Source organism: Haemaphysalis longicornis, unplaced genomic scaffold (assembly GCF_048455015.1).
Source record: "Haemaphysalis longicornis isolate Haplotype H1 unplaced genomic scaffold, Haemaphysalis longicornis Haplotype H1 scaffold_2, whole genome shotgun sequence".
In the NCBI taxonomy this organism is placed as follows: Eukaryota; Metazoa; Arthropoda; class Arachnida; order Ixodida; family Ixodidae; genus Haemaphysalis; species Haemaphysalis longicornis.
In genome coordinates, this window is record NW_027526295.1 from 137,076,918 (window position 1) to 137,198,813 (window position 121,896).

The following is a 121,896-nucleotide window of genomic DNA, read 5'->3' on the forward strand; positions in this document are numbered from 1 at the left end:
AATCGGTGCGCGTTAGAATCGGGGACGCGTTAGAATCGGGTAATTACGGTACATTCCATTTAAAGGGGCACTCCAGACATACGGCAGGTTGATCGGTGTTGTAGGAATAATGTTAGTAGATCAACTAGCCTTTCCATTGTGTAGCAAGGCCCTCCTATTTCAATAAATTGCGTTACCGGCATTAGTTGCTACTCAAAAGGCACATTTTCCGCACAGTGGTTTTTTGAACACAAATGATCGACGTAAACTTTGACACCTTGTTTAGTGCTGATTCCAACAAACACCGTAAAGCTGTTTGCGAACTAAAACAATGCGTCCGTCGTGGCCTCTGCTGTTTCCTTCAGCCGCTTGAATGTGCCGCTCTGTTGTTCGAGATTCGCGACCCGGTAGAACATATTGTTGCGTCCTTCCAAATGGAGGCGCAAGTTGGATACACACAAGAAGAGGACTTTATTAGGCGTCACGCCATGGTGAGGTCAGCACAAGCGAGAATCGAAGGTGTCCAATATGGCGACCAAAGCGTGTGCACACACGCTTCTTCGCCGTCGTCTTCGGTGGTCCGTTTGCACACCGCGCCACAGTTCATGCACATACCCAAAGGGGGAATGGCCCCTATGTCGTGAAGACGGCGAAGCTAAAGCGACAATATTGACACAAATTAGGCGAAATATGGCTTGCTTAATTTGCTAATTTGTGAACAATGAGAGCTATTTGTGTCAGCGAGAATGTCAGGTGCGAAAGCATTAACACATCATATTGCCGAGAGCGTGATGTTGAAGCTGTTTCGTCAACTCCATGACCGACCCCATTACCTCTGTGAGAAACGGGATTGCAAAGCAATTAACTGGGTACGGCTAGGTGCAAAGAAAACTTTGTAAGTGTTCGCCCATAGGCCTTGTAAAAACGGGAATTAGGCAAGCATACAAAACTGCACTCGGCCTCTCCACTAACACCTCTACTGACTTGTTTTTACGCTTGGGAATACATAATACTTGGACAGAGCTGTGCGAAGCTCAACGAACTTCGCAATTCCAACGCCTTAAGCTTACACCGACTGGCTGTAGTACTTTAGCTCGCCTGGGCTATCCGACCCCCACTCAGCCTCACCGCCTGGCACGTCTTCCCCCCCTACTACGCGCTCGCATTAAAGTCGCCCCGCTACCCCGGAACATGCACCCAGGCATCCACGATGGTCGTCGCACCGCGCGAACCAACTACATCCGCACCCACTACCAGCATCTGCCGGACACGCTTTACGTCGATGCATCCCCATACCCCAACCGATCGACTTACGCCGTCGCGACTGTAGATATTCAAAAACGTACCGTCGCCACTGCCTCCATGTGAGCCTCAACACAAACTGAAGCGGAAGAGATAGCCATTGCGCTGTCCCTTACCTCCACTCATCGTGACTACGTGACAGTAATCACGGACTCGCAGGAAGCCTGCCGACACCTTCAAAAAGGTCTACTCCCTCGCACTGCCCTACGCATCATTGAACACTCCCCTTACCTCCCTGAGGAGTGCCACATTTTATGGACCCCTGGTCATTGTGGGTTGGCCGGCAATGAAGCGGCGCACGACGCGGCCCGAGAAGTGGTACACCGGGCCATTGCCCCCGACCCCCCTCCTACCAGCCTGGATGCCCACCCCCTACTCACCTACAATGACATACTCACACACTACAAGCTCTCTCGTCGCACCTTCCCTCCACCTCACCTGTCTCTAACAAAAGCCGATGAAATCACTCTCCGTCAACTTCAAACCCGGACCTTCCCTCACAATACACTTTGGCATTTGATTTTCCCCACCACTCACTCACCACAGTGCAAGTTTTGCCCCGAAAGGGGTACACTTTATCACATCGTATGGGAATGCTCCCACACACCCGGCCTCCCTCCCAATCCCCACCCCTCCCCTTCACAGTGGGCGGCGCAGCTGTCCAGCTCTGAACCCGGCTTCCAGCTTAACCTGCTGAGACGGGCCCGGACTGCCAGCCAGAGCCAGAAACTCCTGGACTAAGGAGTCTCCCCACTGCTCTGCCTCCACACACGGAGTCAGATTGGGCCTGAATAAAAGTTTCTTCCTTGACTGATCTCAGCCGTGGCGAATGAAGGGTTCTTCGGGGAAGTTGATCGGGCCCTGTCAGAACTGTCTCACAATAAAAGCGCTCTTGCTAGGCCCAAAGTATGTCGTTCACAGGGCTACATACACAAGATGAACAAAACCTCAAATGGCATTTGTGATAAAGTAATTTTTCTGAAACCGTCCACACATTTTTGTCCCTACAATGGTGAAATCTTCAGAACTGCCGCCTGATTTAGCTGCCGTGATGCCGGAAGAACACTCCAAGAAAGTTTATGGTCACCTGACCCAAAGGTTCGAACTTGCTATGATATCAGAGAGTCACGCATTGTTTTCTACGTTTATAAGAGGTGAAACTCAAAGTCCTTAAATAAGGTTCGGATGGGACATGGGTGCACGAAGGTACCAACTGAATACATTCACGGGCCTAAAAGCTATTGAAGAATTTGTAGAGCAGGTTAATCATTTTGAAGCATGGCATTACACACGTGTATTATAGACCTTCTTATACGTATTTCATTACACTCCGTCGGCTTCGAATCAAATTTTTTTATTATATACGCCTAGATGCACTGTGGAATGCGGGAAAGAATGCAATTCCATTTAACTTTGTTGAATGATTTCAGGAAATCCTGAAACACAATCGCTTAGACATTTTTGTGCATATATATATATATAGAGGTTGCACGAAGCTTTTAGCCATGATTTTAGTCATCGCCAAAAGATTAACGATTTGTACTCCTTGAAACACGCTAACGCACTTTAGTGTTTGTCTATGCTTACTCGTTTTAATGAGAACTCATTAGGTGGCCCGTTAAAAGCAGCGACTTGTCGTTACCGGCAGTGTAGCAGCAAGCTGCTCCGAAACGTACTTGGATACGAAGCGTTCATAGCCTGTGCTTTGCGTTATAAACCACAGGAAAGAACTACGCTCTAATGTGTGAGACCCGTTCACTGGAGCCTGTTTTTCAATGACAAAGATGCTAACCAACGCATGTGCCTTAGCTCCGAGCGTTTTCTATCGCAAGCTTCGCATTCTGTCAAGCAACACCTGCACATACGCGTTTCATGCAACGCGTTTCACAGCCCATGCAGCACAATAATATAAGACAAAGCGAAGCGCACTGCCCGGCATACGCTTGGACATACGCTCTGGCATCGCATAATATAAAAATCTGCAAGTAGAAAACACAAAGAAAGGAACACTCGGCAACATTTCATAAGACAGTAACGCTCTCGTCAAATGAAATCGTTATATGTTGCTCGTGTCTTATATTTTTCACGGCGTGGGTGTTGTCCTTCCGCATACGTGCACCTGTAGGGGCGTGCAAAACATGCGTTACCTTCGAAAGCTCAGAAAATAAACTAACCATTCTTTTGATCCTTCTCTAACTGCGCACGCCGTGCGGCATACATAAAAGGAATCAAGGAAGTGTGGTAAAACAATTGCTTGCCGCCGGGAGCGCTCGCTGCCTGGGTGACATCTAATTGGATATGGGCAAATAGCTCTTCCTTGGCGCACTTTGATCTTGCCCGTATCACGCATCTTCTGCATGCAATTTACTGCTTTGATGCTGCTTCCTTCAAGGAGCTTGCAAAACTTGAAGGGCAGCCCAGAGAACGTGTTGTAAAATGCATGAGTGGCTAGTGCATATCCCGACTGCATTTGTTTGTATGCTTTCCCTAAATTCAAATAGCGTGTAATAAAGAGGGTACCGTTGTGCTGGAAGGTCCTGAGATCCTATTAAAGGACCCGCCACTATGGCTCAGTGGCTAAGGCGTTCTGCTTTTGAGCAAGACGACGGGGGTTCGATTCCCGGCCGAGGCGAGGCGAAAAGCGAAAACGCCCGTGTGTAGGAGATTTCGGGGGACGTTCGAGATCCCCAGGTGGTCAGATATAATCCGGAGCCCTCCACTACGGCGCGCCTCATCGCCTGCGTCACGTCGGCGCGTTAAACCCTGCAATCAATCAGATGCTATTAACAGAAAAGTAGTGGCATCTTAGTAGTCGTGTCACTGAGGCTTGTTTTCATTGTGATTTTTGTGAGTGGAACATGAGAACTAGTCTTTATACGGCTTTTGCGCTGCCCAGGCGGCGCTACACGGCAGGAGGCAAGTGCGCGCAAAAGTGGGGCGCTTTTTTTTTCGAAACCAGCCAGATCTACCTAACACAAAATTGAGAAACAAGCGGAAGTTTGTTACCCAACGCAAATGAAACGTCGCCGAAGGTATTATAAGATATATTTTACATGTCACCAGGGGGAAATTGATGGCCAACAGTAATTAAAAATATGCTGTTAGTTCGAGCAATATCGTGGTGATAAATTTGAATTTGGCTCATATTGAATTGAAACACTCAAATTGATGCGACATTCTTATGAAATCTTTATTTAAATTGACTATCAATTATGTATCGATTGAGTTCTGGTAGAAAAGGCACTAAAAATATGCCACATGGCTTCAAGAACCTTAGAACTATACCAGAACAGCAGGTGAGTCCTCTTGGCACCGTCAGCAGCTCTTTTCGATTTTTTCCCCAGGATAATTTTCTTGCGCACGTCTGAAGGCACTCATGAAGTAAGCAAGCTCTTCACTGCTTTTCCGTGATTTTCCGAAACGCTTCACAAGAAGGCTGCTCATGTCTTCTCCTTCACCTTAATGAAGCATTGCCTCGGAAGCTCAGCGAACGATGGCCAAATCTTTGTCAGTTATACCACCGTCGGCGGTTTGGAATATACAAACGGAAAGGAATTTTTACCTAGCCGGCCTCGACAGATTCTGGCCGTACACTGGTTGAGAATGGGAGGATTACCTGGTTGTCGGAATTTCTTTTCCATCTCTACGTATTTTTATTCGTTGAACATTCACAACATTATGGCCCTCGAACCCTTCTAGAAGTTCTTGCTCTGACAAGTTCACGAAGTCTTCATCAGAGACAACGCCTCTGGTAGTGTTCATAGATCGGGGCGAAGTGATGCTCACAGGCTTGTCACCAACAGGGGTTATTTTGGCCAACTTGGCAAATTGATCTGCGTCTTTGACTTCTAAGAGAAGGTCACCGCTTCCCAACTTGCTTACTTTATAGCCACTCCCTATTTCATTCGTAAGAACTTTGGCTACCAAGAATTGTAACAGACGTGTCATTGGCATGCCTTCTTTTTCACAGTGCATGACGCGGAACTAGGGAAAATTTTCTGGCTTTCTTTGTTGTGAAAAACTGCTGGACTGCTACGTTGCGCCCCCGTTTTAGAGGACGATCGTTGTATGTAGGAGGTATTGTTTCCATAACAAGTGAAATCAGTTCAGCAGCTGTGCTGGCCGCCCACCACCGAGCACAACCTGGAAACGCACTACATGCACTTTGGCCATGTACAGCTGTTATAACACGTTTTAAGAAGTCTAGGTTGATTGCTCACCCAGGGTTAACCCTCGCCACCTAGCAATCTGTGGAAATGAGGGAAAGAAGAGATGACAGGACAGGGGTAACAAAGAAGACAGGAAGGTGAAAGAGCTGAGAGGGAGGCAGGAAAAGGCGACTGGAAGATTTCTCCCGGCAGGTCAAACCGGGGGCACCGTCGGCTAGAAGCAGGGGCCAAAGTGGCGTGTTGCCGCTACCCGGGGGTCGTGAAGGTCCAAAACAACCCCGACTTTGGCTTAGCCAACAGGAGGCCCTTTTCCCCGGACACGGCTACGCCGCGCACAGCCTAGGGCGTGGGCGGGTCCATCCAACATGGGCTCGGGGTCCGCGGTGTCGCCACTACCGTCATCTTGAATAGACAAGGTACCCCTGCGGGCCCGTATTCTGCAGTCTCACGTCTCAGCAATACTACGTCGTCTGATCACCTCAAATGACTGAAGTATACGCCGTTTATCCTTAATCCGGTTTTTTTTTTAGTCAAGCTTCCTGAATACCCCCTCTAGGCATGCTGTCAACAGTTAATGGCGAAATAGTGTCTCCATGTCTTGCCCCGTTTTGGATGTGGAATTTGTCGCTTTGCTTGCGAAGTGTTATGCCAAGAGTTTAAAATAACTCTCACTGTTGAGATTGGGTGATATAAACCAGCCAGTCAGCCCGTCACGCAAACTCATTTCAGTAGTGTAGTTGCAGCAAGTCCGATTTTTATCCGAGTCAGATAAGCAACACTTGTAATTATGTTGTATACTTAAAGGCGACATGAACACAACATATATGTTTATTTTATTCGAACGATGTCGTGTTCTATAGTGCCCCCAGTGCTTGTCCGGAAGCAGACGGTGCCTGTTCACTGCGAAATTAATCAATTTAACGTAAATTGTTCATTCTATCGCCAAAACGTGTGCCTGGCCGACATTTAAACTGCATGACAAGAACAGGCCTTTCAGCTAAACTTGTTGTGGGGCGGAGAGTTGCTTCTGTTAGTCAACCTAGATGGCGCCACCACACTGCGGCAAGCCGTTTTCGGCCTTTGGTTTGTTTGTGCCTTTGGTTGTGTTTTGGTTCGTGGAAAATTAATCGTTTCGTGAAACATGGTGCTCGCTCGACAAATATGGTCACGCAAGACACCGTCGCTTGCGTCAATCGGCCGGTGTCGTCTGAGGCAACCCCAAAGCCCCGCAGTGCGGCGCATCTAAACCAAGCATACTGCGCGCACTACCAACAGCAGCACACATCGGCACTTCAAAGTTTACGTGTGCTTTTGTAACTTCCACTGTTTGTCCCACCATTCTTACTTATATAAAAAGAATGTTCCCTACATTTATGCGTAAATAATACTCGTTCGGCAAGCTTATAAGTTCTGGCTAATTTGCGTTTGCTTTTTCCGACGTCCGCCAATCGCAGAGCTGGCTGGTATGACTTCAGAGGTTCTGTTGCGGGAAATGAGCTGGTACGTCGCATGGTCACTCCCTTTTTTCCTAATTATACAGCTTATTTGAGCGACGTTTACGTTAAAAGTGCCGTCCGCATGATTCTAAGGGGGGCAACCTTTTTAATGAACAAAACTTGCATTTTGTCTTCATGGTCCCCTTAAGCAACAGCTGCGTTCTACATGTCCGAACAGTGAGTTTTGCACGGCACACGCAGCCCACCTTTTCCTCTTTATCTAGCATCAGAGAGCGGGGGGGGGGGGGGGGGGGGGGGGGGAGGGGGAGGGTAAGAGAAAGTTTAGAATTTTTCCGCTTTTCAAGGGATGAATTTATCTTAGCGCTAGAGAAGCAAAGCCCTTCATTCTCACCGCCACACAAAATCTTCCCGCGCTTCTACAGGTTTTATCGCTTCGCCTCATAACGCAAGAACTTATGCCGTCGGGAGACTCGGCTCTTCTTGAAGCCAGGTACAGAAAAAAATATGACCGGTACGGCTGACGTTCCTTTTTATCCTCTTTTTTGGTGCTGTCTTCTCCCGCTTTGGTTTATCTGAATGTTGGGCTATTCCCTACAACCTTTATCGCTTAATAGCCTCCAATTCGATATGTTCTTATATATTTGCTATCATAACAAAGTCTGAGTAAATTGGGACCCACGTCAATCCTTTCCTTTCCCTGCAATGTCATAGCGAACGAAGCCTGCGGTTTATATCCCGCAATCCCGTATCAGAACTCCATCCGCTGCGCAATTTTGGTGTTGAAGGATTACCCTCGACGTCGGTAAAAAAAAAAGACGCAGGGTTCGGTCCGGGCCGGTTCGAAATAGGCGTTAAGTCACAGGTAGCAGTTCAGGTGCGCCTTATAGCGACCACCGGCCTTAGTGATCCTTATTAATGATGGGCTCGGGCAAAGGATCAATGCGTCCACTCCCCTCTTAATCTTGACCTTAGGAAACGGCCGCGTCGGTTTCTACTACCCATATTTCTTTATTGCTTCGGTGGAGTTGAGCTTGACAACCCGGCAGGATCAAGATTCAGTCCCGTAATGGCTCAGGAAGCAGGGATTTCTCCTTCATGACAGGGCTATAAGAACATAATGTCACCGAGCTGTGCGGTATGGACTCAGCAACTTCGTGCTTGTAATGAGCAGACTTTCAGTCCCTGCTGATGCCAAACCCATCAGCAGGGAAAAATCATTCCGCAACCCTTTCCCACGGAGCTCTTCCTGGCCAATTACTTTTATACTTGGTGTGTTTGCCCTATCGGCCCGCGAACAATGGTAGCGCTAGGTAGTTGTTACAAAAAATTATGTGTTCTGTTGTAATTGTGTTTTCAAGTTTGAGGCCAAATTAGGTAGCTCGCAGTGTCTTCGAGGCGGCCTTTGCCAGAGTTCCCATTACGCCACCGTGGGCACCCACATCTGCTACATGCAAAGCATCGGTCAAAGTAAACCAAATCGTACTTTACACCGCCCACTTTTATGGCCACTCTGTTTGCGTTTTGCAGCCTAAGAATACCTCGACACTCTGGCGAAAATGGGCAGTAAATGAACTAGCCTGCGTTCTGGCTGTCGTCCATGCTCTCAAGTGTGAAATGACCACTGTTAGAGCATTCACCGTGACTACAGTGCCTAGAATATACCAGTATATTCTAGGCACTGTACCGTGACGAGAGCAATGGCGTCGCCACGAAGACTAGCTATGGCCAACCAAAGAACCTTTTGATTTGGAGTTTTATGTAGTGTGAGCCAGAAAAATCCTCATAGTTCTTTTCAGAGCAACAAAAAGTTCGTCGAGATGTATTTCAGATTTAATTTCTTTCATTTTTGTGAGTTGCCAGGGACGTGTCTGCGCTTGATTTTCTGAAATCTATAGTAATACTTTTCTTTACTGCAGGGGATGGCGCTCTTCTTTTCTCGAGGGTTTCATATACACAGAGAAATTATTAGCCTTTTTCATTAGTCAACGGAGATACTACATTTACGTGCAACCAATAAAATAAATAAATGAACATATAAATAAATAAATAAACAAACAAATATATAAATAAATAAATAAATGAATTTATAAAAGCATAGGCATATGTATATCTATATACTAATAAAAATACCTCTGTTTTTACTACACGACGAAAAGCTCTCTTAAAGTCCTCCAACCCTTCCTGTTGCACGTTTGAAGAGCCCATCCTTTGCTCTCGAGTTTTCCCATTTCTTCCTTCCTACGGCTACACGTAGCCGTGGTGGACGTGTCTGCTCGTGCGTATAATTGTACAGACTATTTTACAAATAATTCATTTAAAAAAATGGTGGGCCGAATAAAATGGGATTTGGTAGAGAAGTATTGAAGTTAAAATGTTATGTAAAATCGGATGCGCCCGTCACAAACAGCAGACCGTTCGCGCATAACAAATGTTCCAGTAGATCTGCTCCCGTAAAATGAAGAAGATAGGGAAGAAAATGCCCCTTATTTCAGTTTTTCATTACTACATCGTGATTTTATTTATTATCTAACTAAAGAAACACCTTTTCCTGTCGTTTTACTTTCGCACGTTTTAAGAATTACTAAGGCGCTATAAGGCAAGCAATAGAAATTATAATTCAAATCTTCACTTTTTTCAAAATTACCCACAATACAACGCGGTTGGAGCGTCAGTTTTCTCTTTAGAATGATTCAGTAATAAACTTTATGTGCCCAGGCACAAAGGGGACACTGCACGCAGCACAGTTCGTTTAAAATTAGTTTACTGGCTTCACCACCGACGCGCCTTGTAGTGGCACTCGTGCGTGTTTCTGTAAACACCTAGGGGGCCCATACGCAAGCAGCTGCAAAGCATGATTAGGAGATCTCTTCTGCCCGCTTCGGCGGGCAGAAGAGATCCCGCATCGCCTACAGAAATAGCGGCCTGGACAGCAATGTTTCGATCTAAAGACTGGATTTCACCATTTAAAAGCACGTTGTCGTGCGCACTGCACTGGGAGAGGGCACTCTGCTAAGGAGATTCTGTGTGGTGAAATGGGGAGGAGCGCTAAGTGACCCGAGTCGAGATGTGAGCGGTTGAAAAAAAAAGAGGCGTTAGAAGTAAACAGGTTCCTTTCGTTTTTTTTTTTCAATCAGGATATTATTGAAAAAAAAATCAATCAAACAGATTCTCCGAGGAAATTTATTGCCAAGCGAGCAATCTGCAGTGAGGGAAACGGTTTCTGAAATCATTACTTTGGCGTGAAATCGTGCGCAAATTTTTGGAGCCGAGCTCTGCTGGGACTTTTGTGATGCAGCATGTAACAATTACATTCTTTACAGGGTTAACGGAAAAAATTGTCGGGAACCTACGTCTCTTAAGGTATATGGAGGTGAAATCCAGCGATTATTGAAGACTTCTTCAATGCTGTTTCGTGTTTGCGATGCCGTCAAGCTCACCTGTCATGCTGCAGGCATCCGGATAATCCTTGTTCCATCTTATAGCATGGTGCAGGCTTAGGGCTGTAGTTAGCACACTCGGCTGTGGCTCTTCAAGACCCGGGTTCACATCTAATTTGAAGCCACGTAAGTTTCTATGTTTATTTTTATTTTTTTTTCACAGCAACCGTAATTTTGTTCGCTTCCTGTAGTCGCCAGCGACTACGGTCACTTTTCGCGTTTAAAGAGACATCCAAGAATCTGCTCTTCAGTACGTCCAATTTTTATTGATCTGTGTGGAAGCGTCCTTCTTCAATTTTTTATATTTTTCTAGAAAAACCCAATAGAGAACATTTTTTTTTTCACGCACCGTAAATTTTTCACAAAAACTTGCGTCTCTAGAATCGAGCAGGCTTTAGAACGGACGTGCCGGCGTAGCTTTGTCTGCGCGCGTTGCCACTGAAGAGGCTCGCTGCCGGTCGTTCGGCATTTTCATTCGCTACACTTGTTATGTAAATACCGTTGAACACGCCAAATTACGGCTGTTTCGTAAAGAATTCCTTTTCTTTCAAAGGATCCACGTGTAATCCATGAACCTCTTCCGAAACACGCAAGCCCGCAGTAATTTGTACTCCCCGCGCGGCTACGGCTACCTTCTTCCATCTAATTCGCTTACGTTTCCCACTCAATTTCCCGCTTAATGCGCTACACTTCTCTAAGCCTGGTACCCTAGGCCGCATTTTATTAGACTGTGCACACAACCCCGATCTCCCTCCCTTTCCTTTCCCCGCCTCCCCCTCCATGACCTGTGCTAGAACCTGATTACCAGCGACCACCTGCGCGTCCACCAACTTCTGGCATCTAGGGCATCAGTCGCCAAGTCATCACTTAAATTCTCGGAAAAGGAAACCGCTCCTAGTTCTTCGCTCAACAAAGTTTTGTACTAGTAATACTCGGCAGTTACATTATTGCGTATACCCCTTCGGTTTCGCTTCAAGTATATCGCTTTCACTCCCTTTTGACGCAACCTTAGGATATTATAATCTTCACACAGTACACGTTACGAGGCGAAGTCGCATTATCGCTTGTCACTAGCTCTTTCAACCTTGGGATCTTCTAATCTGCAGGCACTACACCTTACGGGGTGAGGTCGCATCATTGCTTGTCACTAGCTCTTTCAAACACGGGAAGCATTATCATACCTGGTTAATTCTCGAAGCGAACATACACACAGTGACAACACGAACAGATTCGGCGACCGGATGTATTGCGCTGCTGCTGTGGGAAATCAACGAAGTCATGTTTGTTTGGACGTCCGCAGCATAAAGCGGTACGTTCCTTAATAAATATACAAAGATTGCACCAAAATAAGTTTTCAACCGTGAAAATGACTGTCAGCGGAAGAGTGCGAACTATACGACGACGCGCTGTTCTACCTACACCTATCACGGCATCTACGCTTCGCATCGCTACGTAGCTAATCCTCGCTGGTCTCGCGTTAATGGAAGTCTCGCGGGACGAGTGTGCGTGCGCTGGGGCGTACGCAGGCTATTCCGCAATCCAACGATTACTAAAAGTAAAACGAATGAGCGGTGTGAGCAACTCAAAGAAAAAATCTGTAGAAATTAGAGAATAATCTACTAATTCGTACGCCGCTTGTCCAGGATATGAGTTCTTCACAGCCAACTTTTTTTTTTTGGTTTTTCAAAATTTTGTCCGACCAATTATCTTCGTTTACGCTATTATAACGACTAAAGGTGTTGCTTCCACCAAATCAGCATTTTTGTCAAATGCACAGCGTTACACCTTTCGCTGTTCTCGAACATTTATTTCTATTTTGTTATATTTGGTTTTCCAAAATTCAATTCGACAAATTATATCTATTTACTCTATTTTAACGGTTAAAATTGTTACATCCGCCCAAATGTTCATTTTGTGCAGATGCAGGGCGTTACACGGTTTGCCATTCTCGCTGTATTTTTTTCTATTTTTCTTGTATTTTGGTGTTTTTTTGTAATTTTGCTCATAGAATTATCTCCATTTGCGCTATTATAACGATTAAAAGTGCTACTTTCACCAAATATGCGTTTTTCTGGAAACGGAGGGCGTTGAACGGTTCGCCATTCTCGTTATTTTTAGGGGCTAGTGCTGTCGGCGTCTCATGTCGTCGCCGTCTCATGTCGTCGTCGTCTCATGTCGTCGTATAATCATGCAGTCACGGTACTAATACACCGGGACACTTGTTTTCAAACGCCTCGCGCAACTCTTAACGCGTGCTAAAAGAACACACCGGGACACTCATTTTACAACGCCTCAAGCTAGAACGTTTCATCTCCGTCAAAAAACAGGTACTAATAGACCACACCAGGATACTCGTTCTTTAACGCCTCGCGCTAGTCGTGCTTCAAAGACAAGAGACTTGCAGCTGAAGCAGTATACCTCTACACCCCAACTGTTTCATCTTCGCGGGAATAAACGCCAAGGCACCAAGATTTAACTTTTACACCGCACGCTTCTCCCCTCCGCAGGTTTTACGCTAGTAGAGGTGGCCCGACAATTTTTTTTTTATTTTTCGTATTTCTTCTCATTCTGTTCAACACATTATCTCAATTTATGCTATTATAACGAATAAAACGTTACTTCCGCCAAATCTGCATTTCAGGAGAGAAGCACCTTAGGGGCTCGCGCTTTCGGCGTCTCCTGTCGTCACGGTATATTAAGTCATCAAACGATGGCCAAAAAAACAAGTGTACAGCGAATAAAACCAGTTTAAAATGAACTAACAAGGTTTAACCTACTTTAAAATACAGGAATAATCAGGATTTATTTGCATTAACAAAAGAAATGTGTTAAATTCCGTCTCGAAATTGCTTCAAACGCCAGATTTTCTCCTGTAAAGCATACTTCGTACAACGTGGCCGCGAGTGGCACGAAGACAACTTACGTCCAGTCTGCCTCTCATTTAATTGCTTAAATCAGGTTCAACGTAAGACAGGGCACCACCGCCTCAGCAAGCGCGTGATTTCTCCTCCCACCAGCGTCGGCGCCCTATCAGCTCTGGCCGTGCGGCAAGAGAGAGTCAACGAAGAGGGTTGACTCCAGAAACGCTCACTTTTGCGATGGACGCTTGCCCATTAGCAGCGATTTTGCTGTGGGAAATACCGGCGCACACTGCATGCTTCGGCCCTCCCCAGGTTTGACGTTATTTGAGATAGCCCGGAATTTTTTTTCGAGGCAAAGCCCCTTAGGGGCTCTCGCTGTCGGCGTCTCCCGTCGTCGTCGTATCATGTAGTCACGGGGCTAAAACACCGGGACACTCGTTTTCCAATGCTTTGCGATAAAACGTAACGCGTACTAGAAGAAAAAGGTATAACAGATAAATCCGGTTCAAAATAAACTGACATGATTTAAAGATTTGTGGAACGCTCCCTGTGCGCTTTAGCAACCGTCAAGCACAAGCAGAAGCTGTTTGTAGACGGTTTATAATTTGTGCTACTCTCAAGTACCCACCTGCCGTTGTCGGTAGACCTGGTCGGGTCGGGTGGTCGGTCGAAACCCACAAAAGGCATACTTACCTGGTGCCGGGACCTCGTTGATCACCGAGGACGAACCCCCAAGGCGAGGCGCGGGCATTTCACTGCGCTCGCGTTGACCCCTGCCACTACCCCAAACTGGGGCAGATTGTACATGCAAGTTGTCTAAATCCCCTTCAACGCAAGAGAGGGTGCCACCGCGTCAGCAGGCACGCGATTTCTCCTCTCACCGGCGCTTCTCCAGCGTCCAATCAGCGCGCGCCGTGTGGCTAGATAGAGACTTACAATCTTCGAATACACTTTACGCTCCATTCTTCGATGCTTCCCAAGTGTCACGCTAGTGGAGATGGCCAGGGATTTTTGCTATCGACGGTGAGCTCCCAAGTGCTTGTTCCAGCTTGTTAATTAGTTCTGATTCAATTATCTCCTGTGTGGTAAGGCCACAACACATTTTTTATCTGTAAAATGCAGGACGTTACACGGTGCCGGCTGTGAGTGTACTCGGTAAAGAATGGTACACAGTACAAAAAATATTAAATATTGTAGCTTGGCACGGCACATTGGAGTACTCGCAGAGCCAATGGGGAATCTCGCAACGAAGCTTTCCACGGAAGCTTGCTTTCCAGTGAAGCAAAAGTCTCATTATCTGCTGAAGTGTTTATCTCGGTGTTGGCGGGGAAGCCATTGTTAACATGGCCTTGAGCTAGCCAAATACGGTAGGGTGTGTTAGCTTTAAGTCCAGGGCCACACTATTGACTGCACCAAATGGCGGTGAGTGCGACCACGGGCAGGCGCTGCGAAAGGCGTCTGCGGGACGTTGGCTCAGGGATACGGGCAATTGTCGTCTGCTTCACTTAGGCTCGCTCTCCCTACTGCTTCTTTGCGCTCGGTCGACGTTTGATGCTCTCCCGCGCCGAATTTTGCGCGCGCGTAATGTCTTATCATAACACATGACTACAAATCGCATAAACATGCCCTAGGCGTGATTTCAAGCAGCGTTGTTCGCTATGCCTACTGTTTCTTTGCTCCCGGTTGAAGTTGGATGCACGCCCGCAACAGATTTCGCGTGCGCATAAAGTTTTATCCCAAACTATAACTCAAATCACATCAACACACTCAAGGCTTGATTTGAAGTAGGGTTGTTTGTTACCACTCCGGGGGAAATATTGCCGGCTTCGCAAGGGTTGGTGTGTGAAGCAAGGGGATTCACACCAGATCCCTTGCGAAGCTGATCCCGTATGAAGCGCGCAGAGCTCGAGCTTTTTATTGCTACGAATATCCAGGGCACTGGCTCTCGATGAGCAAACCTTAAAACAAGAATAGAAAGGCAGCTCCCATTGCCGACAGCCAGAAAAGTGCAAGAAAAATGCGAATTCTCGGCCCTCCTTTTGTAAGTTGTTTCGACTTTGTCAGCAGGTTTTACCATTCTCAGTAACCGTATGCAAGTAGGGTGTAAAGAAGTTTTTCTGTAACCATAAAGAATGCTCGAAAGTATTGTATCGTTACTTTACGTTGTTGTGGCATCTTATTATACAGGCATGCAGCAGATAAGGTTAAAAAAAAATGTAGGCACAGCTCCCTATAGCCTTTTGTTTGTTCACCCAACAATCGTGGCTTCAACCTCGTGAGATATGTGCCCAATTGCAAACAATGGGCGAGTTTCAGCATAGAAAATGTTGGTTCACACAAGTGGAGTGTAACAGACGACCGCGAAGCGAGACCCTAAGCTGAGGTCAGGAGCCAAGGGCGCCACTAAAAAAGATCGACAAACAGAAACTATTGTAGGCAGTAAGTCGGATCTTATTATCGCAAACACGCCTTTTTTTAAAACACGTAAACACGTGTAGTCTCTCCCCCTGTAAATCAGCGGCGTTGTTTCGTGCCCCGCAACTTCCATCGAGCACTTCCCGGAATGGTGGATTTGCCAGCCGGTTGCGGCATTTTGTGCACACTTTATGGCGGTGCGAGCGATGCTGGTAGCTTTCTGTTGTTTTTCTTGCCGGACAACCAAAAAAGCGTAGATTTTACCAGAATATAATTCGGAGGTTCCGCTATCTTCTCGTTTCGCACTTCGCCGATTCCTAACGGCGACATGGAGCACACTACGTTAAATCTGACTTGGGCGCGCTTTGTACCAACTACGCTAAGCAAAATCGCTTTCAAAGGGTTCTTTTAGTGCCTCAAAATTCCTGTACAGGGAGACAAAATAACGGTGAGCGCTATAATCTTGGGACCCTGCTTCCTCCTCTCTTGCCTTAGTTTGTTCCCGATTACTATCTTACTCCTTGGCAGGGTTGACTGCTGAAACAATTCTGAAGTAAGAGTGCGAAAGTAAGTAAAATTAGCAGTGGCTTAGCTCGGCTGTGCCAGGATACACGTAGCGCAAGCTAAGGTTAAGCTGATCATTCTTAGCTTTCCTGGTTGTCCAGGATTAGATTGATTATCATGCTTACTGCTGCTTCAATGACACACACTCGGTATACGCATTATGTGACACATGTATATTTATCAAGCGGCTCCAGCGCCGCGTCACCAATCGCCCCAGAGCTAAGCTGGTTCCACAGGCGCACGCCGGTGTTGCTGCGACGCACCAGCCATCGGTTCCACACCCGACCACCCCTCGCATGATGATCAAGTGGACCGGGCCGCCACATGCGGAAGCGGTTGGCGAAGACGCTGGGCGCGTGGGATATGTGAGAGACGCTGCCCATACAAAAATGTCTTATGGTCGTCTATTGAAAAATGTATGGTGAGCTATGGCCGCCTATGGGTCTCTATGGTCACCCATAAAAAGGCATAAATTAGGCTATAGCCAGCTATTGAAGTTTTTATAGATCCTACACTAAAGACTGTAAACCATACAATTCTCTTTAGACGATTATAGAACATCCTAATGTGTTTAGTCTATAGAGTCGCAGCTATTCAGGTAACTATAGCCAGCTAAAGAAATATGTATGGCTTTAGTTCTATAGACCAGCCGCGGCAAAGCTCTTTTGGCTGGCTATAGACCATTTTTTAGCTTGAAGTCTACAGACTCAAAACCATTCAGCTGTCTTTTGCCAGCTATTGAAAAGAGTTCGTCCTAAAGCTATAGAGAGAAAGCCATAAAAGCTCATTCGGCTGGCTATAGGCCGTTGTTTCGCTCTAAGTCTACAGACTTCAAACCATTCAGCTGTCTTTTGCCAGCTATTGAAAAGAGTTCGTTCTAAAGCTATAGAGAGAAAGCCATAAAAGCTCATTTGGCTGGCTATGGGCCGTTGTTTAGCTCTAAGTCTACAAACTTGGAACCATACGGATGTCTTCTGCCAGCTATTGGAGAGAATTTGCTTTAAAGCTAAAGTGAGGCAGCCATAAAAGCTTCTGCTGCTGGGTACAGTACAATATATAACTGTAAACCTTTAGATGTGTGATAATTAAGCAACATTTTGCCGTCTTAAGAAAGCGTTTGGCGCAGAACTTACAAGCCTGCATCCATAAAGGCTTCTTTAACTAACTACATAGTAACATACGGCTCCAAGTTTCCAGCTGCTAATCGAAAAGTGTTAGCCTATAAAGGTATAATTCGAGCAACCATTAAATCCTATTCTGCTGGTTTCAATATGACTTATGACGCGAAATTCATATACTCATGATTTACCTAGCTACATCTACAACACAGATTGGATAACGATGATGAGGTTGATCGGCTGGTTATATGAACGTATTTGTTCAATAAGGTTAGGTACTTATTATACCAACAATACGGGAAAAGTACAATTAAAAGAAGCTACTGATTAACGCTCAAATTCAGGTTGCAAGTTTGGATACTGCGCGTCCGCAAAGCTTGCAAATGAACGTTGACCGAAAGACGTATAATTTCGTAGAATTATTCCTCTGTGGCCCTTCCCTGCCGCGGTCAAGTGAAAAAGCGGGCTTCTCTGAAAACGGCCCTCACAGCGTCGAAGCAGATTGGAAACAACTTTCGCGGCCCAGGGTACGCTCTCTCAGAAATATGGTGGAAGCTGCGAACAACCGCATTCTTTCTCCCGCGGACCCCACTTTCAGATTAGTCATTGAGAACGGGGGAGAGCGACCCACGCCCAACGAAGGAGGCGCCGTGAAGAAATTCTGGGAAGCGATGAAAGGGTAGAGGGGACACCCCTGCTTCCTGTTTTATTTTCTTTTGTTTGTTTGACATACTGGTTTTGGCGATGGGTACCGAAGGACACGGCCGTGCGGCCCGCGCTGTGTTAGTATTCCTGCGCGCAGCAATGCTAGTGACAGACAATGTTCCCTGAGTACTGAGAAGAGATACAACTTTTTTCGGATGAAGAAAACAAAACGTTAAGCGATCTTGTACTTACAAAAAAAAATTACCAGCGAACAAGTTAGAAAAAGATCGAAAGATGGGCATGTATCTCCGCACTATTTGCTATCGCGATGGACCTGCTTATACCTGGATGTACTCAGTCAGCCACATTTCGTCTCCTTGTTCATGTGCGCGGGCATGGCACGTGTTGCCTGGTGCTGGGAATTTCAACTCGACGGCAATGTGCTCGTGTAGATGGTGTGACGCCAAGCAAATGTGTCGCTTTTTGCTGTCGTGAATTTCGGTGTTTACGGTGACAGTGTTACGATTAATTCAACATCAACTTCAAGTCATGCGAAAATGGATACCTGCGATACTGTGACAGGAATTTCATCGTACGCAAAACTCTAGGGTGAGTGATCTTACGAACTGACGAGACTCTACAGTGCGAGAAATGCAGGACTTTTTTTGGTGTTCACGAATACTTTTCTAAACTACCCTGCACCACATGGGCACTGCAACGTAGACAGAAGTGAAGATTTGGCCGCGGTGATGTGACAAAAATATTTTTTTTCGCGAACTGAGAAAACTTACAAGGAACTAATTGAGTGAACTTGGAAAAACGTTTTTTTATCATTGCATTGTGTGCGACCATCTTCATTGTTTTATTGAGAGTGCATTTCCATTTTAGCCACCGAACTTGCAGCTGTGTGCGTTGAGTACTGAGTGTAATGAACGACTTCTGAGTGCTTTCTTTTCTATGGACTACCCAGCACCTGTACGTATTTGTGTCTCGGCGGACGTTCGCGGGGAACGTGCCGCGTAGTGTGGCTGTCGAGCGAGTCACTTAGTGAGCCAGGGTGTTGGAATGCGTGTGCTGTGTTTTTCGATCGGCGTATGTGAACAACTGTTTACTGGTGGTGAAGTAGCGTAGATTGTAGCCATTTATGTGATGAATGGAATGAATAAACCCCTTGATTTTGCTTTCCTTGAATGCCTGTGTTTAAGCCTTTTGTGAATGAAAACTGGCGAAGTGTTTGCAATCGCAACCTCGCACTCCCCCTATATAGCTGAAGTGTTCACGGAGCATATATTACAGAATGCAGCTAGGCACACAACCTAAGTGCCACAGGACAAGTTCTAGAGATCTGCAAGGCTCTATGCCGGCATGGCAGCGTGCTAATAATTTCTCAGCGGCTGCTGCTGTCGCTGTGTTTCAAGTAGTGGTGATTCTCTTCTGGCTGCAGCTCATGCAAAAATATTGTATGGTTGGCTATTGACAAACCTTCTTATGGTTGTCTTTAGCTATTTGGCCCAATTATCTTTAGACATTTCTATGGCTGTCTTTAGCCGTTCCTATCGACATTCCTATGGGTGTCTTTAGATTCTTCTATAGCCATAGCGATATCCAAAGAAGACCTAAGACCGCCATAGAACCGGCTATAGAAGCAGCTAAAGACACCCATAGGGATTTCAATACGAATAGCTAAAGACAACCATACAACCGGCTATAGAAGTACCTAAAGACACCCATAGGAATGTCGATAAGAATAGCTAAAGACAGCCGTAGAACCGGTTATAGAAGAAGCTAAAGACGCCCATAGGAATGGCGATACGAATCGCTAACGACAGCCATAGAAAAGTCTAAAGATTATTGGGCCAAATAGCTAAAGACGACCATAAAAAGGATTTTCTATAGCCGACCATACAATATTTTTGTATGGGTGGACAGCGAACAACATGTGACGTCACTGCTCCTCGCGCATGCGCAGCACGGCTCTCCAGAAGCCACACGAAACTGCTCAACCTCGGCCAGTGTAGCTCACGCTACAAAGCTGTGCAGCACGAGGTAACCTGTTTGGATAAAAAATCCCGGGTCATCTCCACTAACGTGAAACCTGAGGAGGAACGAAGCATGTAGTGTATAAGGGTATTCAAAGACTGCAGGTCTCTCTCTTGCCACACCGCGCGCGCTTATTGGGCGCCGGAGAAGCGCCGGTGGGAGGAGCAATCGCGGGCTTGCTGAGATGGTGGTGCCCTCTCGTGAGTTGAACCGGATTTAAGAAATTATATAACAGACAAATTGGCCGTAAGTTGTCTTCGTGGCACACGCCGCAGCATGCTAAGAAATATGCTTTACAGGAGAAAACAATGGCGCGGTTGAAACTAAATTTGAGATGGAATTTAACAAATCTCTGTCAATAATGCACTAAAGCCTGATTACTCCTGTATTTTTAAATTACTTTAAATCATGTTAGTTACTTTTGAACCGATTTTATTCCTTATACACTTCTTTTTTTACCATAGTTTGGCAACTTGATTTACCGTGACGACATTCGACGATGTCAGGAAACAACGACAGCCAGGGCCCCTAAGGTGCTTCGCCGCTAAAAACAATTGGTATTTCACACTGAAATAACGGTGAGAAGGTCTAAATGACAACGAAACAGAGATAAGGCGGGGCACCCTATACGACAGGAATCTCCACCTTATCTCCGCGTCATCCCGGTGCTATAGTACTGGGTCATTTTAACTGCCTTGACGTGATGAAGAAACATCTGCAAAGAGTGCTTACGAGGGGCCTCCAGAATCCCCACTGCATATCAGAAAGTGTGGCGGAAGTACCACCGTTTTTAGCCCGGCCCCGCCCACCGGCGTGTCCGCGGATCGTCAGTGTTCCTTTGTTACTATTGCGGAATTCTGTGAGACTTTGCAGCATCCACCGGTTACGTCTGTATTCGGGTGCATTATTAGAAGCTATTTCAACGAAAGTAGCGGTGGTGGAGGCGAGTACTGCTGGTTTCTTTGTCGATCTCGCAGTCCCCTCAGTTTCTTCCGGGGTCGCGTGCCCTGACGTGCTCAAGCAGCTGCCATTTGAACCGGAGTAGTGCCGTAGACGTAGAACCATTTTACCAACGAAAGGCGGGGAAAAGCAAAGAAGGGCGAGAAATGGTTGTGGGCTTCACAAGAAGCTTTTCTTTCAATCCCTTTGTGGCTTTACGGACATTCTGAAATGACGGAGCGGGCTTCGAATGACATTACGTCAGGGCCTCTCCTGAGTTTTGTTTTCCCTTCATGTGACGAAAGGCCGCCGCTGACCAACGTCCCTTACATGGTAGGACAAACGTATTTCCTTTGTTTGTCTATATCTGCTAACCGCGTTTTCGCCTTTATTGCTCCCCGACGGCTCCCAGCTCGGAAATGTCCTTACCAAAACTTTTGTTTCCATTATCTAGAAGCTTAGCTAATAAAAAGCCTACAAGGGAAGCAGACGTTGCTGTTTTAGAGGCGTAGGCGGTAAAAGCTTCTTACGAAAGGCAATTTCGGGAAATGTTCGACCTAGTTCGCCATTTTATACAGCAGAAACATTGGTTTTCGTAGGGTGCCCAATTCATAGACAAAACGTGGCCAGAGAGTTCCGCGCTACACCCGGTAACCTTCTTATAGTGAGAACAATTGCATTTGTAGGCACTAAAAGGAAGAAAACCCCGTGGAGCTGGGGCGCTGTTTGAAGGCGGGTATCACAGAGCTACCTCATTATTGAATAACAGTGATGAAACCTACTAATGTGTTCCGGACGAATATTCTCGCGAAATGAGATTTAAACTTAGAGGCAGTGACGTAATTTTGCTTTGGTTTTGTGTTGCCTGATGCGTTGACAAATAGAAAAGTTCATTTGGAAAAGAAATTCAACTGGGGTTGAATTTTGTTTGGTTTGCTGTTAAACGTATACCGCGGGTATAGGTTTCTATCTAGCCTTTCATGTTTTTATTTTAACGCTCTTGTCGGTTTGTTAGCATCGCGTTCTGTTTATACATGCTTCAAGTTTCAGCTAGTTTTTAACGAATTCGAACCATTGAAATTATCACCTTAGGTTTGCTTCTTAGATTTTATATCGTGGTGCATGTGCTGGAGCGGCTGAAAATCGTTCGCGCAACGAACTACTGTAGCATGTAAGGTTTAGTAGGTGGCCTTTCGCCACGTAGTATCTAAAGTTGAATATAAAAGTTTTGTTTTCGGGTTGAATATTTCCGGGCGCTCCTGACGCGAAACTCCAGATACTGAATTTCCGGTCACAACAGATGCCACGTGATCTAAAAATTAATATTAGTTGAAGTGGCGAAGTAGGCGAAGTCTTTCTCTCATTCCCCAGCGTAGTGGATCACCGGAATAAAGAAATATGCAGAAATTGAGAAAATTGTCTGCGTAGCATTCTTATACCGCCTGTCTGGAGTGTGAGTTCTTCAGAGCCAAATATGGCTGCAAAGAACTCACAATCTTCTTGGTGAACCGAGCGGTGTCTCGGTTCACAACGGATATTTGGATCCCTGGATCCCAGCTACCCAGCGCCCCCTCCCACTGCTCGTCACGCCTGTCGCCACGTGCGTTCCTAGGCATTATTAGAAAGTTTTAGCACTCCCTCTCTTCCTTCCTCTCCGATTGTATCGTGATGACCGGAACCAGACTGCGCACTTGCGCATTGGTTCCGGTAGGTTGGATTAGTTCTGCGGTCTGGCCCTCGCCATGCCCGCGCATTTGTTAGGAAGCGGGGCGTGGCATAAAATTCTGTGGAGTGGAGCTCCGAGCACCGGTCGAACTAAGCCGAGGGCAGAGTTGAGCAACACTATCGCTCAGCCTGTTTGAGTCTGGATCTGCGTTCTGCACACTTGCTTTGTTGCTGTCGTTATCGTTTTGTCTTTTTCTTGTAGACCTGCTCTTTCCAGGTAGCGCTTACACAAAACGTCGGCTCGCGTTATTCCTAGAACCTTAACGGAAGACGCACCGATTGAATGCCGTCTCTATAGTTGGAGTTGCGCTCTCTGAGCGGTTCCCGGTGCAGCTCTAAAGTGCAGCGCTTTACTGAAGGCTTTGTGTACAGCTCTGTTTGTTGAATAACTATTCTTGTCCCGGTTTTGGAAAAGAAAAGCGCGCAATCTAGCTATCCTGCGTTCAGGGTTTGCCGCGCGTTAGAAACGATGGTTGTGCCGGATATGTGAAGCTCGCCTTCCTACACGACAATGGACATTTGTGTTGTCGTGTTGACCTAAAAGCTGCAAGTTTCTTTTCATCTTCAGCAACCTAATTTAGGACGCAGTTCTTTAAAACGTGCATAAAACAGGCAACAGTTGCGCGTGTGTGCTTTTACTTCAACTGCAATGCGATCTTTTGCTGCACCATCCGACTATTTAAACGGCAAGATTTAATTAAAAGCGCTTCGCGAATGGGCTGTCATAACTGCTGTGTTTGTTGACCTATACGTTTTAATAGCATGTTTTGGCCCCCTTTGCCCATTGCTGGTGTGACGGCGCAGCAGCCGGGAGCTGCAAGAGCGATGGCGCTGGGGCTGAGCGACAAGCGATGAGTGTGGGCCACGCGCCGCCGCTGCGCAAGCAGCCACGAACGCCGTGTGAGAAGAGAATTTAATATAAAACCACATATCAGCATGCAGCGACTAGAGGTAACAGCGGTGCCCGAAAAACAGAAAAAATCCAATCAGTTTCCAAGTACTCCGGGCAGCCTTCACTTTGCAAAACAATTGTCTATGGTGGTGAAACAATTAAGCTACTCTGAAATAAATGCACAAAAAGTTCACGAGCGTAGAATAAAACAGGGCCCCAGTTTTTGGGAGCACGGCATAGCGTTCTAACATGTCTCGGCTCGTCTCTCTGTCGCGTTTGCGACACTGGCCTTCTGTAACTAAACAAGCAAACTAACGTAAGAATAGCAGCTTAATGATCGTTGCCGTAAAAAAAATTTAAAAATTTGTTTCAAAAAACATTTTTGCTTTCTGCTAATTCGAGGCAACCTTCTTGTTTTCTGGTCAAAAATGTTCCTTTTTTAGATGCGACGGCATCTCATTCACTCGCCTTGTCCCTCCATACGGCGTTGTCGTTGTCCGTCCACACCCCTCCCCCATTCTCCTCGCCGCGCGAGCTGCGCTCTCCGCCGCTCACCCCATCTCCTGTGCGATAGCGAACACTCTCTCGCGAGGGGCATTGGATGGGATTCGATTGGATTGGCTTGGCTTGGCTTGGATTTGGATTGGATTGGATTGGATTGGATTGGATTGGATTTGTATTGGATTGGATTCGATTAAGGTGGATTGTGTTGGATTGTGGTGCGTCATAGCCGCGCCACGTTGCGTCATAGCCGCGGCAGGGGGTTCACGGCACGTTTCACGCGATGGGAGAATCAACCTAACGGAAACAACGGAACCCCCTATGCGTCGCATCTACACAGGGTCCCCGCGAGGGGAGGTGGGAGTAATTTTTTTTCTGCTAGAAACGTACGACCACTGACTTGTATACCACTTGATGACCGCCATTTTGGTATCGCACATTAAAAGTCTATGCCTTAAGAGTAAATGTGTGATGGCGGGCAACCGTAGCCGGCACGCTTTTTCTCATTGCGAAGAACGACAACAAAGTCTGGTTCGGACTCTACGCTAAAAGGTTATGCTGTTGGCATGCCCTATCAGTCTTGGGTGCATACTAGAGGCGTGTAGGAAGATTAGCTACAGGCTTCTTCCTATTGGTTCGATATTGCTTTCGCCATGTGCGCACTTACGTTGTGCACTGTTCGCAAGTTTGTCACGCGAAGGGACTACAACACGAGAAGAACTATAACTGGAATAAAAGCTGTCTCCTTATACGAAGGCCACAGTTTTGAATGCCGCTAGGGCAACCTTGCGAACAGATAAATTAATGGCATTTGTCCTGGGTTTTTACACTTACTACGTTTGCAGGTAGAATTAAAATAGGCAAATCGAGTGCTGCAAATTTATATCCTCTGTTTTTTACAACTTGATAGACTCTGCCTTGCTTCTTTTCATCAGGCTAAATTCGTACCTGCCGGTTTCTGCTACCATGTGCGGAATTGAACTGGCTTGTGTAGCATTACGTTAAGACATGGGCTTTTCTTTGTGGCATTTTTAACTCCTCGAAGTCACACTGTGCTGTTTTGCGGAATGCTCGCATATAATCAATGGGGGATTTTTTGTTTTGAAGATTACATACGTGCGTCTTCCTTAAGTAGCGACTTTTTTAAAAAGAGTACATGGTGCTGTTTTATTGGTTTGTGCGGTCTGCCTCGTGCAAGCTAAAAAAAGACAACGCCTTGTCGTTGGTGCGATGAACTAGCACGAGTAACTAAAACAGCACGCGCCATAACGGGGCAATGTTTTATTTACTAAACTAATGCTCCACGAGATCCGGGTGGCGGGTCATACCGAAATAACAAGCCTTGCATGTTTGATTCCACAAAATGGTAATAAATGTTCAATCGCGCCTACAACGATGTCAATCCTCCAATCCTGTTTGCCGCGCACCGGCACGTACATACACACACAAAAATACCTTGGCTGCCGCGGTTGCAATTCACATCGTTTGATTCGTTCGGGGCTTAGATTAGACAGGCTTCGAGGCAGCTCAACGGACATTATTCTCCAGCGAACTACCATCACCCTTATGGTAGTTCCTTTGGGCGTGAACGAACTCTTCGCTGGTGGCTATTTGCAGACAGGTACTTGGGTTAAGGACAGTGTGTCCAGTAAGCAGCATTTAAAAACACGCATTCACACATTGACTGACGAAACGTCATGTTGACGTTAAAGGTGCGTCGAGGCCCCGAGCGGCAATGTGACCGCACACTCTCTTTACTTTCACCATCTTCGTTTTATTTGTGAATTGCAGTAGCTAACACGCTGGCGCGAATACAATCACACTGAAACTTTAACTTGGTCTAGTTGGTTGCATGACATGTTTGATTGTAGGGTCAGCGACCCCACAAAAGCGGTGAGGCACGCCGTAGTGGAGGGCTCCGGATGAATTTTGACCCCCTGGGAATCTTTAACGTGCGCCGAAATATCGAACACCCGGGCGTTTTTCCTTTTCGCCTCCATCAGAAAAGTGGCTGCCGTGGCCGGCAGTCGAACCCGGTTGGAACATGTCGTGACAGCGTAAGAGACTGTGCTGTATTCACAGCAACCCACATTGTTTACCTTTGCAGGTGTGAACTTGTATACGTAACAGTAGGTTTCGCAGCAGCGTATATCTCGCGTAGATTTGCTAGCCTAAAAAAGCCCCTCGTTCAGTTTCACTTGGAATTGATAACGTTGTAAAGACGCTGTGAAGGACACACACTCATCAATCACACAGTTTCAAACTTTTCCGGTGTAGAGGACAACACTATTTCAAAAACAAGAAGATAGACGCACCTTGTCAATTATGACTCTTAAAACAACGCTAAAATTTCTAGAAGTTAGTCATTTGTTTTAGCGATGGCGGACCCGTAAACCAGGCTGCAGGCCTGATAAATGATTTCCCGGAATTTTTCCAAGTTTTCGTGTAGATAGTAATGATTGTGTAGACGTCTCCGCTCAAAATATTTTTGTTGCTTCTTTGGCACGATGATAACATACGCGTGGCCGCGAGTATATTGCAAAGTTTATGTGAAAAGGGCCTCGAAATTCCAGACTTGCTCCAGTTGTCCGTGAAAAACGTTGTTTGCAATTTATGTTCGTGCAGCACCTGAAAAACCAGACAGTGCAGAAATCTCGTATCAAAAGGTGTTATGTTCGTGCATTCCACTGTACTACGAAGCGAGAGGCTGCCAGCGAGGCGCCGCCTGTGCCCGCCACTGCTCCGCTTCTCGGGCGCGGGGCAAACGAGGGAGAGGGCGATCTCTTGTAAACAATAAACGCTCCCCCGATTTCTAGCGTGGGAAGCCAGTCGTCTCTACACCAGCAGTGCGTCTGTTCCTTCTTCGCGGCGCTCAGCGCTGCCGCCCTGTCTGGGCGCCTTCGTATCGTCCTTACTTGTGGGGTTTCCCCTGAGACGATCATAACAATTTTGGCGACGAGGGTAAATTCAGTTTTCGTGCAAGTCATTGCACATACTTCGTTCGTGTTCAACAATGCCCACCTACGGTGCCTTGGAACCTTTTCACGGGGAAGGAGCGGCGTGGACGGAGTACCTGGAACGCGCTAAAATTTTCTTCGACGCCAACAACGTTCCGGACGCGAAGAAAAGATCGGTGTTCCTGCCCTGCTGCGGACCCGCAACCTACTCGCTGCTGCAGAGCCTGCTTACTCCAAAGACTCCCGTCGAAGTGCCGATAGACGAGATATTCACCGTGCTGTCGAGCCGCTACGTGCCTAAGCCCTCTGTCGTGGTGGCACGCTTCGAATTTAACAGTCGCACCCGCCAACCCGGAGAAGCTGTCAGCGACTACATCGCAGCCTTGAAAAAGCCTTCTTCAGAATATGAGTGTACGGCACTTTCCTACCGGACGTGCTTCGTGACCGACTCGTTTGCGGCATAGCTGGCGCAACAATGCAACGCCGCCTGCTCGAAGAAGTAAATTTACCGTTTCACTCTGCGGTGAAACTCCTCGTTGCAATGGAGACCGCGAAGAATGACTCAAGTATGTTGATGAGAAAACCGAGCATTGAGGAGACCCAAGAAATTCATGTCGTGAAGAGGGCACCGGGGCAACGGCAGATAACTTGCTACCGCTGTGGAGATGCTCACTACGCAACTGCTTGCAAGCATGCTAAAACACGATGTGGCGCATGCCGTAAGGTGGGGCATCTAGCCAAAGTATGCCGTTCAAAGAAAGCGTTTGACGCTGAGAGCAAAAGTCACTAGGTTTCAGGTTTAAGGTTTTATTGAAAAATATTTGCATACAGGAGAAGAACAATGGCAATTATTATTACAGAAGGAGGTCCCAGAGTTTACACTGTCGAGGGGACCTCCTGTGCTGGGTACAAAACAAAAGCACACACTGGCAGGTAGAGCGTTACAGAGATCAGTGAAGTGATATTTGGCAAAGAACAAAAAAAAACATCAATAGAACATAATAAACAAATATATTCAAAGAATGGGTTAGATGTAATAAATTAAGGTAATTGTCACTGATTACCGGCAAACTGTTGACCACAAGTTATTTTTTAAGCAGTTATAAAATAAGCGTTCAGAGTTGATGAATTTGATGTCTGTGGGCAATAAATTCCAAAGAATTATTCCTGAAAAGAGGACTGTTTGTTTCCCATAATTAGTGCGCACTTTTGGTAGTAGCATATTGTTTTGTTCCGCGAATCTGGTAATATTAGGGTTTAGTAATTGTGGGGCAGAAATATTATTAACGGAAGTACCTTTATTTCGAATTCGATGAATTAGAAGGCCGAGCTTTAACTGTAGTGAGTATGTGAGCGGAAGAATGTTCAGATTTCGGTAGATGGGGAGGGCAGATGTCTGGACAGGATTGAATGTAATCAGGCGTACTGCTTGGTTTTGCAAGTGTTCAAGGTGAGACATGTGAGTTTCGTACGCGTTTCCCCAGGAAGATAGGCAGTATGTGAGGTGGCTGTGTATGAAAGCGTAATACAGTGACAGAATAACATGCTGCTGGAAATAATGGCGAGATTTGATTAATGCACGTATACCAAAACCAATTTTTTTAACAAGGGACATGGCATGTTTGTTAAATTTTAGATTAGAGTCAAGCACAACGCCTAAAAACGTGGCCGTATTTGATGAATAAATCACGTGGTTATCTAGAATGATGCTCGGAACTAAAAAGGTTTGCTTATGATGGGTATCAAAAACCATGAAGCATGTTTTGGTGGCGTTTATGTGCAGCGCATTATCCTTACACCATGACACAATGTTCACCAGGTCGTCGTTAAGTCGCGTCGTTAAGTTGTTAAGATTCTTATCACCGGCAAATATAGTTGTGTCATCAGCGTAAAGAATGCAATCAGAACTGTTAAGGCAACTAGGTAAGTCATCATCGTCATCATCATCATCATCATCACCAGCCTATCTACGCCCACTGCAGGGCAAAGGCCTCTCCCATTATTCTCCAATTACCTCGGTCCTGTGCCAACTGTGACCAATTTATCCCCGCAAACTTCTTGATCTCATCTGCCCATCTAACTTTCTACCGCCCCCTGCAACGCTTGCCTTCTCTAGGGATCCACTCTGTTACCCTTAACGACCAGCGGTTATCTTGTCTTCGCATTACATGCCCTGCCCACGTCCATTTCTTCTTCTTAATTTCTACTAATATGTCTTTAACACCAGTTTGCTCCCTGACCCACTCCGCTCTCTTCTTGTCCCTTAATGTTACACCTATCATTTTCCGCTCCATTGCCCGCTGAGTCGTTCTCAATTTAAGTTGAACCCTCTTAGTGAGCCTCCAAGTTTCTGCCCCGTAGGTGAGTACCGGTATGATGCAGCTGTCATACACTTTCTTCTTCAGCGACAATGGTAGGCTGCTATTCATTATCTGAGAATGTCTGCCATATGCGCCCCACCCCATTCTGATCCTTCTAATTATCTCTGCCTCATGGTTGGGATCTGGGGTCACAACTTGGCCTAAGTAGATATATTCGCTTACCACTTCTACTGACTCGCCAGCTATCTCAAACTGCTGTGCTCTCCCGAGGTTATCGATCATTACTTTAGTTTTCTGCATATTAATTTTCAGGCCCACGGTTCTACTCTGTTCGCCCAGTGCGGAAGGTAAGTCATTAATATACAAAAGAAAAAGAAGCGGGCCTAAAATGGATCTCCGCGGAACACCTTGATTAATAGTTATTGGCTGCGATACGGCATCGGCAAATTGAACAACTTGTGTGCGGTCACACAGATAACTTTTTAGAAGGATTAGAGCCGGCCCACAAATACCACATGATTCTAATTTTGGAAACAGTATACTGTGGTTAATTGTATCAAATGCCTTAGTAAAACCGATAAATATTGCCGCAGCCCAGCAACCGTTGTCAATAAACGTTTTAATCTGGTCAGTGAATTCTATAAGCGCTAGCTCCGTAGAGAAAGTGGGCCGGAAACCAAATTGCCGTGGTGTGAGAAGGTTAAATTTTTCTAGGTACTTGGTGAGGCAATTAGCAAGAAGTTTCTCGATTAGTTTACTTAAGAATGGCAGTATCGTTATCGGGCGGTAGTTACCCAACGCATTTCGTTCTCCTTTTTTGAAAACTGGCACAACTTTTCCAAGTTTAAGTCTGGAAGGGAAAATGCCTGTGGTAAATATGTTATTTATAAGAGAAGCGAGAACACCCGAAAGCTCATGAGCGACAAGCTTAATTTTTGATGGTTGAATGAGGTCTAACCCTGGACCCGTACATTTTAGACCACACAAAACACGGAAAACCTCCTCCGGTGATGTAGGGCGTAAGTAAAATGATTGGGAACAACGAGCATAATGCGGAATATTACTTGGTGGGATTGAGGATACCCTCGAAAAAAATTTGTTGAACGAATTGGCTATATCGGAAGAATTAGTCAAGCACTTTCCATCGTCAACAATTTCATTTGCGCTGGGTGCTTGTTTAGACAGATTCAAAAATTCCTTAATTAGTTCCCAATTTTTGTGATTGTTGTTACCATTTTTAATAATTTGATTTTGATAATAGTCCCGTTTTGCGGCTTTTAGAAGTTCACATAACTTTTGGGAGTAATTTTTGAACCGCTTCTGTAAAGCTAGATTAAATGGGCGCTTTTTAAGTTTTTTATGTAGGTTGTCCTTTTTACGAATACACCGTAGTAGATTGTTTGTGATCCACGGGTTTCTCGGTGCAGAGTAGCGTTTGTATGTCACAGAAAATGATGAGCATAAATTAACTGTTTCCGTAAATTTAGTAGAAAATTTGCTGAAAGCAGCTTCAACATCCGGTTCCTGGACTATAACGCTCTAGTGAATGTTTGAAATTAACTGTTGAAACAATTTGGTGTCGAAGAAAGACCTTGTTAGAGTTTTTCCCTTGCATTGGTTATGAGTTTCGACCAACAAGAAAATGGGGTAATGGTCCGTAATATCAAAGTTAACGATGCCCGCAATCTGAGGCGAGATGACGTTCGTTAGGACATGATCAATGAGAGTGCCATGGCGGGGCGAAGTGCAGCGTGTAGGCGATTGTAACAATGATTCCAAACCATGCCCAACAAAACAGTTTACGTATTCTGCGCAGCAGCTGCTCGTGATATCTGTAATGTCAATGTTTATATCACCAACTATGATTATATTTTTGTTTTCGTGATTCAGGCGGCTCAAAATGATTTCCAGTTCTGCGCAGAAATTCACGTACGATGACGAAGGTGAGCGATAAATGGAGGCAATTATGGTGTTTTTGTTAGACGGGAAAGAAGCGCGGTCAAATTCAAGCCACACGGGCTCTACTTTATCAAGGTTAAATTTTATGTCGGAGCGGCGTCTGTATGAGAGCTGATTCGAGATGAATATGGCTGAACCACTGTGACGATCACTTGTTCGGTGGGCGTATTCCGCTTCATAACCCTGTATGACAAACAGCCTATCGTCATCGTATGACAACCATGCCTCCGAAAGGCATATAATCGAAAAATTATAATCAAGGAGTGTTAGAAAGTCTATTACGTCATCCTTATGTTTGGGTAAACTACGTGCGTTAAAATGAATTACAGATTTGTGCGACGAAGACGACTTTCTGAGTAGTTCTTTTAGTTTATCTACGCTGTAGTACATGCTAAGCTGGTTATCTGATAGGTGATTGTTCATGTGAAGACGGAAAGATCATTGACCCCCGAAATGCGGTGCACACGACTGTCTTTGCACTTGCGGGCTAGAATCCTTCCGTTTGCGGTCCAAAGGAATTCCCACTGTTTCTCTCGTTTCAGTGCAAGTGCTTGCGCAAAGAGCCGCTTGTTTTCGGGGGTCAAGTGATCGTTGATGTAGATGGGCTTTAGGTTGTCGTTTACCGTTGTGAAACCGATAGTTCCGGCAGTCAGTCGCGCCTTTTTCGCCTTTGCAGCGAACTCCGTTTTCTTCGCGCGTGAACAAAATCGTGCAATTATGTGCCGCACCTCCTTTGCCGGAACACGGTGCACAACATCGATGTCAGCATCACTAACAGCACAACCAACTTTCTCTCCTATCTGCTTCAGGATTGCTGGGCAGCACTCTCCCTGGGTCGAGGGAACGCCTTTTATTTCTAGGTCATTGTTGCGGGAATATTGCTCAAGCTCAGCCACGCGCATGGTTAACTCGTGGTTTTCCCGGGTCAATTCCTTGTTATTTTTGGCAAGGGTAGCTTGGTCTTCTTTCATCTTCTCGTACAGCTCATTAAACATGTTGAAGCTTTTCCGCATTTCTTTAACCTCTTTTGTCAAAGTTTCAACAGACTTTGCGAGTTCCGCGTTCGTTACCATCATAGACTATCTACGCACAAGGGTAATAACAAATGGCAGCACAGGTGCGGCAAGAAAATACGCATACAGGAAGGCTTCGGCGAGCAACAACCAACCTGCGTAGATAGGAATGCGGTGAGCTTGCTGGATCACCGTGTGGCCGCAACCCTGCTGCCGAGTGCCGGGTGCCAAGAGGTGCAGGCCTTTATAGTCAACAGGCGGGACCGATGCAGGTGGCGCTTGGTCGTCCTGGATTGGCTGCGCAGACTTGTTGCTCCGAGGCCTCGAATGCGCACTCCGTCAGGCCGGGCCGTCGCACGCGGCGATTACCACCAATAACTGCGTAGATAGGAATGCGCTGAGCTTGCTGGATCACTGCCGCAACCCTGCTGCCGAGTGCCGGGTGCCAAGAGGTGCAGGCCTTTATAGTCAGCAGGCGGGACCGATGCAGGTGGCGCTTGGTCGTCCTGGATTGGCTGCGCAGACTTGTTGCTCCCAGGCCTCGAATGCGCACTCCGTCAGGCCGGGCCGTCGCACGCGGCGATTACCACCAATAACTGCGTAGATAGGAATGCGGTGAGCTTGCTGGATCACTGCCGCAACCCTTCTGCCGAGTGCCGGGTGCCAAGAGGTGCAGGCCTTTATAGTCAGCAGGCGGGACCGATGCAGGTGGAGCTTGGTCGTCCTGGATTGGCTGCGCAGACTTGTTGCTCCGAGGCCTCGAATGCGCACTTCGTCAGGCTGGGCCGTCGCACGCCGCGATTACCACCAATAACTGCGTAGATAGGAATGCGGTGAGCTTGCTGGATCACTGCCGCAACCCTGCTGCCGAGTGCCGGGTGCCAAGAGGTGCAGGCCTTTATAGTCAGCAGGCGGGACCGATGCAGGTGGCGCTTGGTCGTCCTGGATTGGCTGCGCAGACTTGTTGCTCCCAGGCCTCGAATGCGCACTCCGTCAGGCCGGGCCGTCGCACGCGGCGATTACCACCAATAACTGCGTAGATAGGAATGCGGTGAGCTTGCTGGATCACTGCCGCAACCCTGCTGCCGAGTGCCGGGTGCCAAGAGGTGCAGGCCTTTATAGTCAGCAGGCGGGACCGATGCAGGTGGAGCTTGGTCGTCCTGGATTGGCTGCGCAGACTTGTTGCTCCGAGGCCTCGAATGCGCACTCCGTCAGGCCGGGCACGGCCGGACTGCAGCAGCGGCGAGCGCGCACTTTCATACGGCCTGCGCACCCAAGAAGGAACCAATACAGCAGATTCTTTACAGTGGGGGCGCTTCGAACCAACCCTCTGCCCTTCCAACCCGCCTTTCTGTTACTCGACGCATCGCCTCTGGCCGAGCAGCTGTGTGTTTTTGACAGTGCGCTTCGCTGCCGGCGGGCCGCTCAACCCGACCGGAGCGTGAATAGCAGAATCACGTTTAGCTAAGCGATAACCCTATCTCCCTCGACGGGAAATCATTCGCGTCACTGGTCGTGCCCTGTGCGTGTGCAAACCAAGACATCATCCGAAAGGAAAAATAAAAAATAAGAAATGATATTTCAGTCACGGAAAGTGCCGTGTTTATTTGCCTGTTTCACCATTTTCATATAATACAGTCGCTGATAAGATATGAAGGCCTCGCATATTTTTCTTCATGTGCCCCGAGTTAAAATGTTTCTTTCATTTTTTTTATTAGGCGCTTCCGAGTGATAATGTTAGGCTGTTTGACCCAATTAGACCGAAAATTCAGAAGGGGGGAGGAGTCGCCTATTTTAATGACGCACATGTAAATTTACACGGACAGGTATCGCGTTTAGCCACGGCAGGGCTAGAGCAGTGCAACTGCGCGCGCGCCGCCACTCTACCCAACACCACCTAGTCTAGGTGGTGTTGCTCTACCTACCCCGCGCGTGCTGTAGGTCAACCGGCGAGCATAGAGAAAGAAATCTATGCGGCGAGGGTTGGTCCGCAGCGACACGAACTAGCGGCGGTCAAAGGTGGGAACTATACCCGAAGCGCAGGCCGTATGAAAGTGCGCGCCCGCCGCTCCTCCAGCCCGGCCGTGGGCCGGGCCGTCGCACGCCGCAATTACCACCAATAACTGCGTAGATAGGAATGCGGTGAGCTTGCTGGATCACTGCCGCAACCCTGCTGCCGAGTGCCGGGTGCCAAGAGGTGCAGGCCTTTATAGTCAGCAGGCGGGACCGATGCTGGTGGCGCTTGGTCGTCCTGGATTGGCTGCGCAGACTTCTTGCTCCGAGGCCTCGAATGCACACTCCATCAGGCCGGGCCGTCGCACGCGGCGATTACCACCAATAACTGCGTAGATAGGAATGCGGTGAGCGTGCTGTATCACTGCCGCAACCCTGCTGCCGAGTGCCGGGTGCCAAGAGGTGCAGGCCTTTATAGTCAGCAGGCGGGACCGATGCAGATGGCGCTTGGTCGTCCTGGATTGGCTGCGCAGACTTCTTGCTCCGAGGCCTCGAATGCACACTCCATCAGGCCGGGCCGTCGCACGCGGCGATTACCACCAATAACTGCGTAGATAGGAATGCGGTGAGCGTGCTGTATCACTGCCGCAACCCTGCTGCCGAGTGCCGGGTGCCAAGAGGTGCAGGTCTTTATAGTCAGCAGGCGGGACCGATGCAGGTGGCGCTTGGTCGCCCTGGATTGGCTGCGCAGACTTGTTGCTCCGAGGCCTCGAATGCGCACTCCGTCAGGCCGGGCCGTCGCACGCGGCGATTACCACCAATAACTGCGTAGATAGGAATGCGGTGAGCGTGCTGTATCACTGCCGCAACCCTGCTGCCGAGTGCCGGGTGCCAAGAGGTGCAGGCCTTTATAGTCAGCAGGCGGGACCGATGCAGGTGGCGCTTGGTCGTCCTGGATTGGCTGCGCAGACTTGTTGCTCCGAGGCCTCGAATGCGCACTCCGTCAGGCCGGGCCGTCGCACGCGGCGATTACCACCAATAACTGCGTAGATAGGAATGCGGTGAGCGTGCTGTATCACTGCCGCAACCCTGCTGCCGAGTGCCGGGTGCCAAGAGGTGCAGGCCTTAATAGTCAGCAGGCGGGACCGATGCAGGTGGCGCTTGGTCGTCCTGGATTGGCTGCGCAGACTTGTTGCTCCGAGGCCTCGAATGCGCACTCCATCAGGCCGGGCCGTCGCACGCGGCGATTACCACCAATAACTGCGTAGATAGGAATGCGGTGAGCTTGCTGGATCACTGCCGCAACCATGCTGCGGAGTGCCGGGTGCCAAGAGGTGCAGGCCTTAATAGTCAGCAGGCGGGACCGATGCAGGTGGCGCTTGGTCGTCCTGGATTGGCTGCGCAGACTTGTTGCTCCGAGGCCTCGAATGCGCACTCCGTCAGGCCGGGCCGTCGCACGCGGCGATTACCACCAATAACTGCGTAGATAGGAATGCGGTGAGCGTGCTGGATCACTGCCGGAACCCTACTGCCAAGTGCCGGGTGCCAAGAGGTGCAGGCCTTTATAGTCAGCAGGCGGGACCGATGCAGGTGGCGCTTGGTCGTCCTGGATTGGCTGCGCAGACTTGTTGCTCCGAGGCCTCGAATGCGCACTCCGTCAGGCCGGGCCGTCGCACGCGGCGATTACCACCAATAACTGCGTAGATAGGAATGCGGTGAGCGTGCTGGATCACTGCCGGAACCCTGCTGCCGAGTGCCGGGTGCCAAGCGGTGCAGGCCTTTATAGTCAGCAGGCGGGACCGATGCAGGTGTCGCTTGGTCGTCCTGGATTGGCTGCGCAGACTTGTTGCTCCGAGGCCTCGAATGCGCACTCCGTCAGGCCGGGCCGTCGCACGCGGCGATTACCACCAATAACTGCGTAGATAGGAATGCGGTGAGCTTTCTGGATCACTGCCGCAACCCTGGTGCCGAGTCAAAGAAGAACAAAGGATTCAAGAAAACAGGACATCCAGTGAATGCTGTAGGGAGCGCGGAAACTCCTTCTCCTTGTCGGACACCGACATACGAAACGTGGTCAAATGAATGTTGCGGAACCGTTCTGCCATTTTTCGCAATCGTTGAAGTAGCCGGAAAATCGCTTCGAATGGAGCTCGACACGGGTGCCAGCGTCTCCATCATGGGAGAGAAAGCTTTTAATGGGCGCTTTCCTGAGCTAACAATAGAGCCCTCAGACGTTGTTCTGAGAAGCTATTGCGGAAAAGTAACACCTGTCAAGGGTAAAGTTACCGTTCCGGTACAGTTTGGCAACCGGCAAGCGACCTTGCCGCTCTTTCTCGCCCCTGACCAGTGTCCTACACACCTAGGAAGGAACTGGATTAGTGCTCGCGATCTAGACCTCACCGAAGTTCAGTCCATCAAGTCACTTTAGAGCGTAGACAAGCTGCTGTCGCGCTACAAGAGCGTGTTCCACGAAGGTCCTGGAACCCTCAAGGGAATGAAAGCCAAGCTATTCGTAAAGGAAGGTGCAGTTCCAAAGTTTTATCAATCCACGCACGATTCTGTTCGCACTTCAGGACAGGGTTGCAGAAAAGCTGGAAAAAATGCAACGCGAAGAAGAACTCGTACCTGTCAGAACGTCTCAATGGGCAGCCCCGATCGTTCCAGTTGCGAAGGAAGACGGCAGCATTCGCGTGTGCGGAGATTTCAAGCTGACGATTAATCCTGTCGTGGTGCTAGAAAAGCGCCCAGTGCCGAGAGTCGAGGACCTGTGGGCCAAGCTTTTCGGAGGTCAGAAGTTTACGAGGCTTGATTTGAAGGATGCGTACCAACAAGTGGAGCTGGACGAAGCATCGTAGAAGCTTTGCACGATCAACACGCCGCAAGGTCTTTTTAAATACACCAGGCTTCCCTTCGGCGTTTCCTCAGCTCCAGCCATTTTTCAGAGAGAACTGGAGAACTTGTTGCAGACCTTGCCTTACGTCGCCGTGTATTTCGACGACATCATTGTGACCGGAAAGAACGACGCCGAGTACTTCACAAATGTGAACCGTGTCCTGCAACGCCTCGAAGATGCAGGCCTGAAGTTTAAGCTAGAAAAATGCACTTTCCTCGCCAACGCGGTGGAGTACCTCGGACACGTCATCGGCGCAGAGGGCCTGCGCCCAACACCGAAGAAGGTTGAGGCCGTCTTGAAGGCGCCAAGTCACGGGGACGTCCGACAGCTGCAAAGCTACCTGGGGCTCATCAACTTTTACAGGCGTTTTCTACCAGACCTGTAATCCGTGCTCCGACCGTACTTGCTGCTCGTGAAAGACGCGCGGTGGAAGTGGACGGCGAAAGAGGAAGAAGGAAGGAAGAAAGAATGTAGAAGAAAGGCAGGAAAGTTAACCTGGCTAGAGCCCAGTTTGCTATCCTGCACGTGGGAAAGGGGAAATGGGCAAAAAAGAGAGAGAAAAAAAAGAGGCAAAGTTGGACCAGACACGTATGCCCCGCACTGAGGCAAAGAAGCTTTCAATAAAAGCAAGGAGCTGCTGACTTCCGCACCCGTCCTACAGCACTTCGATCCGACAAAGCCCATCGTCCTGAGCTGCGATGCTTCGCCGTACGGCGTGGGAGCTGTTCTCGCACAGCGAGACGAAACTGGAGAGTACCCAGTGGCTTTTGCATCGCGTAGCCTTCTGCCAGCAGAGCAGAAGTACAGCCAACTTGAGAAAGAAGCCTTGGCCATAATATTTGGAATCACCAAGTTCCATCAATACCTGTGGGGCCATGATTTCGAGGTAGTAACGGATCACAAACCCTTGCTGGGACTGCTGGGACAGGGCAAACCGATTCCAGAGCGGTCATCACCCCGAATGATTAGATGGGCACTTACGCTTTCGGCGTACATATACCAGCTCATCTACTGACCGGGAGCATGCATCAGCAACGCCGACGCCTTGAGCCGGCTGCCGCTACCTGCACAAAAAACGTACGTCCCTCAGCCCTCAGATATCTTCATGCTTCAAGGATCCTATTCACGACTCCTGTCTCCTTCGACTATTTCGAAGGCAACCCTTCGTGACCCCATATTGTCTCGTCTGCTTCGAGCATTAATGTCAGGTGACGAGATTCCGCAAGGAAAAGAATGGTCGCTCTTTCAAAAGTGCCAGACGGAGTTCAGCGTTCACGAGAACTGCGTTTTGCGGGGTGCCCGTGTTGTTATTCCCGAGTCCCTACAGGCAGACGTTCTAAGCTTGCTCCACGAAACACATCCTGGAGTGGAGAAAATGAAAACAGTCCCGCAAAGCCACGTGTGGTGGAAAGACATTACCGACAAAGTGAAGCACTGCCAGTCGTGCCAAGAAAACCAGCGCATGGGAAGGAGAGTTCAATCGACTCCCTGGCCGTTCCCGAAAAAACCGTGGTCGCGACTACATGTGGACTTCGGCGGGCCATTCAAAGGCCATTACTTCTTTGTTTTGGTCGACGCGTTTTCAAAATGGGTGGAAGTGGTCCCAGTGACTTCACCATCTGCGGAGAGTACTATCAAGTGCCTGCGGAAAATGTTCTCCACGCACGGATTGCCGGATACAATTGTATCGGACAACGGCACTGCGTTTACCAGCGACAAGTACGCTGACTTCCTCACTCGCAACGGGATTCGCAGAATTCTCGTGCCCCCCTACCATCCTGCTTCGAACAGCGCCGCTGAACGTGTCGTCCAACCCATCAAGTCGAAGCTCAAGAAAGCTCAGCCGGGGGATTTTCAGACGAGCATCGACCGCATCCTCCTCTACTACCGGACTACGAAGCACTCGTTGGCAGGGTTGACACCCTCTGAGCTCCTCATGGGGCGAAAACTTCAAACAGCTCTCTACCGGCTGCATCCGAACCTGCGAGCAGACGTGGAGTTTAAATTACTCAAGCAGAAGCTTCGCTGCGACGAGAATGTCCGCAGGGCGCCTATGTTTTCGCCCGGAGAGCCTGTATTCGCACGAAACTTTCGCCCAGGCCCCACTTGGATTCTCGGAACTGCCCGGAATTCCACAAGCTCGTCTTCAATTGAGATAGAGGTGCAAGACGGGACAGTCTGGAACAGACATGGGGACCACGTTCGACCGGGAATCGCTCCCTGCATTATCTCCGAAGACGAAGAGCTGCCGCAAACCACACTTGAAACTGCCGAAAGCGGCCAGACCGACGCCGGAGGCAACACAACACCGGATTTACTGTTTATGCTGACGCCTCAACCGCCGAGCATCGTTCGCCAGCCGAGCCCCGCTTCACAAGCAACGGGGCCAGACACGAAGCTTGAACCGCAAGAGGGGTAGCACCGCCATCTTCGGCGCTCGCGCCGACGACGGAAAGCCGCCAGCTATTACGCACAGTGAAGACGGGCTCCCCAAGTGGTGAACTCGTCAAATGGGGGAGGAGTGTTATATTCGTGTATTCCACTGTACTACGAAGCGAGAGGCTGCAAGCGAGGGGCCGCCTGTGCCCGCCACTGCTCCGCTTCTCGGGCGCGGGGCAAACGAGGGAGAGGGCGATCTCTTGTAAACAATAAACGCTCCCACGATTTCTAGCGTGGGAAGCCAGTCGTCTCTACACCAGCAGTGCGTCTGCTCCTCCTTCGCGGCGCTCAGCGCTGCCGCCCTGTCTGGGCGCCTTCGTCACGTCCTTACTTCTGGGGTTTCCCCTGAGACGATCATAACAAAAGGGCTCAACGAATTTTAAGTGCGAATGCACTTTATAAGCGACCCCAAACCATCCACCGCCGGCGGCGGCGGCGGCGGCGTCCGCAGCGCTCCTCTATATTTAAAAAAAGAAACAGCATCCGGCGCCAGGTTTCGATCCGAGGACTTTGCGGCCGCAGCGCGACGCTCTACCGACCAAGCCACGGACGCGACGGTGATATCAGTGTTAGTGACGCGCCTTATATCTTTAACGCATTCAAACTACGTCGTCAGCGGCGTGCGTTGGCGACTCAGCGGCGTTATAGCGGCTTGATAACTGCGTGGTGTACACGTGATACTACAAACCCGATGGAAGAGATGGAAGAGAAGGCGGCGAGGCGGTGGGCTGCGGGGGCCGAGCGCAAGCGCCGCAAGCGGGCCGACAACCGTGCATTCGCACTTTCACATTCTCCCCCTCGGGGAAATGCGGGGGAATTTTTTTCTCTGGAATGTCTCTTATAACGTTTTTGTTCACATGAAGGATTTTAGGTCGTGCCAAGTTATCAAAAATGAAGTATATCGTAGATACCTTGCAATGTTTTCGGGGATGAAATGTTTTCGGGGAGTGACTTTATACCAAAATAGCACTCGCCTATGAAGGTTTAAAGCAACTCACACGGCAGAATATGATCACCGGAACATATGACCGTCATCAAACTAAGGAGTACAGCAGAGCGTGTCGCTTTTAGTGCTATCAGAAGCGTTTTACGGCCATGCTGTAAACCAACGCTAATGAGAAAAAAATGATTAGCGCTCGCATTATATCATAGGTGCGCTCACTCGGCGACTGGGTTTCTCGTCACCGGCACGTATTACGAACGTCATGGAAGCTACCGGAGTACGCGACAACGCTGTTCGCCCACACTAACGGCTCGCGCATGAGAAGGTATGCAGGATTGGAACTATTGTAAGCAGTAGTGAAGAATACCTTTATTACGACAACCTGTTTCGGTAGAAACTGGCATGAGTGTGCGTCCAGTCACGTTATAACGCGCAAGCTCGAAGGTGTCCTTTCAGCCTCGGTTCTGCGAGGTGAACTACCAAAATTCTTCGAATTAACCCTGAAAGTTGTTCTCCCCATACCACTAATTACGAACCACATTGTACCCCCATTTTTATGTATTTTGTTTGAGTGTTGGCTAATTTCTGCACTCAAGCATTGCTACAGTGACTGACACAAAGAAGAAGTGACCGATTAGCAGTTTTTTAGAAAGCTTCGTTTCATGAACTCGCGTTTAGCGGGCTGCGATTTTGTTTATCTTTTGTTTGCAGCGACAGCGGAAAGGAGTGTCAAAATCCAGAACATGTATACAGCTTTAGGGGGACAATCAGCCGGGCTCAGCGGCGTGGAGACTGTGTTCGTGGTATGAGGGCGCGGCGAAGTTGCATAACGAACTCACGATTTTCACAATGGTCATTGCAATTTACGTGAACCAGGAAATAAATATCTTTTCTTTGTTACCTTTGTACAGGGAACAGTTGCAGGCTGAGAATTTAAAGGATGCGCCAGCCTTCAACGACACGATTAGAACTCACTCAAACTTTTTCTCCGCTTTATTTTTGTTCTCACCTGTGACGGCCAAAAAGATATCGCGCAATATAACAGTTTCATAGATTCATATCCGTGCTTGTAACCACAGCAGTGTGAAAAATATATGCGATAGATTCTCATGTACACACATATTTTACGGATCTGCTGCAATGTTAATTCCGAGTGACAAAATCACCTTAGTAGAAAAATACCTGCAATCACAATATAAATAAAAACGGAAACATATTTTAACTTGAAACTATCTTTGGCTGCTTGCTAACGACTTGCGCCCGTGGGTGCGGTCCTCGCCAAAGCAAAAGGGGATTAGAGCCACCTATGAACGAGCGAAAGAGGGCCCTCGTTCGTGGATATTAAGGAAAGACGCAACACACACGTATCAACCACTTAAATGAATAATGACGCATGCTTTGACACACCTGATGACGTCGGTCGACTCTCTAGTGCGAACCACTTGTAACCCAGCACTCAGAAAAAAATTGTATGCGTCCGCCGCGTAGCCAGTTTCTAAGCATGGACCTCTTCTTCGTCCAACTAGCATGCCATTCTTTGTAACCTTGACAACACAATGTTTGCCGTGTGCAGACCGTTAGAAGTGACGGCTGCACTTTGCTATCACCGCCACTGTGCGCAGTGCATGCCGGGGGTGAGAGAGTAACGTCTCCGCGCTAAAATTCTCAAAGGGAAGTAGTATGCACCGCTGTTGCTAAGTTTCGGAATATCGCGCGTTGCTGTAGACGCCGTAATGTCTATGTCGTCCTTCATGCTGTGCCATGATAGGGTTATTTTCTTTGTGGGTATTTCATTTAGTTGGCGAAGCAGGTGGCATTGTGTCACGAAAAATCCGGCAATTTAGTGACATAATAACCAACATGTGCTATCGTGATTAGTAGGCGTGCGTTTTTTTCATGTAATCAATCATGAAATAATTGCGATATTTCATTCTTACTTTTTACATTCGGCGAAATTCCGAGTCATTTTCGGGTTGTTTTGCATGTGTACCAGCTGAAAAATAGTGGAGATGGGCCATGTATAAAAATGGGTACGATCATTTCTTCGGTCACTTCTTAGGGGATATGCAGTGACATGTTTGGCTCAGCTCTAGGTGTGCTGCTTTTGCTGCCATAGAAAATACGAATAAAGCAATCCTCATATCTGATGTAATGAACTGGCTTTTAATTTGGAGTTAGTAGACTTCACTTGAAAGCAAAAAGTTCGTTCACCTGTTTTTTGAAATCAAGAAAACTTATTTGACATTCAGCTCGTGGTAGTCTGGGAAAATAAGCGGTCAACAGCGACGCCTTGCGACTGAAATTTGTTCGGCAAGAGAGCTGCGGTGTTTCTAAAAAATAAGGTACTGTTGTTTGGAAGCCTGACATTTTAAAGAGACATTATTCAACATGTACTGTATTCTTTTCAAGGTTTAAGTAATATATGTTTTCACGCGATTGGCTGTACAGCGATTGCTGTTTGTAACGAAAATATTATTGCATCGCCAGAAATGCCGCATCACTTTACGAAGAGCCAAACTTCAACCTACAAAATATATGATGACGCCGTGTTTTGAACAACAATGTTTTTGAGGCTGCGCACGTTCGTTTTGTTGGCATGCCCAAGAAAAATGATTGCCCTGTTTGACGATGCACAGATGAAGAATGGTGCTCGGTACGGGCGTTCAAGATATATCCCTTTGCTTTTTAAGCACGACTTTAACAGCTGCTTCACACGCGTAAACGTCAGTACATGCAGCACACGAGTGACCAAAAGAAGAGCTAGCGTTAGTAGTCATGCGGCATAACACCAGGCCTTTCAACGCGCGCGTCTACGGAAAATATGTATCCGAACTGCGATCACTACTCGCGAGTCTGGACAGCTTGAGCCTGATGTTGGAGAAAACACGCTTTTATGTATAAGAAAAATGTAGCACTCTTTTGGCATGAGAATCAGGATATTAATGTCCAGTAGCATTGACTCCCGATGGCGGAGGCAAATAGCTGTTTTCCGGTACCGCAAAGTTTTTTCAAAGAAAGCAAAAAAAAAAAAGACGTAACCGAAGGCACCCGTAATAATGTTCTTTTTTTTAGGATGGAACGATAGCTGCAGGTGAACTCCAGGTATGATTGGGAGGGGAGAAAAGCGTATTGTGGGATGTGGGAGACTGTCGGACCCACTAATTTTCTCTTGCATTTTCGAGCAGATAGGTGTTTCCTGTAGTTCAATAAGTAGTCTAATGACGGCCCGTTCAGAGATAAATCAGAGAACATAGACTGCAGTTTTGTTGGGGCATACACTTGTCAAATATATTCACCGGGGCAGTGTAACAGTTTAACAGTGTAACAGTTTACAGGCTTCGCACGTGTAAAAATATCCTCGATTAGGGGTTTTCCAAGTGTTACAGTCAGTGACCATTCTATGTTGCTGATCAGCGTAATTTCCAACCGTTATGATTTCTCCGAACGGCTGTCGTCGGCGTATAACATGAGGGACGTCTGTACGAAAGCGAGAAATTTTACACGGGTATGCTTGCTTTTCCAATTTGCAACAGCAAAAACTTTCGTGCAATCCAACGGTGTTAAAAAAGGACGTTTGAAGCGCCAGCAACATCCTTAGATTAGTTTTGAAGAAAAGCACGTACTCTCATCGGAAGGTTTAAGCTATCGATAAAAAAGACACGAACTGAAACGATTCTTCCAGCTGTATGATTGCCGCAGATACACGTTTCCATCAAATTACCACACTATCAGGACCTGGCAGCGCCCGCGAATCACTTTGGTTCATATTCGGAATTTTTAAGTATGCGGTTTGATTCTTTTGCACTGCCTGGTAATGTTTTAGGGTCTGTGTACGGAATGCTCGAACGCTTGCTGCAGTTAGGTGAGGAGCACTAACCTTGGCTCCTTGAATGCCAGTGTAGAAACGTAATAACCTTTGTAAACTCAGTGCTGAAGAACATGCCCAAACCGCTGGTCGGGAACCACTGCAGGAGACCTGTTTACATTAAAAAAGAGAAACCCCTGTTTGTTTGCTTCCTTTGTCTTCATTAGGATCCCTAAACAAAGATTGCAGCCTTATTTAGTGGCAACACTCCTTATCTTGTTCACAGCCTTACACTTGTATATTTAGGGTTTTTACTCTACGCCCAGCGTTTCTGGGTTGGCACCTGTTACTTGAAGGAGAGGGGGCGGCGCTTCGACCCGCTCGGCATCAATAACTTCTGATGCCATTTTGCGGCTGTGCATCCCTGGTTGAAATTTTGACTACTTTAGCTTTATATTTAGCACCGAAAATTTGCACGTAGTTGGAGGAAGATATTTTCAGCGATGCAGTGCTTGGGTTATACTTGGAGGCTGCACTTCTGAGAACGCAAGCAAGTTGTTATTGCGGGTCAAGCCTCTGCGGTGGCCTCTTAATTTTGCTTCGAGGATTTAACTATTTAAAATTATTTTACAAACAACGTGGGTCATGCTTTAGTCTAGAGAACAAACAATACATCATGAGCCATTCTGCTCTGCGAAAGTGGATTACCACCACAGGTTTTTAACACAAAGAAATGACACAAAATTCACTTGATAGGTAAGAGCAAGTTTTATTGCGAAAGCATTGAGCCTCCCTTTAAGCGTTGATGCGGCGTCCGGCTAGGGTGAAACGTACAGGTTATCCGAAAAATGAACGGCAGCACAAAAAAAGAAAGCAAACAAAAAAATTATGTGGGTGTGTCAAGACGTAAGAAGTCAGGGCCAATACCTATTCGCTGCACCATCGCCCAGACGCGGTTTTAGGAAGGAAAATGTGGACCTAGTGAATGAGTTGTTGCGTTTGACGTGGATGTTATATATCGCGTTTGAACCTTCCACGGAAATTTCACGTGGTTCAGATGAGCCACACGACGAAGAAGACGACGAAAGACCGATGTACGTGCAGCACGCAGCGGTATTTGTGTGCTTTGTGTGAACTTGTAGGAGCAAGACGCCTGATTTCATGGATGTGCGGCTTCTCGTCTCCTTTCTCGGGTGGCATTCCACGCTGAAGCACTGTTTTCCCACAACGTAAACGTGTTAGAGACATGTGCCGAGAAATACAGGAGTAATTCTTGCATGCTAATTGCAGAAGTAGCAAAGCGCGTGTACATAAGTGGCGCATATCTAGGGCTTACAAATAAGTTACGTGTTGGGCCCTTGGTCTAACTGAAAACGAGGATCTCGAGAGACAAATGCTGCATTGAAGTTTCTGCGAAGTACAGGACTTGATCAGACTCTTTAGGAAGGGCTTCATTAGTGAGCGTATCGTCGTCATCATGGTCATAATCCTCACCTAACCAAGTTCATTTCTTCTCATACATCTTATGTAGCAAGCTGGGTGCCTTTGCCAGGCTAACCTGACCTGTAGACTAAAGACTATTCTCTCTCTCTCTTTCTCTCTCCTTCTCTCTCTCTCTCTCATTCTCTCTCTCTATCGGGCTGAAAAGGCGAAGGAGAAAGCGAAAATTTCGACCAAAACAATCCCCTTACGTGGGTGCCCACACATACCCTATAGGAAAAGAACACGAGAAAAAAAGAAAGAAAACCACATAAAAGGAAAAGTTAACCATAGGCATGGGAATGAGGGAACACAATCTCATTACAGAAGGTCCACATGAGCACGCTAACTACAGCAGTAGCAAAGCCGGTCTATACGTAAGGGTATATATGCCAGACTAACCCGGATGATCGGCCAAGCCTTTCAGTAATAGTGACTGAGACGAAGGAAACAACGCTAAGTGAAAGGGATCATAAGAAAGGTAATAGGAGGACACAATCCCACCTGAAGGCCTACATGAGTAATGCGAGCATGCTATTACAATAGTAATGAAGGCACGTGTACCCTAATAGCAGATATCTTTCGCTAAAAACGGCGATAAGCCAATCCCCTCAGGCATAGTTATGCAAAGGGAAAACGACTCGATCTGAAAGGATAATAACGAAAGTAATAAAAAGGCAGTCGCACCAGCAGACCACTTTCTCATTACCTGTGCTGTCTCTACGGCCGTATCTATGAAGCGTATACCCAAGCAGCGTCTGTAAAACGTGGCCGCCCACGGGTCTATGCCTAGAATAAGTTCCAAGAAAGCACAAAAATCCCGCACTGGGAGCAAACCAGTTTCGCTGCAAGTAAAACCCCTACTCGCCGACCCCAATGTAACCGTTACGATCTGGAGATTATACCCAAGATATATTGCTCTCGTGACGAAGAGAACGTCGCAACAGCAGGGCATACGTAATCACGACAGACCTACCATTAGACAAAGAGGATCGGCCAGCTGGAAATAAGGCATAAAGTTTTCGCAATCCTACATTAGGCGGCCTTAGATATCTTCCTGAATTTTTGTAATTCCTCTTGATCATTGACTGCGGTCATCTTTAAGAGAGACATACGTACGCACACGCACTGTTATTTGTGCTATATTGACCTTGAAAACGGTCACTATTGATAACTGATATACTGGAAATGCATATCCAACTGATAAGATGCATAAGCTTGGGGTCTCATGATGTTTTAATCTTGAAAACCGTGGCGGTTATTGCCCAACCTATTCAAGGTGCCCATCCAAGTAATGAGACGTATAAGCTGGAGGTCAAAGTCACGTTTAAAACGGTCTACAACTTTGGTGACGCGTGCTGGTAGTACGCATACTGGGACGTTCGTTTCTCAACGCCTCGCTCTATGAACCGCCTTGCGCGTCAAGAACACTTGTTGGAGGAGGACGTAACTTTATTGTGTCCATAGAAAAGGCCTCATTAGGACCGTTGTGCTTCAGACAGCACCCAGGATGGGGTGGCTCCTAGCTGCGTTTCCGGCCCTCCGGACTGCCCACTGTTGGATATCAGGATCCTCTCTAAGCAGCACCGCCCCCCACCGCTCCTTGCTGGTGATAATAAATGTGCCTTCAGGGTTGCTGAAGTCGGTACTTCGTATAGTAGGGACTTGCCAGGTAATGTGTGCCAAACTCGCAAGCTGCGGGTAGTGTTTGCGTTTACCGTCGCCAATGTGTTTCTGAAAGTGCTTGTAAAGACTCTGGTTTGGTATAGTGTTAGTCCGGCGATGAATGTTTTTTGGTCACCGAGGGGTCACTTCCGTATTTCCGTCTCTCGCCTTTACATTCATTGATCGAGCATGTCTCAATAAGTGCAGAGGCCATCTTTGGTGTTGTCGGTAGACTGCAGGGCGGGTTGCAGGGGCTCTCGGTAGGTAAGTGCTCGAACCGCCTCGTTGGCCCATCCATTGTCCTCCACCGCCAGGTGTGTTGGTGTCTATACTCAACTGGCTCTGGTGTTTTGATGCTTCATTTGATGAGCAAGGACTCATAGCGCCACTCTGGAAATTCTCCCCATTCTGAAGTTGCGGGTTGTGGCTAGGAGTCGCTTACAATTTTCCTCGCTTGGGTTGGGACTAGGGCTAATACCATGGTCAGTTCTTCACCTCCTTCGGGGTGTCGTGTTTAGATAGAGCAAGCGGTGATAACCTTTCCTGCCTGGTAAATAACAAGTGAGACCATTTTTTTTGCTTTCCTTGTAGGAGCAGTGTCCGTGTAAACGATCTGAGCCCATGCAGACATAAAAAATGCACAAAAACAAGCCAAACAAGCTTCGATTAAAGCTGGCCTCTTACGGGTGACAGCACTAAATAAGCTGCTATTAACGGTGAATGTTCCTAAGGCCGTTTAATCAGGCTTTCGTTGTGAAGATCTATACTGCATGTGAGCACGTCCAGACGCTGCTTGGATAACCGGCCTTGTTACGGGCTAGGAAGTGTTACTTACCAACGTTTGAAAGGAGCGCCGCGTGCGCGCGAATACTCACTGTCAGAATAGTCCGCCTAGGGGAACGCAGTCTAGATCCTGAACGTGGTTTTGAGGCAGCGTGCAGTTAAATGTCACAGCAGAGTGGCGTGCCGCGAAAGGGGCGACGGCACCTCCGTTGCAATGGATCCTGATGGTGTAGTGTAACAAATAGGCGGTAGAGTGCGACGTCACTGGAAAGGTGTGTTAGATGGCGCCTACTGGGCACATCGCGACATTCTAGTAGTTTTCGGGCGAAGGTCATATGGCATGTGCTATGTAAAGTGAAGGGGAACGGCATGAGGGTCAACACCCGGGACAGAGTGAGAGAAGTGTTAGTCCGCAGGGAAGAAGAGGTAGTGACGTGCTTAAACCCTGGCACATTTCCTGCTCCAGGTAAGCAGAAGTAATCACAGTTTATTAAAATGACGTTCATGTCCTTAATCAACCACAACTATTGTCAGAGCAAGGTTAAATGTGACAACGTACACTTATGGACAGGGCAAAAGTTTACAGACCACTACAACAGAAATTTTAGGTTATTTTTCTTACGGTAGCAGCCCACAAACTGCGTACGTATGTGAGATGTTGTATAATTACTGAGGTATTGCAAAAATACCGTACATAATACTCTGGGTTGCAGGGCGGCATAGAAATCAACTACAATTGAATTGCTGCTTTCGTAGACCGTAACCTTTTTCTCTGCACGGTGCATACGTTTTACGTTCGTTGTACAACTACCCACCAATTTGCCATAAACTGTTTTCATTGGCCTGTCCACAAAAGTGGGCTGTCTTAAAAGGGCAGGGGACAGATCTTTGTCGATTATTATATTTTTTTCAGATGAAAGGGCATCATTTAAAAGTTTTTAATCCGAAATGGTTTTCCCGATGGCGCCTTGGAACTTCTCAAATCGAAATTTATATATCTACCAGCTATATGTCTCCCGCCAGAAGGAATGCTGGCAACCATGACAGTGAGCTTTGCGATGAGTTGCTTTTAGCGGCACGTGAGATTGAGAGGTATTTAAAAACTTGTAGCCGGCTAAAACAACAATAATGAGCAACCTTTCGTATTCATGCATACCGTTTTTGAATCATCCGTTGAAATCAACGTACTGTTTGGACACGTAACGTAGTGTCACTTTTAAACGCCACATGGGGTCACCTTTTGGCTTCGCAAGTTTTAGTGCAAAATTAAAATTATTTCCTCCTGTGTATTTAGAATCCCTTGTGGTTACCTCCGTGTATAAAACGCCGTCTTTCATATGAGCTAGGCGACATGTACTCAAAATATCGGTTGGCTGACACTTTACATCACGCCTGCTGTCTGCCGCGCCTGCAAGTGCGTTGAAGTATACAGCGTGACGAGCTACTAGCGTGCCGGCATGCTGGCTACCCTTCGTACAACAGTGCTGCCTGTTTGTAACGGCTCTTTGCATTCGCAACGGGTGCTCTGTGACGTATCCAGCCGGTTCAAACTGCTTTCGAAGGGCGACGTGGCAGGTGCCACCATTCCTTTATTATCGCAACATGTTAAGGTGATTGACCAGGTTTTTGGTAACTGTACCCACATGCAAGGTGCAACAGTGCTTAGCTTCCCTGCACATTTTTCCACAGGGAAGTACGGCGCAACAAATTCCCGACGGGAAGGATTAAGGCGGAAGTCTTCAGTGCCGCATTGATAGAAAAAGCAGTGTTGTAGTTATTGTCCAGTACAGAATACGGCCGCCACTGCAAAGAGTAAATATAAAACACATTTCAGTTGGTATTCGATCGAACCCGGGTCTTCATAGGAGGAACCAAGGGCGTTACCACAGCCCCTGCTCAGCACGTTTCCACCGGTGGAACAAGAGGTAGCCTAATGCGTGCATTCCGAGGCTATATCGCGGGACAGGTGAACGCGACGGCGTGTGAGTACAACGGGTGCACACCAGCCTCCTCGGAAAACCACGATTCTAGGGGAGCTGTGGCGTGGGAAGTGTCGCCAAACGACGAGTCTAAATACATCGCGCCAATATAGAAAGAAATTAAAGGAGAAAAAAGGCGCGAACACTATGTAGCACTAAAACAAGTCTTTAATAAGAAGCAGATTTCGCTGCCCCATGGGATTTTTTCGCGACAAGGGTTAGGACAAGCTGCAGAAGGTACATGAAGATCTTCAAATCTATAAAAAGAGTTCTATTTGCGTGTAAGCGTACGTGTCTCGAAAGGTTTGTATCGAGTTCATACATTATCTATTTGTCACAAGTAATTCACGTGATCACTTCTCAACCTCTGCTACTGAACTTTAAAATAGTGTTTGGCAATTGCAATTCAACTCAGCCTCACCGCAAGTAGCCTCCTAGGTTCTTCAGAGCCGCAGCAATGCCCAACTGGCGTGCTGGGGTGCGACATGACATGTTGAACAAACCGCTGTAGTGTCCACTTCGTTCATCCTCTATCGATCGCCCTCCTCCCGCCATGAGCTCTGATCTCGCACTGCTTTAGCGCTATACCTTTGGGGCTGCCTACAGTCATATCCGAGTGGTTCGTGGGGGAATTGAGAATTGATATTCGCCACGCTGACCTGCTCCTCCGCATCCTCGGCAGATATCTGCAAAGGGTGCGGAGGACATATGTTCCATTTTAAAAAGGTCGTTAGCGCTCTTCAGCGTGCAAATAATGCTGAAAAGGCGTGTTGCCGGATTTATCTTACGAAAACAATGCTCTGTGAAAAGATGCTCCAGCAATCCTCCTCTCAATCTGTCTTCTTATTCTGAATACTCGGCATGGGTTATTATGCCATTAAAGCTGCTTCATACAACCAGTAAAATGTAACAATGAGGACAGTAGCACGGAAGGAATGAGGTAAAGACGAAACCAAATCCATTTATGTCAACAATTCTTTATAGTAGGTGCGTGCCCGAAACAGAAGTACAGCAATTATCTAAAACGGTATATAAATCAATACTCTAAAACGGTATACAAACAAGGCATGAGAATAGTGCACCTACCTACTATGCGAATAGTGTACCGTCTTTGTAAGCTCATTTGTCGCAATCGCGAACAAAAATGTACAATTTATAGGAATGCTAACGGCAGGAAATGAATAAATGCGGGTAATGTAGACGTGGAAATGCTGATGAACTATGCAAATTTTGGCGAATTGCCGTGCAAAATAACTGTGCCAAGCAGCATGGCAATCTGGTATAAGAATAGCTGTAGCATTGTAAAGGTGTTTGAGAACTGCAAGAGCAAGATGGAAAATTGAGGCTTACCTACTTTTTGATATCAGCCAGAAATGCCGATATGCGACGAAAGGTAAATTCTCAGGGTGGGCTTAGCCGCAAAGCAGTTACAGAAACAAATATGGCCGCATGGAAGATACTATTGAGTGGAAGGCGAAAAGCGAAATACCGTTGGTTTTTTTTTTTTCGATCATACAGTTCACCTTACTGTCGTGTGCAGTTGAAAATAGGTATGTTCGTGTCTTATACAGTTGTTCCACGTAGAGAGGTGAGCAAGCACAGAAAAAAAAAATGCCTCAGGGTTGTCATTCTAACTATGCTTGAAAGCTTCATCGGTGATTGGTCATTGTCGTAGTCTCTAGCGCACAACAGAGATATTGCTCCAGCCTGCGATGACAACTCTTGTCTCGGTGGCTTGAGTATCAGTATGGGATACATTCAGTGGCAACATCAAGTGCAGTGTTGCGTTCTAGCTGAGTGCTTGACGGTAACCACGTTTCAGCCGAAAGCGAGCCCTGCGGTGAGTAGGGCAATGGCATCATCGTGATTATTAGCCAGTGTATGGACGTTGCGAGAGCAAGTGCTCTGAAAATTGCTTGCAAACTGTCGTGCGCTACATCACAGATAAATTCGTCCCTCGGGTTGCCCACATGAACATTCTGTATCTGGCTCACTACCCAGCAATTAGGCCCTTCCCAAGCCATAAATTAACGAAACAATAGTTCCCCATTGGCTGCACCCCAATCTTTCTGGCACCACCGCGCTCGAAACATGCACACACATGGGTAATTGCTCGACTTGTACTTATCATGCTATGCGATGCGGACTCCACTTTGCTGACAACCACGGCCGTTCTTTGCAATCCCGTAATTACGTCCCTAGTTAAAGACGGTGTGGTAAGAGCTAGGTAAATGAGCTCCATTACGACAATTTTATGCTCATCCCCAATTTGGCCCTTATCACAGCGCGTGCGAAAGTAACTGGGTAGTTGTTTTTTTGCATACACGGGAGCCCGCGTCTGTGCAACACCATGGTCCATTCCTTGACGAGCACGTCTGGGCCCGGGCGTTTGTCTGCGATGGGTTTTTTGCGTGCTGGTCATAGAGACATCTTGTACCAAGATCGCATCGCCGACACGGGTCTCCTTACCAGTCAACCTCACATTCGGCGACACGTTGTCTAACGAGCCTCCCGGTAACCCTAACTGAAGTTCGTGTCCGTCACACACAACGGCTCTCGACACTTCCACTTTGCTTACGAATTCCTACTCACTATCACTTGTAATGCTGCTGCCTCCACGTTGTGTAATATCTGCCACTTCATTCGGACACGAAGGCGGGCGTAAAAGTTGACTGAGAAATGTGGAGAAAAATCGCGATCAAATGTGTTATTTCCGCAAGGAATGCTGTTTTGTAGAAATGCAGGGCGTTGCACTGTCCTGGCTGTGGGGTTCTCGGCCAAGAATGCTACGCATTCAAAAACAAATCGGAGCACGAAAGAAAATCGTGCAGCAAGCACCAACCATGTACTGCTCTCTATCTGCAGAAAAATGCATATTTGTTTAAGTTACCACCATAATACTCATAATGTAAACCAGATTACTAGACCAAGGACATCTGAAAGCACCAAAAATTAAAAAAAAACAGTAAATGTACAATTACAGAAACCTTGCAAGGCCTTGCAATTGAACCTTTAGGTTGAATCATTTTAACGATGTATTGCTTGAAAATGTGAAGGCTAGAAGCTTAGAGGTTCTGCATGCGAATGAAGTTAGAAGAACCGATTCAGAGGCCGTATAAACCAGAAGCATGCGTTTTGAGAATAATTTTCTACGCCACTCATCAACCTCTGCGGCCCCTCCTGATTACCGCCTCAGAGCGAATTCCAGCAGATTAAGGCCTTTTAAAATTTTCGATCTGTTCTTGACCAGAGGCTCCGAAGAGGTGACCCATTTTTCAAGAAACATAGCGGACGCGCTTTCAGTGTTCTTATCCTTGATGTCAAAAATTTTTACCACATCACCCCCCCCCCCCCAAAAAAAAACAAAAAAACCTTAACGTGTTGCGAAGAGAACATCGACACCTCTGAAGATGTGGCTTTTCAAAACAATGCGGGAGTGATTCTTCCAGCGTTTTTTAAGCGAAGCTTCTGTGGAAATGCCACATGGGATAACTACAGTGATCCGGGGTGAATGTAAAAACACAGCGGGGACAGCAGTGAGAGTGCAAACAGAAGACAGTGGAAATGAGATACAAGGAAATGCGCGACCAAAGTTCGGACAGAAGCAAATTTTGAGGAGTAAACTGCAGAGTAAAAGTTAACGGACATGAAAATACAGAGAAAAAGGTGCAGAAAAAGGGAAGAACACCAAGCATATCACCAAAGCAAACGCGTATCACAGCTCGCGTCGTAGTGTCCGCCCAACAAGGCGACCATGCGCGCTGCTTTGCAAGACGAACGCCCCGATGTGTGCGCTATGAGGATGCGGTCACCGCCAAAGTGGGACGTCATCGAGAACAAGATCTCGATCTCAGCTTATACGTCTGATCACTTGGTTATGCGGTCGGAACGGATTAGTTATCATTAATAGGCATCGTGCAAGACCACTAGAGTCAAGTTCGACTTTATGTATGCATGTCGTTAGTAGGTATGACCGCCGTCAGGGCTCAAGAGAAGTAAAATTTCCTCGTGCTTTTTACCTAATTCCGTGCCACGTCTATGTCGTGTGCAAATAAGCTACGGACGGCAGGAAAGGGGGAGAGGTTTTTTAGTGTAACCCATTTTAAGCGGCGCGGGGACATCTTCATTCACGAAAGGTGCGTGCATGGAGTAATACATCGCTACCATTATGAGCGACTTATCTGTGGCAGCCAAAAACGAAAAAAGCCGCTTTGCTCTTGAAGCGCTCAAAAGCCAGTATCTTCGACTGCTTGGACGATTTTCGCATTCCTTTTGATCGTAATGAGCATCGCGTGTACAGAGCAGTGTCAATCAAACTAAAGGTGTTTGCAATGCTTTGTGCTTCGCAATCGAGCTCGAGACTCCCAGACGTAATAGCTTCATGTATCTTTCCCATCCGCATGTCTGCTAGGAATAAGAGCGCCGAGCAGACACGTCCCTACTTCAACACTCCTCAGACCGCTATAAACTAATGACACGTGGCATCGCTAAGCCTTTCCGGAAAAATGCGCTTTCACAAATGCGCGAGCAGTCTTAGTGCACCGGCAGAGCCGCTAAAGAGGGCGTGATACACTTCGCCTCACGCTAACTCCATGGCGAGGAAGCTTCTGGGGGAATTGAAAATTTCTCTCAAAACTGAACCACACGGTGTTATTGCGAGGCACAAGGCGGCAGGAAAAGTTGCACTCTGTTTCGTAAGGACACCACATGCCACACGAACTCACGCAGATCGGAGCACGCAGCAACGTGAAAGGGGAATTTTTAGGTCCCGAAAAGCCGTTAAAGCTTTCCAAACCAGCTTCACTGGAAAAGCTGAAGAAGAGCTGCAAGATAAACCACAGGGACAAGTTATTGGCGTGTCCCAAAAATGGAGGGTGCGTAATCCCTCGCTCGTGCGGTCGTAAACACGTAAGCCAGAACTCCTCACTTTTAAACTTGCGCAAACACATTTGGAATGCAAAATGTAATGTTATTTTGTGCTCTTTGAGTCTTTATTATCTTATTCTGTTTTATGGTGCCTCGGTTGTTGTTTTTGTTTGCATTATATCTCAACAGTGTGCCAGCGTAGTCAAATTTAGACCCTTCACTCCTTTTGGACAAAATGGTATAGTTTACTATTTTACTCACATTCTGCAATGCCGCTCTTACGTAATCAGTTTGCAGTAATCCTAACCAAAAAATAAAAAGAGTAAAAACACGGGGCCGTCAGCGCATATTGCCGAAATTGTACTTATTTACACCGAAACTGTCAGAACAGCGAAACAGCGATGTAATTGCAAGGTATATGTTAAAGCTTCCAAATAAGGCTCCCATGGGCGACGGATGCATAAACATTCCATCAAATGTCTCACCGAAACATATATTCACTGTGGCCTCTCACCCAACAAATACCTCGGATTAACTCGAACCCACGTTTCCCGTATTTCTTTGTGTGTGTGTGTTTGGGGGGGGGGGGGTAGTTTTTGTGCTACCTTAGCGCAACGCAAGCAATGTGAACATTTCTCCATGACACTGATGCGGATAGACCATTGTAATTTTTTTATATATGAGTGTTTAAAGGGGCCCTGCAGCACTTACCATCGACTACTGGGAATGTATTTTGGGTAAAGTCTATTGTGCCAGCAATCCCGTCCCGCAAGAATTATGAAAATCCGTTTACTATTACCGAATGTACGCGCGATGAGAAATCGCGCATAATCCTTCCCTCTCAACTCGACCGCGGACAACGCGACGAAAGCTGTGCGCTCTCTCCCGGAAAGGGGGGCGGCTGACGGCGTTCTCTTCCGAGGCCTTCGATATATCACAGGCCGGGGAGTTTTCTCCTTTTCTCCGCAACCTGGAGGGGTCTATGTGCGGTGTGGTGACACAAAAAATGCAGGCATAGGCGTCTGCTCGCAAGCAAGCGCTCGGGCTTGTAGGCCGTATTTGAAGCAATAAACGTTTGTTGTCGAGTGGTCTGGTTGAAAGGGAAGTATTGAGCCCATCACTCAAACTCCGCGCGCACTCAAAATACAAAAAAAAACGGCAAAACAGTGCCTATAGGTTCAGGCATAGAAGAGATTCGTACACAGCGCTGACGACGTCGGATCGTCACAGAAAATGCGAGAAATTAACGGCGAAGTTGACCAGTGACAGCCGATCGGACACCCATGACCTCAATGTCGTCGTTTAGGCCATGCCAGCGGTGCATTATGAGGAGAACTGAAGAGAGCGCGTTTTGTTTTTCCGCAACTTTCCACCTCTTCAGGCCATTCGACAAGACTGGACAGCACACACGACAGCAGAGACAATGGCAAAGCCAGGAGGCCAAGAACTCTCCAGTCCAAGGCACTCGCTCGACGAGCGGTTCAAGGAGAAGCTATCAGCAGCAGGTGAGCAATCCCAGTGCGTCTTCCCACTCGGTCAACCACCGCCATGGTAACCCTCCCATCAACTCATCAACATTGTCGTTATCACCTGCAGGGATACCACCCACATCCTCCACTCCTCCTCCTCCATCTCCATCCTTTGATGTCGCTAGAAAACTCCAGGCAATTCGCTTAGAGTTGGCAGCACTTAAAGCGGAAAACGCAGCGCTAAAGAAAGAAAACCTTGCATTGCGTTCCGCAACAAATGCAGATACAGGGCAAGCATCACCCCCTCCACAACGTAGAGCGACCAGCACGCCTTCAAATGAGGACTCCCTCCCAATGGAAACTGTGCAGGATAATCGCTTTGAGCGTCTAGAGCGTACGCTTGCAGAACAAAAGGCGGAGTACACGCATATTACTGGGACTCTGCTGAGCACGCAGGCGGCCATGCAGGCCACTATTGAGGACATGCGCTCACAGATGCAAAATTTCATTAGTACCATTATGGCTCAGATCAACCCCGCCGCTGCTCAAAACATTAACATTACGAATGGGAACCTCCCGTAAAAAGCTCGTAGTATGGCAGCGGAACTGTCGCGGTTTTCAAAGTAAGAGGGCAGAGCTCCAACTCCTAATAGAACAGACAGAGGTTCCACCCGATGTCATCGCGCTGCAAGAACACGGAAAGCGAGTGAAATGCACTGGTTATCAGACATTTAAGACACAAGATAACCATCAAACTGCCATTCTAGTCCACCGAAACATACCAGCACAACGCAAACAGCTTTATGACATTAACATCCCCCACGATTTTACTACACTATACCCAAAAAACCCCGCCCATCGTAGAATACACATTGTTAATACCTATAGTAGCCTTAAGGAACACAATCACAACTTCAAATCACTCATCATGGCAGCCAAGCAAGCAGCTTCAGGGGAACCACTCATCATCGTTGGCGATTTTAATGCGCCCCACACAGCATGGGGGTATCACAAAGACACAAAAAAAGGAAGGCTGCTATGGGAGTTGGTCCAGACACAACACCTCACACTAGAAACTCCGCCGGACCTACCCACTCGGGTGGGGACGAGTACCCAGCGGGACACAACCCCGGACCTCACTCTCACTCACAGAGTCGGGGAAACGTTATGGGACAGGTTAGAACATACACTTGGTAGTGATAATCATATAGTGCAGCTCACCACAACACTACAACACCCATCAGCACCCAAGCGCACACAAACAACCATTACAAATTGGCACGTACTCCTAGAGATAAGACAGGAGGCAACCAGTCAGCAGACGGACCGGCATAACCTTTCTAACTGGACCAGGCAGCTTCTCACCGATGTCCAGCAGCATCAAGAAGTCATAGACCCGGAAATCCCATCACTAACTGTAGACTCAAAGCTACAACACATGTTGGAAGCTCTCAAAAGTCTTAAAAAACGGTGGCGGACACAAAAACACAATAGAAGCCTCAGAAAGCGCATCGCTAATCTCTCAAAAGAGACGACATTATACGCTCAAAAAATTGGCCGCGTATCTGCTCCTTTCGTTGCAAATGTCGTCAAAAGACGATAGTCTTTATCGGCTATTGTGAAGTAAATGCCTCCCTTCGCTTTGCCGCTCACCTCTCATGCTGTTCCTCTTGCGTCGCGCTCCTCCCAAGGTAAAGACGCCAAAGGTTTGCTTAAACCATTTTAAATTTCCCGCGTTCCACTGCTCCAAACCGGGTGTCTCGATGCGAACGCTGCTGTACGGCGGAGACGCGCGTTAATCGAGGCGCCCTACTTCAACGTTCATAGAACCGCGTTTCCCTACTCCACGTGCGTTGCAAGCAGAACGTGGAACGTATCTAGTGGAACCTTGCGTAACTGTTGCCGGTTGATTTCTTAAAATGGCGCAAGAAGCTATAGTGGTGCGGGCGACAGTAGGCGACGGCGAAGTGAATTCTTTTTCTGCAGTTGATGAAGTATTTAATTTCGCAAAAGCAAGCATGTTTGATTTTTTTATAAAGGAACACTGCAAATATCACTTCTGTATTGATTTGCTGTCTCATATTTGCGTAATGTCTTGTTCTTCTTCAACAATGTTGACAAGTATGAACCTTACACCGGACATAGACGGGTAGATTTAGCTGTGACTATATAAGACTAATGGGCAGGCATTGTTTTGCTTTGGCCGGGTGGCTGAATCGAGTCACAGACAGACAGACGGACAGACATACAGACATACAGACAGACTAAAATTTCTGGGTTTAAGGAGCCCAAGAAAGACTATCGTCTTTAAAACTAGCCAGGGCAGGATGGGAGGAGCTATGTGACCGTCTGCCAGGAGCGCTTGGAATGAAATGTACATGGTCTCTCCTTCGGCACTTGCATGACGCTAATCACTCCAAAACCGAACAGGCAAACAGAATCACTCTCTTGATCCATGAAGCGCCAGAGACCCCGAACGCAGTGCTGGAAAAGCTGAGAACTATGTACACCCCTGAAGGTGAGCAGGTCCAGCATCCCGATTATGCCGGCTCCCCCAACCCTACTCTGGATGAGGACATCACTGAGGCGGAGGTGCGGGAAACCTTGCATGAACTTCGTACAACCTCAGCCCCGGGTGAAGATAGGGTTACCAATAAAATTTTACGAAATTTAGATGACGCCTCCATAGCCTACTAGTTTGGGTATTCAATTACCATTGGAAGGAGGGCACGCTCCCTAAAGAGTTTCGCCATGCGAACGTAACATTCATACCAAAGCCGGGCAAGCCACTATCTCTGAAAAATTTAAGACCCATCTCCCTAACCTCATGTATTGGCAAATTACTAGAACGGGTAATTCTAGCTAGGTTAACTCGTTTCATCGAAAACACGCAATCTCTGTCCCCCAATATGTACGGCTTTCGAGCAGGGCTTTCCTCAAATGATATACACTTGAGGATGCATCATGATATTCTGGAAAACCCACCCATAGCGGATGCCACAGCTCTTTTAGCCGTGGATTTAACCAAAGCCTTCGATAGAGTTACCCACGATGCTATCCTGAGAGGTCTGGAACGCATAGGACCAGGAGCTCGAGTATATAACTACGTGCGTGCGTTCCTCACACAAATAACGGCCACACTCCGATTGGGAAATCTCACAATGCCCGATATACAGCTTCCATCGTGCGGTACTCCTCAGGGATCCGTGATTTCCCCGTTGCTCTTTAACCTAGCAGTGGCTGATATACCAATCGCCTTAGATCAGATACCGGAATTGCATTACACTCTTTACGCGGACGACATTACGCTCTGGGTAAAGGGAGGTAGTGATGCTCAACTTGAAGCCACCCTACAGGCTTGAGCAACAGCCGTAGAAGAAGGCGCGCCCTTGGCTGGCCTTCACTGTTCACCAGCCAAATCCAAACTATTAGTCTTCCCACCCAAGAAATCTAGAGCTCCGCGAGACCCCTCAATCGCGATACAGCTGGGGGGTACACCCGTACCACGGGTAATGCAAATAAACATACTTGGACTGCCTCTACAACAGGACCGACGAAACACAGCGTACATCAGGAAATTATCGGCTCATGTAGCGCAAATAATCGGGCTTCTTAGACGAATTGTAGCACGACGATATGGCCTCAAAGAAAACAATAGGCTAAAACTAATACAAGCATTCCTAATAAGTAGGATTACGTATGCGCTCCCGTATCTTAGCCTCACGGAAGCGAAAATTCGAGAAGTGGATTACCTAATTCGGAAGGCTTATCGAGCCGCTCTACAAATACCGCCAGGAGCTTCCACTGCCAGACTGGAGAGCACAGGGGTGTACAATACGGCCACAGAGCTAATCGAAGGACATCGCACGGGGCAGCTTGGCCGCCTGACGCGCAGTGCAGCCGGTAGAGCCCTCCTAGACAGCCTCCGCATTGGCTACCTACAAGAGCCCGAGATAAAATCACTCATCGAAACCGTTACAAGAGAAACATAATTATTCGGCCCCTTCCTCGAAACATGCACCCCCAATATCATTCCCAAAGAAGGGCGCAACGAGCCCGTGCATTAAAAGCAAAATACCCCATTGACCCAGGCACACTGTATGTTGATGCAGCGGAGTATCGTCATGTGGACGCTTTTGCCCTGGCAGCCATTAACTCACCCGATTCTCCCCCACTCACGACCCTCACCATCCGAACCCGTCACACTCAAGTTGCGGAAGAGGCGGCGATAGCACTTGCACTCACACATCGGCCAACACCCCGATTCATATTCTCAGATTCGAAAACGGCCGTTCTAAACTACGCCAGAGACCAGATCTCGCCTCAGGCCCATCAAATTCTTAATCAAAAACCACCTACTGATCCTGTAGAATTCATCTGGTTCCCTGCCCACACGGATATTGGAGGAAATCAAGTGGCACGCACCGCAGCCCGAGCTCTCGCCTCCCGGGCCTGTGATGCCAACACTGCCTCTCATGGAGCCAGATCAACCCGTGATAGTTTACTCACGTACAGAGAAATCAGGGAACATCACCGCCTCTCCCGCCGCAAATATCCTCCCGCCCACTCATCCCTATCAGTGGAAGAGGAACGCCTTTGGCGTCAGCTTCAAACTGAATCCCTCCCCTGTTTAGCCGTACTTCATCACATTCACCCCTCGCTGTACCCCACAACACTCTGCCAGCACTGCGGAGAACGGGCCACATTACATCACCATATGTGGGCCTGCAAGTACGATCCCTTCCCTCTCATAACCTCCCTCGACCAGTGGGAAGCAGCACTGGGATGCTCAAGCCTGGATCTCCAGAAGTTACTAACGGGTCGGGCAGCCACAGTCGCGGAAGCTCTACGGTCTTTGGCCACCAAGCTGCGCTAAACCTTTGTTAAATAAGTTGTTATCTCTCTCTCTCTCTCCGCGTGTTTCCAGCGATTTGCGCGCTCACCGCTTCACGTGTACGTGTAATATTTGGCTCAAGTAATTCTGACAGTGTAAGGTAAGCGCAGCGCAGGTTTACATGCACTGCTCAAAGAGTGTTGCAGGCTCCCTTTAACGTGATTGTGCGTATGCGTGCTGCGTTTGTTTGATTTTGTATTGATGTCAGTGTGTCAGCGAGTTTTTTATGTCACTTTCAACCATATCCGACCTGGCAGGTGGGGCGGTTGGTTTGGTTGCCCTGGTCGGTTAATTGGAACAGTTTTCTCCTCCTCCTCCTTTTAGATGCGACGCATCTCCTTCATCCGCCATGTCCCTCATCCGCCATGTCCCCCATTCTCCTCTCCGTGCCAGCTGCGCGCTAGCGCCGCTCTCACCGCAGCGCCATCTGCGTGTTAGCGCTCGCCGGCGCTCGCTCCGTCGCCGTGCCAGCTGTGCGTGGGTGCGGGTTAGCGCGCAGCGTGCGCGCAGCTTGCGCTTGGTTAACACATGCGCATGCGCTGCTATGCGCTGCTCTCTCTCATTCCGCTGCATATAAACACGGTAACTGCGCCGCTCCGCTCAGTCGTTCCGCCGCCTCTCCGCCGATGACATCCTCCGATGACCACCGATGGTTTGAATGGAGACTAACAGGCCTGCTATCGCGATGGTCGGCGCAACCGTAACAAGCACCGGCCACCCCGATAAAAATTTACACCATCTTCCCGCGAGGGGAACCACGGGGTAGATGCGACGCATCGGGGGTGAACGTGCTGCGTAAAACATGGAGACACAACAACAATGGACACGCTAACATAACGGAAACTCAACGGAAACCCCCGATGCGTCACATCTACCCCATGGTTCCCCTCGCGGGAAGATGGTGTACATTTTGCTCTTCCTCCTCCGGGCATGAGTGGTTACGGGCATTTGTTCATGCGTGTCTTGTATTTTTTTTTCGCGCTTTGACCTCCATTTCACCAGTATGCGCATGTTGTGGTTTATATATATTGTGAGCATTCTTAGTAAAAAAAAGATGCCTAGTAAAGCTAAGCTGACAGTAGCAGTTGCCCATGTCGCTCTTTCGTGGACCCTCGTCTCAAATACAGCGCTGTAATTGTTGCGGCATGAAGCACCAACACGCCCAAAATATTTCCCTAATCGCACACAAATGAGTCAGTAGAAAAGTTTACAGGGTAGTAGGAACTGCTGCTACATACCGCAAACTGAGTGGATGCTCAGATTGACTGAGGATAGAGTGGAATTAATCACTTTGTTAAGCACAGAAGGCCAAAAGGCCTAAGGGCCAGATTGTGGGGAAGGAAAACAACAGGTGGGAAGGACTGTCCGAGAAAAAGGAAAAACATTCAAAGTTCCCACCTTATCCTTAAAGGAGCCATGAAGAGAAAATAAAACTTCGTTTAATTTGAAAGAACTAGCATTCAGTATCTCACTTCGCTCCATTACTGCCACAAAAGATGTTTTTTTAACGAAAACAAAAGCAAGAAATTGGTAAAAACTTTCAAATTTTGCGCCACAAGGACGAGTTATGAGCAAGAATGACGTCATACGGGCCAACAATAAAACAATTTTCAGTGCGCTAACTGCACGTTAGCATTAAAGTAATGCGGTCAAATGGAACTAGAGGCCCCATTACAGGCGTCCAGTCATGTGCCGTCGCGACAGGTCATTTAGGTGGCCACCAACCGCACAAACAGGGTTCCGTGACGTCATAGAAAAGTTGCAGGCGAATTCCTGAAATTAACTCGCTAAGGGACTGGCAGGGCCCAACAGGAGATGACTATGCCCAAGCGAAACGGCCGCTCATAGAGGCTGGAAACGTTGGGAGTGCATTCCTATTCAGGAATAATTTTAAGAGGAAAGAATGTGCAGCTAGAGTTGTGTCGTCATCAGGAGCGTCCCACGCGTACACTGTGACTTTTACTCGCCGGTTGAAAAAACCGCAGAAGTAAAGCGAACCTGCACCAGACAGGCAAAGCCAGAATAGCACTCCCTCGCTGTTTCTCATGGCGCGTTACGCTTCGTCTTGCTTGTCGCCTTCAGTGAAGCAGTGCTAGCTTAGCTGGTTCAGTGAGTGACTGGTGCGCTGGTACAAAATTCCAGCTTCTGCGGGACTCTTGCTATGCCCTTCTTAGTCCCAAACATTAAAACAATTTCATCAGGACAGTTAATCCCGACTTGACATTTCGCTTTTCATGATGGACGCTGTCAGACTGAACTTGGGGAGGAGTTACGTGTTTTATGTGTAGAATTGCTCATTCAGGTATCATTGCAGTTGTAGGGTTATTTTAACAAAACCATAACAAGAAAGACTGGCGCTTTGCAATATGGATGCTGTTGTCGTTCTTTTATATTCGAACTCGCGGCCTTAGACAACCAAGAAGACGTAAACTACAAGTTAATTTGAGCCGAGGTCGTTAGATGGATGGAGCTGTCTGTTAGTTGTTTCTTATCTACTAAATGCCGCTAACTAAGTGGCCGCTGTGTACCTTTTGTGAGACAGGAGTTTGTTTCTTGTTCTAAAAATGCCGCCCACACAATCACCGCTGAATGATCCTTTGTGGGAGATAAGTTCGATCGTTCTGCGCTGATATGCGCCCTGATCACCTCCAGGGCCTCAAGCCTGTCTTCCTAGTATAAAATCAGTGATTTTAAACGAAACCAAGGACGGCCGGGTCTCATTGAAGCCTAAAAGACATTTTGGCTTAAGAGACCCCAAATAGGAAATGGATGTTTGGTTTATTAACGACGATGGCAATTTTATTGCAAACCTCAAACAGATAGTCGACACATGAAGCCGCGGCAGCTCCCTAGCCCCCGTTGTGCAATGCCTGAGAAATCGGAGAAGGAGCGGTAGGAATAAATGTGTGTTTGACGAGCCTCGAGAATCTTGTTTGTGTGATTGGCGGTGGCCCACCAAAGCCACTGCCAAGAAACATTGACTGGGCGGTTGTGGCGCCTCCACAGCTCCGTTCGCGCGTATCACTTGAATGGTAACGTGAAGTTAACCCAGTGATAACCATGTTTTCCGTGCTGATACCTCTAAGTGTCTCCCGCCAACATTTCTTCACAGCTCCGTTAAATTTGAAGGTTTTTCAATTCTCTTGCATTTTTCCGGTTAAACAAAACGTTTTGTACGGCAGGAATACAGCGGAATGAGTTACTGATGGCTGGCTCTTCCAAACTGAACGTTGTATTTTGCCCTAATGACCTATTTAAATAACAAAAAGCTCAATATCAACCGTGAGGCCATCACAGTAGCGTGATACAAAGCCCGAGGGTATCTTGTCTACGTGTAATCCCACGTACAATAATTGAACTGGCGTGGGCGAAAGTTTATGTTGAGCCTAGGTTTTCTCAAAAAGCTGCGTGAAGCGGCAGCAAAAATAAACGCATTCTCCGAACGGTTCACTCCCACCTGTGGTTTGTTCCGGGCAGGGCATGTCGGTCATTAATCATGGCGAGGCTTCCTACATCGCGAATGCTCTGGCTTCACGCTGAAAACAAGCCATCGTTGGCCTGTTTCAAAGCTGCACCTACACCGGTCGGCTCTCCATCTATTTCGTGAACACATCGAGTTCTGACGCGCGCAGTTGGACAGGCTGGATAAATGTTCTCTGCAAGTTTTACCGGATAAAATTGATCGGTTGTCAACGCTACAGAGAAGTTTACTCCAATAACTCAGCTTGCCGCTAGCAGTAATCTAATGCCACGCTGGAAAAGTAAAGTGGTGACGGTTTTCATTGAGTGACACCGAAGTAATGCTCGAGCTGTGCATGGACTTCTTCCGGCATGCCTTTACCAAGCAGCCAACAGAACCAACGATCTCCGATGACGATGATGATCACATCAGGCAAGGGATGCAATGATGAGAGCAAGCGATGTGTGGGTGAGACGATGCAGATGATAGATTGCTTGGACAGAATCAAGGGAATGACCACTAAGCAATCATGCAGTGTAAAGACAGTGCTCTCACTAGTTTCCCCAGCGGCTGAAGCGGCCATCCTGGCCGTCAAAGGGAGGATGATCTGTGGAGAAATGTCTTTAGGAGCGAAACATGCACAGTTTCAATATCACGGCACCGACGGTCAGCGACGCCACAAGTGGGAGCAACGAAGTAGTTGACCGGAGAGGTTCGCTGGAGTACGGTGTACGGGAAAATCAAGCGCGGCATAAACTTTTTACAGAGTCCTAGTGCACGGAGTGGCGTCTAAAGCAATACCTCATCCCCAGGGTTACACGTAATTTCTCGGCGGTCGGTGTAATAGCGAGACTTGCGGTGGTTTTGGCAGGACTCGGTGTTCAATCGTGCGATGTTCGGGCACTGTTCTAGGCGAGAAACAGATTGATCGGTGATGTTGGGTGTGGCATCCGCGGGACAGAAAAAGAAAGATGAGTCGAGAATGAACGGGAGACCATTCGCAGACGAGAAAGAACAATGAAAAGTCCACTGGTGCTTTTAACGGCGGTATTATAGGCTCATGTTAGAAAATAAAGTATGACGTGAAGTATGCACGCACGCACGTGCGCGTGTGCGTACATCTGTTTGTGTGTGTGTGTGTGTGCGTGCGTGCGTGCGTGCGTGCGTGCGTGTGTGTGTGTGTGTGTGTGTGTGTGTGTGTGTGTGTGTGTGTGTGTGTGTGTGTGTGTGTGTGTGTGTGTGTGTGTGTGTGTGTGTGTGTGTGTGTGTGTGTGTGTGTGTGTGTGTGTGTGTGTGTGTGTGTGTGTGTGTGTGTGTGTGCGTGCGCGCCCGCGCGCCCTCGCGCGAGTAAGCGAGTGAGAGGAGGTGGCGCAGGACAGAACCCATACATCGTTTCTCGAATTTTTGCATGTTAGGATGAACGCGGAAAGGAAGGTAATGATCACCCCTTACTCTGATAGATGCGCACATGCCCGTACGTTTACATTGGTGTTACAGTTAGCAATGTAAACATATCCACCGCCCTATATTTAGCGCAGTCCTCTTCTGAAGTCTAAATTGAAACTTGCCCCCACCATTTTCTAAAGAATATTTAAATCAATCAAGGTGAGATTGACGTGATGGCCGCATTCGTTCGAATTATGGTAATCGAAGACGACCCGCAATACAAAATAAAATATGCATAGGAGAGGCACCCGCCAGGGCAGATAAGTTACAATCAAGGACGCTACATTACACGCGACCAATCGTCTAATCCCGTTACACTTGGCTCGCTGCCATAATTGGAAAGATCCTTTAGCAAACACGCCACAGGCAGTGTTCGATAGGAGCAACAAACAAGCATGTCCGGTGACACGAAATGAACGGGAGTCGCCCAACAACTGCGGAGATATCGATTCCGGCAGAGGGGACACTATAGTCACGGTACTAATGCAATGGCCGCGGGATCAGCACGTATACATTCGCACAGGCAGACACGCTTCGTCGCGCGGCTGCCCGCGACAGTCCACAATAAGAGACCTACACCAAGAAGCACGCTCGGTTTGCTCGGAACAAAAGCTTAGCCTTTTCCCGGACGTGGGGCGCCTCTCGAGCATTCGTCCTGTCTCTTCGAAAATGCATTGGTCTACTAAGCCAGCAGCGCCTACGTGCTATGTGCGTGGACGGCTTCAATTTTGTCTTGCTGTATACCCAGAACGACTAGTACGAAGGGTGCCTCAGACCTGAATTTGCGGCGAGGCGACCTTGGACGGGCGAGGATAATCGAACACTGGTCAGACCTTAGCGAAGAGGTGGATATGCGGGCATGTGCACGCTCGCGAAGATTGCGAACATTGCATATAAAACGCGGGATGGTCGCAAAGTGGACGAGGTATTTTTGAGCGTGGTTGAAGGTTATTGCCTTGTAGGTGAGTGCGGGGCAGGAGCTTGGAGGCTCACTAAGAGGGTTCAGCTTAAATTGAGGGCGACTTAGCGAGGAATGAAACGGAATATGACAGGTGTAAGATTAAGGGACGAGAAGAGAGCGGAGTGGATAACGGAACAAACGTGTGTTAAGGACATATTAGTAGAAATTAAGAAGAAGAAATGAACGTGGGTAGGGCATGTAATTCGAAGGCGAGGTAAACGTTGGTAATTAAGGCTAACAATGTGAATGTGAATCCCTAGAGAAAGCAAGCGAGGCAGAGGGTGGCAGAAAGCTAAATGGGCAAATGAGAGAGAGAGAGAGAGAGAGAGAGAGAGAGAGAGAGAGAGAGAGAGAGAGAGAGAGAGAGAGAGAGAGAGAGAGAGAGATCAACTTTATTTTGAAACCTATGTCCAAAGGACTGCTCGGCTTCTTGGTTAGGTTACAGGGACTATTGTCCTGGATATCTATAGTCCTGGCCCTGGCGTGTTTTAATGTGGTTCACAAGCGTAGTCCAATAGAACTCTTCAGGCAGATGAGATCAAGAAGTTTGCGGGGATAAATGGGTCGCAGTTAGCACATGAATGGGGTAATTGTAGAATAATGGGAGAGGCCTTTGCCTTGCCGTTGGCGTAGATAGGCTGGTGATGATGATGATGCAGGGTATTGATTGGTTTTAGTGGTTGGTACTTACCGACATTTATTGATCAGAGTTATGTAACTTTAACTAGTTCGAAATTCTCACATTCCCATCCGACCATCTGGCAAAGCAGATGGCTGACCAGAAATGATTGAGCTTATTTTTCTGAGTAGCCCTTCCAGCAAACTTAACGGAATCTACCCGTGTGCGTTTGAGCCACACGGCCAATATGTCACATTTTAGCAGTATGCTGAAGGGTGTGAACTATGACATTGTCCCTCTGGCCATCAAGAGCTCCGCATTCTCGCTTAAAGTTTATTTCAAAGCTCACCCCAACGACAGCTCGTATAAAATTTTCAATTTCATTCGGGTGAGCTTCAAGCAATGCAGATAACTTCCGAAACAGATCCTTACGACGGTGGCAGTCATTCCGGATTTGCGATAAAGTTTTCGATCGATATCCTGCCCCGATGAAGGCAAGGACAGTGACGACGATTGTTTACCGCCCACAAAATGGCCGCGAAACAATTTCTTAATGAACAAATTTGCACACGGGTACATTGCCGCAAAAACATAACTGACATTGATCCCTTTGATGGACACGTTGAACGACGGGCGTGTTTATTATACCTATTGAAGCGCAAAACACCCTTGAATCGTCGCGGGCATCAACATATTCGAAACGTGTTACCTAGCTGGCGCCGAGTACTTAGTAACATTTTCCTCGACCAGGAACAACGTGCTCTGGTACAGCATGTCAAGCAGGTGGCACAAGCCAGCGGTTCCCTGGACTAAGGGCCGATTCACCAGCGACAGGTACACACAAGCGTGTTGCAACAAAGCAACCAAAAAATAAAGCTTATTCAGTTCAACTCAATTCGAGTTGCCTCAATGGGCCACTTGCGAATATAATCCTAGCTCATGCATTAGCGCTAAAGGGAAAATATTTTATGAATATCAAATAAATTTGAATTGTATAATAATGAATGTACGTGTCTACCGTGACTTAAAGGAGCCATGAAGAGAAAACACAAGTTTGATTCATTCGAAAGATTGCCTCGTTAGAACCATAACGACACCACTTATAACGCAAACTTCGCTCAAATAAGCTACATAATTAGGAAAAAAGAAAATTACCATGCGACCTACCAGCTCGTTTTCCGCAACAGAACCTATGATGTCACTCGAGAATGCTCTGCGATTGGCGGAGGCTGGCAAAAGCAAACGCATGTTAGGCAGGGCTTACAGTTTGCATAGCGAGCTAAATGCCCGTGAAACATACTGCACATTCTTTTTTTGACAAAGAACGGTGGAGTAAACGGTTCCGAACGAACACGCAAGCGTGTATGCCAATGCGTACGAAACTACCGCCAGCCGAACTCGACATCTCGCCGTCGCCACCGTCGCTCAGACGAATTTTCGGGTTCAAGGCTCTTCGGGGCCAACGAACCGTCCCAGCACGCACAGCCGCAACCTTGCTTGGTATCGTAATCCCTTCACAGGAGGTTGGCCGTCATATCGCCAACCAGCAAAGGTAAAAATAGAAACAAGGGGAGTAAGGAACACAGAGCAGCAACGAGATAGTGCCACTCGTCGCACAGGTTTCGGTAGGAAGGTCGTGTTGGCTTGCTGCTGTCGTTACGAGCTCGTTTACAGTTTACAACCACTGAAAACTTCAGTTTGTTCCAGTACTTTACAATGAAATTTCGTTGCTGTGTTTTGAAATGCCCATGTAGTACGGGCAAATCGTCGAGGGAGTGCGACATCCCCACCGGTGAGATCTCCTTTCATGTGCTGCCCAACGACGAACCTCGGCGAACTTTGCAAACGGAGGAGAAAGAGAGCTAAAGGAAGTACGAGTGTGCTCGCTTCATTTCCGAGGAAGTGATTACGGCAGGGACCCGGACATGCTAGCGCTCGTCGCCGACTTCGTCAGATCGCCGTCAAAGCGCTCTGACCTTGGGGAAAAAAATTGCCGTACACACCGCGCATTGACGCTCAAATCTTCCTGGTCGGAGCAGAGAGCTCGAGCGAACGGCTTTCCATACACGACACTGGCCAACTGGCATAAGCGATACTGCTACTGAAATTGAAAATACGGCACATACGTACCAGTTTGTATTCGTCCGTCGCGACGGGGCTGACGAGGCAGCGGTGCCGACGGCTGGGCGTTCGTCTGTTGTGGCTATCGCGGAATGGTCGCTTTCCCGTCCACCGCGTATCCCACAACTCTTGCCGCTCGTGCACTTAGAAGCATTGAGCGTTCAAGTGGTGTGAGGTTGTTAAATGCAAGCCCGAGCTCCTCGGCGAGAGTTTTGTTCTCCAGATCAGGCGATTCCATGACTAGGGCTGCGGGTGCACTAGGTTTTACTAGTATTTTTAAAATGGCCGCCGTCTCGGCCGACTCCCGCGTGTGGGTGCTATATGGAGTCGACATACGAAGTATCTGTTTCATGGACCGGCTCGTATCACGCCATTGTTCACGTGACGAAATGTGCAATTTTAGCGGGATGTTTAAAATTTTGGCTTAAATTGCCTTATTTCTCAGTGAATAAAGCATCATTTGCTTCCGGGAAAGCGCTTGGGGTACTATGAAACACCTAATCTTTCGAATAAAACAAACTTTTATTTTCTCTTCATGGCTCCTTTAAGGTTTTTTCAATTCTATACGTGGTTATTTCAAGGAACTGAATAGTTGATTCATGTGTGTGGTCCATTCAATTTGAGTTACATATAAACTCAATTAAGGAAGCTCAATTGAGGCGGCCAGATCTCAGCAATATAAGGGAATGGCTGGTTTGAGAAACGGTTATTCGGCTATGGATGTCGCTCGTGTAATCCATCGAATGATGAAAAAATCTGCGGTGGGTGCAACCATTTAAGCACTTACTCTTTCGGGATTACGAGATAATTTTTACGATCGCGTTCAAATGAATGTGAAACTAATGCCGAGAAAGGATTTGGCTAGAGCCGAGAATAAAATTCACAGCCGCTGTACGAGCACCCTGCAAATTTAAAATGATTACTAAGAGTACCGCACTGAAAAGGAATCAGCAAAGCAGAATTGATCTCTCCAAATTGGGTATAGCTTAGTTAGAAGGCGTGTTTCAGAAAGAAGGGTTTGGAAAAGTTACGCACATGAGATGAAAGACCTGTTCAAAAAAGTTGTGGTTCACTGACTATTTCGCAGAAGTTTAATAATAGATGACCGCCATAGAAGGAATGACAACTTGTAAAGAAATTATTGAGCCTACAGACAAAGGCGAAAAAACCACGAACATCATTACAAAATCAAGTGCGAAATCAGTTATTTAGGGGGGGTAATAAGTTAGAGTTTTCCGAAATGTTCTCTGTGGGAGAAGAAGAGTACATCGAAGCAAGTGGCGAGCATGCGCCATTAACCAAGGAAAAGCAAGAACAACAACAACAAGTAGCCACTAGGGTGCCTAGATGACGGAAAGCGCCTGCATCCAGGCTATTAGCCCAACCAGTGCGCTCGATCATCATAAACAATCCAATTACGCTATCCGCTCGATGGTAGCTATGAACCGAAGCTCTTCTAGCCCGCGTCTGCTTCCTGGTCTTCAACAAAGAGAGGTTATAGATAAGTTTCATGAATTGTATACTTTTTTAATCTGGAAGTAGCTAGACGTTTATTATTAGAAGATGAATATATTGAAGAGGGCTGGCATGGGTTGCTGTAAAATCTCAACGTGCGCTCTAATATAGAGGACGTTTACACAATTCGAGCAAAAAAATAATAATATACAGCGTGATCAATTCACGCATTCTTGGCCTCGTTGTTAAGCTGAAACTCACAGGATATTCATATTTCAACCAGCTTTCATGCGGCAACGTGTAGCGGGGCTGTTTCACGCTTTGTACGAGTTTTCCCTTCTTTTAACGAACATTTGGCTCCAAAGGAAAAAATGTTTAAGGGTGACAATGACAGATGCACAGCAAAGCACATGCTGGCCAACTGAAACATTTGCGCAAGCATCGCCTTTTGCGTGAAGAGGAGCCAAAAATACCGATACTAAGCGGACTCTTCTCAACATGTTATTGCTGGCAGAAATTCACTTCGTCGTCTTTCACACCCTCACTCTCTCGTCACGTCCCGCAAACGTTGCTTCTCCTCATGTACGCAGGAGTTTAGTCGCCTATGAACCGATGACGTTTACTTATGCCATCAAATATGCAACGTTGGAAATATGACAAAAAAAACTGAAAAGTCAGTTTACCGCCGCGTCATTCATCTAGCTGTACATGAAGATTGCTTTCTTCTACATATAATGCAATAGGTTTCTGCAGACTGGTGAGTCCCACGTTGTTCGCAGATTCGATCGAGTATCTACAATAAACCCGGTGACCAGACAACCCATGTGCTTGACAGGTCGCCCTGCCGGCTGATTTGGGGCGCCATTTGCAATACCCAACGTAAACAAATCTTTGGTTTACGTAACGCGAAACAAATCTTTGGTTTACGTTAACGCGCAACTAAAGTTGACTCTACGGCCATGATAGCTATCTGGTTTTCGAGGACATCGGGTTAAGAGAAAAATCGGTTCGAGAATGATTAGCTGCGATGTCGCAAGGCTCAGCGCGTCACTCTGCGACGCCTGCGATTCGCTAGTGGGGATTTACATTTGAAAATTTGAAATCAGACTCTGATACCACACCCTACGCTGTAAAGCGGCACTCCATAATTAAATGAGTAAAAAGAAAGGTTACGTGCATAACATTCTAACTCAAATTAAAAACAAGTGAGGTTCGCGCCTGTGAAAAAGTAAGCAACCGATGTAGTACATAATTGACATTCTGACCTGTAGGGGAAGGGGCAGAGAGGCAGGAAAGTGTTCAGGTGTTAGTTAAATAACGAGATAAGAAAGTTTGGGTGCTAAATAATGCAACTGCAATGACGCAGGGTATAGGTGAGTAAAAGTCGTGGCAAAGGCTTTCGCTTTGCAGACTGCCTCCGACGGCTAATAATGATAATTTCAATCATGGTGGGTCGACATTCCGAATAAAGCTACTGAGCCCTGCTCACTTTACTATAGTTGTAGAAATTCAATCGCAAACAGCTGAAAACCGAATTTCGCAGTAGTTGTGCCTGATGGACCCCAGATTTTCTTTAAAATGAGGAAAATATTAACCTGAGTCAGAAAGCATGGACAACTGCCGCTCGTTTGTTCTTGTTCGCTAAAGACCATGGTTTAGGTTGAGTATACCTGTTACAGGCAATGGAAGTGAGGGGAAGCTTATAGCGAATGTCTTCAGTTCTTCTGTTCCACCGTTGTTAGGCGTACTCACGAAAAGCACTTTAGGCAAGCTGAACGTACGCAGGTGACGCATATTTTTATGCGTTTTTTGGTCAATAAAATGTACTTCGGGGCTACAGAAGAGTAGAGTGAGTAACTAAAGGCCAGTTTTTACTGCAAAGCAGTATATGTCTAACCCCCCGCCCCCCAGTTTTCATCCCGGTGTCATCGATTTACTCGGCGCCGTTCCGGTCTCCTTCCTCCCCACCGTTGGCACCTCTTTCACTACTATTTTCCTTTTCGCCTCCACCGATACCCCCTCGTAAAGTTCCGCAGGCGGCAGCTAACGGCGATATGCGGCTATCAGATGATTGCGAAAAAAATTGGCCGCGTATCTGCTCCTTTCGTTGCAAATGCCGTCAAAAGACGATAGCCTTTATCGGCTTTTGCGAAGTAAATGCCTCCCTTCGCTTTCCCGCTCACCTCTCATGTTGTTCCTCTTGCGTTGCGCTCCTTCCAAGGTAAAGACGCCAAAGGTTTGCTTAAATCATTTGAAATTCCCCGCGTTCCACTGCACCAAACCGGGCGCCTCGATGCGAACGCTGCCGTACGGCGAACCGGGCGAAGACGCGCGTTAATTGAGGCGCCCTACTTCAGCGTTTATAGAACCGCGTTTCCCTACTCCACGTGCGTTGCAAGCAGAACGTGGGACCTATCTAGTGGAACCTTGCGAAACTGTTACCGGTTGATTTCTTAAAATGGCGCCAGAAGCTATAGTGGCGCGGGCGACAGCAGGCGACGGCGGAGTGATTTCTTTTTCTGCAGTTGATGAAGTATTTAATTTCTGAAAAGTCAAGCATGTGTGATTTTTTTATAAAGGAACACTGCAAATATCACTTCTGTATTGATTTGTTGTCTCATATTTGCGTAGTGTCTTGTTCTTCTTCAACAATGTTGACAAGTATGAACATTACACCGGACATAGACGGGTAGATTTAGCTGTGACTATATAAGACTATTGCGCAGACATTGGTTTGCTTTGGCTGGGTGGCTGAATCGAGTCACAGGCAGACAGACGGACAGACAGACAGACATACAGACATAGAGACAGACCAAAATTTCTGGGTTTAAGTAGCTCAAGAAAGACTATCGTCTTTAAAATAAACTGAAGCACGGATGGGCGTTAAAAAATGCACTGACGATTAGTGCAAATTGTCCGCAGCCGGAGCTGCAGTCTTCTCGGACACGGCGCATTTCTACTGCGTCTAAGGAAGTGTTCTCATGATCAGCGAACGTACGACGGCATGCGCTACACCGCTTCTACCATGCAGTGCACCGCCGCCGCCGCCGCCGAGCATATTGCAAATCGTGTTCGAATCTCCCACGCAAATTTCCCGCGATTTGGATTAGCCCCGCGCAAGGGAGCAGCGAGCATGTTGTTGCATATCTTTTTTGAACCTCCCGCGCCAACGTCAAGAAGTTTGGATTAGCGGAGAAAGGAACAGCGTCTCGGGAGAGTGTAGGGGGAGGGCGGTCCTTGGTGGTGACACATGAAACATGTGTGAAAGAACGGCAGTGAGAGAGATGACGCGATAGCCGCACGTGTCGTACTCCAATGCACCCTTCGCTAGACGCTCCTCTCACTTTTCTTACTTTCGTCGCTGCTGCGCTCGCTCACTCGGTTACGCAGACATAAACAGACGCCGCTCCCGCGAAGCCCAGGTAACGGCTGCGAAAGGGCTGCCCCCTAAAACGACTGAAACCAGCCGTCGCGGCGTATGTCACTTTTAAGCACGCGTGGTTCCCGGTCTATGCGTGCGGAGTTTTGTAGGGAAAAATAGTGGTAGGGAGGACGGGAGGCGTGCACGCGCTGCTATAGGTTTTATGCCCGTACTGATGGATGGTATGTCTCTTGTGCTGGTACAAGATTTAAACGAGGACGTTAAACGACCCAATGGGACCTGTCCGGAGTTCATAGTGGTAGAGCGGATTGGGCTTGTGTGTTAGGCTAAGTCCAGATTACCGACGCAAAACCCATATCGTGATCTATGGACGCAAAAAAAAAAAATGCCATGCCACGCAGTTCGGTTAGCTGAGACGTGAAATAACGTCATTCTTTAGGTCATTGCGACAGTTGAGGCAACAGTCTGAACCCGGCCTTACACAAACAGTAAGATGCTTACGACGCGAGAGGGACACAGGCAGTTCCATGTTTATCTGCAAGAACAGAGCTTGGATCCGTCAGAGGGTCATTCAGCTGATGGCCTAGGAAATATGCTCAATGGCAAATTACGACAAACGTGTTTTGTTTCGTGCGCTCCGTGGACTGCGTCCAGGTTTGCAGGTCATCCTTCTTCACAGAGTTGAAAGGCACTAAATTTTTCAAGCTGTCCAATTCTGTTCTTTCTCATCGTGGCCACTTTTTCGGAAGTTCACATAATTCACCAATTACTTGAACCAGTTTGAGTAGGTAACTGCAGTTACAGATTCTATACGATTCCCTACGCAGATTTACTGGACAAGGATTCGCGCTGGCCTGTTTGCATTCACGACGACGCTTTGTAACAGTGCTTTCTAAAACTGCTTGTTATGCGGGAGATCATTTCTCCACAGCCTCCCCTCGCAACCCTTGTTATCGCGAGGCGCCTGGCCTTCTAACGAGATTGCGCAACTGCACGACGCTATTTGCTCTCCGAAAGAAAATCTCCACTTCCGCGATTGGTGGTCACCTTCGAGGTTCCATCTCGGCTCTTTGAGAAACCCCGGAACGCGGCTGTGGTAGGTAGCTTCGATGTCGTCCTTTTTTAGTGGTAAACGGCAACTTTGATAGGAGCTAGTTTTAAACAAAGCTACAGTTGTATGCGTTCTGGTTCACAGAGGCACGAACTATTTGCGACGGCACTTTTCGCACCCGCTAATGACAGCAGGAGAGAATTACGCAATTTTCGGTTAAGTGCACCCACTCTGGTCTAAATGCTACGCGTAATATTACAAAACTAGGCCTCCACTCGACGTCACAAAGAAGAGTAGCACTTCGTCTTCTCATTGCAACTGACCGCAGGCGATATAAGATGGAAGATGACTCAGTAGTGACATCAGCAGAAAATATTCAATACTAATGTTTGCGCGATTACGCACAATTTCGTCGCCTTGGCAAAGGCTAAGGAATTAAATGATCATAAAACATTGCGAGACAAGGCGATCACGAAGTAAAGGCACATTCTTTACTCTTCCCGTCTTTCCCACGCCGAAGATGACTGGAGAGGCATATTTCCCTCTGGTGTACTTTGCTATAACCTGTGTGCTTTGGGCTTGCTCATCTGAAACTGTATCTTATGTTTTCATTTTGGGGAGTTATGAGCTGAATATTTTACTTTTAAGTTACCAGTCTTGCATTTCGGTGCATATGCCACAAACCCTGAAGTTTGATTGTGGATTTAGTGCCACTCGGTTGCTCGACAGGTATTAGAGGGTACGTTTAACGGTTTTTTAATTTAAAATTTTAACACATTCCAGTCTAGAACATCATTCCACAGCAACTTAGGTATTTTTAAATCACCCCAAAATCATCCACTTCTTACTATACCACACGTCAAGCAGTGGCTTGGGCTCTGGATATCATGATCGCAGAAAATAATTATACGATCAAATTTTTCCTATCTTCGAGTGTTACTTTTTCCTCTGACAACTTTATGCGGTCGTTTTTATACTAAACTTATTATGCTGCTCCAACAATTTCTTCCTGCCTGAAAGGTTGACGAGCGATGCGTTGGCACGCTGGTGCATTCATTATCCGCTGAAAAGCCTGGTGGAACCACTCTATTGTAACTAGGGCAAGTAGTTACGCAGGGCTTAATTCGGGTATGTGAGCAATCTGAACAAAATTGCACAGAATATCACGCCATGAAGCCTATTCAAGCAATGAACTACCTTTTACTGAAAAAAAGCTGTGCTGCATCTGAGGATAAATGTATGTAAAAGAATGGCACAACAATTCTGTGCTCAACAAACCACATTTAGGGTGTAAAAGTATAGCGCATCCACTCTGTGCTCAGTAGTAAACAGATCGGTAATGTGTTCCTTCACGCGGTTTCCGTCTCGTTAACTAGCCTGAGACTCTAAAACCTCTTAAGTGAAGTGTTGCAAGAGGACACGCAACGTTTGAAGCGCCTTTACTTGGTCTTGCTTAAGATTCTCCTTCTATAAAGCCATCGGCGAGTGGGTCTGGGCTCCTGCTTCTATTTCGATCCGTTCCAACATCGGTCTTTTCCCAACACGCGGTCTCAGATAGTACGATCCCGGACAGTAAACTGTTACGTAATGTGTTCCGTCGTGCGGCTTACATCTTGTTTACTAGCCTAAGGTCATAAAAGTTTCTGCGTGAAGTTTCCCAACTTGATACACAAGGCTTTGAGTGCCTTTTATTTGGCCTTCATTAAGAGGCTCCATCTATAAAACCTCCTTTTAATGGCTCGGGGCTCTGTCCTCTTCTTCGTTCACTTCCAACATCGGCGTTTACTTATCATGCCTTACGCAGAGCTCCGGTTGTTTGAACACAACACTTGTGTCAATCTTTGCAGCTCGCCGACAAATCTTCGCAGGCGTGAAACGAAAGTTCGCCTGGGCAAACCCTTTTTAGGTGCCATTACCTTACAGTTGTTTTCCCGACTTGTACTGGCGCCTACAAGCATTGCATGCTCAACGTAGAGAAATAGGGAAAGAGACTCTGGAGTGAAAATTGTTTAAGAACGAAAGAAAGAATTCAGGCGTGTACTGTTCAAACAGAATTCTGTTTGCTGGTCGCTTGCGTTTGGATAATCGGCTAGCGTGAACAACCTAGATTATGCAAATGGAGGGCGTTTGGAAGTGGCTACTTATAATCCTGGCGCAACATTCTGCAACCTGCACCAAAGCTTCATCGCTTACGTCCCCTGTGTACATAGGCACTTTTCTTTGTGCGACAGCGTACCATTATCTCTATCGGTGCAGACCGAACCCTGTTGAATGGCCTTTCAAGCCTTCTCGAATGACTTAACATCGGGAAATAGCTCTAACTGGTACGTGCCTAAAAGCTTCATAAGCCGTTGTTTTGATGTTATGGCACTGACCCACAGTTATTTTCGTAAACAGATACAGGTGTGCTGGCGCATTAAAACTAAATGGCTATGTATTTTCATAAAAGAACACAGCAAACGCCTTATTGAATCCGGAAACGTTCGATATTCGATTTAGAGCAGAACGTAGTTCGGGCAGGTTGAAAACACCGCCAAATAAAAAAGTAAGAAATGGCTGACGATTGCTATACTGTCTACTGTGAAATTTGTGCGCAGCACTAACTGCAGTCTTCTCAGTTACGGCGCATGGCTGCTCCGTCTCAGGAAGTGATCGCGGGAACTGCGAATGCATAGCGGCGCACGCTCCTCTGCTGTTATCTCCAAGCGCTTCGGCGCCGCCAAGCATGTTGTTGTTAATCGTGTTTGAACCTCCCGCGGAAACGCCACTGGGTTTGGATGACCCACGGAACAGAGAGCATGTCTGCAAGGGAGGAATTGCAGGGAAGTGAACAAACGAAGCTATCCTATTCCTGTTTGTGCAACTTACATGCCAAATGAAATGTAATTTTAACCAAGGGATCACTCCTTTGCTAGTGAAGCTGGGAGCATGATGACAGAATCCCGTCTGGCAGGGAGGGTACATTCGAAAAAAAAAAAGAGACGCCGACTAGCCCAAGCCAAAATGTACAGTCGTTTTGGCTTCCACGACTGAAGCCGTACGGGAGTACGTTTTTGTTTGGACTGATTGGCGCCTCTTTTTTGTTTCGAATTTTTTATGGGCAGTTGGCTGAGTGGCCAGGAAGTGGTAAGCATGCACACAGTCGTAAAAAATGCGAGAAAATGGTTTAGCGCGGTAGGAAGGAGGCTCCTTTGTTCTTATGCGATACCCCCGACTCCATGAATAACTTCCCCGGGTTTAATAAGATAAAGAATTTAGCCTAGGCTTTAACGAGTTTGAATATCAAGGTACATGTTTTTCTGTGCGGACAGTTCGCCGTGTACCTGCGATATTTATTGTGCTCTTGAAATCCAACTTACTTATACTTTCAAACAAATGCATTCTAAACCTAATACTGACAGATAATAGGGCTTATAACACGAAGCCACAAAGCGGACACAGGCAATGTGCGTATGCCCAGTGTCATCTCTAAACAATAAAATGTCATCTAGCTTTTTTAAGAAAAGTGAGCTGCAAAAGGAAACAAGCTTAGTTTTTGTAGATCCATTACTCACCACTGTTGTCACCTGGCAAACGCTTTGCTTTGATTATACATTGCTGATGAACCTCTACAATGCTGTGCAAGACAGAGGCATGAAATGCCTTGCCTCAAAATTCGCCTTATGCTAATTTATACTCCCAAATGCGAGCACTTATGCATAGAATATAGTGTCAATTTTAAGTACATAAAAGCCGCTACGTTTTCGAAGTCTTCAAAATCAACATAAGATTAAAGAGGGGCTTAGCTTCTGAGCTTGAAGTTCACGGCGAGTCGTTATCGAAATGAGGTTGAGGGGGAGTTACGGCTCAGGTGAGGTTAAACTTAGTTGTACTTAACGGACATAGACGCGAGCTGGCTAGATCAGGGTTAGAAATAGATTCAACGTAGATGCGAGCTTGAGTTACGCTTGCTAGGCTACATAAGGACAACTTTCAGTCCAAAGGGAGGTGAAGGATACTAAACTAGGTCATTTCCTTATCATTGCTAATGATATTTCTATATGAACACTCCTTCATTTTCAGCCACAAATGCGGCACACTCGAACAGCTCACAAAACATTTCGCAAGTTCAACGCCTTAAGAGGCTATATCACCTTTAGTTATATATACTAAATGCGGCAAAATGTGGGTAAAATATTTGGTTATGCAGAGAAAAGAACCATTTGGATTAACCCCTTAATAGTTGCACTTGAGGCACTCCTGCTGACCGAATTAGCCAGCCTGCTGGCATTTTACAGCAGTGTATAATTAACTCGCTCACTCTGCTGTTCAAAATGTTGTGAACAAAGCTTTGGATATAAACACAGGAATTCATGGGGAAAACGCATAGCCTTGAGGGCAACCTTCAGAGTTCCGTTGGCGTACCAATCAGCCTTCGGCGCCCTGTTTTCTCTGGAGGACTCCCTTTCTATAACATGTGTGGGAGAATATCCTTGCAGTGTTAGAAAATAAACTTGCAAACAATGTTGTGCCACACGCCTTTGCGAAAGCACGTTCACTGGCGCTGAAGGAATCAGCGCGGCTCCACCACTTCAGAGTCATGGGGGACTGCCTGGCTGTGTGTTCGCCCGGCAAAGTTGGCTGTCCGGACCTTATACCTATGTCTAAAAGAAAACAAGTCTTACGGTGCAGGTATGGGTGACATTGACTCCTGAAAAGATGCTCTCTGTATTGTGCCCCATACTGAGTGTTCCCTGCTAATATGAACAATGCTTCTTCTCAAAACTGGGCATAAATTGTTTGGTGATCTAGCCAGGTGTCTGCTGCTTGTATGTACACACTAAATTTTTTACACCCTTTTAGCCAAAAAGGGTGTAGCATAAGTAAAAAAAGGGTGTTGGGAGGCCTTTACACCCTTTTTATTGAATCTCAACACCCTTTTCCTAGCTGTACACCCTTCTTGCGCGAAAACAAGGGTGTTGATCAACTGCAACACCCTTGGTTTTTTTAGTGTTTTGAAAGGGCGTGGAAAAGGTGTTCAGCTGTTCATTGAATATTGCCATGCTTGAATGCATAATAGCGCTGTAAAGAACAAGACATCCCCTCATATACTCCTCTACTCGCAAGAAATTTTCAAACGAAAAAAAATAATTGCTCGTATGCAATGATCGCTCATTTTCATATGCAGTGCACGTCATGCCCCAAGTTTAGCTTTGGCACATGAAACACCAATTTGAACCTTCAAAATTAAAAAGATTGTGGTCTTGTGGCGAAAAGGGTGTTTACCGACTGCAACACGCTTGGCTTTCTGTAGGTTGTTTAAACGGTGTGAAATAGGTGTTCAGTTGCACAAAAAAAGGACAGCGGAGCTGGGGGTCGACCTAGTTTCTTCCGGTGTTGCTAAGGTGTCTTATGTTCGCTAAGCTTTGCAACGTTCGTGCTAAGCTAGGATGACCGCTGAGGGGTGAGGCCAAGTTTAACCGGATTTTACAGGGCTGTTCCAGTGTGCCCCCCTTACCCTCCCCCCTCCCCCCCTCCCCCCCCCCACTGCCAGGGATCCAAAGGCGAAATAAGCTTGGCCGGACCCCGGCTATGCTGTTTCTCCAGCCTTGAATTACAGTTGAAAGCTGAGCCACTTTTTTTTTGCCTTTTAGAATCTAAAAAAGACTAGTACCTTTAAAATGGTATGGTTATAGGTGCGCATACGCATACGCCCCTTGTGCTCACACTCTAACAAGCTCAAAAGCCGACTTCTCTGTTATAATACCCTATCTGCGGTGGTGCAGCCTTTACAGGTGCCGCAGTTCTTGGTATTTTTTTGCAAACACCAACAAAACTAGCTCAAGCTTAAACAGCTTCACTGGTAATAAATTATACCAATTCATATTGCATTAAACATCGTGAGGTGCAAAACACTCCTCGCTTGTAGAAAATGTTCAGTCCACCCGTGTAAACTGGTACAAGATGCCTCCAAAGTGGAAGTCTCCACCTTTTTTCTGAGTTGGCGGTCTTTTCTTGCACCCTTTTTCTTACACCATTTTTGTTTACGCCATTTTTAGTTTTGAACACCCTAATTTGAAGCTTTAAATCCTTCTGGGAAAAAGGGTGTTGAAATAATGAACACCCTTTTTAAAGGGTGTTGAGGTGACGGGGATGATTTTGTTTGGTATTTAATAAAATTGTATAGGTTATGGAACACAAAAACTACCTCGTAATTAAAGGTTATTGCAAATCCGCGTGTTGACTGGTATCTTCTCATAGTAAAATCCATACTTCCAAAATTAGCGCTAAAATATCTGTTTTTTTTTGCGACAAGCCCATCGACTCGATCGGGGGGCTTTACTCTGCGGGATATAAAAGCAAGAAGAGCACATGTATTACTGAGTAAGTATGCACTCCCTGTACAGCTTGCATCCCGTTGGTTTTCTTGCTCAATTCATTTGTGTTCCAACTGTAACTTGTGCGTATTGACTGTTTGTGTTGAATGCTGCGCGCTCTGCCGATTCACATTGCCATTGCACATGCCATCACCTTAAAAAAAGGTGTGAGGCTCAACACCCTTTTTTAGGGTGTTGAGCATGCTCAACACCCTTTTTTAAGGGTGTTGAGCTCAACACCTTTTTTTTGTCTGTACACCCTTTTTTGCCAACACACCTTTTAAGGGCGTTAGCCATGGGACAAAATTTTTGCACCCTTTTCGGCCAAAAAGGGTGTAAAAACGTTTAGTGTGTATTGTGAGCGCGAAGCTCCGAAGCGAAGAAATTAATTTATTTCACTTCCAAATTACCCCATCATCAAACACTTTGAGGAATGCTTCGTCTACTTCTGGTCTCATCATCATCATGCTTCTCCGAACACCGTTGGTGAAGTACTTCACCAAGCACCCAAGGCCGTTATGGTATGTAGCTTTATTTCAAGGAGAAAAACAGTGTCATGTACATCAATACCTTTGTGGGAAAAAATTAAGGTGTCCCTGATTTCTCTTGTATATATATTATCGGCTGTATAAAATGATGAAATTATTTGAGACTGCATGATAGCAGTTGCGGAATTTGTAGTTATGGTGGTAATGCTAACCTGTGCGTCCAAACATGCTGATTGTGAGCCATGTCCTTCAGGAAATTTGTGGGCATGAGGCGATAATATGGACCCGCCAGTCATTTAAAAAACTAAGAAACATGCAGCATAAGTCCGCAACATCTTCGAAAAACGGAGACGTTGCAACACTATTTTGAAGGGGTGGACTTTCGAAAGCCTCAACTATTGAACTTTTCTTTTTTTTTCTTTGCCTTGATATCATCCATTTCTCTGCATTTTCAAGCACATTTTGTTTTCACAGTTTTGTGCCATGTAGCTGTCGTAGGTGAAATAAATGTTTTAGCTTGACATAACAAGTATTAATTCACTCATGGCGAGGCTACAGTTGTGGCTCAGAGCGGCGAGGACACGATTGTAGGCAACTTTGAGGAGTTTTGTTTTCTGCTAGTGTAAGTGTATTGTTGGCTACAGCAAGTTTTTTATTTTTACTTGACGTTTTACTGGAAATATTTCTTGGTTCAGTAGCAACAATGGGCCTTAGGGTATTTGGGCTGGTTTATATTCCTTTCAAATTTAAGCTTGTACCTCTCATCTATGCGTTCAAAAATAGTGCAGACATAAATGCAAGTTAGGAAGCATTACTAAACTTCAGCTGATATTTCAGGAGGCGACGAAAGTATGCCTCTCGGAAGATTGCCTGATGTTGATTTTCCATGGACCGTTGAAGGGATCAAAAGAGGCCTACAAAAGAGGTTTCATAACGTAACGCGCATTCGCACCATACGCGAAGCGAGGTAATATACTGGAATGCAATGCGTTTCTGTTAAATGAGAATTGTTTTGGGTTCAGAAAACTTTATGAAAAGGCTTCAAGCTCAAGGCTGTTTTTTTTTTGCTACAAATGCTATAACAAAATTGTCTTTAGGTTGAGCTCGCAGGCGACGAATGACAACCTCTTCTTCATCCTCTTCTCCTTGATTGATTGATTGATTGATTGTGGGGTTTAACGCGCCGACGCAACGCAGGCGATGAGGCGCGCCGTAGTGGAGGGCTCCGGATTAATTTTGACCACCTGGGGATCTTTAACGTGCGCCGAAATCTCGTACACACGGGCGTTTTCGCTTTTCGCCTCCATCAGAAAAGCAGCCGCCGCGGCCGGGAATCGAACCCGCGACCTCGTGCTCAGCAGCGCAACGCCTTAGCCACTGAGCCACCGCAGCGGATGTCCTCTTCTCCTTATTGGGTACAAACGAACGCGTTGAACGTTTTGTCCTCTTCGGCCAATCATTCGTTGGCCAATCCCTAGGGGTATCCTGCCACAATCATCATTATAGTGCCGTGCCGTGCCGTATACAGCAGCAACGAGGGACGGGACAGGGCCCGAGCAAGAGGAGCTTCGCCCCTAAAACCCTACTGCCTTTTCTCTAGATTGGTGCACAGCCGAATGAGCAGCTACAACTTCAAATCGCCGATTCATTCCTTTCCCACAGCGGAGTATAGCAGCGTCTGTTTCCTTTTTTATCGTAGTCCCGAAAAAGCGCCGCGCTGCAGTGAAAGGAACCTGCTTTTTAGGAGAGCATATGGTTTCCTTTCAAGCCTCCGCCGTCGATACCCGCCTGTTCACCCGGAACTAACCAACGCCGAGGAGCGACTGTGGCGTCTCATGCAAACTAACACACTACAATGTCATGTCAGGTTGAATTTAATTTATCCTATTGTGCACCCCTCACCCACTTGCCCTGCATGTGGTGCACACGACACCATCACTCATCTCATCTAGAATTTCCCCAAAGACGCTTTTCCCTCAATACCCACTGGCGAGCACTGGGAGGAGGCGATGGGCAGCTCAGACCTGCAGGTTCACAAAAATATAATGGAACGAGCGGCCGAGTAACCGGCAAGATGCAGCAGTCGGTCACCACACCTCAGTAACCCAGAATGTACAAAATAAAGTTTCTCTCTCTCTCCTGGGCTTTCCACAGAGCGGTAGATGCTGGCCCACCTTATGCATCATACGGAGGCCCTTGTGGCTATTCTTTAGCGCTCTCCTCCGGAGATGCATTGTGGCGCAAAATGCGGATTTTGGACGAGTGGCCCCGGATTTTCTCTTCAGGCTTCTGCCGTGAAGCCTGAGAAGGGAAAGAGGATTACAATTTAGCCGCATAGCAGAGGAATTGGGAAGGTTCTGCGGACCCGAACTTTGTGTGTGAAACGAGTTTTAAATTTTCTGTCGCATGATGTCAGGAGGCTGGACAAGTTTGCATGAAAAAGGCGGGTTATTCCCTCCCTGTTGACCTTTACGATTCTTCATGGATAAGAAGGAATTGCCGCGCACGTTTGAATTATCATCCCAATCGTTAGTCAAGCCTCAAGAAATGATCTGGATTTATACATAAAGTTTGAATGTGATGAAGAACATTAGCGTTCGCCTGAAGTAAACAATGGTAGCTAAAGATCTTCAATCTTGCTGTGCCCGCTTTCTTATCCTGCAGTCTATGATTATATAGAGACATTTTGAACATTTCGTAGTAGCGAACAGAACATGGCTTAGGAGTCCTTATCCTCTCTGTGATATAGGTTGGTGAAAACGAAATAGTAGAAAAAGAGCCTGAACATCCCTGTTTACCAGAAACAGGTTCGTTTTGGTTTGGAGCAATTTTATAAAGTTATGACGAGACTGCGTAAAGTTATCAGAAAAAGTGTTCGACACCACGCTCCGTTTTTCAGCGGGTAGCAACTGAACGGTAAATATTGCCACAACATCAGGCGGTGTGCTTAGATGCACCCGCAACGAACCGACACCAGCCGCCTTTTGCTTGCGCAGTCTGAGACGACAATGACCATAAGCAGCCGCAGCAGCCGAACAGAGGTGGCGCCGACGAAAAACAGCGACAGGGCCGCAAAGTCGGCGAAAGGCAGCACGGGTCGCGGCCGAAGCCAGAGCGGCTCATGGGCCACCACATCGGGCAAGTTACACGGGTGGGCCCCTCGTCCTCCCCAAAAGGAGCAAGCACAGGGCCAGGCCAGCACCAGCCAAGCCAATAAGGCCACCGCCAAGAGCCCAGCCCGGAAAAGCCCGGCTCGAAAGAGTCCAGCCAGGGACAGCTCCACAAGGAAAGCTCCTTCCAGGAAGAGCCCGGCACGCACCACGACCCGCACTAGCAGTCCGCGAAGGCGGCGCCGTCCCGGAGCCCAGCGCGGAAGTCGACGGTCCGCAAGTCACCGGTGGCCAAGAGTCCCGGCCGCAAGTCAGTGGCCTCCAAGAGTCCGGCAAAGAAGACTCCGGCCAAGACAACGAGGGCCGCGTCGAAGTCGCCGGCACGCACCACTCAGTGCAAGATGTCCGTCACCCGAGCGCAGGGAAGAAAGGTAAGCGGGGATTTGCACCAATGGTTTTCCTATTAAGTGCAGAGCACCTTAGGGTCCCGCCTCGTAGCTCGTTCGGTGTCCCGCTGTCTATCCACCGTCGCAATGAGTCGGCGTAGCGACGCAACGGACCGAAACAAAACCCCACGGAGTAGTGACGGAATGGACCTAAACAGAAGCTTCGAAAAATAAGCGGTTGGTGTAGTCATAACCGTTCGAAATTCCTGAACTGCTGCCACTTGTCATACATCTCCGCCTTGTTTATAGCAAAGAAAACTTTTAGTAAGGAACGCCCGTTGGGTGGGGTTTTACTATAATAAGCGAAAAAAATGGCATAGTAGGCAAAAAAAAAAAAAACTTGGCCGTGTATTATCTCCTTTTGTTGCAAATGTCGCCAAAAGACGAGAGTCTTTCGTTGAAATTTGCCAAGTAAATGCCTCCATTCGCTTTCCCGCTCACGTCTCCTGGTGTACCTCTTCCGTCGAGCTCCTCCCAAGGTAAACTCTGCACTTTTTCTCATGCCGATTTAAATTTACCGCATTCTCCTGGTCCAGGCCGGGTGCCTAGATGCCAGCGGTGCCGTACGGCGGAGAGGCGTGTGCATCGAGGCACCCGACTTCAACGTTTATAGAACCACGTTGCCCTAATCCACGTCAGTTCGAAGCGGAACTGGGAACCTATCTTGTGGAATCTTTCGTAACTGTTGGCGTTTGGTTTCTTAAAATTCCGGCTGAAGCTATGCTGGCGTGCGCGACAGCAGAGTGAGTGCAAAGGTTGTAGTATTTCACTTGCTATAGCAACAATCAAGCATTCATGAATTTTTTTTATAAAGGAACACTGAGAATTTCACTTACGTATTGATTTTCTGCCTCATATTTGCGTAATGTTCGGCTCTTATTGAACAATGTCGACAAATCAGAACATTGACGCCGGACTTAAACGTTTAGATTTGGCTCTGGGTAAATCAAACTGCTTCGCAGCTCCTGCTTCACTTTGACCGCGTCGCTGAATCGAGTCACAGGCAGACAGACAGACCTACAGACATACAGACATACATACTAAAATTTCTGCGTTTAGGTAGCGCAACAAAGACTACCTTTAAAATGTGGGTTGCCAAAAACGATGTGTTCCAAACTGCGCAGTAAAGTTCGGGCACGTGCGAGACGAAAGCATGCACGAAAAGAAAACGAGTGCTGTCTGCGCTGTTCATGGCAGGCAGCGCGCGAGCACTGCGAAGGCGGGGAATTTGAACTGCACTGGACAAACCTGCGTTGCATTCATCAAGAGAGGAGTGAGATAAGGAAGCGAAGAGCGTGATGGGAGGTAACAGTGAGCGGATTACGGTGCCACAGCCCATTATGGAGAATGAATGCTCCGCACTTCCGACAGCTTTCACGTTGTGGAACGGCTTTAATTTTTTGACTCACCTCTGCTGAATCGCAACGCGTGCGTTTGTGCAAATTTATCTCCGCAAATTACAGGCAACCAGCTCCCACCTTCGCATATTCTCAGTGACCAACTGAGCTGTGCTCAATGCGACAAAAGGTGATTCCAACTTGCATGTGACATTGCCATTGTGCCGGGATTAAAAACAAAATGGTGTTTCATGCTGCGCAGCCTGACTTATGTATCGTTGTAGGCTGTGTTTTGAAGGGCTGGACACTGGTGCGGGCAATATCAAAAAGGGTATCAAATGAAATGTTGTCGAACGATTTAAAAGTATTCCCCTTGAGAAAGATGGCTTGCCCAATTCCTAGGCCTTGTGCATTTGCTGTACTGCTGGCTTTTTGGAATATTAAACCGAAGCGCACTTTTAACAGGCACCGAAATGAGTGTGTGAACTGTTATTTTGCTGGCGAGGCACCCATATAAATCTTTCATTTCAGTGCAAAAGCTCTTATAGCGTGTTCGGCGAGTATGCGTTTGCGACGAAATTACGATGTGGTATCAGACGTTAATAGTGCCAAATAGCCCGGTTGCGTGCTTTGCCTCGTATGGCCCTGAACGTGCGTACGCAGGGCCTCCGTGTTGGCCACTGGACGGCACTGGGTTAGGCCAAGCGCTACACTTTAAACAGTAACCTTGTCAAAGTAAGCCGAATGATGCAGCTGTGCGTTCCATCAGTTAGACATTGCTTGGCATGTTGTTGGGTTTGAAATTAAATTTACCTAACGTGAAAGCAGAGAACACCGCTAAGAACACCTTCCCATACCTGCTAAAGAATGTCGGCCCAGCACGATGACAGCTACCGCAAGAAGCTCACGAACGATTAAACAGTTTACTTTTGCCCCGCCGCAAACAAACCTAGCTCTTCGTGGGGAGTCGTGCAGTTACTAGTTTAGGTGCCTTCATAGGGTCACGGAAAATTCATCAATGCCGTTCGCTGTAAAGTCATCATACCTGCCCGCTCGCATGACTATAAGGCTTGGTTTTAATTCGCAGTTCCCTCGGCTTTACTAGCGTAAACATTCTTACCTCGTCGTTACCATTATCATTAACAGCCTACTCAGATCCACTGCGTGATTAAGGCCTCTCCCATCTACATCCGACCACTCCAGTCACTGCGCCGCTCGAGTCCATTCCTTCGCCACCGAATTTTCTCATTTCGTCTTTCCATCTGGCATTCCCCTTGGCATTCCCCTTGGCATTCCCCTTGGCATTCCCCTATGGGCATTCCCCTTCTTCTAGAACCGTTTCTCTGTATCGACTATAAGCCTTGTGGTCCACCGGTTGTAATTTCTTCTCACTAAATGGGCAATCCAGTTTGATTTCTTTTCTTTTGCTTTTTTTATACGTTTTTATTTCTTGATACAACAGGTTAGAACCACCATGGTGGTTCTAACCGGTTGTATCAAGAAATAAAGATAAAGGGTGGTTTGAGGTGCTGGGGTAGCGGGACTAGTGTCCACCTTTTCTTGGTGGTGGGGTGGTCAAGAGGCCGACTCTGTGAGAAATGGCCACGTCCTCCTTTTTTCTTAAAGTATTGAATAAAAGCCTGCCAGAGCCAATGTGGGCCCGATGGGCCAATGGGCGATGGTGAATCGAACCACTCTTGCAATGTGGGAGGTCGATGTCAGCCAAGGCACTGGAGGGCTCTTTCCCGGAGGGCTGTAAAATCAGGGCAACTCCACCGGAGACGCTCGGTTGTAGCCGTTGCAGGGCATGATGGACAATGGGAGGTAATGTATGAGCGCGGGTTAAGGAGGTGCAAGCGTGCTGGTGACTGAAGTTCACCAGACTGTTCTCGACCAAGAAGTACCGCCTCTACCCTCCGTAGTATATTGCGGAAGGCTATAGAGTTCCTTAAGGTTAGCCAAGTGCCGGAGAACGCTGCAGCGATATCTATGTGTGCGATGCCATGTATCGGCCCTATACATTGCTATGTCTCGGCCATATCTTGGTTTATAGGAGGCTACGCCGCATGTGAAACGTCGGCAGGGTCGCAAGAAGTAAAAGCGACAGCGCGTCCATGTAAAGGTGCGGAAAGGCCTGCAGCGCGCGCTGTCTGGTGTACCTTTGTGTTTCGGGTAATTCCTTCGTCAGCAGGAATCCATTTTTCTTGACTTTAGAGCCTCTTCGCAGACTACGGGCTTTTTTGTGCGCTGCTTGTGAGTACGTTTAAACATAGTAGGTGCAAGTCGGATGTCGTCTTTCTCCTATCCGACAGATGGCAAAGCGTATGGCAGTGAGCCCGAGGTTAGTGACCATGTGCTCCTTGGGAAGTCGTTCAACAGAGGTGATGCCGGAGTCGGAATGGTGGTAAGCTACGATGGCACCACGTTGAAACTGAGACTCGTTTGCATACAGCTGGATGATCCGTTCTTGGGATGGCTTGCATAACAGCTTTCTGCGACGTCTAGCGGCAACTTTCCGCCTTTGGGGATTATCTGGACTCATGTTCCTTGTAATGGCATGCCATCTACTAGGTCTATAATTTCACATGCCGGGGACAAAGTCGAGAGCGGCTTTGGGTTTTTGACGCCGTAGCCGGCGTCAAACACCCAAACACCCACTTTATAGGACATGACGGCCAGCCACCGTTGTGGAGAGCTGGACACGCTGTGCTTGCGGTTGCTGCTCGGTCACATCCCGCGGGGCATTGATTTTTTATTATTTATTTATTTATTTATTTTATTTATTTATTTATTTATTTCATTTATTTATTTATTTATTTATTTATTTATTTATTTATTTATTTATTTATTTATTTATTTATTTATTTATTTATTTATTTATTTAAAGTGGTCACCAACAGCGCGAGGGCCTTCTCGGATGATGCACTGGGGGCATGAATATAAGGCATACAAAAGACAACTTAACGGAAGGGAAATATTTCAAAAACGTGTAAAAAATGTGTATATATCAACAACGGACTGATCAAAGACTCTAGGGCATTTTCTGAACAACAGCAGCTCGGAGGTCGTGTGAAGAGGATGCACTCATCAACACAAACAAGCGTAAGCAAGGTGGAGCTTTTGGCGCACAAACACAGGAAACAAGTGAGAGCTTCATGTGCGACCCGTCTACAACATGTGCATTCAAAATGTCACATTTCTGAAGAAGCGTTTAAAAAGACTCCATGTCATTGCAAAAAATGTCAGTGGAAGATAAAGGCAGACTGTCATAGGCGTGGTGACATCGGTTAGGCTCAGTGTTCTGTCAACATGAAAGCAGCCATGCGGCCGCAGTGGTCTACTTGGCACTCGCAGGTGAACAGAGCTTAGAAGGCAAGGGCACTCAAACTTGGAATGATTGCAGTTAAAAATAAAAACCAGGTCACGCCTGCTGCAGGCGTGTAGACTCGCTACTGAGCGGTACTGTGATAAACCGGCAATCAAAGGCATCGAATTGCGATTGATTCAATCTAATTGAACGCGTTGAGTCGCGTTGTAAGTGGCATGTATGAACCTCCATAGAGATTTTTTGATGATAACAGGGTCTATCTGATATTAGGGACTAAGACTGTCGGACAAACCCGAAATCTTCGATTTTCCCATCCACGGGTGGAGATGCGACGCTTACGTTTCAAGCCCTGATGGCAATTGTGCACCATGCTATGAAGGCAGCTTTGAGCTTCCTTATCCTCGTCAATAAGCATGCCGACTATATGAATTGTTCGTTTCCGGCAAATGGCACAGTCCCCTAAACTCATGAAGATTAGGTTGCGTTCGTAGTCAGATGGGAGTTACGGACCATTTATGACGGTTACATTTTCGGTTTTTTTGTTGGACAGGTTTTCATGCAACATTTGTGGGTGTGTTAATCGACAACATTGATACCTGTCTGCCGGACCAGTTTTTGCTCCCCGGGGGACCCCAAATTGGTCTACAGCATTATGTCGTCTGCATAAAAATTGACGCCAGCCGGGATGGGAGAAGTGACAGGACGATGTTACATAGAGCCTGGGATATGACAGCGCCTTGTGTGACGACGGTTACGACAAATTCCGCTGCCTTGCGCAGACTCTCGTACGAAGACGCCTAGCCCGTCGAAGGTCCCTTCCGAAAGCTCGGCGGTTGTGCGTCGTTCCAACCCTCTCTCGACGACCTCCCTGGCGGCGTCCCTGCGTGCCGTGAACCTGGGCAACACGCTCACCCGAAGGAGCACAGCAACACCAGCTGTCAACGACCAGGCGGGCTACAGTAGCCCCCTGAGACTGCCGGAGCATTCATCCCAGGGAAGCGCCACTATGCAGTCCAGTGTAAGTAAAATACTTATTTTTGAAGGCGATGTCGTGCATTTGTCGTGCATGTGAATAGTGCCGTGCCTTTAGCGTTGTACCCTCTCCCGCTTGGGCCAAATTGTTGACCTGCTGTATTGTCAAACAAAATAGATTTTCCCTCTTCTTCTATCCAAACCGAAGATTTTGGTGTGTCACCTGTGTCCTCCCGCTTGTCTGTCTGACAGCCGAATCAACCGCTCATCAATATTTTAAACACTTCAAGTATATATAGGCATGATCGTTCCGTGGAACTGCTAAAGGAAATTTGCCGTGCGTGATTTTTACAAAGTTGAAATGTGAGGGTGTAAAAAAAGACGAGTGTGAGAGGAGATAGTGATATTCAATGTTGTTCTCAGTCAAACAAGTATTATTGAACCTTATGAATGCTCCAGACAGAATATTTCACCACTCCTAAAGAACCAGTTTTGAAGAAAATGTTATGATTGTCTTGGGGAGGCACCGGAATGAAGCAGGTTACAAAATCCCCTGGATATGGCGGCAGCGTGCAGTGCTGCGATATGATTGTCTTGGGGAGGCGCCGGACGGAACGAGTTACAAAGTCGCCCGGATATGGCGGCAGCGTGCAATGCTGCGAGATAAGAGCTATTTTTTTTTTCGGAGCCGCATGTTCGGAGCCGCATCTATTTTTCGGAGCCGCATGTTTGGGCAATAACCATTGATAAGCAAGATGGGAATGCGAGCAAACGTTCCGCGGTACTCTGTTCACTTTGGCGTTAAAGGGGCACTGACACAAAAATTTAGCATCGTGTTTTTTTCGTTGCGATAAGTAGCTAGTGACCTACTTATAACATGTAGAAACCTCATTTGCTTCAGCGTGCGACGGTTGTTTAATTAGAGGCATTTTCAATGCGGCCAGTCGCAGTTTCGGTTTCAGCGAGTGCCGCGAAACGATGGATTTTGTGGATTTTGTGTGAACAAGGCTGACCACGTGACCGTCGGAGGGATATCACAGAGCAGAGCCGCCGTTGCACTGTCGAATCCGCATCGACGGCAGTTTCTGCGAATGCCCCCACGTACTGATCTCGTGAGGCGCTTAATTAAAAAGCGACCGTGGATGTGACGCAGGCGCTGCGAGTGCAAATGCAACCGCGGCTAAAGAACGACGCGCGGTGCTCGAGACGGTGGGTGGCAAGACGCGCGCTGGGAGCAGCCGGCCGGTCTGCCTACAGGTCCGCCTACAGATGTGTTCGGCTCAGCACTGCGGCGGATATTCGAGTGCCGCTCTCGTAAGCGGTGCAGATTACAATTTTTAATGCAACCCGCCATCGCATCATTAACTCCTTTCTCATGTAAGCCACTATGGTCGGGACTTGGGGACAATTTCGTGCAGCGGTAAGAAGCTATCACTCGAGCTACCTGCGCCGGCCTGGGCCACTTCGCGGCCGTGGCCGCCGCCTGCACAGCGACCGTGCGGCTAGTTCAGGGGGCTTTTCGTGCCTCCGGCGCGTTTTCGCATCCAATGGTAATAAACAGTAATAGAAACAGAGTGCCTGGAATCGCTGTAGAACTTTGGTCGCGGCCAGCTGCCCGATTAGCTGACAAAATCACGGCGCCTCCGCCGCCAACGATCGGGTCGTTCGGTCTCGAGAGCAGAAGCTCCGCCCTTCGGCCCTCCGATTGGAGCGGCGAGCCGGGCGAGCCCGCGTAAAACGCCGGTAGTGCGGAGGCGGCAAACACAAACTCGTGACGTGTTTGGATGTTGTTTATTTACAATTGCGCGTGGTCCTCTGCTGGCTGCTCGGTTGCGTTTCGCACACTTCAAAATTGATTTTAAATATGTTCTAGGCTGTATTCGCCGCTGATATTTTGCAGATGATGTATATGTGTTCCCACCAATCTATCTCCGACGTTATCTCGCCTTCAAAATTTTGTGTCAGTGCCCCTTTAATCTGTAAAAGTGCCTCTGATATAACAGCAATTAACGCCGCAGTGGACAAAGCGCGTAGAGCGAAGGGCGTTCAGAACTGGAGAGAGCTGCAATCACCAAGCTCGCCACGTTCCAATGTCGAAGCAAATCGTAACTAAGGCCCGCTAGCTGCTGCGGCCTCTATTGCTACGAGCACTTATAGGCTTTGCAGAATCGAGACTGCCGGTGCGGGCAGCGAAAGAGGAAGAAACGGGCACGATGGTAACGACGAACTGGTACTATTGGGCAACAAAATTATTATTCCAGGTTCACTGACTTAATATCGTGACATCTGATGTTAACAGCGAAGTTGCCGGGCGTTTTTTAATCGTAAGGTCAAGCTTCCTAGAACTTCTCCTATCCAGCAGATAAATTCTCGTTCGCACCCGTTCGAGTGCCTACTCTCGCAGGCGCTTTCGCTGGCGGGTTCGTCATCCGGTGAGGGCGCGACATTACCCATTTCCGGTACATTCTAGAAACGAACTCTAGTGCCCTCCTCTATATATCAGCGCTATACAGGGGGTCCCAGCTATCATGCGCCAAGAATTAAAAAAAGGGAAATGGCTCGACAAAAACCTAGCTCATAATGCTTGCAGTACTGTGGAGAACCGAACAGTATTTTTTTCGTTAATGGGACTTAGCTAATTAATGGTAATTAATTATGTCACTCCAGAATTACTGTCCTAATCACTGAAGTGTCAATGAGGCACCTGTAGGTACCCACGAGGGGCATCTAACTGCGATATTTTCAGCGACGAACTAATTGCGTACTCATTTATTCTGACTGATAAAGAAAACCCGCGAAATATGAAAAATACCACGTGACGGCGCTTCCGCGCGCATCGTAAAGCAGCGTCTCCAAATAACCTGATAGAAAGTAACTGCTTCGCCTGTCCCCCGCCCGAAGAGACAGCGCATCACCTTGATAAGGGTATGCATGGAAGGAGCAGCAACAGCAAGATCGGAGCGCATGTGCAGATAAGGCACAAACTCGATGGCGATTTCGTCTTTCTTTCTTTTGTTTATTTCATTCTGGATAACTCAGAGGCAGCCTGTTTGATGGCATTGCATTACGGTGCGCGCGGAGGCGCCGTCACGTGGTATATTTCATATTTCGCGGTTTTTCTTCATCAGTCAGAATAAATGAGCACGCAGTTACTTCGACGCTGAAAATACCGCAGTTAGATGACCCTCGTGGGTATGTACAAGTGCCTCATTGACCCTTTAGTGATCAGGACAGCACTTCTCCCGTTAAAAAAATTCATTACAATTAATTTGTTAAGTCTCATTAACGAAAGAAATGCTGCCCGCTTCTCTACAGTATTGTAAACTTCATGCACTAGGTTTTCTTGGAATTACGCCGCTACTCTTTTTCTTTAAATTTTGGTGCATGATAGTGGGACACCCTGTATAGCGGCACCGCCGAAACACCCAGTTTGACTTGGTCGTCTTGGTGGTGTCAGTAGAGGCAGAACTTTGTTATTTTAAACACCACTCGTTAAGCCCCAATTAACGGTTGTATTTGATTAAAAAACGGTACGTACTCTTGTGGTAACTTTAGCCTGCCTTTTTTCTGCAATCGCTGTAGAATCGGTGGAATGAAAAATTTGCTGTTTACTAGGCCCTTCTCTGACCTCATCGGGATGAATTTGATTGGTTAGGGGAAACATAATTGCTGCTAGCGTGATGTCGACCTCGACGCCAAAACAAATAAAATACGTTGAAAAACATACATGCGTTGAACCAAACAAATGTCGTAGGAACTAACTATCGGGAATTATCAGAAATAGCTTAGATACTCTTCTTAGGGGCTGAAGTCCGCACATACCCTTTATACATCTTTTCGTCAAGGCCCTGGAGCCTAGGATCTTTTAATGAATAAAGGGCCTTAAATTTTAAGCATGTCATATAGGTCGTACTTGAAAAAACTGGCAAACCTGTATACGCAATGTCTAATGACCGCGAGTGTGCCGGAATCTTGCGAGCATCATCCTAATCCAGAAGAAAGGGGACATCAGTATGGATTGAAATTGATAAGTCTAGTTTTGGCAGTGACGGCAGAAACACCATATTTGGTAGTATTTATCGGTCCCCTAGCTCCTCATTGCCTAATTTCTGCAGCGAACTGAATAATCTATTACGTACCGCTACATCCGAGAACAAAAATATTGTTGTAATTGGAGACATCAATGCCAACATTCTCGATGCAAAATCCTCAAGCCAACATGATTATCTAAATTGTTTTAACGGTCTTGGATTTGAATCGCTCATTGACTTACGTACCCGTTGCCCACCCAATGGTACAGGAACTCTTATCGATCACGCGTTTAGTAATCTCTTTTCCCCTCCGGACGCATTTATCATACGTACCGACATCACCGACCACTATCCTATTGCTCTTCGTATCCACTGTCTCCTCCCTAAAAAACATACACCGTCCATGAAATCTCTGTTCGACAAGGTTCGTTTTTCTGAACACATTGCTTACACAGATTGGTCCTCGGTTTACTCATGTGAAGATGCTCAAATTTCTTACACTAAATTTTCTTCAATAGTAGACAAATGCATATCAGCCTCTAGGACTACGGTATCCTATAAAAAAAAATACGCCTCACTCCAGTGCCCTTGGATAACGCAAGGCCTACTTAAAAGTTTAAGGAAAAAGGATAACCTCTACCGAAAAACCAAAAGACAGCCTTATAATACTTCATTGAAAGAGCGTTACAGAAGATACTCTAACACGCTCTCTCTTTTACTGCGTAAGGCAAAAAGAAACTACTTCGAACAACAGATAATTCTAGCCGGTAACAATTCTGCCAAGCAGTGGCGGGTGATCAATTCTTTTCTGAACAAAAGCACCAATAACGATAGCATTACAGAAGTACATGATAATGGCAAAGTCTTCTGTGACCCAGTCGACATAGCGAATGCTTTCAGTTCATACTTCTCTCGGCCACCCCCTGTACAAACCGCGCAGGCTTAAATAACCCGCGCCACGTGTGACAGTCTTTTTTTTTCTTTTCCCAACAAATCCTGGTGAAGTGCGGGAGACTATTCTTAATCTAAAAAATGCTAGTCCCGGTAAAGATAACATTCATGCAAACTGCATTAAAGAAAACGCCGCGATAATATCTGAAGTGTTTTCTTTTATTGTTAACCTAATCTTTAAGACCGGGAATTTTCCTCAGGAGCTAAAAAGTAGTACGATAACACCTGTGTTCAAGAAGGGTGATAGGAGGAAATTAGCCAACTACCGTCCAATTTCAATCTTGCCCTTTTTCAGTAAGGTGGTAGAAAAACTATTCGAACAACGCCTATATAAATATTTTCTAAAATTTAATTTACTCACTCCAAGACAATTTGGTTTTCTTCGCGGTTATTCTACCAACTTTGCTCTAATCACTCTAGTAGATCAAATTAAAAAAGAAATTGACGAAGGTAAATATGTGGGCTCGGTATTTATTGATTTTACTAAAGCTTTTGACTCTATTAACCATGCTATCTTATTTAGTAAACTTAATTCATATGGAATAGTAGGCCCAGCTTTGAAGACAATCCAAAGTTATTTAAAGGATCGCGAACAGACCGTAAGTATATCGGGAGTAAATTCTACTAGCAAAACTACTAACATCGGTGTCCCTCAAGGATCAATTCTAGGACCTCCTTTATTTTTAGTTTATATTAATGACCTTCCAACCTGTCTTAGACCAGCAACTTATTGCATTTTGTACGCTGATGACACTACTGTCTTCACCGCGAATAAGCAAATCAACTTGCTAACGGAACAATTAAATTATGACGTGAAGCAAAATGAAGCATGGTGTAATGATAACCACATAGCAATTAATCCCTCTAAAACCAAGTTTATGATCTTTAGCTCAAATCCGAGGGAAACAAGTACTATTCTACCTATTTACATTTCTTCTCACGTCATTTTTCCCAGTAGTCATTGCACTTTCCTGGGTGTTGAACTGGATAGCTTTCTAAAATTCGATATTCACATTAATTCATTAGCGAAAAAGACTGCGTATGGTATTAGAATACTTCTTAAGGCCCGTTCATACTTTGGTACTTCTACTTTAATTACTCTGTACTATGCTTGTATCTATAGTCATATAAACTACTATATAACTTCATGGGGACTTACATATAGTTCTCATCTCGCCCCATTGCAATACGTTCCAAATCAGGCTGTACGTATCATGCGCACAGCCCCTATAACGCTCACGTTACCCCACTTTATAAACAACCTAATTTTCTACCATTACTCAGTCTTTTAAAATACAATCTAGGAATCACGCCCCATCATGTTATAAACAACCCCAGTTTCATATATATTCTAAGCAGGACGTCCCTCTCGAACCCCAACAAAACACGTTTTGCGCTTCAAAACAACTTGTTGCTCCCCAAAATACGCACCAACTATGGAAAACTAACTGTCGAATTCAGTGTGATCAAATTTTGGAATGAATTAGCTGTATCAATCAAATCAACCGCATCATTTTTTACTTTTAGGCGTCTACTTCGTTCGTATTGTGAAAATAACTGCTGAAAACTACCTGGCATTTTTTTTTCAATTATTTCTTGTTTACTGCAGTTACCTTTCTTTATTTCTAACCGATGTTGCGTTAGGAAAATGTCGTTATATTAATTCTGCTTAAAATGTTTTTTGCGCTCGTTTTTGTTATTGTGGTCATTTTGTTGAAGTAATTGAGCATTGGTAGTTTATATAGTCATGTGTTTTTCACATTGGTATTTGTGTGCTATAAAGTATTCATTATTGCACCAAACGTTCTTGTTCCTTTTTCTTTTTTTTTGCTTCCTTTCTATATTTTCTTTCTTTCTTTTATTTTTTTTACTTTACTTTTTTTTGTATTTCTTTTCTTGCTTTCTTTATTTTCTTCCTTTCTTTTTTTTTATTTTGTCTGCCGATTCTGAACATTTGTTTGTAAATTGTACGCCTGCAATAATGGTTAAACCGCTAATATTAATCACTTGTCATACATTCAATAATAAGAGGTCCCCTCGGCAGTGCTTCACTTCGGGACCTCTTTCTGTACCACTCCAATGTATTTGAGCACTATCATGTAACTAATAAACTTTGATTTGATTTGATTTGATTTGACATGCACGACTTGCAAAATTACAAGAGGAACAGCTTAGTGTCAGTCGTCTACAAGATACTTACCGGGGTAATCGCTAACAGAATTTCTGCCACCTTACATTTCCGTCCACCTAACGAACAAGAAGGGTTTCGCAGAGCCCATTCAACAATAGTGCATATTTGCACGGTCAATCAGTTGATATAAAAATGGGCGGAGTGTACTCTACGCCTTTATATAGCCTTCATGGAATATGAGAAAGCCTTTGACTCGGTGGATATATGAACAGTCATGCAGGACCTACGGAATTATGGTATAGAAGAACGTTACGTAAAATACGGCCGCTCGATGGAAACCTTGTTTCCATCGAGCGGCGGTGTGAAAGAATACTAGAAGATATATACAATGGGTCCACATCTGCCATAGTCGTCCATAAGAAAAGCAGTAAAATACCCATAAAAAAGGGCGTCAGACAAGGTGACACAATCTTTCCAATGTTGTTCCCAGCATGGTTAAAATAGGTATTCAGAGCACTGTATTGGGAGCAGGTGGAAGTAAGGGTTACCGGAGTAACATCAGATTTGCTGATGACGTTGCGTAGCTAAGTAACTAGGGAGAATAATTTCAAAGCATGATTACCGCACTGGACAAACAGAGTAGAACAGTGGGCCTGGAAAGTAATATGCAGAAAAATAAAGTAATGCTCAATATCCGCCGCAGGGCACAGCGGTACAAGATAGGAGACGAGGCAGTGGAAGATTTTACTTAGGCCAAGTAGTAACCCCGGATCCCACCTATAATGCAGAGATAATTTGAAGGATAAGAATGAGATGGAGTACATTCGGCATGCTTTCTCAGATAATGAATGGCAGCCTACCATTGTCCCTGAAGAAGAACGTGTATGACAGCTCCATCTTACCGGTACTCACCTACGGGGCAGAAACTTGGAGGCTCATTAAGAGGGTTCAACTTAAATTGAGAACGACTCAGCGAGCAATGAAACGGAAGAAGATAGGTGGAACGTTGAGGGACAACAAGAGAGCAGAGTGAGAGAGGGAACAAACACGTGTTAAGGACATATTAGTGGAAACTACGAAGAGGAAATTGGCGTAGCCAGGGCATGTAACACGAAGGAAAACGTTGGTCATAATTGTAACAGAGTGGATCCCTATAGAAGGCAGGCGTAACAGGGGGCGGCAGGAACTTAGCTGGGCATATGCGATCAAGAAGTTTGCGGGGATAATGTGGTCGTCGTTAGCACAGGACCGGGATACTTCTAGATCTGTGGGAGACGCCTTCTTTACAGTGGGCTTCGACAGGCTGCTGCTGCTGCTGGTGATGATGATAGGTCATATGACATGTATTACGTAGCAATATGCTGATTTATGCAAGGAGTAGCCTCAAAATGCCTACGCATGTCTCCGGACGTCGATTTCCTGAGTGTATGAAAATTTGATTTATTTATTAATTTCTTTTTTCCTCAGTGCCCGAGGCATTACTTGAGGAGTAAGGCAAGAAAAAATGACAATGACCAACATTATAGGCAATATGAAGTACAAATAAAACGTAATTATGCAATGTTACGTGAAAATCGTAAGTTAAAAATACAAATAACCAGGGTATGCATAATTCGAGTGGCATTGCTGAGCGGGAGAGGCTTAACGCAATGTGAAAAAAACCTTGTTGCTCCGGCACGCATTGTAAGGGCCCAAACTGTCGCTGCTGTTCCTCTGGTGGCCTTACCTAATGTACACTAAAAGATTTCTTCATTATTCTTGGCGTCCGACATTCTTTGTGTGCTCCCAAGGATGGCGCAAGGATGCCACTCCTTCCACTCCCTCCCTTTTCGCAGCTGGAAGGGGAGCACGGAAAGGGAGACCCGTCTACATCCAAGAAACAGCACCTGAAGCTGAGCACCACTGGCGGCGTTCAGGGGGTGTCCACGCTTCGCTTCGGCCGCGTGCGGGTGTCGGTGCGGGTGCCTCCCAGTGTGCTGGCCACCATCAGGGCCCTCTTCTGCCTCGCCTTCCTGCCCCCCATGGTTACCCTGCCTTACATGCTCTGCCGAATGGTGCGCACCCCCGAGCTCCGCTCTTGGCCATTGTATGCGCGGCGTGGGCCTTTTTAGAACTGAGTGATAATTTGACCACCCCGATTCACCCGCACCGCCAAGGATTTTGATGCAGAGCATTCCTTCCCAAGTACCCCCACAGTCCCAGACAGACAGGTAACGACCTGCATTTTTGCAATAATGCAGAATTGGCAGAGTTAACACATGATACGTTACAGTCGGTTGAACGAAATGTTTTAGAACCAAAATATAGGGAAAGTAGAACAATGTTTGAAGCGAACTTAGGAAATCGAAAATCTAGATCTTACGCACCGCCACCCGCCAAAAAAGAAATGTATAAGAAAATAAAAAAGCCTGCAAAAAATGACAGCAACCCGAACAAAAGAATCGTGAGAAGGGATCAGCCGTGTAATGACCTGCTGCACAAAAACGCATAATTGGCGGAGTTAAGGCACCGAATTGCTACCATAGTGTTAATATTCAGTATTATCGAGAATAACAAAAAAGGCGACGAAACTTTAACATAACTCTGATAACTATATGTGGTAATAAAAAATTCCCAATAAGGACATGCGGTGTAAGAATGCTGCACATTAGTTAGATAGTTCTCTGTGTTGCTGCACATTTTTTGTTTCGGAATATCCTCGCCATATCGTCATGCTGGAGTGGCCCCCACAAACGTGGGGTCGTCCTCGTACAATAACCTCAATTTGGCTGCTTTGTTCGAAGTATATAAATAAAAGAAGCAGGGGAAGTCTTTCCTCGTCATCTTTAGTGCGGCAAAAGTGAAACGGCGGAGCAGGAGGGATTAGTGTTGCTGGGTGTTGAGTGGCCAGTGTGCGGATGTGCGTGCACAGCACTGGCGTGACGTTGCCCGGGGGGGGGGGGGGGGGGGGGGGAGGAGGGGGGGGGGAGTATGGTACGTCTTCTACACCCTAAGGGCTACCTTTATGAAGTATTAGCCCTGTACTGTGCCTCTTTTTTTAAAAATCAGGCGCCTGTAGACCTACTTGTTTAGGTTTCAATCGTTGGTGGACACAGGAGCTTATTTGCCTCATTCACCGGCTTCACTTTGCGGGCTCGCCGTACGCTCATTTTAGACCCTTTCTGGGCGGTGTCTGGTACGGTGCAGGAGTAGCTTGGAAGTTTTTTTGCCTACTTATTCTTATTAACAGCCAAGTGGGTTTGGCAGTCACGTTAATAACAGATGCTTAGTTTGTGCCATTTTGCTACGAATCTTTTTCGGTGCGTTCAGTGCTGATCAATATTTCAGCCCACTTAAACCACGGGTGTACTCCTAACAAGTGCGATTTAGTGTGCACGGTACAGGCACACAAAAGGAGCATTTACAATAATTTTTAATGATACAATTTTTCCGACGCAATACTACGGGTCAGAAATTGTAATATGGACGCTGCCGCGCCACCCCCACATCACTGCCAGGAAGCGGACGCGTTCTATCGACGACGCTTTGGAGCGGTGTCAAGTCACGAACTTGGACGCAACCACTGTCACTCTGAAACATCAAGGCACACACATAAAAGCTAAAACTCACAAAACTCCAAAATCAGTTACAGATTTGTACTGTTTTGAAGTTAACATAACTCAACCCTGTTTATATCTATCATTTAGAGTCGACCCTTCGAAGCGAAAGAGGCGAGTGGAGTTGAACATGCTCCACTGAAATGGCACTTAACGTCAGCTTAACGGTAGGGCGTGAGACTAACGCATTGGCGATGGGGCGAAGGCGGCGGCTCTGTGACAGCTGGTTTACCAGCGATATAGACATCTAACTGTGAATCGAGGATTGCCCGAAATCACTCTATTAGGCACCCATTGCAGCTAAACTGAGCGTCGGGCTATGTTCAGAGTACCGACGCAAAATCCATATCGTGATCTATTAACGTAAGAAAAATGGCATGTCACGCAGTCCGAATGGCTGAGACGTGAAATTACGTCATTCTTTAAAGGTATCACGACAGTTGCGGTAACAGTCTGAACCCTGCCTCGGTTGTTTTACCGTTTAGAAGCCACGAAAAATTGGGGAAAGTTGCGGGACACTGCGGATTTTATTTATCTTTAGCATGCCTCCCTTCTGGCCGGTCATTCGGTTACGAACTTGCATAGGCCACATAACCTTGGCTTTGGGCGAAGCTAAGTCTCCCGCGTAGTTGATTGCTGTTCGCGCGGTGTTATGCGTGGGCCCAGTGTCGACTAAAATCAGCACAGTGCATCTCACGATGTCGTCTTCTGAATCGCTATTGTTTAATACTATCCGGACTGTTCAGTGAATATGAGACTGGGTTGCGCAATACGTATGCAATTGATGGTTATGGTCGAGACAATACCAGTTCTAATCGCCGCTCACACGGTGTGACTCATTGGCCACTGCTGCTCCGTGATGATTAGGTGAAAATATAACTTCTCCTTCATAGTGACGGCCCCTTTTGGTGGGAGGCACGGTCACTGAGCGTCTACTGTAACTGACCTAAAGTCGAGAACCTCTTGACCCCCCCCCCCCTTTCCAACTCACACGTTCTGCCTAGATTTGCGCGTTATTTATTAGCATAGAGGAAAATAAAGCCGGGATCAAAGCGACAGCACCATCGGCCTTTTATGAAACTTTCTTCTCTCCCCATCTATGTTGGTGCACGCAGGAGCAGTGCACCGTGATGGAGGCCCCCGCGATCCCGAAGGACGTGGCTTTATACTTCCACTGGATGCTGTACCCGGGCTACGCGGTGTTCCTGCTCCTCCAGGCACTGGTGCAAGCGCTGCCCCTGGGGCGCAAGGTGCAGGGCTTCCCTTCCAAGATGCTCATGCACCACACCGCCTACGAATATTCCCTCAACGGTGAGCTGGATGTACCTCCTCGCCCTTTTCGTCGCCTGCTTCACGTGTGCTCCGGGTAGGCTTGGTGGTAGACTCATTGGAACCGCTTCGCCCTGCGGTATTACACATCGTCGGTTGAGAAGGTTGGAAAACGCCGATAGAGATCTTAGAACGGCCACTATTTGGACAGTGCAAATGTTATGTCTCCGGGTTCTTGTGCGATATACAGACCTGGTAGTTTAAGAATACGCAGCGCCATGTGTAGCCCCCTTCGTGTGCTTGCTATCTTAAGGGTTTTTCGATCAATTAGCGTATTCTATTTTCCTATTGTTAAACTATACGTTCTTTTTACAGCTATACTGCTAATGACTACAAGTCCGTGAGTTTGTCGCAGATGTCAACAAATCTGCGCCGGGGAAAAGCCTTGCGGCAGAGCCAAGTTCATGGCACATGCTTATCAGAAACGGCCGTACCTGTTGGTTCATCAAAACGTGCCCAGAAACAATCAAATGAAAATTCTCCGCTAAGAGACTGTGAGTTTGTTTTACATCACATGAATAATTTTCGAAGTTCAGAATGATGTATTACCGTTGCGGAATCCCCGCATGCTGTGAATACACGGTTATTTACGGGATGAGCATGGTTACAGAAAACGAGCGTAACTCTTGTTATATCAAAATGTTTCCGAAAAAAAATCTATGAAATGTACGCACTATAACTCAACTCCGTCATTACGCTTAGTTTTATTTACCTATCATAATGGGGCATTTCTCACTGAAGTTCTAAAACATTCAGAATTCCCGTCTGCTGCCAATAAGTGGACTTCAACGAGAGGTAACGGACAGCCTGATGTTTGGCATCTAGTATAAACGTCTTGTCGTTCAAGGTTTTATTAAGTAGCCACCATTTTCTAGTCACTACCATAATAAAAACTGATGAAAAATACCTGCAAACTCCGTAACCATGTGTTAAAGGGCACTTCTACAGCTCCGCTCGCCATCCACCATCACAGGGCGGAGTAACTCTTAATTTGATTTATTTGATTTAATTATGATGTTTTTAACGCGCCGACGTTACGCAGGTGGTGAAGCGCACCGTACTGGAGGGCTCCGGATTAATTTTAACCACCTGGGGACTTTTAACGTCAAGCGAAATCTCGAGCACACGGGCGTTTTTGCTTTTCGCCTCCATCTCCTCCATTAGAAAAGCGGCCGCCGCCATCGGGAATCGAACTCGTGACCTTGGGCTAATAAGTAGTAATTTACGCTTCCCCACCATCATACTGGCACTTTATTCCAGTTCTGAGCCCTGGGAGCTTCTCCAACTTCAGTTCGTCAGGCATTCTTGATGGAGAACTTTTTTGGACCCGCCGCGGTGGCGAAGTGATGGCGAAGGGCGTTGTGATGCTGAGCCCAAGGACGCAGGTTCAACTTTCGGCCGCTTATCTGGTGGAGGCGAAAAACGGTAACAGCCGTGTGTTCAATACTTCGGCGGACGTTAAAGATCCCCAGGTGGTTCAAATTAATCTGCAGCCCTCCAGCACGGTGCGCCTCATCGTCTGCGAAGCATCGGCCCGTTAAACCTACTAATCAATCAAATGATTAGAATTTTTTTTCAGGTAAAGAATTCGTTAAATTACTTTAAATGTGTTGCGCGAGTCAATGTGATTAGTCAAGGGTGACTAATAACGAGATGTACCAAGCCAGCCTACTCCAAACAAAATTGCGTGTAACAAATGCGCTAGCGATGTACCGCATGGCGCGAGAACAATTCGGGCTGCTTGCAAGAGACCGAGCCATGCCAGGGAGCGAAATCCATGCGCTTCGGAGGCACCACGGTTCTCTCTAACGGTATCGAGGGTAGTTCTCGGTTTTGACTGCTGTTTAGTGAGTGCAGGAGTTTTCCGTACCACATTACCAAAGGTAGGTAGCTTTGTTGCTGGCGCTGTTGTGCGTAGGAGCTACCAAAAAGAGAAAGTTTCTGCTGAACCGTGCTGCTTCACGTGGTGGTGACGTATCACTCGGAAACCGTGACGTGTTACCTTTGCTCTCCCCCCCCCCCCCCCCTCCTGCTTCTTTTCGTTCCTGTGCGCAGGCTGGGCGAACCTGCTGGTGACGGTTGGAGCGTTCGGGGTGCTTACGTACTACGGCTTCCCCGTGACCATACCGTACCGGTACAACCTCCAGCTCCTGCTGACCATCCTGGTATTCGCCAACGTTCTGTCCCTGCTGCTCTACGTCAAGGGCCGCTGGGCACCGTGGGATCACGTCTACCCGCCGGGCAACATCGGTGGGGTTTTTACTGCGATGCAGTATATGTGTGACCACCTCTACCCCCGTCCCATTATTCATTCCGGAGGAGCCGCTTTTCTCGGCGCCGCTCTGGTGTTCTTTTTCGTCACCGATGACCTCTCTTTCACAACTGTTATTGGCCGGCGCCTTTCAGATTTAAACTCGCGCACGTAAACTGTTGCCGGATTATCCGTGCGCGTGCGGGGAGTGGAGGGAGGAAGGGGGGCGTGCACGCGGAGCTGTAGGTTTCATGCCTGCACTAATGGCATGTTTATTGTGCGGGCGGGAGTTTACACGTGAACATCAAACAGCCGAATGAGATCTGTCCGGTGTCGTCAGTGGTCGAGCGGATTGCCTTGGTGTGTTACACAGACAGTACGACGCCGACGACATGGTAGGCAAACACACAGTCCCATGTTTGTTCCCTAGAATAAGGCTCGAGTCATTCTAAGTTTCATTCAGTGTAATGGTGAAGAATAACGCTCAATAGCAAAGTACAAACAGATGTGGTTTGTTTTGTGCAGAACGTTGAATGCGACCAACTTCGCGAATTATCCATCTTCACAGAGTGAAAGTGATCTAATTTTTTAATGCTCCATCCACATGTCATTATTGAATGAGAAAATCAATTGCCTTATGTGTAATCGCTTGATGTGCCACACTTTCGCAGCGTACCAAAAGGGTAAATTCATTGTATAAACTGAAATTACCACGCATGTAGCCGTTGGTAAGGTTTTCCCAGCATTGCGTTAAAGTAGTGAATCCGGATTTCAACGGGTTTGTTGTACCTCCGTGTATTCGCATGTCCAAATACAGCAGGATACGTGAGGTTTTACGTGTCATATAATATTATATAACCTCTGAAAGAACACCCATATGTGGGAAATGTTCACAAGCACAAACCAGCCCGTTGAAGGATCGTGACCCCATGAAAACTGAAATAACCGGTTTATTCGGGAAAAAACGGATACAAAATGACTAGGAAGGTGAGAGGAAGGCAAGTATAGCCCCAACATTGTGGTAAAAAAAAATACGGACGAACGTTGCCCGAGGGGAACAAGGGTAAACCTTTGAGCAGAGCGACCTGGCCCCTCCGCACACTGAGAGCGGATCCCTGGATGGAGGGAGCAGCCGGACCCCAGCAGTGCAAAGCCGTTTTGGGCGCCACTCCAAAGCAATGACCAAGAAAGTACATGGTAGCGTATGATTTATGACTGCTTATGACTGCTATGACTGCTAATTTTTATTCAGTAGCACTCGTCGTCATCCCTATTGTAGCCGTATTCCGACACCAATGCAAGGTAGGGTAAATTCCCTTGTAGCGCGTCCTTGCCTCTGTCGACCTGCGCTTCTTTGGCGGAATGGTCGACTAATTCGTTGTCGCCGTCTTCGGCGCGCATGACCCGTGAGCGCCTGTAGCTACACGACGACGACGAAGACGGGAGCTCATGTGCCGTAGACCCACACGCTAATCTGGACGACGCCGGGCGGTCGCCGCGAGGCACGCGCACACGTACGCTCGGCATTTTCTGTAAACGTCGTGCAAATTTGTGCTGTGTCGTGAGCGCCCATGGGGAAGCTCGTAGCTTCTACATGTCCGGGCGTCCTGGTAGTGAACATTGCCACTCAGACCGCTTTGTGTTGCGGCTGCGTCCCACCTTTTTTTCAATTCTCTGCCCGCTTGCTTCAACGAGAACTGAACTTACGTGCAAATGCGTTCAGTACCGCATTTGCTGTGTTTGACTCCTTCACGCACACACATTCTCTTGTTCATAACGCGCTCAATGCAGACAGTCACCAGCATGCGAAGTACACAAGGCATGTACAGAATACAGCTCCCACGCAGGTCCTATGCCATTCATATTTTTACACGTGACTAACGTCATCAAGAAGAAGGTACTGAACGCAGCAGCATATGAGGAGAGGACCCAATGGCTAGCAATTGTTCTAGCCTCTTAACTCTCATGGTTTACCAGACAACATTCAAGCGTGTAGTCAAAGCGTGACACATGAAGCGTTACAGAAAGACATAGGTTTTCTTAATTGAACAAGGAGGAATACTTCCGCATTGATAACGGTGGCAGGGATGGAAATCGAAACTAGGGATACTAGTGACGGGCAAGCTCCTTGACCGTAACCATATAGGCCACATGAAACACTTATTTCGAAGCACATAGATGTCTTCTAACGTGCGTGATTTGAATGCGAAATTATTGACTTCCCCTGGCAATGCGTTAGGGTGATATAGCAGGTGTTTCATGATGGCGTAATGGGGCTACCACATTAACGGTTTTCAGCTTCTGGCTACGGAGCACCCAGTGGTCAGGAGATCGGTCCCTGACCCAGCCGTTGAAATTGGGCAGTGAGAATGGCAGCTTCCGTCCCAACGTTAATGCCTATTCACCAGCTTCTATTCGGCTGCGACACCAACATACCAGCACACAATGGACAAAAGTCCACTGAAGTGGATTTGTGTCCATTGTGGCCGTCATTATTACAGCTGCCATCGCATCAACACTGCCAATTTACAATTCCACATTTCAAGATGTTTTCGCCTTTGACGTAGGTAGGTATGCATTTATCCTTAGTTGTTGTTTTTTTGCATACCCTCTTGTGTACTTTTGCTTGTCTACATCTCTGGGTGCTTCTAGCAGTGGAGTAAAACATTTTCACTTGACTTGTGACTTCCGTCTCTCTGACCTTTCAATTCTCGTGCTTGTGCAGGCAACCGCCTGAACGACTTTGTCGAGGGACGGGAACTGTCGCCGCGCATTGACAAGGGCTACGACCTGGCAACCCTGTGCTTCCGCTGCGGGCTTCTCACCTGGGTTGGTCTTCTCCGGCTTCTTCATTGAGGAACTCCGGTTCAACGTTATGTGGGCAAACAGATTACAGTTGGCGGGGTTTCTTCATTGATTCAGACACGTTTGGCCTGTTGCCTGTCCCTTGTGCTAGGTTGTCCTTCTTGGTTCTATGGCGTGGGATGAGTACAGCGCTCCTGGTTCCTTCGATCATGGCTTTGCCCTTAGTGCCAGCTGCCAGCTCATCTACGTCTGCATGTTCTTCTTCGACGAGGTCAGTGAAAGGATTTTCTGAATGAGCCCCCTTTTCCCTCATTTTCAGTGTGTTGGTTAGAGCATTAGAGCATTAGGTACCGCGACAAAAGACGCGACAAAAGAGCACGCAACAAAACACACCGATAATATCGCACAGTGTCAAAACAGCACGCGACAAAAAAGCACAGGGACAGAAGAGCACGCTTCAAATGAACATGGCGTCAATACAGCGAAACGTAAAAACAGCACGCGACAAGAGCGCGCAGCGACGCCAAAACACGGCGACAAAATAGCAAGTTGCAACAGGCCACTGTAACAGTTGGGCGGTTTTCTCACAGAATCTATTTCTTATACCGCGCAATTTACGTACTATGTCCTGAATGCAGCTTTGATAACATAAATTCAAATGGGTCTGATACCTGCTCTCCGTGGAGGCTTTCTGTATGACAAGTGTACTGCTGGGTCGTTGAAATTGTGAAACTGTATCGATCCTTCTGATGTTCTGTTAGTAAATTGAAGATTTTATGTCGATCCTTCTGAATTTCTGTTAAGAAATTCAAGATTTTTTTTTATCGAGACAACACTCTCCGTAAATTGTGATAAAAAAAATTTGTTCGTGCGGGAAAAAAAGACTTCCCCAACCTTATGATTACATCACAAATGCTGTTTCCAGAACCTAAACGTAACTGTGCGTAGTTTCCGTTCGAGGCGGCGGGAAGCACTTGGTCGTGATATTGTTTTAAAATAACAGTCTTTCTTCGGGTACTTCAGCACAAAAATTTTCGTCTGTCTCTATGTCTGTCTGTGACTCGATTGAGCCAGCCGGCGAAAGAGAAACAAGCTGCAAAATAGGTTCCTATACCCACAGCCAAATCTAAACGTCTAATTCCCGTGGCAATGTTCATAGTGTCAACATTGTGAACCAACAATATTGCAATACGCAAATATGAGGCAAAATTCAATACATAAGTGATAATTTTACATACCCACATTTTTACATTTTTACATTTTTACATACACCAATACATTAGTGACACTTTTGCGATAGCAAATTCTACATCCACTGCAGAAAAAAAATTCCCTCCGTCACCTGCTGTCGCCCACGCCACAGTAGCTTGTGGCGGCGTTTTAGGAATCAAATTGCAACAGATAGGCAAGTTTCCACTAGATAGGTTACACTATCTGCTTGGAACAGACGTGGAAAAGGGAAACGGGGTTCTATAAACGTTGAAGTATGGCGACTCGATTCACGCGCTTCTCCACCGTACAGCAGCGTTCGCATCGAAGCACCCGGCCTGGAGCATTGCAAAGCGGTAATCGAGGAAACCTCTAGCGTGTTTACCCTGGGAGCAGCGCGATGGCAGAGAAACAGCATGAGAGGTGAGCCGGAAAGTGAGGGGAAGCATTTACTTGCAAATGTCAACGAATGACTATGGTCTTTCGTCGACATTTGCAACGAAAGGAGCAGATACGCGACCAATTGTTTGCACTCTAATGCTCGAGCCATATGTTGACAGAACAAATTACGCCATTAGGCATGCAGGCAAGCCGCTTTTCATAAACGTAAGTAGTTTCCTAACACTCCAAAGCTAGCGTACGCTAACACCACTACGGGCCGTTGCCCCTGTCACTTCGCGTTGACCTATCAGCGGGAGGAAAAATATGACACAGAAAATATACATCATTAGGAAGAGGGGAAACGTTAGTAGCAAGCTACTTTTTTGTGTTTGTAATGGTTAGCCGGCCTACTGTTGGGGTTAGAAAGCATTGAGCTTCCTTCTAGGCACTTTTTTGTTTATATAGTACTTCACAGACCATTGCTCCTAGTTTTCTGAAGGGTGGTCGTCATCCGGCATTGCAGCCTTCATAGCGAATCTGAACGAACAGAAGAACAGTGTCATGAAGGAACAGAACCTGCAAGCGATGGCGGCAATGTTGCAGGGCCTAGCTGGGTTTTTCTGAGTCTTATTTTTCCGTCAAACACTACTCAAGTTTGCCTTCGGGAATTTAGAGGCAATCCAACCCACTGCTCTTTTCCGTCTGAGCCTAGAAAATTCGTCTTCAGGGAGAAGGACTCATATGGCAGCCATCTGTTGAAACTTCATTGTGTTCCTCCCTGATGACCTCCTTGTGTAACCTTTTGTATGGGTGTGGGTACTCGTGCAGGAATACTTCCTGAGCTCGGCCTTTGTGACGGATGAGGGCATGGGCTACGTGTCGGTGGTGAGCAAGCTTGTCCTTGTGCCATTCCTCGGAGTGCTGCCGCCCAAATTCTTGCATGAGCAGCGGCCTCCAACACTTCCGATCTACTGCCTCGCTTTCATCGCAGCGATCTTCCGTGAGTACATTTTTGTAAGAATCCCATCGTGTCTTCTCATGCGCCGTATTCTCCTCGGAACAGTGCTTGGCCTGATTGGGATGCACCTCGCCCACAAGCACAAGTACCGCTTTCGGCGCAACTGGCCTGACCCCGATTGCAGGGGGCTGGGTGAGTGTCCTTCTTTCTATCCTTCCTCCAGTGGAAGGCCCCTCATTGCGTGAAAAAGTGTCGTTGTTGTTGCAGTCTATTGGTCAAGGAAATGGGCACTGGTGCAAAAAAATTCCCGCGCCTTCCCGCGAGGGGAACACGAGTAAATGCAGAGCATTGGGGCCTCAGTACTGATTGAAGGTAGTGTTGCTTCCATCGCTTCTTCCGTGATGCTGGAGTAGCAGACACGAGTAAACGTGGGCAAGGAAGGAAGGAAGGAGCAACGCAGTGACTGAAACACGAGCGACCGCTAGCCGCTATATTTGCAGCGCGCGCAGTAGAGGGAGAGCAGTACGGGGGGGAGAGCGCGCATGCGCAAGCAGCGCGCACCCTTCCACGCCCCACCGCGCTGCTATCACGCACCTGTTACGCCGAGACCGCGACGGAGCGAACGGGCTGACTACGACGCTTGCGCGCGCCAGCTGCTGTTGAGAGAGAGGAGGGAAGGAGAGGCGCACCTGCTGCGGACGCGAAACTGTTGACACCGTCCGACGCAGGAACAGGCGAGGCTAAGAAATGCTCTGCATTTCAAAGTAAACAAATGACACAATTGGGCTCACATGCGATTTGAACCCGGCTCTCCAATTTAAAATTACAGTGCATTATCACTGCGCTATTTGCAAACGCTACCCAAGGAGGAATGAAAGTTGGAATCACTCCGTATTGCGTAAGAGGTGAACGTGAAGGCACGTGAGTAGAACAGGCTGACCTCAACCTCGCATGACTTTTATTCTGGGAAGGTGGAGGCGTGCCTCATCAGGCGGCCTGTTCGAGTAATCCATACCAAAAGACGAAGAAACGAAAGCGAAGAGACTCAGGTACTAGGTAGTTGAGAAGACGCTGATCAGTATCCACTGGCGTTCGCTTTCAAAGCATGTAAACAACTTTGTGTGCCCATAATAACTGATTTTCTTTCTTTTATCTGCCACAAGGACAGGATAAGTGACACACAAAACACAAGAAAATTTCTTCACACTTACGTTTCTGTGGAGACCGAACACGCATTACAGTGGCCGCACAAAACAGTTTGAAAGTCGCGTAGTCACTGGCCAATTGCTGCTGGAATCCCTTACGACGTGGCAGAAAGACTGGTAATAAACTTTTTGGTCGCTGCGAGTTCATGGTGGTGCATCCAACCTAGAATAGGCAACTTTTGTCTCGGCTGTCTGTGGCATGTCGTAGAGAACAGGGAAATCCGCGACATAAATGATAGAAAAGTGTGCCTACTGGTGGTCTGTTGTGAGTACGGTCACTGAGTGCTACTACCGGTTTCTAGGTGTGGACTACCTCGCCGACGCCTACGGTAACCGGCTGACGATGTCCGGCCTCTGGGGCCTAGTGCGGCACCCGAACTACCTGGCCGACCTGCTTTGCCACCTGGCCTTTGCCCTGCCCTGTGGTTAGTGTTTTCCCGCTCTTGTGGGGACCCGTTTGCTCCTTTTCCGAAAGAGGAATAGTTTGAGCAACTGTGGTAATAGAACTGTTTAAAAATCCACACGAATGTGCGTCCTCTTACTTTTTAATTTACCCTCCAAGCGGGCTCTTAATATGGAGCAAATGAATGCCACATCGCGAAAACAGATGTATTGAGTAACATTTGACGCAAGCTGCTTTTTGCATTCTGTTGTGCCTTGAGCAGGATGTTATGCACTGAGGAGGTGCATTTTTTAGAAAACACATTGTCCTGCATGGTTTGAGGGTGTCTGGGCGGCGTTTTCTAGTGCCCAGAATCCATTTGTTGCGATTCAAATTATTTTTATAGTTTCGGACAAAAAACCATACCACTGATTATTTGTTGAATCGGAGTAGCCGCAGTAAGAAGGCACATTCACTTTGCTGCACAGATGTGTAAATATTTACCACCATTCACAAATAAAACAAGTCTACTGTCAACAACAATTAACCCCAAATAGCGTAAAAAGCAAAATCTCGGTGATACTAAACCCCAGTGGCCCGTGGCGCAGCTAGAAATTTTTTTCAGGAGGTGTTATACCCGGCGAAAAAAAAAATTTAGAAAATTGGCTGCGCCCAACCAATGTCCTTTTTTTCGCTTTATCTTATTATCGTTTTTACATTTAAAGTTATAACAGAAGTGAGTAAAAATCCTGGGCGGAAAAAAAACCGGAAAGAGGGGGAGAAGGATGCGCCTGTTATAAAATTTCCGTGAGTGTTTTTACACCGAAACACCCCACCTCTGGCTACGGCACTGCCATGGCAGTCACTAAAATATTTAATAAAGTACTAAATAAACAAGCACTAGTATTAACAAGAATGAACCCTCATCGCTGTCCGTCCCGGGCATGCCGGCCTCTTTTCTTATGGAGACGAGAAATGAACTCCCAATGGTCGATACTTCGGCACAAGTTAAAGATCCTGGGTGTGTGAACATTCATTCGGTGTCCATCGCTAGGGCGATTTCCATAGTCCCCGTGTAATTGCGGAGCGTAAATACTAAAATTTTCCTTTCACAGAAAATGCATTTGTTTTCTGTACTTGCATGTTCACAGCTGGTTACACTAAATTAATTACACTTCGGCCGCCTTTTTTCGTATCGTGAAGTCCATGATGTTATTTCCAGAACATGCATTCTGAAAGGCTCCGTTTTTCCGCTGCACAAGAGAGATTGTCCAGGCGCAGGATGGCTGCGACATTACCTTATTCATTTCAAAAGTCCATTTTTAATTACTCTTCACCGTGAATAAATAGTTCAGCATAGTGATAGAATTATGTTATGGGCCAAACGTGGCGCTAAATAAACGCTTTGCGGTTATTTGTCTTCGAATACTCGCGTGCGGCCTTTGACGAGCTGAAAGTTGGCAGTGTGCATATGCAGATATCCCCGGTTCTTTCTTTCAATGTTCGATTTAATATAACACGTTATTCTATATTCCTTTTGATCAATTTTTTTGTATTAGAAAATATCGGAGATTTTTGCCCCTAATCTGCAGTGATGGCTATAAGGCGGTTCTGTTCCCGGTGAAAATGCGCCAATCATCTTCCCGTTTTAAGGCATTCTTCTTCATGTTACATCATGTCTATCGTCTTGCTTTAGATTCTAGACCCTATACACCCGCAGGGTGTCTAGCGACCGGGAAAACCGGGAAAACAGAGAAAAGTCAGAGAATTTTGAGCCACCGGGAAAAGTCAGGAAATTGTCAGGGAATTTTTTTTACTCACGTAGTACAAGTCAGGGAAAACCACCTCGGGGCCTGCCCACACAGTTTTAGAATAGGGGAAACCAGTCTTGGAGGCCCCCAAGAAGCTACCGAACGCAACCCGTTCGTGTGCGATGGAAGCGTGAACCGCATGAAACGTTTTCTGGTTTTTCTGCAAGCGAGAACGGGCCGCGCATGCCTGAGGCGCGCTGACGCCGCCGCGGAAACCAACCGCACGGTGCGTGCCGAGCGGCAGGCGCCGGCAACATGGCGGCGGCACCGGCCGCGGAGTAGTGCGGTAGCTCGAAAGACCGCTTCTAACCGCTCTTTAAAATGCTACTCAAGGCACAAACGCACTTGTTTATGCAGGGAAGGAGCCGCCGCAGGCACGAAATCGTCGACGCGCCTGTGATAATACCGCGCCCGAATCGCATGCAGAAACTCGCCGTGCGGCTCACGCAGATCGCAGCTGGCTTAGGTTTCTGGGTGCACTTGCGCAGACGGACGATGTAGATGGTGCCCAAATCACACACACAGCGCGCCTTTTTTTCCAGGGAGTTTTAAAAGGCAGCGCTTTTTGGGAGCTAATCTTGAAATAACTTTTCTGATGAGATCAGGAGCCAGAATTACATATACAGAAAGGAACATAACATGGTTTACGCGTGAACCGCATGGGGCGTTTTCTGCTCGCGAAAACGCGCCGCGCAGGTCACAGGCGCGCTGACGCTGCCGCGGAACCACCCGCACGCTGCGCGCAGTGCTGCCGGCGGCGGCTTCGACCGCGAAGGGGTGTCGGGAGCTCAAGCGACCGCTTCTAAGCGCACTCTACAATGCCGCACAAGTCACGCACGAAGTTTTTTGTGCGGTAAAGGAGCTTATAATGTGGGAGTAAACGGTGCAATAAACATCATCCGCGCGGCTAGTAAAAGCGCCCATGCAATACCTGCCGAGATGGTATGCGTAAACACCTCCGGCGGAGCCAGCCGGCTGTCTCAAGCGCTTCGAAACTGCCGCCATGAGGCGCGCGGCTCCCTATGGGCGCAAGTCGTCAGGCTCCTCCCACGGCCGCGCGCGACGCGCGTCATTTTCTGAGCGAGGCAGAAGCTGCCGCGCGCGCGAATCGTCGACACGGGCGTCAAAAAATCGCACGCGCAACGCCGACGCGCCCGAATCGCGCGGGCAAAAACGCATCATGCCGTTCACGTTGCATGTCGAGCCAGGACAATCAAGAAGAAAAGCAAAAGGTGCTCGCTGAAGCGCAACTTGAAGCTTCTATCCCGCGAGATGAAATGAACTCTCTGAACCGTAACTGAAGGCACGCAAACCTCAAACTGAAGTTAATCAAAGTGCATTTTGAGAATTAGGGCACTTGCAACAAATGTACTTCCCCCGTACGATAGAATGTGTTTTCTCTACATTTTTTATATGCTTCACGGACCATTTACACAGAATGGCGCATGTTGTGTAGGTCAGGGAATTTCTACTAAAAAATGGTCATGGAAAACATGAAAAAGTCGGAAATTGGATTAGGCAATTTGCTAGACACCCTGACCCGTGTCATTTAGAACCGCCGTGACAATGCCACGATTATTTTACTTCAGCAGTATGAACCTGTGGAGACGACAAATAACTTTGGCACCCTCTGGCTTTAACCGCCCTTCTGCCATTTCAATTCAGATTCTACTACTACAAATGTGGCATGTTGAGGGGTGCAATCCCAGCGCAATGGCTGTGTTTATCTTTTCCTCTGTGATATGCGCATTGCATTTTTAACATGTGGGGGCTTGGTCGCTTAACTCAGTCGCGTGACCAGCTACTGATTGTACAGGAGGAAAACTTTAATGTGCCGTGAACTTAAGTCACAAACAGGAACATTTCATTGTAGGATCCATCGTTGATGTTTTTTCTGCAGTGGCATTTTCCGGCTAGAGAAGGCTGACGCATTTTTCGAGCAGGAGAGGAGTAAAACTTGTGGAAAAAGACATGAGGAAAGAAGGGCGGACATTTATTACGGGAGCACATTTTACCGCGCCCGCAGGCGAGTAATTATTAAGGGGGACTCACTTGCTCACATTCCTATGAGACTTCGCAATTCAGTGTCCACGGTCTTTAAAAAGCATCGTGTGCCGATACGAAAGGTTTCACAAATTTATTGTAAGGTGGCTAAGTTTGCTTGGTTAAGAAATATATCACTTCCTTACTTAGAAAAAAACAAGAAACGCATTTTGGTTTATTCACTCTTTACTGGATGGCGCCAGCTTTCCACTAAAGGTGAAAAAAACTTTAGGCCGCAAACTTTTGCTACTATATGTAGCAAGCAAGAGATTATTTTATTTCAGTACAGAAGTGACATATCCCTAACATAGACAAACTAGGCCGTTGCGACCATTGATATGCAAGTGCAAAGCTTTTAGAATTGGTGCCCTATGATCTTCATGTCCGTGGGTCATGGAGTAGTTAAGTCTTATTGGAATGTTAACAGGTGAGTCCCTCTTACGATCTGACCAAAAGGTTTCTAAGCGTTGCATAGTCGGTGCGAACGGAGTCACCCACAGAGACACAAAGACGGGAGAAGAAAAAAATAGTGCACTGCTGAACAATAACAAGAAAAAGGACCGTAGGAAGTCGCTGACGCCGCTTTACTCCCTTCAGAATAAACTTTACAATTCGTTGTGCTCGAAAACTTCTTGCCTTCATTTCAATGCAAGGTGCTCATATGGCTTGTTTGTGTTTGGAGGCAGGTTAGTGTACTTGTACAGCAAACAACTGCTTTCTGAAACTAAGTTGACCAATTTCAGGCATTCAGGCAATTGGGAAACTGAACGTATCCGCGTTATCTTCCATCCAGGACATCACCACCTGCTGCCGTACTACAGCGTGATAACGTCAACGGTATTCCTCGTCGCCCGGACGATAGAAGTGGAGGGGAGGTGCGCAGACCGTTACGGCCACCTCTGGACTCGGTATACCGAGATAGTCAAGTACCGCCTGGTGCCATTCGTCTTCTGAGTCCGACTTATTCCTTCGTTTTGCACCTCCCTCCTCCTTCTCCGCGTTTTGTTTTCTTGCCCTAACATTTTTTGCCCTCTGTTCACGTCTCTCCGCCTCAATGTCTTGCATTGCGGACAAGGGAACATTCAAAGAACCCGTTTTAAATGCAGAGCATTTCTTTAACTCACGATGTTATGCGTCCGTAACTCGGCGTCGCAGCCAGCCAGCACGTGCGCCCCTCCCCCGCTCCTCCTCGCTCTCAACAACAGGTGCGGGCGCGCATGCGCGTGCTCCGGCGCTGAAAGAGGCGTTGCAGCAGCAGGTGCTACCCCCTCTCCCTTTACTGCGCGCGCTACGAATATACTCGTTGCCCGAGCGAAGGATCCGCGGCCCGACGTTGACGTTTGGCCGCGGCTTCTCGTGCACGAAGTTCGGCGTCGGCAGCGCGGCAGCGCGGCAGCGCGTCGGCAGCGTCGCGGTACTGGTTGAAGGTGTTGCTTCCATCGCTTATGAACTTCGACGATGGCGCACTGCCCTCCCGAGAGGGATAATAAGAAAGAAAAGAAAAGAAATAATAATAATAAAGATCCAACCGATTGCCCCGCAGAGAGGGAGGGGTGCAAACGATGGCAATAAGTAACACGTTACGTACTTACGTCTCTCGTCTCTCTCTCTCTCTCTCTCTCTCTCTCTCTCTCTCTCTCTCTCGTCTCGCAAGCCAACTACCCAACCCCTACGACAACAACAACTACAACTACCACCGCCAACTACCACAACCTACGCCACGTGACCACCCCCAATGCTCTGCATTTACTCGTGTCCCTCGCGCGGAGGCATGCGACGGAGGTTTTTTTAAAGACGATAGTCTTTCTTGGGCTACTTAAACCCATAAATTTTGGTCTGTCTGTCTGTCTGTCTGTCTGTACGTCTGTCTGTCTGTGACGCGATTCAGCCACCCGTCCAAAGCAAAACAATGCCTGCGTAATAGTCTTATATAGTCACAGCTAAATCTACCCGTCTATGTCCGGTGTAATGTTCATACTTGTCAGCATTGTTGAAGAAGAACAAGACATTACGCAAATATGAGACAACAAATCAATACAGAAGTGATATTTGCAGTGTTCCTTTATAAAAAAATCAAACATGCTTGACTTTTGCGAAGTTAAATACTTCATCAACTGCAGAAAAAGAATTCACTCCGCCGTCGCCTGCTGTCGCCCCCGCCACTATAGCTTCTGGCGCCATTTTAAGAAATCAACCGGCAACAGTTACGCAAGGTTCCACTAAATAGGTTCCAAGTTCTGCTTGCAACGCACGTGGAGTAGGGAAACGCGGTTCCATAAACGTTGAAGTAGGGCGCCTCGATTAACGCGCGTCTTCGCCGTACGGCAGCGTTCGCATCGAGACACCCGGTTTGGAGCAGTGGAACGCGGGAAATTTAAAATGATTTAAGCAAACCTTTGGCGTGTTTACCTTGGGAGGAGCGCGACGCAAGAGGAACAACATCAGAGGGGCGCGGGAAAGCGAAGGGAGGCATTTACTTCGCAAAAGCCGATAAAGACTATCGTCTTTTGACGGCATTTGCTACGAAAGGAGCAGATACGCGGCCAATTTTTTTAGTTGATGAAACGAACCTGGCAACGGTACTGGGCAAAACGGCAGCACAAGCCGCCATAGTTTGGCTTCGACGATAAAAGCGCACGCGAGGGAAGGCGTTTATTGCGGCCTCGTGCTTCAAGGACTGCAAGCTGGAGCTCATGTGTTTAAGCGGCTTGCTGACGGAACCCCATCGCTCATTTAAAAATTATTCATCGAAAGCCTAAATACACAAGGCTTCTAATACGAAGGACGCAGCTCGTCTGTGAGTAAAAGGCAAAATGCCCATCCATAAATATGTGTAAAAGTTTCACTGTCGCTCCTTTTTCGTTTAACTTCTCTGTATGCTCAAGACAGAATACGCACCGCACTGGTTTCGTTCGCCGCACTGGTAAACGGGCGTCAGAGTTAACGCTATTTTACCAGGGCCCCAGAACCAGTGTCTGAAATACGTCATTGGGGAGCGAATATGTCTGATTTCCGTCGCTGCTGAATTAGCCCTGTTTAAATCATTGTCGCATCACTGAATTGTGCAAAGCGCTGTTCGCGCGTAGCAAGAATGTATGCATTAAGAGGCTGAGCGTAGGATGTCTATTTAGCAATTTATGGTGGGCCCGACACAGCGGTTTGCGTTTGACGTTTGTTATGCGTGCTGCCCTGCTTGATACGGGTCAATACTTGAAGCTCTCAAAGCTGCCCAGTTATGCGTTATCGCACTATTTGGGACGGCAAAAAAAATGCACTTTGTTTTTTAAAACGAATGTTTTTTTTTTATGCCGGGATATGCAAGAGCTCACCGACGTCATATCCGTCATGGAAATGACATAGCCAGAAAAAGTTGCACGGCCGCGGCGGCGCCAGGTCTCGATCCCACAATCACTCTGGCTGTAATGGGAGGTGCGATGTGCTTGGCCCACTGGGCTATGACTTACGCCTGTTTGGCTCTACGAACGCGCCTTATGTTCTTCCATATATGATTCTCTGTTCAGTTGGTGCTGTTGTCTGGGAGAGGCGAAGCGAAGTAGTGCGTTGAAACGGTAATCTGCGCCCATAGTTGGCGCTACTGCTGCGGGCCGTGAACTCTGCTTTTTGCGTTCCACGAACTGAGCTCGTCGCAACTCAACCGTCTGCCGTACACGCCACGGAGCAGAACCGAAGTGGTGGTACCTTTGCGGAAGCGACGCGCTCGCAGGACTTTCGTCGCCAAGCACACCCACAAGACAGCTGCCGACCATCAAATCGTGCTCCTTTCGCTGCAGCAGAGCGGGACTTCAGCTAACGATTCGCAGACAACCCCTTCAGTTTCGTTGGCACGGTTTACGAGCGCCTGTGATTTCAGTCGGATTTACGCAATGCACTGGCGCCTGTAATCCAGTGTCTAATGTTGAAGTGTCTAACCGTGCCATACCGATGAAATATAAATAGCGATGTGCAAGTTCACATCGATGCACAATAAACATTCAACTGCTCCGGTGAAGGCACATTTCACTTTCGTGTTGTACCTATCCTAATGAAAGAAGGATTAACCACATTTTTCAATACGTCTTGTGTTCTCTTGTACAGGGAGCAACGAACAGGGAATGGTCTGCCCTCGCGGAAAGCGTTTCGCTTTTTGCGCTAAAACTGTGATACTTCACACCAGTTATCTCAGCGCAGCCAATTTGTGAAAACTGCAGTCGTGAGGGCGATCACTGCTAATTTGTTACATTGTGTACAAGTGTTATTTTTAACAGAGACGACCTGTGCCTTCGTTTCATGATACTCGTCGCCTACGCTGTATTTTAGTGCGGGTTCTTGTCAGGCGTGTATCTTGTTTTAAAGAGAGCTTTCAGCCTCTCACTGATGTCCGTACGCAAAACCGCACTACAGGAAAGGCACCTTTCTCTGACGATAATGGTGATCGTGAATGAAGCGTAACAAACTTAAAACGCTTCCCTGCGAAGCTTGGCGGCAGCTGCGTTAGGCCCCTTTCGCTACAGATCGATGTACAGCAGAGGGAGCAGGTGACGCAGACGTGCGACGGCGCGAGTTATATAGACCTACCGTCATGCTCGGAAGTTCCCTTCGGCAACCGTCACGCACTGGTTTATGTAGGATGAGAATGACGTTGCTCTACATGACGTAAAGCTGTTGGCCACAGAACGTTAGTCCTAACGCCGCATTTTGAGGTTTAGAAACTTAGGCCTAGCATCACATTTCAATGGTTCAAAGCATTAACCCGGCACCCACTAGACAAAGTGTACGCCAAACAGCAGGTGGCGATCCTTGCGGCAGACCCGGTCCCAAA

The 121,896-nt window shown here is 47.2% G+C and overlaps 1 protein-coding gene across 1 annotated transcript; it reads left to right on the forward strand.

Annotated features, from left to right (window-relative positions):
- Nucleotides 1-56,522: 56,522 nt before the first annotated feature.
- Nucleotides 56,523-118,435, forward strand: LOC144168310 (delta(14)-sterol reductase TM7SF2-like). Its single transcript, XM_077697320.1, has 13 exons — nucleotides 56,523-56,650; nucleotides 85,978-86,342; nucleotides 90,007-90,075; nucleotides 91,802-92,040; nucleotides 100,943-101,161; nucleotides 103,819-104,014; nucleotides 106,088-106,282; nucleotides 109,009-109,112; nucleotides 109,240-109,359; nucleotides 111,507-111,678; nucleotides 111,742-111,828; nucleotides 113,144-113,266; nucleotides 117,871-118,435. The coding sequence occupies exons 1-13, from the start codon at nucleotides 56,523-56,525 to the stop codon at nucleotides 118,029-118,031; spliced, it is 2,178 nt and encodes a 725-aa protein (XP_077553446.1). The 3' UTR covers nucleotides 118,032-118,435.
- Nucleotides 118,436-121,896: the final 3,461 nt, after the last annotated feature.

What these genes read in the sequence shown, in the direction of transcription:
- LOC144168310 (XM_077697320.1), top strand. Translation starts at nt 56,523, where the DNA reads ATGGCAAAGCCAGGAGGCCAAGAACTCTCCAGTCCAAGGCACTCGCTC. An exon ending in CTACGAATATTCCCTCAACG is followed by an intron (nt 104,015 to 106,087) that starts GTGAGCTGGATG and finishes TCCTGTGCGCAG; the next exon opens with GCTGGGCGAACCTGCTGGTG. An exon ending in GCATGTTCTTCTTCGACGAG is followed by an intron (nt 109,360 to 111,506) that starts GTCAGTGAAAGG and finishes GTACTCGTGCAG; the next exon opens with GAATACTTCCTGAGCTCGGC.